The sequence below is a fragment of the Amblyomma maculatum genome, chromosome 5, assembly GCF_055883805.1.
Source record: "Amblyomma maculatum isolate TAMU_Amacu chromosome 5, ASM5588380v1, whole genome shotgun sequence".
In the NCBI taxonomy this organism is placed as follows: Eukaryota; Metazoa; Arthropoda; class Arachnida; order Ixodida; family Ixodidae; genus Amblyomma; species Amblyomma maculatum.
This window is the reverse complement of record NC_139348.1, coordinates 101,532,915-101,667,984: the sequence shown is the minus strand read 5'-3', so window position 1 is coordinate 101,667,984 and position 135,070 is coordinate 101,532,915. Positions and strand designations below refer to the sequence as shown.

At 43.6% G+C, this 135,070-nt stretch overlaps 2 protein-coding genes and 1 long non-coding RNA gene across 10 annotated transcripts in view; 1 reads left to right on the top strand and 2 right to left on the bottom strand.

The window, feature by feature from the left end:
• Positions 1 to 13,950: 13,950 nt before the first annotated feature.
• Positions 13,951 to 92,683, bottom strand: LOC146189041 (sodium-coupled monocarboxylate transporter 2-like). 8 transcript variants are annotated; one of them, XM_084603966.1, is made up of 19 exons: positions 92,422 to 92,683; positions 69,887 to 69,935; positions 56,851 to 56,926; positions 53,797 to 53,937; positions 45,627 to 45,890; positions 41,123 to 41,188; positions 39,939 to 39,990; positions 38,700 to 38,767; positions 37,801 to 37,958; positions 35,836 to 35,976; positions 35,627 to 35,756; positions 33,868 to 33,956; positions 31,921 to 32,030; positions 31,497 to 31,564; positions 27,905 to 27,991; positions 25,976 to 26,151; positions 22,224 to 22,324; positions 18,485 to 18,579; positions 13,951 to 16,774 (listed from the first exon to the last, which is right to left on the bottom strand). In XM_084603966.1, exons 4-19 carry the CDS (start codon positions 53,905 to 53,907, stop codon positions 16,619 to 16,621), a joined length of 1,872 nt encoding a protein of 623 aa, XP_084460092.1. In that variant the 5' UTR covers positions 53,908 to 53,937; positions 56,851 to 56,926; positions 69,887 to 69,935; positions 92,422 to 92,683; the 3' UTR covers positions 13,951 to 16,618. The 8 variants fall into 8 exon arrangements, with proteins under 8 accessions (XP_084460092.1, XP_084460100.1, XP_084460094.1 ...); XM_084603974.1 differs by having other exon boundaries at positions 45,627 to 45,887; XM_084603968.1 differs by lacking the exon at positions 92,422 to 92,683 and adding an exon at positions 83,847 to 84,008.
• Positions 92,684 to 113,312: 20,629 nt separating this feature from the next.
• On the top strand, positions 113,313 to 116,146 carry LOC146189040 (uncharacterized). The gene is made up of 2 exons (XM_084603965.1): positions 113,313 to 113,957; positions 115,714 to 116,146. The coding sequence occupies exons 1-2, from the start codon at positions 113,481 to 113,483 to the stop codon at positions 116,038 to 116,040; spliced, it is 804 nt and encodes a 267-aa protein (XP_084460091.1). The 5' UTR covers positions 113,313 to 113,480; the 3' UTR covers positions 116,041 to 116,146.
• Positions 116,147 to 132,322: 16,176 nt separating this feature from the next.
• The window catches only part of LOC146189039 (uncharacterized), a 6,699-nt gene continuing 3,951 nt past the window's right edge, over positions 132,323 to 135,070 (bottom strand). Inside the window, exon 3 of the long non-coding RNA XR_014707267.1 lies at positions 132,323 to 132,560. This is a non-coding gene — a long non-coding RNA (uncharacterized LOC146189039). The remainder of the gene's footprint in view (positions 132,561 to 135,070) is intronic.

The following is a 135,070-nucleotide window of genomic DNA, read 5'->3' as shown; positions in this document are numbered from 1 at the left end:
CAAATCTAGTTACCTGATCCTCTCTAGCTGCTTTCTCCCTTTTCATAGTTTCTAGTGCTTTCTTACCCTCGTCATTTGTCAATGGCGGTATGTCTGACTGCTCTTCCCTACCGCCAATCTCATTGCTGTGCTGAATACTTTGGCTACTGTGGAGATCAGTATAGAACTCCTCGGCTACTTTGACGCCTTGTCCCTTTGCGCATACATCTGATTTTTGCCTATTCCCAAATTCTTCATCGTTTTAGGGCTTCCACCGTTCTTTATAGCATGCTCAATTTCCTCCATGTTATACTTGCTTATATCGACCACATTGCGCTCATTGATTAACTTTGATATCTCTGTCAATTTTTTCTGATCTGTTAGATTAGAGGCTTTCAAACGGTGGCGTTTTTCAAACGTTGGTGTGATTTTCTAGTGTCAAGAGAACTGCTTGCTCTTCAGCAATGCCATTTTTTTCTTCTCCAGTTTCGGCAGCCAGACGGGTGCTTGATTAGATTTATGACATACAACGCTCCCAAAGCGGCTCAAGCTTTGAGATATGCCGTAGTGAGATCGGAAATTCTCATCACCTGTGGTTCTTAACATGCCATGCAATTGCAGAGAACACAGGCACCTTGCGTTTCAGGCCATGTTTGAACGAATCATTCTCGATGTCAAATAAAACAATGCTCTGGAAACACACACACATAAAAAGAAATTTAGAAACTTTCCAAATGACATTTGGCACGAAAACCACGACGTAAGCACTCGTTCTGCCTTTTTCGTTAACGCAGAACCATTGCATTTACATCCACAGAGGAAGTGCTGCTGCTGAACACAGTTCTGATAGTATTTAAGTAGAAATGTCGAAAGCAAGCAAAGCGGGCTCGAAACTAGAGTGCACCTGCTTGCTTTCAATGGCATTAGAAACTACTGCGAGTAACCATATAAATCCGAGCGCCTTATCTCGGCACGCAGCATGGTCGTCTCCATTTTACTCAACACAAACCGCGATATTAACTGTACCTTATATTTTCCCGAAATTTGTCCAAACAAAGCTTTTCCGCTTTTAGAATTGCTTTCTCCAAGAGACCGCCTCAATCCTTCAATATGGTATTGACTGAATCATTGCAATTCACTCATGTAAATTCATTCTATTCGTGAGGAGGTAGGTCGATCTAATGTAATTCACATAATATAACGCATTTGTGAATAGCAGTTTCGAAATACATTGTGCTCTTATAAGGCCTACCGAAGAAGTGCACACATAATACCAAAAATAACGGAGGCTCATACGACGCTCCAAATATTAGTGGTGGCATGACACGGACAAGTGGGCGGAGAGCGTCATTCATGGGACACACATGAAAATATGGCCGAATGTTGACCGACACATATTCGAGGTTTAAGAGGGTTTATGTTACGTTTACAAGGCAGTAATGGAGAATAGATACTGAATGGTTGGTTGGGGCTCTCAGACATTGCTAGCTACAATGTAGGTTTGGATATTCCAGAACACCATCCGATTTTCTCTACCCTGGTAAGCACAAACAAACATGTCTGAAAAGGCCAAGCGCTGTGGAGCAGCGGTCGCTGAGTGTCCTTGCACATAAAGCTATAGTTGGCGGGTACCGGAAAACAAATAACGACATCCTTTCCATCCGGTCTCGCGTAAACGCGTTCCGTTAGGCACGAGTGCACAATGGTTTAAGTGCAGACGTGTTCCTTCTACCCTAATAAATTACCCTCCTCCATGATAAATGAGCTTAAATGGGCACTTATCTTTGTTTTGGGATTTTAGGACATCAGTGCTTTTCGTGGCGTTCTTGCTGTGACAGTGGCCACAGGAATTACTGAACTCGAGGGAAGTAGCGGAGCTGATAATTGATTGCAAGACGTTGTTATCATCACCGTAACTCCGATGACGTTTGGTCAAACACTTACTGGCCAATGTGTGGTCAGTGTAATTCCCCCTGTGTATACATGTCCCGAAAGAGATTTAGCGTATCGACAACATTACGTACAACCAACTAAGGGCAGGTCTCGGTCTCCTTAGTAGTTTCGCCAAGTAACCAAATCTAAATGTCCTGGCCATTTTACCAGCCCTTGTTAACTGACGAAGTCGTCTTTTATTTGTTGCCCGCCCTGCATGACCTGTGCAGGCACATTTGTTATTTTCAACAAACAGCAGGGGTGTCTGTCATTGCTATTTCAATGCTCTCCTGTATACTGTGCTCTCTTTCTGCCGTTGTTTTGCAAAGCTATCTGCGCTGTTCTCGATATAATTTCAAGCTTTTTTAAAAAGTTTCAAACATTCATCATATACGCAACTGTGCAAGGGTTTCCTCTCGGCAAATAATCAAAAGCTTACATTCATTATTTCACATCACGAGCAAAGTTTAATCTAGTTAATTCTTCATTCATTATTGCGTTTCGGCATAGAGCTGATTCCACAAACAAAACGCATACTCGAAGCCAGGCCGCACTACAGCCTTATATGGTGCCAACTTCACCTTCAACGAAGCTTTGGCCAGTTCCCGCCGCAAACACCAGAGGGAATTAAGGGCATTCGCGCATTCAGGGCATATTAATAATCATCATTATCATTAGTCTGGTATGCCTACTGCAGGTCGAAAGTCTCTCCCATTTTCCTCCAATTAACCCGGTCTTGTACCATCTGCATCCACTTCACCCCAGCGAACATCTTAACCTGATTCACCCATTTATTTTCTGCCGCCCCTGCTACATTTTGATTACTTTGGAATCCAATCGGTTACTCTAAGAGACAACCGGTTATCCTCTCTTCACACTATATGTCCTGCCCACACCCATTCCTTTATCTTCATTTCGGCTAGAACGTCAGTAACTCGAGTAATTTCTGTGACCCACTCAACACGCTTACTGTTTCTTAACGTTACACCTACCATTTTCCTCTCAATAGTTCTCCGCGTTGTCCTCAACGTAAGCAGAAGCATTTCGTTAACCTTCATCTTTCAGCCTCACAGGTGAGTACCGGTTGGATGCAGCTTTTGTATACTTTCCTGTTGAGTGATACCGATAAAGTGCTGGTAATAATGTGCGAGCACCTTCCAAATGCGCTCCGCTACAATTTTAGTTTCGTAGTAATTTCCTTTTCGTGGCCCGGATCTGCGGTTACCACCTGTCCTAAGTAGACATATTCGCCTACCACATCTCAGTGCTTCGATGCCTATTGTAAACTCCTGTTCCTGTTGAAGATTACCTTGTTGAACATTACCTTAGTCTTCGGCATATTAATCTTTAGGCCTACCTTTCTGCTTCTACAGTTTACATCAATAATCATTCGTTGCAGTTGGTCCTCTGAGTTGCATTACAGGAGAATGTCATCAGCGAATAGAAGATTACTCAGGTATTCTCGACCGACCCTGACGACTAACTGCTCCCTTTGCACGCTTTTGAGTACGCCTTCTAACCAAGCTGGCAATGGCACTGCGGATATCGTGTCTCCTTGCCTAACACCTTCCTTAACTGGAATTTTATCACTTTTTAAGCAGCAGTATGGTTGCAGTGCAGCCACTGTAAATATCGTCCAGTACTTTCATATGTGGCTAACCTACACCCTGATCTCGCAACGCCTGCATGACTGCTGACGCCTCGACCGAGTCAAATGCTTTGTCGTAGTCAATAAATGATATGTAGGTATAGGGGCTGGGTGTCTTCCAAGCAAGTTTCTTTCACCTGGTTGATAGAATGAATATGACCGTTGGTAGAGCACCTTTTCCGAAAGCCTGCTTGATTGTTTGGTTGAATGAAGTCTAAGACTGTCCCGATCCTAGTAACGATTGCCTTAGGAAATACTGTTATGTAACAGATAGTACGCTGGTTAGTCTGTAATTTTTCAAGTTCTTAATGTCCTCTTTCATATGAATTACGATATTTTTTAGCATTCTTCCATGACTCCTGTACCTTCGATGCATTCGGACATTGCGTCTACGGGGTATAATAATAGGCGCTCACTTTCTGACAGTAAAGCTGCCAAATGTAGAGAGTAATATATAGCTAGAGGGTACAGAGTCGGTGATGTTTGTCGGGATATTCTCGGCAAATGATGCGTTGTGAATTGTTAACTACGCAGACATTCCATCCGGTCTAAAACACTTTAGGCAGAGGGAAAAAGAGCCTTGTGTTAAATGTTGCTTTTATTTTCTTCCTCTTGTACTGCTTCATAATTTTAGTTTTTTAATCGCAGTGATTGTGGTACACGAACTATCATGTGTTATTTGTTGATCATCAGTGTCGTGAGACATGATGCCATCATTTTCTTTGTCACGAGAAGACGCTTCGAGATCCATCTCCAATGATTACGATCACTCGCTAATGCTTCCGCATTGTCCCGGCTGTTCTAGTCACCTTTGGCGGTAATATCTAGATGTTTATTCAGCGGCTTTACATTGACCGTTGGCGAGGTACGGCATTCATATTTCGACAAACAGCGCGCACTTGGGCTGCTACCCCTACCGGCAGGTTGCCAAGTTATTTCAGGCTACTAGTCAGTTCGATAAAGAGTTCTTTACATTACCATGTCAGCCTCCTTGTCTGGCGACACGTTTACAACTACAGTGTAATTCTAGCAAAGTGTGGACTGAAAGATTCTCATTCGTCTTGACGCATTGACCGGCACTCTTCGTGAATAGTCGTACTACGCCATAACCGTACCTTTGTTATCGGAATTGTGCGTGGTGTCCAGCCTCGTTCATTTCTAGCTCTAACACGGTCACTGATTTCAATGCGCCGCTGCATACGACCTGGCCGCGTAATAAAACTAACTGTCAGGCCATACAAAGCACCAGGTCTGGGTCCTACTGTACTGCATCGCTATGCTTCCAATGCGCCTGCCTAGGACGCAGTTTTGCTCTGAAAGTAATGCCAGTGTTGTAGCTAGAAGTCGACGAGGCGGTACATCGCCGTCGGTACAGAGATAACACAGGAATCACTCGATTTCGTAAACGCTCCGCTCATGCATCAGGTACTTCGCCTGCTCTGCTCATTGCATCGCAAAGACTGAGAGAAACGTATCCTACCGTTCATCAGGACATCCCCCCCATCGATGTTTTGATTTCGCTCTAGTAGTTCTCGCAAATGGCATCGACGCTGGCGTTATTAGGCTCAAGCAGCCCAGCTTTAACTTCCAATTGTGGGTTCTCCTTTCCAACCCCACAAGCACGCTGCGCAGTTAGGGAAAAAAAAGAACATAGCGGTCATCTTTCTTGGCATTGTCACGAAACTGGTGCATTCATATGATTACAGCAGCTAGTGAATTTTTTAGCGCTTTCATCAATATGGGCCTATTTTTCTGATAGCGAAGGTGCCAATTTGGAGAGTAATATACTTCAGCTATGCAGAGTCATTAAGGGTTGCGGGCATATAGTGAACAAAGTTTACATATAACACCTGTAATTGAAAAAAAAGAAAAATTATAGCGGCCCTCAAAGTCCCTTAGGAGCGTCAAGACGAATTACTTTGTGGCTGATTCTACTGTAGTGCTTATTTTCCAGAAACCCTCCGATCACACGGTGCTTCTTCGTGTAGTCGAGTTGAGCTGCTCCACTCGGCTACAATAGCGCGTACTCGTTGCGGCGCTAGTAAGTAGGTAAGTAAGTAAGTAAGTAAGTAAGTAAGTAAGTAAGTAAGTAAGTAAGTAAGTAAGTAAGTAAGTAAGTAAGTAAGTAAGTAAGTAAGTAAGTAAGTAAGTAAGTAAGTAAGTAAGTAAGTAAGTAAGTAAGTAAGTAAGTAAGTAAGTAAGTAAGTAAGTAAGTAAGTAAGTAAGTAAGTAAGTAAGTAAGTAAGTAAGTAAGTAAGTAAGTAAGTAAGTAAGTAAGTAAGTAAGTAAGTAAGTAAGTAAGTAAGTAAGTAAGTAAGTAAGTAAGTAAGTAAGTAAGTAAGTAAGTAAGTAAGTAAGTAAGTAAGTAAGTAAGTAAGTAAGTAAGTAAGTAAGTAAGTAAGTAAGTAAGTAAGTAAGTAAGTAAGTAAGTAAGTAAGTAAGTAAGTAAGTAAGTAAGTAAGTAAGTAAGTAAGTAAGTAAGTAAGTAAGTAAGTAAGTAAGTAAGTAAGTAAGTAAGTAAGTAAGTAAGTAAGTAAGTAAGTAAGTAAGTAAGTAAGTAAGTAAGTAAGTAAGTAAGTAAGTAAGTAAGTAAGTAAGTAAGTAAGTAAGTAAGTAAGTAAGTAAGTAAGTAAGTAAGTAAGTAAGTAAGTAAGTAAGTAAGTAAGTAAGTAAGTAAGTAAGTAAGTAAGTAAGTAAGTAAGTAAGTAAGTAAGTAAGTAAGTAAGTAAGTAAGTAAGTAAGTAAGTAAGTAAGTAAGTAAGTAAGTAAGTAAGTAAGTAAGTAAGTAAGTAAGTAAGTAAGTAAGTAAGTAAGTAAGTAAGTAAGTAAGTAAGTAAGTAAGTAAGTAAGTAAGTAAGTAAGTAAGTAAGTAAGTAAGTAAGTAAGTAAGTAAGTAAGTAAGTAAGTAAGTAAGTAAGTAAGTAAGTAAGTAAGTAAGTAAGTAAGTAAGTAAGTAAGTAAGTAAGTAAGTAAGTAAGTAAGTAAGTAAGTAAGTAAGTAAGTAAGTAAGTAAGTAAGTAAGTAAGTAAGTAAGTAAGTAAGTAAGTAAGTAAGTAAGTAAGTAAGTAAGTAAGTAAGTAAGTAAGTAAGTAAGTAAGTAAGTAAGTAAGTAAGTAAGTAAGTAAGTAAGTAAGTAAGTAAGTAAGTAAGTAAGTAAGTAAGTAAGTAAGTAAGTAAGTAAGTAAGTAAGTAAGTAAGTAAGTAAGTAAGTAAGTAAGTAAGTAAGTAAGTAAGTAAGTAAGTAAGTAAGTAAGTAAGTAAGTAAGTAAGTAAGTAAGTAAGTAAGTAAGTAAGTAAGTAAGTAAGTAAGTAAGTAAGTAAGTAAGTAAGTAAGTAAGTAAGTAAGTAAGTAAGTAAGTAAGTAAGTAAGTAAGTAAGTAAGTAAGTAAGTAAGTAAGTAAGTAAGTAAGTAAGTAAGTAAGTAAGTAAGTAAGTAAGTAAGTAAGTAAGTAAGTAAGTAAGTAAGTAAGTAAGTAAGTAAGTAAGTAAGTAAGTAAGTAAGTAAGTAAGTAAGCAAGCAAGTAAGTAAGTAAGTAAGTAAGTAAGTAAGTAAGTAAGTAAGTAAGTAAGTAAGTAAGTAAGTAAGTAAGTAAGTAAGTAAGTAAGTGAGTGAGTAAGTAAGTAAGTAAGTAAGTAAGTAAGTAAGTAAGTAAGTAAGTAAGTAAGAGGCCTAGTGGTTAGAGCGTGGCCTAGTGGTTAGAGCGCCCGTCTCGGCTGCGGGAGGTGGTCAGTTCGAAACCCACCGCCGGACACCCACCGGTAAAAATGGGTACAAGCGTCCCCCGGCCTGGTGCTCGGCTTTTACAGGGGTGTGCGTTTGGGAGAAGCTCCGTAAACCCCGCTGCGCGCACCTCCTCCGCAGTGGGCCCAAACCCAGTTTCGAACCTCGCAGTAAGTAAGTAAGTAAGTAAGTAAGTAAGTAAGTAAGTATGTGAGAGGCCCTGATCCCTTTTGACTCAGGGCAGCTGTTTGTCAACGCCACAGGGGAAATGGATTGTTAAAGGAAAAAATAGATATATCACAACACTGCTTCACGGTGCACTGCATTGTGAGCTGCGTGGCACCGTCGGTCGAGCACTAGTTTTCAGAGCCGGCGGCAGATGGCGGAAGCCACGCGCCTTCCTGGAGACAGGGTTGCAGACGGCGCCGTTGCGACCCTGTGTTGCCGTAGGGGTGGCAGGAACGCTAGACAAAACCTTAGGTACTACATTTCTCATGTCCCTGACTTAGCGTAGTTTGTCAATGCGTTATTCTGATGAATAGAGGGATATGTGTTCGATATCCAATGGAAGATTATTTTTGCTTGAAGGGTAAACAAGACTCCGCAGATTTTGGTTAGGTGATGACGTCATTTGATTGACACTTTAAGTGACGCTTTCTGCTCAAGAAAGGACGCTCACTCATGACCCTATAAAGGCTTTTCCCTTAATACATAATCAGTTCAAATTGCGCTCCCAATGCAGACATAATAGTCTCATTAACATAGCATTACGCTACCATATCATCTATAATAAATATTACCATGTATAGCTAGAGCTAATTCCTGTCGATGAGATTTCAGATATCCAGGGGCCAGTTTCATGTTTGGGTCCCGTTTAAAGAGCTTCATTTTACAGGGCTGTGAAAGCCTCTCACCTCTCAGTTCTTGAAATGATGCAATCACTTCAGTTTTTTATTTGGCTCTGTTGAAATCATAGAACATGCGTATTTCATCCAGAGTGGCTGCATGCTTACCTAAAAAGGCTTAGACTACGGAAAGAAAAACAGCATAATGCACAGAAGAAAGCATTTCGTGAAAAATAAATTTGGAGCTTTTTGCTTCCTTACGAGTTCACTAGCATTGCTTGGATGAGAGCTGAAATCACATGTGTATTCATAAAGCGCATTTTGAGGGAATTTCTAATAGCTTCGACGATGCTACATGTTTGAAGTTTGACTAAGTAGAGCTGAATCAGTATAATGAGTAAGATTGCACCCTAATGCTTTCGATTGCTGGACTGCGCTGTGGAGCAACCACATAGATGTGAGCAATGCAAGGCCTACTGTGGATTCCTGGCACCCTATAAACAGGTTAAAATAACGGAGAAAATTTTTACATGCACACTTAGACATACATTCGGAAAATAAGTTGTGGATTTCGCATTTACTCGCATCTTCAACGCTTCCTTTTTAACAGAGTTTCTCGCTCTCGCATAGATGCCAACATATCCGACCTTCCCCAACTCAAATGGAACACTCAACAACGTGTTATTGCTTTTAGATTTTCAGCCTTGCTTCGCCCCCTCCCCTCCTTACTTCCTAACTATGCAGAATACTGACCACATCATTTACGCCGGCATCGTTTTCTGGTCGAGACCTCCTCAACCCCTTTAATTGACTACTGACCTCATTCCTGTTCCAGACATATTCATGCTCCTCCTTCTTTACCACTCATTATACCAATGCACTCTCAATCTCCCCTTATCCTTCCATTTTTTGCCAATACTATTCTCGTTTTGAACAAAAGAAGTGTTGCCTTCCTTTTATCTGCATCCAAGAATGTGCAAGCCGCGCTATCGCCAACTACAATATGTGAACCCGCACAAGAGACCTGGTAGAACTGGGCCTTCGAAATTTATTTTCTGAATTTCATAATAGCTGCTTACACATGCGCTCACTTTAACAAGTTGACTCTTTTTTTACCACAATTATGTCCCCTTTGCAACACTCAGCTATACAACCCCAGGACCTCCGTTGCACGAGTACCTATGTATGACAGCTCACAGTTTATTTGCTTCCAAGCTACCTGTTCTATCCGATTCGCCCTTTTCACTTGCCACCGTGGCTGACATCATGCCTCGGATTTCCTTTATTTCGACGCTCAGCCATCAGTGGTTCATGTTTTTACCTCTCTCATTCGCATTTGTACCCTATTATTCCTAACAACGTTCTGGCTTTCTGGACTCTGTACTGGTTCTGGCTTTCATATCTTTCATTTTCGCCTGCCCCACTATCTATACCAAGGACGTCCTGGATTTCAGCATTCGCATCATATTCGCTATAAGCACCCATCCTGAAAGTCAGTCGTCGGTGAGCGGCCAGACTACCATCTCCCACCATCTGTTACCAAACGGTTGTATCCATTCATGCTGCTCAGTGCCCGCGCAGATATAAGACCGACAATTGCCATCTCGCAGCGACTTACCCACACCAGCTGCAAGTATCTGCACACTATGATTGCTGACGTGTTACAGTTTCACCCCTTTGTACATTAAGTTATTTCCCCTCATTTTATTCCTCTTTCTGTACAGTCTACTCTACTCTCCAATTTCCTCCCGCTATATACACAAGCGTAGGCTACCGCCTTTAATGTCACCTAGTGGCCTCACGAGCGGTCTAAGCAATACAGCCTTCACTGTTTTGCGTTGGGTTGCTGGGCGTTCGGGGATGGGCGACAGGGTTTTGCCCACCTCTGACACTGTTCAACTTACATTGCTCATATCCAATCCTACGACCTCGGAATAAAGCATATAACGAGAGAAGCCTGCTTACGCCTACCTCTAGACAAGTGCTCTCACCCGCTTCATCGTTCATCAGTCACCGTTCAGAAAGCACGCCTGTGTTACATCAAGATGAATGCATTCATTACTCCAGAATCCCTATTCTTTGGATGCTGTCGATTCGACCTATTCTGTTCAAATTTACTCCTACTTATATTTAACGATCCACTGCCAGTTACACTGCCCGGCTGCTAAGCAGTCTAGTTCTTGTTGTTGTTATGGTTGTACGAAGGAAAAGAAAATGCACGGGCCAACTACTGGCTCTTTAGCTGAATAACTGATTTATTTTTATAGGAAGGGAAAGGCGCGGTAACTGTCTTACTTTGTTTTCTGTGGACACCGCAACCGCGCCGTAAGGGAAAGGAGGAAGGTGGAGTGAAAGTGGAAAGAGAGAAATAGGAGCTGTAGTGGAGGGCTGCGGAGTAATTTCGACCACCTGGGGATCTTTAACGTGCGCTGACATCGCACAGCACACGGACGCCTCTTCGTCCGTGTGCTGTGCGATGTCAGCGCACGTTAAAGCTGAGCCACCTCCGTTGCCCTGTGCGAACAGAAGAGGGAATGTACAGAAGAAAGAAAAAGAAAAGGGAGAGAAAGACGCGCGCCGCAACAGCCGTCTTACATCACCTCAGCGGTGGCGGGTGCAATGACGGCCTACAACAGATAAAAATTCGGTGGCAGGCTAGCCGCAGCCGGAAGCGGCGTTGACAGTCCCAGCCCTGTAGGGCCGGAAACCCTCTATTTGGAACCTTTATTTCACCTCACCTACGTGGACTAGCTCAGTGGTGAAGGTTAACGAGAACTATTTTTACTGATTGCCCAGACTATCGAGATGTTTAGCCTGTAAGGTTTGGCTGAATATATGTAGCATATATACTATTAGTGCCAATGTAAATATAATGTTTAAAACTGTTCAATATCTAGTATAGATTATGGTGTTAAAGTGTTGAAAAGGCTATTGGATGGGAGGGCTCGGGAATAATTCGACTACCTCGTACTTTTTAAATGCATTCAATTTGCATAGTATGGGAGTGGCACGGCTTGGCTTGAAGTGAAATTCAAAGAGAAGAAATAAGTTTGTGATGGCTCGGTAGTCGAATGCTCCCTGAACCACTGCAGAAGACAATTTGCTCAGCTTTACGTTGTGCTTGCAAAAGTACATTTTCATTACTTTAAAACGATAATTCAGTCGGCATTTAAGGAACTAGACAAAAGTTTTGAACTAATCAAAAGGGCGAATTACCGAATGGGCCTGCACAAATTGAAGAAAACCGTTTGCATCTGTGTTACTTCTTTTGATCATCACCTACATGCTGATGTTCTGCATTCGAGAGGGAACGAATGCGATAACAATGATTTTAGTGCGAATGCACTTATTCACGAGGTCTAATCGTGCTTTCAGGGTCTGTGCCACAAGTAACGCGCCTTCCTTTTCCTGTAAACCAATTGTTATTAATATATTAATCAGGTGTTCACAGAGAGTGGGACAGATACTGCGCCTTTTCTTTCCTGTAAACCAATTACTAATGAAAGCATAAGTAGAGCATGTAAGCATGATAAAAAATTTGTATGGTAATTATTATTCAATAATAATAGAACGGCCATCAGTAATAGTGGGATAAAAAGATAAAATAAAAACTAAAAGTAACAAGAAAAATAAAATAACTTCTTGCTGCGCCATGATTGCGTGAATACGCAGACCGCGCAATTGTAACGGCACGTCAGACCACGCCAGGATGGCGAGTGAGCCGAGTCCTTCTACTGTCTGGGCCGAAGAAGCGCACCATGTCCAGCGGGCCGAGTTGGAAAGAGAGAGCAGACACCATAAACATGAACACGTCGGATGGAAAAAGAGCGCAACAGACGAACACGACAGCAAAGGAACACAAGACGAGCGCTGACTCACAACTGAAAGTTTATTAAAGAGGCAACACAATATATGGAAAAAAGAATAAACACGTGATGCTACGTGGGATGCAGGCACCCAATCTCACTTTCATGTAGATAAATTGATGGCTTACTAACACACAACCTAAGCTTTTTCCTCATGTGGTAGGCCTCTATTATCTCGCGTATTACGCGGGCCGGGTGTTTATAAAGGATATCAGAATAGTGCAGTGAAGGATAACAAGATTCGCAGTCACGGACGTGGTCAACGAGATTGGTGATTTGTTAGCGTCTTACTTATTTGCATGCTCTTTCAAACGTGTATTAATGCACCGCCCCGTCTGCCTAATGTACACGTGTAGTGAGAGTTTATAGACCACACCTTCAGCACACGGCACATACTTAGTTTCATGCTTAACCCCACATGCTTAACCCTCATGTGGACAAGTGTACATTGGGCAGACGGGGCGGTGCATTAATACACGTTTGAAAGAGCATGCAAAAAACTAAGAGAGGTGCCCAGAGTCACCTGTTGTAGACAACCCTCCATTCACCGTTTTCTCTCCAACATAGTATGTTGACGGCTAATTTCTGGTTGACCAATCCAGGTTCACCGTCTGATAGTGTCCGCAAAGATACTCGTGCACGCACCTACAGAGGTACGGCACTGAGGGGTCGCCACTCCCCTTTTTGGCCCTGAGTCAGCGAGCCGCGGTTCCCTTAGTACTTCGCGAGCAGCGCCACCGGGCCCTTGGCAGCGGGCTGGGCTTTCCCTCGGCCAGCACTACCGCCCAGGACCAGGGGTCTCGAACCCCCCGCTTCTTCCGCGGTTAGCAAGCCGCGGTTCCTTGCGTACTACGCGGGCAAAGCCACCTTTAGGTGGCCGGCTGGGCTTACCCATGGCCCGCCTACTAACCTCGGTTCTGCGGGACGTTGCCCCCTGGAGGAGGTCCAACTCAGCGAGCCGCGGTTCCTCTCGTACTACGCGAGCAGCGCCATTGTTCCCTTGATGGCCGGCTGAGCTTTCCCTCGGTCAGTCGTACCGACTCGGTTCCTGGCAAGGGGTCTTTACTTCCCCTTGAATGCAAGCATATGAGCCAGCCAGCCGCGGTTCCTCTCGTACTACGCGGCTGAGCCATTGTTCCCTTAACAGCCGGCTGGGCTTTCCCTCGGCCAGCCAACTGTCTCATATCATTGCGGGGTCTGACTCCCCTGAGTAGTTCTGCGTGTTCGTTGAAGATACTGACAGTAGGGACACATGTGCTTTAGCACAATGTGCGACCACCCTCTTTTCCCGAGTTTCTGGCTTACTCGAAACCATGTAGGCTACTTTGACATCGTCTTTTTCGCCTTTTCGAGCCTAAAGGCAAGTTCCCCAGAACCTGGACTTGGTTCGCCCCAGCCGCGGCCCCGCGAGGCCCCGCTCCCCCTGGCAGCGGAAACCAACGTGTCTGCGGCTGGAAGATGCGCTCTCTCGCACCGAGGGGTAAATTTGATCCAACGTATGGAGTCAGCTAACTGCATTTCCTTTAGTACTCTGCAGCTACGCCGCCGTTCCCTAGGCGGCGGGCAGGGCTTTCCCTCGGCCTACCGACCGCCCCGTACATTGAGAATTTTGTTCTGCTTTTAACCGGATTCCACATGCCCAGTCCGAACCCCTTCAGACTTGCCCCCGTGATAGGCGTCGGGCTACGTGGGCGCGGCACGCTCACAATGCCGCAGGGAGTAAGCTGACAACCTCCCCGGGGATTCGCAACCCCTCAGTATGGGTTCCGGCTGCACCCATACTGACCGCTGGCCGTTGCAGCTGGACAAAGCCTAGCAGCCTTAACCGCTCTGGCCCATCCAGCTGGCGGGGGGGGACCGCGTGCAGGTCGCCAGATCGAATTAGCAGCCTTAACCGCTCTGGCCCATCCAGCTGGCGGGGGGGACCGCGTGCAGGTCGCCAGATCGGATTTGCCCCCCGTGTAAATTTTCTTAATGGTCTAAAGAACTTCTTTATATTCTGTGTATTCACGCACTTACTGGTAAACCCTGTGTGGCACAAGCAGCCGTATATTTCTGTCACACTTTTGCCGCAATTCTGCGACCCACGTATGCTCCATGGTACAATCTGCATATCCTCAATAGTGTCAAGACCTGTCTGTGAACTCTATGCACACAATTTTAAAAACACATCTGTACAAATAGATTTCAATAAGGTAGCCCCTAATTAGTAATAGTTGTTGTGGTATTTAAAGATTTATCAAACTTATCCCCTATCTCATTTGTTTAGTTTTTATGTATACCAACTCTACAGCCATCTTTACATCCGGTCGCGACTTAATGAGACGCATAGTACTGAATATGCAATGTCCACAAAGCATATGAAGATTGTAGAACAGAGTAAAATGCCCATACATATTTATTTTCTCAGTTTACACATCAATGATATTCCAAACAAATATCAATGTACTTGTGAACCCTATATGCATCTCTGGAATTCAGCTTCTCTTTACAGCTAAAACCTTTTCACGATGATGGCCAAGCCTGTTCCCAGGGCAGAAATCGGATAAAGCACTGTACATACTGCATATCTATATTGCTACAATACTCTCACACCCATTTCCACTTCCCTTTGCCATGTTGATTTGGTTTGTGGGGTTTAACGTCCCAAAGCGACTCAGGCTATCAGAGACGCCGTAGTGGAGGACTCCAGTAATTTCGACCACCTGGGGTTCTTTAACGTGCACTGACATCGCACAGCACACGGGCGCCTTGCTTTTCGCCTCCATCGAAAAGCTGCCGCCGAGGCCGGGATTCGATCCCACGTCCTCGGGAACAGTAGTCGAGCGCCATAACCACTGCGCCATCCCGGCGGGGCCCCTTTGCCATGTGCTGCTCTGATTGAGGGACTAATAAAGGCTCTGTCAAGGAACTGCTTTGTACCTACCTAATCACGATTGTTCACTGCTCTCAACTCCTGCCCCTACGAAGGGTCATGCCACCATGTTCAGTTGGTTTAGCTATGAAGAAAAGCTGAGGTAACGAGTTTGCAAAAGGTCTGTAGAGTAGAGCTTTTGCACACTGAGAAACCATTTGAAGCAAGAAATATTGAATGCATTACTGAATCGAGACTAAGACATTGAACAAAAAATTGGCAAAGAAAAGGCACAAAGAGAAATTAAATAATATAGCACAGCATACTCAGTACAAAGCCAAAGCATCAAGACATACATGAAGATGACAAACAACAGCTGTTCGTAGAATGGCATAAAAAAAGCACCGTAGTGCTAGTTTTTCACACATTCAACAATATTTGGAGAGCAGAAGAAATTTGCAGTGATTGTGAAATGGGCATGCTAGCAAGAAAAAAAAATAGTTTTAGCATAGCCACAGAGCCATGTGGTTCCTGTGGTAATGTATTTCTGCTGTTGGTCCTAGTTACCTCAGTAGACCTGTTTATTGAAGGGGGAATGGAAACTCTCATGAGAGAAAAAAAACGTTTAGAAAAAATATTTCAAGAAATCCTTTGCCCGCTGTTGACCCAAAACTCAAAACAAACTCTCAGTTTGCAAGTTGTGGCTCTCCAGTTGACTTGAAGCTAGATGGCTCTTTAAGCTACATTGCAAAACATTGGACTTAAGGATCAAAAGTCTAAAATTCAATCTTTTGCGACTCTTATAACAATGCAGCAAGGCAGAAAAAACTAGAAGTTGGTCAAGAAATAACATATAGAGATAATCTCTATTCACACACTAGATGAAATCAAAGATGTCTTTGAAGAGAAGAGATGGCTTTCTACAATGACATGGCCTATTCCGAAAATGTGAAAAAAGTGTTTAGCCACTGAAAAAATCCAATAAATGATCACTACTTATTTACACAAACTTGGACTTACCACATTGATCACACAGTTGAATAGACTGGCAACAGAATGTGTATTGATTCCCACAAGTAAAGACAAAGTAACAAAAGCTCGAGAGCAAACGATATGGTGAGCACAAAGATGCTACAATACTAGAAAACTAGGTGACATTATTTTCATAGAATAAATTACTACGTGCATCAGAAACTTCAATCAACAGTGAGATCAAAGGAAAATGTGGCACAAGGTAAAGTACAGCCTTCATTGTTGGTAAACAGGAGTTAAAGGTGGATCAGCAAGAGATAACTAAATAGTTACAATGTTTCAGCATGCAATAAAACTGCGCTCCAGATCAAAACTTGACACCATTTGAGTGTTGAACAGCACAGGAGAAATCAGTGTGATGCACCTCATCTGTACATACGTCATATGTTAGTGTCGTGCTTCGTGTACATTCGATATACACCCCTTTGTTCAGTTCGACACAGTTCTCGGCCACCTCATATGAAATAAGAAAGCACATGCAATCCAAAAGAGACCCACAAGTGAACGTTGGCAAAGGTTGCCTCACTGCAGCTGCTGCTTATTGCTTTAGAATTGCAAGGACAGCTGTCTGAAAGAATTAATGGTGCCCCTCTGCCACCAACCTCCAGCAACCAGAAAGTGTGTTTTATATACACATTTTAGTTGTGTTCTTCCAGCTTAATTTAAGAATAATGATAACAGCAAAGAAGTGACTGCAAAGGTCAGGACAGGAAAGGACATCTAGAAGCATGGCTGCTCAAATTACGTCACGCATTCCGCTTTTTCTTCAGCAGACGTATCGCTACTCCTTCGTGGCCTATATTTCGCTGTCAATTCCATTTCCTGATTAGTATGTTCATTATTTTTGTGATGAGTCGAAGAAAGTTTCGCGCTGTTCAATGCTCTTTCATCTTCCAGCTGTGGGCAAGAAGGAGAAAAGAAGTTTTAAAGTCGCCACAAATGATTGAAATGTAAAAGCTAATAAAACAAGTTTGATTCCTTGAGTTAGAAGATGTACTGAGCGTCTCCGGTCCAGTATCTAAGCTCTACATGGCAATAATTTAGATGTAAGGTGAATTGTAAAGGCAAAATAATTCAATTTTGAATAGCGCAGTATACTTGTTTCTGCACAATTTTATAAATTGCACGTTATTCCTACTCACCATGCAGAGCGCACCAGAGCGCACATTCACCAATTTCTACTCGAATTTTCTTTAATACATCTGACCTTGTGTTTAGTTTAATGATTCCAATAATCAGCAATTTGGCATTAGTGACAATATTTTTAGTGGCATGCATACTTTTTCTTCAATGTTATAAAATATTGTACATAAATATGAGCGCAAATAAAGGATTCGTTATTTAGACACTAGCGACCCAAATACATTAAATAAGGCTGCAAATAATAATGTTTGCAGTGAAAGCTATTCTGCTGAAGTTGAGGACAAGGAAGACAGCTGTAGAAAGAAAATGGCAGGTGTAACATTAGGAGATAGGTAGCATGCAGAGTGAATCAAAGAAATGACTTGAGATCATGACATTCTAGTGGAAGTCAGGAAGTAGAAATTGGCGTGGCCCCTGAGAGAGGATTGCCGATGGTCGCTAAAGGTAACAAATTGAATCCTAAGGAAGGAAAGTGTAGCAGCGGGTGCTAGCAAGGCAGGTGGGCAGATGTTAAGAAATTTTTAGCGGTGATGTGGATGCAGCTAGCACAGGACCAGGTAAAATGAGGGAGTATGGGAGAGATCGTTACTCTGAAGTGGGTATAGGACAGCTGATAATAATGAATGTTCGGAGGGGGTGGAGAGTGCTGTTATGCCAGTATGTTGTAACCGTAGAAGAAAAAATTAAGGAACGTTGAAAAGCAATAATGAGAATGGGAACGTCAGAAGTCATGCGATATGGATATTCAATTTAGTCACAAGCATCTTTCATAATATTAAGCAACAATCGACTACAAAATTTGCACTATAAGTAGTTCCAGCATAACAGCTTTACCCATTGGTTATATGAATATAACTTTAATGAAGAAAAGTGCCCTCATTTTCACCCAATGTTTTTTCCTGGTAAGTCCAAAATAGACCATAGACCACCACGAGCTCAAAAAGGAAAGGATCATTGTTAGAAAGTTGGAGGAGATCATTACCATCCAGGAGCCTAAAGAAGGATGCCTTCAGTGATAACAGTTTCTATAGTTTGTCAGCAACCTTTTCGCAATTCCCATGGTATTTACTCAAAGATCTAAACTTCGGTACCACGTCTGCGTAGAAGTGTTTCCGGCGAGCTATAAAAACAATATAATTTCGCATGCTTGTTTTTTCCTTTGATATGTTTTGCGTTTTTTTTTCCAGATGTATACATTAATGCTGCTTTTAGAGATCCTGTCTAATTGTTTAATACACATTTGTAAGTATCAACCAAGTAGCTTTAACAAATCTTAAATGTTTCTTGGAGTTTATCAGCTGGTGACAGGCATATTATACACTTAGATTTCCCCATGTTTCCTTGACTTTAACAGCTAAGAACAGTATGAAAGCATTTATATCCTCGAATAGTTTGGACGTTGTTTCCAGCTTCCATTGTGCTGGCTGGAAAATCAGGAATCTCATTTCGGACTAGGAAACATACCTCACATTCCTCGGAGATAAAGGCAAAACGTTTCCAGAAGTTCAAAAACACAGGACTTGTGAAACGTGCATTCTTCGTTGAGTTTCTCGCACCCCCTTGAGGTATGAAAAATATAACACAAGACGTTTGCATACACCACTTTTGTGTGCAAAATACTGAAACTTTGAGATACAAAAAAAGATGCCCATCACAAATTTGCTTGTATCATATTTTAAGTGCAACACACGGATAAAAAAAAGAAACAATATTTCTGTTAAAGTAGAGCCTCGCTTCATTCATGCCCAACCCCTTATTTAATACTTAACTAATGCCACAGCTTGCGACGAGTCTTTACTAAGCTAGACAGTCATCGTTCCGCGCCTCAAATTACGTTCGTCACACTTCCAAAAAAGAAAGATTGTTTAAATCATTCAGATAAAAGGCAAAATATAGCAAGCAGCTAAAACAGGCCGCTGCATTGGTTTTACATTGCCAAAGGGCACCTCTTGTGCAGATTCATAATTACACAACATTAGCAATCTAGAATGTCATGGATGTACTGTACAAAGTCAGCTAATATTAAAACACCCCAGGTGGCCTAAACCATTTAGAGTACATAGCAAAACGTATCCCACATAAACAATGGGTCTCATGAGATAGATGAAACTGCCCAATTTTCAAATTGCACACACATTGCTATAATATGAAAACATGCTGTAGGGGCATCCTAACAGCCATCAAAGCCCACAAATGGGGGTATGGCTAAAGAGGTTCGCCTTTTTATTGCTAAGAGGCCAGTGCATCATTGTGGCTAAAGTAGATACACTTATTTGTATGTTAGAGATGCCTCCTTATACTCTAGATAATAACAGATTATATTTCACATAGTGAAGACTTACTTCCCCACTAAGTATATTGCATTGAACTGGCAGATCACCCAAAGGCTTTGGTGTCTAGTTACTCGTTAGCACTAATCTCTCTTTTTATGCACATAAAGATTTAATTCATGGTCATCAATTATTGTTCAGTAAGAGTAGCCCACTCCTTAAGAGCATGTTAATGTTGTACAAATTTATCAGCACTTCCTCTTGTATGTTTATTGTAAACTGTACGACAGTCATTGACATGGCTGCATGTTTCGACTTATTTATAGCAAAAGAATTCAATTGCAGACTTCTTTATGGCACTGCTGTAAGTACTTGGGCATACTATTCATGCAATTAACATAATTTTAGAAAACGTTTTGATCCCAATTCAAACACTGAGGACGCCAAAACGTACAACACGTTTATCCTAACAATGGCTTATTTACGGGATAACATTGAAGGCTAACTTCTCCAAAAATCTTAGGCAGCTGAACTTACAGTATTGGCATTGTGAGCAAAAACTCATGCTTGTTGCTCTGGTACTTGGAAAGCAACACGGCCATGCACTGACTAGTCATGGGTGTGCATACTGTCACGCAACCATTTTACATATCAGCGTTGGCATGTACAGGTGCTATCAATTTGGGCTTCGCCTTCGATCTGGGAGGGTGGCAATGAAATACAGTATACCCTTTCAATACCCTTAGCTCCACGTGTAGACAAGCTATCCTAGGCCACATAGGCACATTCACATGGCTTGGTTTATAAAGCAGAAATTATATGTGTATCTAGGGTGGCCTTTGGTCTATATAGTATTTTACAACTGTATTGTAATTAGTATCTGGGCATAATAGAACAGTAATAATGTACTGGAGCAATTAGGACATCTTATATGCTCTGCATGTGAACAATTAGGTGTTCCTCTTTCACTTCTGTAGCATGTTCAACCTCGTTAGATGAAGCTTACCACAGTTAATGCCTAATTTGACATGGCTTTCATGTGTTATGGCTTTTGATGTTTGACACTATTAATCCAGGCCATTTCAACATTTTATGACAATGCTCTAGCTTAAAGTTATATCATTAAACTCAATCAACTAATAATTTTTGATAAGTAAGGCTTGCAATTATTTTAAGGTAATTTTACTCGACGTAAGCCATCAACGATATATTACCTTGGTGTTTTAGCATAAAAGTTGTTTTAATCACAAATGAGCGACTACTGGTGAATAATTATGGCCCACAATTACCCAAATACCATTATACTTGACTAATGCTATCAAACAATACGTGACGATGATGTAAAGTCAATTTATTCACAAATAAAAAAAATGCTTCAGAACTACTATTAGTCCAGTAGAGTTATACACAATATAAAATAGCTATTGATATTACACGTACTTGTAACTATTATACCTTATATAAGCTACACAACTGCTGTTTGCACATTCTGTACACATGTTCTATACCCTACACACATGAGGCAAATGATCTACGATTACCAATATTAGTGATTAAGTGAGTAGCAAACTGAATAGTGGGCACGCAGAAGGGTCGACAGGAAAAGCTACAAACCGAAGCCTTATTGTCGCTTTGCAACCTTAAATGCGGCACCTAAATATCTATTAAGTTTACACAAATACCGCAGCATATATACAGCGAAAGCTTGTGTACATGGACTTAAATAAGCTGCTTTGAAAAAACGTGAAATGAGGGCTACTTCAGTACACCTCAGTTTTTCCACATAGCTACCGATTTTGCACAACACCAAAACAAAATGTATTAGAGCGCAGCTCTTTGACGTCCGTTCCTGGGTTTCGCGTCGGCGTCGGCGTCTTCGTCGGCCTCGTAACCAGCTCCGCACCCCTTTCATCCCCCCAGCGCTAGCAGCGACCGACTGATACCGCTGGATGCCGCTGACGCCGCTAGAGAGTCAAGATAACGTGACTGCATAGAACACCGTCACCGCCATGCAGAAAGAAGAGGGGGGGGTCCCCCCCCCCCCCTGTTCCTGTGTGGCGGATAGGGTGCTCTTCAGTTGCCGACGCGCCGGTTATTTCACGTAGGCCCCGGCACGTCGACGAATACGTGACCATCTTTCCACGGCTAGACCTGGTTCTTGGCGCTGCAGAAGCGAGGGTATCATATTGTTTGCGTCGGCACCGGCGGCGTTGTCCCTGAAACCAACTCCTCCGCAGCTGGGGTTGACTCACTATCGGCGTCAGCAGCATCAGTCAGTCGCTGCTATCTCTTCCCTTCTACCTTTATCGCGTTGTCCGCTTGCTGCGCGCGCTTCTGCCCCCATCGTTTGCCGCTGGGTGTACACGCCGCCCCCCTCCCCCCTCTTCCTGCGAGTCTCCGGTTGCAAAGCGCCGGCTCGAACTTAATTCCTTTCTTCGCTCCTCCTCCAATGCAACCCTTGTGCGGTGGCAATCAGAGAGCCAGATCGGTGGCGGCGGATCTGTATATGTGTGCCGCCCGAGCCGAAATTGCCGCTGCCGTTCTTGGTTAAAGGAATACGTATGAAAAATAAAAAAAAATTCTGTGATAGCGCATACATGTGTTGCTCGATTTCTTTGCCCCAATCTATCAAAAAGGTGAAACAGCTTATTTGCTGCGCTCAAATTTTGCATTAGGAAGTAACGTAATCGTCGGTAATTTTTTTAGCAGGATACACATTTATAGCTGCAGCAGTAGGTAACAGATCTTTCCGCTAGTATGCTTACCGATTAAAGGTGATGCTCTACAACTTATCATATACTCATATATACTATGAATAAACGAAACCATGCATGTGCCTGAATTTTGGACTCGTGACTCAAGGCTGTCATGAATGGTAACTTTTGGATTATCATACTCAAAATATTCACGCCAAAAATGCTTTATGGGCTCACCAGTAGCAAAGCTGAATGCAGTAGCAAAAATCATCGTCAACAGGCAACCCAGGAATGAACTCCAAAAGAAGGAAAGCTGATAAAGAGGAAACACGTAGGATCTGTGAAGAGAAATTGTGAGAGCATATAACATAACTGCAGCAGTTTATTCGTGCAACACACATGACTTCACATACAAAAACCAAGTCTGACCTATAAGTTTTATTTTCAGTATGAAACAAAAAGCTATGAGAAATGCAGTTGCAAAATATTTTGTTTAGCAGGTGCCAAGCCAAATATCAAATATGCTAGCTCAATGATAATACGTGGATTTGTACTTAGAAGGAGGAAACTTGTAAATCATTTTTGAAATTTATATAAACCATTTAGCTCCATCTCCACGAGCAGACATAATAAATTTTGTATTACGCATGTCATGTGCTTAAGTGTCATTAAAAACAATGTTCAACACATTCTATCATCACAGATTTATGAGTCACTGTGTGGTCAATGATTGCACTTTTGTGCAATGTAGTTCTGCTGCACATTCTTTTGAAACAATTGAGAGGATCTAAAGAGATAGATATGTTCCCCTGACATCTTGAATGGGGTAGTTTATGAATAACTTTCCCTTTAAAACCATGGCGCAAAGCTGGTAACGTGGAAAGCCACAAAATGCACCTTACCGCAAAGTAGCTTAAACCTTGGTTGAGACAAAAACTAATAAGCTAGTATAATAGGGTTAAAAAGATCAATTAGGGCAAAGGAATCGTACTTTGTCCCCCAGTGATAACCAAATACAAGCTTCAGTAGCGTAATCTGCAATGAACTAATTAAGACTGCTTCATTCCGGTTCTTGAAAACACAGCTAGAACAGATCTGCATGTACAGTCGTCCTGATATTTATCAATATAGCGCGCGCGTCGACCAAACTGCTGGTCAGTGCCTTTTAACAGCGAAATACTTTTAACACAGAGAGAGTTCGCGCCCGAGCACGAAAGTACACCGTCGTATGCTAGGCTGTTCCGATCGCGAGAAGACACGCTCTGCCACGATATCTGTTCGCAAAATAATCGAACATAAAATAAAAGAAATGTCGACATGTAGAGCACACGTGTTGTTCGTTGCCTCTTTTATCATGTTCCTACCTAACAGAGGGCTGCTGAAACCAGAAGGTTTGCATTCGAGGCAAAGCTTTTCGTTTGCTGGTGTATTTGCTTTCTTTATTTTTTCTTATCTGAACTCCGTTTTGCCAGCATGACCTGCCATAATAGGAAAACGAAAGAGGAAAGTCAAATCTGTCACATCTTATTCTTAAACATGCGCTCTGTTGTCTGCCGGGTTTTTGCGAATATATATTGTGGCAGGGTGTGTGGCCTCGTGATAGGAAGAGCTTAGCAGAAAATGCTATCTCTAGCCGTTTTGTGCGATTATCGCCGTTATGAGGCGCTTACAGCAGTTTGTGAACGCTCGTGCTATATTATTAAAAATCATGATGGTTTTTACCTTTAAAGGAACCAATATGTATGGCCTCTGCCAAACGTAGACAAGCTGTCTGATTTTATCCTCATGTGTATAATCGATATTGCGGGGGTTTACTTTATGATTAAATACCGAAAGATAAAGAGAAAGATTATCCTCCCTTTGCATATATTCAGAACAAGAGTATTGTAATAGGTTCAGCATATGCAGCTCAGAATCTGAATAAGCTCCTTGGTTACTTTCAGCAGTGAAGGTGCGCCAATTTTCATCTCTATTAGGAGCAACCTTTGCGTCAATCCAGCATTTTCAAGGTGACACTTGCTGTGCAGGTCGCCGAAAGGCGAGGAAGGAAAAAGTTTTATCATCCACACACCGCCAGATTACTGTACACTTCAAAAATTATTCCAGTACGAACTCCTATTAAAACTGGTACTGCATGGCCGCTTCATCTACATCAGCTCTTTCAAGCCGACATACGGTGGTGTAAAAATGCACAACGCAGTGAAACACAGAAATGCAGTGGGAGCGCGCAACTTTTATATGGCGCTTAAATTAGAGAACTAGACGAGTTCCAATCAATGCATTTCGTATGAAATGCAAGCGCGTCGAAAAATTCTCATGAAACACAGGAGCTTGCGGGGCACCGAATGCCGGCACGTAGCCGCAGCGGCCGCGCGACGTGAACAGCGACGCCGGAAGACATGTTTTGCTTTCTTTGAGGTAGAGAATGCACGTGAACCAGCATCTATGGAGCCCGTAAATGCTGGACTACACGATATAATGGCGTCATTTAGGAAAGACAGGAAAACAAGCAGTACCATTTTCACAGGAACAGCAGTGGTAAAAAGGACCCCCTTTCAAAGAGTACACGGTGGTCTTAGGCTGCTGACCTTGCCCAACTTGCTACTTCATGGTGACCATGGCCGACTACCGGTTACATCTAGGACATTTTAACACGACATTAATAAACGAAAGTTTATGCAGAAATTCTGGCGTCGTCAAAGGTGAGGCCGACAGTCTTGTGAGCAAAAAGCACGGGCGTGGGGCTAGAAGGTTGTAGGTGGCAGATGACGTGCTGAGTAGGGATCCTTCGCAAATTTGTACAACTTAACAGGACCGCATGATATCAAAAAGTTGGGAACCACTGCCAATTGGGGTTGATCGTTTGAAGTGGGAAGGTGGAATAAGAATCAACCTCACGTGCAGTTGGATGTCTAGTCGGGGGCGCTAATCATATATCAAACACGCTCATATGAATGTGGGGTTTTATATGCCGGACGGTATACTATGCTATTGCTTTATACATTTAAAAGCGGAGCTTAACGGTCTTCCATGTTTTATCTGCTACTGAATCCTCATCACTACCGGGCAACTATAAACTCTCCACTGCTGTATTCATAGCAGACCATAGCTAGCTAAAGAGCTATGAGAAATTCCGTGCAAATATTCCTAATGCGGGCCGCTTCTAGATTGATCCCCGGCATCGGGCTTCTGGACTTCACGTAATGAGCCAATTTATCTCCGTTAGGAAACTGGGTACGCGTGACCCTTGTTTAACCCGCGAGCTGAAAATGTGCTTGCTCCTGTAAACTGCCGCATACTTGCCTTCTCCTACCTGCATATCCTTGAAACCTGTAAACAATCTTCCTTAATGTTCTTCGGCCTCACAATACCTAGCATCATCACGCTGCAGTTGAAGTCGTCCATGCCTAGACCCAGAAAACTCGAACAGCCTGAGTCGCCCTAGTCGCGCCAAGGACTCCCCTCTAAGCCAGGGCGGGTATATCCAGTCCGAATAATCATTTGAGTATAAAAAAAAAATTATATAAACATTGATTTCAGTTTGGCATTTGTTCATTGTAAAATAGTAGTGTTCTATGTACCATCACGTTTTTCTTTCGCAGAAACTGTGTTGTATTCATCACGTTTGACTTATTTCTTTCTGCAAAATTGGGGAACTATAATTGCAATTTTCTCTTACCTGTGAGAAATGAATGTAATATCTTTTCCTTTGGATTTGTGGCGCTATGTTAAAGCATAAATCTAACGCCTGCTACTGCCATGTTAAGGTGCCTTACGTCTTTGCCAAACTGCGTGAACAACTTTTAGCCCAGATGGCCATCCAGATTTTTAAGGTAAACGAATTTTCATAGCCAATTCATTGATTAATTTGACAATTATTTGTAGTTCTCCCGTTGACATCTCAATTAACACTCAAATTCCTCTACATAATCTCCGACATAAACTCTGTGTATGCTTCATAATTATTTTTCTCTTGCACATACACGCACCCTTCTTGGAGCAGACCTTGCATCATGCTCGAAACATCGGTAGTGCTGTTTCCTGATACTGGACAACGGTCTAGCGTTCCAGGAAAAACAGGCGGCTTTGCCACACTAGACAGGCTCCTTCCCACGGCATGCCATAGCTGAAGCCCACAAATCAGCAAGCTTCCCCATGCCGCACCCTGTAATCAAAGAGAGGCAAGAGAGGTAATCTTGCTACAGAATATTTCGCACTATGGTACGCCAAACAAAAATGAGTTTGCGCCACAATAACAAAGGCGCTTAGCTACACTAAGGCCAGCACAGATTCACCAGCCCACTACGTGCAACCTTAGTTCTCTTGCAAACATTGAAGTTTTGCAATGTCCACAAATATATTGTCTTGAATAAACAGTTTACCATCACAAACTGGTATTGCCTATGACGGAAGGCGCGGCGGAGGGCTCAACACTGATTTCTTTTAAGCGAGGACAATAAAATCTAACCTTATGCAATAGCAAGATTAACCTTATTTTCAATTAAAAAAGCAGATGATGAATCGCTAGGGTACATTTTTTTTATTTCTTATTATGAGTGTTCTAATATATATTCTAAGCGGCAGCAATATCTATTACAATGATATAAGTCGTGTCGGCGCCTCTGTGCCGGAATAAAGTCTTTCTAAATGTATTGCCAGTGAAACAATACCAAAAACATATGAAATTAAGAATTGTGGTGTCCCTGTGTACGCTAATAACGCATACGCCATGGAAAAACTGTTAGGCCATGCAACCACACGTAAAGCGTCTTGTAAGCATTCTTCGACGTGATAACTACACGCAACATTTATTTGCTACCCTGACCAAAACGCGTTAGAGGAAGCTAAACATATGTGGTTTGTGTTTACTACATATATGCTTACATGCTTACAGAATATTTACACATTTGAGACAAATCAGTGTATGCACTCTTATTCAATGTTTCGGTATCGCAATGCTGGTAAATTGACACCCCCTGAACTAAATAAAACACTTTAATAAAACTTTTAATCATTTTATAACCAGTCACATTTTGCTGGAATATTGTAGCTTTTTCTATAAATTATGGTAAGTAAAATATGTCAAAATATTTTAAATAAAAAACGGCGCTCGTAATCCTTGCAAATTTTGTAAGCTGCCCTTACGAATATAAAATAAAGTACTTAGGCACTGTTGGGTAAAAGGCCAACATGTTAAGTACAGGCTCTAATAAATCTACCTTAACGGCCTTTTTGTATATTCGTTATATTTATATGAAAAGAAATGCTGTTCGCCGCGCTCAGTTGTAATCAAAATAACTCGCAGATATCTAACAGAAAAATGAAGTGAAATCAGCGCAATACTTACAAGTATGAATCCGAAAATAGCATCTGATTTATTACCAGGGGCGAAGCATTTGCCAGACTCCAGAATATTCTGTGTTCCATCGGTATAAAGGGTATGGTAGCGAGGTTTTGGCCGAGCTTATCTTCAATTTATTTCGATCTTTAAAGATCACGGATCACCGACGTCCCTAAAAATTGACTGGAGTTTTATTTACTGGCTTCGGTGCCATTTAATTTTATGAAACCGTTCCGGCTCGCTTGCCACCTCTACCCTTGATGGCAAGAAGCTCAGTTCCACCTGAAACCCGAATCAAGAGTTCTCGACAGTGTTCTTTCCGTTCCGCGCCGCTTGCCCCATTAAACACCACGAGGTCCACACCGTTCTAGTATCGAAGCCGTCCATAGCCTGGATGTATTCTCGAGGGTTGCCTAGGCGCCAACTGTGCGCATAAAAGGCAAGTTTTACTTCTATGGTGCGCCTAGAATGCCAAAATTCTCCTGTCTGAAAAGAAGACCGCGAAACGGCGCCTAACATATTTTTTAAGAAATTTGTACACATTCACTGATGCATATCACACTGATGCACCACTTACCCTTGCATTGACCCACGGACACGAGACGGCGAGGATGATCAATGCGGCAAATGGACCAGAGGCAGAGGAGTAGAAGTTCAAAAAGAGCTACATGAAACAAAAAAAAACACGTCAGACCTTTAAGCTCACCATTCATCACGCGACAGCATTAATGGATGACTTGCAAATTCGCGCTCGCATACACGCATTTTCATACTGACCTAAGCACTAAACCTTTAATTCATGCTTCAGTTATCTGATATATTTTTCAGCACACGATAGTTAGCTAGCACATTAGCTAAAGGACTAATATCGGACGTGTGTGTACAGCTCCGCTTGTAGTAAAGCAATATAAAATGGGGGTGTTGTGGAGAAGCTGTAGGTTGTCTGACTCGACCTCGATTGTATTCGGGATCCAAGCGTGTCGTGTTCAATTCCCACCTCAGCATTCAATCTCAAACCGGCATCCGCAGTCGGCAGTTTCTGCCAACTCGTCCGTATCATGTGGTCTCTTGGCATGCGACACACGTCAACATGGTCAGTGCACAAACATGTCACCTTCCAACTATGGCCTTCCCTAAGTATGTTCGTGATTTTGTTGCAAAAGCAACACTACGCTAGTCGTCAAGCCATTTCGCGTGGCACAACGTAAGTCAAGCTGCGCATGCGCGAGGAGCCGCGTGACGTCAGAGGCAGCAGCTGGAGTGTTGAAGCTGCATCGCGGCCATGCTCGGCCGCCATAGAGTTGATACACAAACTCTAGAGGGAAAGCTGCCCGTTCAGCCAATGCATTCGGGCGGCGACCGCATGATTGCCGTTATCATGAAACTGTTTGATGGTTGCCTTTTGCTTGCTAAACCTGGCCGATGAACAAGTTTGAACCTGGCAAAATAGATCATTGGAAGATGGCGGCGCACTGCTAACTGACGGCTGCAGTAGAGTAGCTGCTGTAAACAACGACAAAATCATTCCATCCTGAGCTTTTGTGATGGTATGTTGCGTCGCTTATCTATTGTAACCTCTTATAGGAGTCAAGAGTGTTCTGTGTTGTTGTCTTAAGGCCAGCTAGCCTTGTGATAGTTACGCGCTTCGCGTACAGTCGAGCGCGATTTGAAGGTTATCGCGCGAGCGTCGACCGGGAACATGAACAGCGCCATGGCCCAGAATTCTCTGCCGAGGCGAGGGAGGTAGTAGGCCAGCTTCCCTCACTCTTTTTGCTGTTCCTTCAGCAGCCGTCACCCCCTGCAGGGACGTCGCTTTCTTTTTTTTTTTTTTCGTTATTTGGTTCTGCGAACAGGCAGTGACCGTTGTGCGCACGACGTATTCTTCGGTATTATTTGAAATTGGACCCTTTATCGCAACAAATAGAAAGCTTAGAATAGAGAGAAAGGGCGGTGAGTTTATCGCGGGGGTGATGGTTGTTGTATAGAACAGCGAACGAGGGAGAGAAGAGTGCGAAATGATAATTTTTCTTGTTCCAAACCCGGCCGCCAGGTGCCTGGAGTGTTAGGCTGGTCGACGCTCGCGCGATAACGTTCAAATCGCGCTCGACTGTACATTGCACCCGTCGAGCACACAAGCAACCCATCGTCTGCCTGGCTTATTCTGAATGGCCAGCGCTCCGTACAGCAAACGCCAAAGGGTGATCGCGTGTGTGTTTACTGTTCACTTTACCTGCCCTGTGTTCTTTCATAAATGACGGTTGAGAATGCTGTTTGTTAGCTGAACAGCGTGTTCTGGTCTAACTGAGACGGTGGTAAATCTGGGGCGCTCAACTAGTGTATCGGTTCTCGCAAGAAAATCGACAAATAAAAATTAAATGTTCAGTTCGCTTGGTGTCATTTCTCTCGTGATGTTTTGTTCGCACGCCTTCCTGTCCATAGTTCTGGTATAGTTTTCATTGTGGCAAAAAAAAAACCTGCATGAAATTTCCAAATGTAAGTTCAATGCGGCGCGTTCGCTCACACGTGCATGAGGTGACATGCCGAATCTTTTTGGAGCTTTGGCCTTCCATAGAACGCATGAAAGTTCCATCGAGATGCATGACCGTGCAAGCGACTCTGTTGCGAACAGCATCTTATTTTGGATGCTTTGATTTTACAACTTGATGATGAAGAGAGACTCCAAAACAGAACTTTCAAACCGAAACTCAGAGCGTCTCCTCGGGAACATGGCTCACAATTATTCATTGTCCTACATCAACTCCTTAAGCCCCAATGCCTGAAAAGTGTTTCAAAACTTGTAAAAACGCGTAAAACATTCGCTAAGCTGCGTTATCTACTGCAGTTTTTAAAACTCCAGTCCACCCTTTGCTCATTTTTGGCGTCGCGAGAAAAAACTATGCTGGCCACAATGAGCAGTTTGATAATGGCTGCACTACATGTGGGAACTTTTTGATCTCAGCTGTACCCCCTTGTCGGGCGCACGCTCCGCCGGTGCAGGAGAACTGACGTCGTAACCACAGCCGGCGCCAGACGTGCATCACTCTCCGTTGGTTGTGCAGAGAAGAGGTGTGTGTGGTGTTTATAAAGCTAGGAGCGCATGCCCAGAATCGAAAAACTATGAAGGCGGAGAGCCCGGCTGCTTCTTATTGCGTAGTCTAAGCTATCCTAAGCGTAGCCATGCAGCTGTTGCTTTCGCAACTCAACTTGGTTTAACCGGAGCTGAACCACTGCCAATTTTTTAGTTCACACCTCGAGCACCAAAAACGCCGTAGTCAGATTTTCTATTGACAGGGCTTCTAACACTTCCGCTTAAAAAGGTGCTATTTCCAATACATCTTGTAGAAGAAAAATTGGGTGGACACTCAAGCTTCGCCGTAAAGGGTATGGTGCGATAGCGTTTCACATGCACGGGCTACTTTTTCCATTATTGCAATTTTTACAATTTATTTATTTTAATTTTTTTTATAGTTTACAAGGCAATGATGTGATTATTAAGCTCGCACGCCTGTTGAAACTTGATGCGTCCATATGCACGCTGTGCGAAACGCGCTGAGTTCGATGCAACGCCGGGAGACACAGGCTCCTTCGTTCAGATTATGGCGCGATAGTGTTTCGCACAGGCATGGACGTTTTTTTCGCTTAGTCAACTTTTATTTGTTATTTTCTCTGAACTTATCTTGAATTCGTATACCCCGATTTTTAGCACCAGCAAACAATGCATTTCGGTTCTCAGTAGTTTGGCACAGTTGAACGCATTTTTCATTTTTTTGCAATTATTTTAATTTCTTAACTGATCGAATAAACATTCTAAACTTTAATTAGCATAATGGAGCATTTACTTTTCACTCTTAGAGTATTTATATTTTTGCACCTCCTTTCCCATTTGTTTTCATAATTTTCATATTTTTTATTTCTTCATTTATACAATGCATAAAATAATTATAATGGTTTCATCATTCCGTCTTCGGCACTTTCACACCAATCAATCTTTAATTGCTAGAACCACAATCTACCATATAATATTCTTTACGTAGCCCCCGATTATTTCCGACATGCTATACTGACAAGTATACTACTACTACTATTACTGCTAATACACCGACGACTTTTCGACCACATCAGCTGTACGAGCTATCGCTTAAAGCAAGCACGAAAGATAGGGCACTTACCCGAGTAGCGGTTCCTAGATATGGAACTCCTATTGCAAACATGGTCATAATTGCCCCGCTCCCGAATGCTGAAATTGCAATCATATACACATAAAAGGCTCAGTCACCTTCATTAATTGCAGTTATACAGAAATGTATCACTGACAAACTTTTAGGAACATATAAAGACACAACCTGCAGATCTGCATCAGACTGAAATACTCGATTGTGATTCACTCGAACTCACACGCTTTTTTTCATGAGCTGTGTTCATAATTCAGGTGAGGCCGAGTCCAAGTAAAATCTATACTATCCTGCAAAAGTAGCCCAGTTGTTCTAGTAGGCTTCATTGGCGAGTTATTTTTTTTTTCGATCAGAGTTTGCCGAATACGAAGATTGAAGGCGATAAAGTTTACAAATATAAGGTTTCTGATATGTATCTTACCTAGGAGGCGCATTATAAGCAGTGCCTTCTTCTCAGACACTTCGAAGTGCGGTGCTACAATGTCGATGTAGAATGTTGCAGCATGAGAGTTCACCACAGATGAAACAGTACTGTGAACCCAGGAACAATAATACAGCAGTTAGTTGAAGCGAGACTTGGCATTTTTATCAATTTAAATAAATGACAAACTTTGGACCTACGCAATGAAGGTCATACATAATTATCTTTCTCTCAAATGGGAGACGAGTTTGTAGCCTACAGGAAAATGTTTAGTTGATGCAGTTCGGTCAGAGGGAAAATACCCCGCAAATATTAAACATGGCCGATTCAAGTTATTATAGATTAGGTAAATCTTTAAGGAAATGAAAATCTGGTGGGTGAAATAAAGAGCTGTTGAAATGTTTTTTTTTTTCAAAATCATTGCCAAAATAACTGATTCCTTTTTGCAATCTTCACGTGAAATCAGAGAAACAATGGGTCAGAAAGCGTAATGTAAGTAATTCCTCATTTGAATGACAGCGAGAAGGAGCACCAGGGCATTACTTAAAAAAAAAGTCGAAAAAGAAATAAATGCACTGTAGATATTCCTTGTCTCTACAATTGTTTTCCCGCTACTACCGTTTCCAAGAGATCGTCTATGCTATATTTAGATTTCGGAATAGTTGGCGATGAATCACTGTCACGCTTGCACAGCGTGGGAAGAAATGCTCACTCCCTAAATATCTCGCGGTTGTAGATGCTAAGTTTTTATATGATATATGTTTAGCAGTACAAATATCGTATATTACAATGTGATTTTGATTCCCACATTCCATCTTCTGTCCTTGAGCACCTCCATAAGCTTCTTACGGCGGCAGCGATGCGGTTTCGAAACACTGCTGGTTTACATGCTGGATAATTGCATCTTACTGTCACCTGCACGCAAGTTTAGTTACATAATTTTTGCAAAACTGCTGTTGCCAGCTCTTATTTCCGCACATAAGCGCATAAACATGACGTCAAATTACGATAAGCTGGTCAATAGTAACTGATGCGTCAAGAAAAAAACTGAAGTGTCGTCTTAATTTGTGTTTATGCCTCGTTAGAACAGATTGCGCAACAGTTTCACGATCCAGTTTGTGGAAGGGTATTGGAGCGCTGTCACCACACTGCATCCAAATCAATCATAGTTAATAATGTGATTGAATTAAACGATATGAGTGATGTCGTTTACAAGACAAAAAGGCCATTGGTTGAAAACATCACAAAACATGAACCAGGCATCCTATCATGATGGTTGAAATATTGTATTCTTCACAGTTTGCCTCAAAGTTCATCAGCGTTATAATTTTCAGAATTTCCAAATCACAATAGTATCTGGCGCGATGCGACAATTGTTTCAGCCTCAGGCGGATACCACATGGCTGCAAACCCAAGACACGCGCAGTCACAAACTCCCGTCATTAACTCATAGCTAACAAGTTGCGCTCTGCTCACCACTGCTCCCTGCAGCAGCCGCCTAGCTTGGCTGATAAAGATAAGGTCACATGACATCTACGACACTGATCTGCGTGTATCAGCGAATGTGGGAGCATACTACCCTCAGCTCCGCTTCTCTACTTTTCGTTAAAATTCAGAGCGGCCTAAACAAAAGCACAACCAATCACTAGAATTTCGAAAAGTTTCAATCCCATATTATTGAAGCTAAGGTTGAAATCGACCCTAAAACAGCTGTTGGAATGAAACTACTCTACCGTTAATATCCACGCTTTAATTGAGTGTTTAACATGATATCGCGATTACCACGATCTCAGGCATTCGTCTCCATTGCCACATCTACTTCGAAATACCTACAGTTCTTCTGAAAAGCGTAAATTTGTCTATTTACCGGTAGTTGTGTTTAAACCGTTTTCCTTCCTTTAAGCAGCAAACTTTACCCAATAAAACAACACTGCTTTATCAACTCACCTTGTAGTAGCGCCTAAGAGCCCGGCAAGAAAAAGGCCTCGGAGCGTCGTCACATCCGAAAGGCTTTCTTTTAAGTAGTATGGCACAACCTGGAACATAGATGACAGCACCAAGAAGGAGGAGGAGACAGATGAGGAGGAAAGGCAGGGAGGTTTACCAGTAAAAACAACAGGTTTGCTACCCTGCACTGGGGGAAGGGGATGAGTGGATACAAAAGTTGTGGATATGAGTGCATATAGCAACAAATGTGCTATGTAGGCATGCGCCAGGCAGATACACAGGAAGAAAAGATTAGGATCGCTCGTTCATATACCTAGCAGCGAGACGTTTAAGTGTTCAATCGCGTCCTAAGAAGTTATCGCAGTACAAGTGCTTTCGTGTGGATGAATGAGCTATTCGGGGGCACCTATGGAACCCGGGAAAGATTTATAATGCATTGAAGTGCATCGCTCCCGTGGGGAGCGCCGGGAATAATGTAAATCCTAATTTTCCAGTTACTGTATTGCTCTGTAAACATTTAGCGCTTCAAAATTGGCAATATTGAGCAGTATAGAAATGCATGAGTTGAAATGCAGTTTATTATTATTTATTGCATAAATAAACACATTGCTGCGCAACCATACGCGTTCTACGCGATTAGAAACTTCCGGTGATGCATCTACGTTTCTTAGGGAGAGCGCACGAGAACGCATAACAATATTAACAAGATTTCACGGGGAAAAAAATAGAATCGTTGCAAATCGAGGTTTTATATATTAAATGAAATTCGCGTAAAAACGCGGGTAAACAGATAGTTACGAAAGAACGATTGAATTTTCACGGCGGGAGTGTTATGGCTTGTCCCATGACAATAGAAATGCGTTTATTTCTGACCTTAGAATTCCTTTCCTGCAACATTAATGGGACTCGTTTACCCGCTATGCTTCAACAACAGAATATCCTGTTCTCGCTGTCGGCAATTCTACAATTTTTTGAAGCGTGAATAAGTGAATCAGCACTTGGCAAAAAGGAAGGTGCCATAAACAGGGTTTAGAGGAGCTTCTATGAAAAAACGAATACCTTCACACGAAATCATCGTAATTAAGAATGCCACATCCAAATGTGCGAAATAATCGCTGTCATTTTGCGATTGCAAATTCAGGATTTATAAAATGCGCGTATCATGAACGAGAGTTTATCATATAAATTTAGCGGGACCTGCATTGTGAACAAATAATTTTGACAAAGGGATAGCTCACATTCAAGTGAGCTCCTTTAGCTTATTAAAAGGAAAGTCATTCGAAATACACGAAGGTACAACACAGTCGTACAACGGCCTGACAAAACAATTGGTAAGGCAAATTAGTTTGCCAACACTCGTATGTGAACTTGCCCCTGTCAATGCACTATTTGCTCCCTTGGCTGATTGCCGAATCAAATCCTTACTCTGTGCAATTCCTTCAGTCTGCCCTACTAAAAAAATTGTATAAGGCAATAACCTCACATTTTCACACACAATCTCACTCAATTCCCATACGAAATCACATACAAGTCGCATATAATTGCATAAGCACTCATAGCTTCTTGTACATTATCATAAATTATGTACAATTATTTATAACAATGATGTGAACCGTATGAGGGTCTATGCAATCAGATGAGATTTTATGAGGTAATTGCTATGTAGAGCTTTTGGTTTTTCAGTAGGGTCAGTCGTAATCCTTGTGAGAAGGGTATCTATACTTATGCAAAAATGCGCAAAGAACTTTGTTACTGTCACCTGATCGTAGCTCTTGATTGCACCTGACAGAAGTGGGTCACAGTCTCTGTACCAATATATGATAGTTCCACCAGCAACTCCAACCAAGAAGAAGAAGAAGACGACGAAGACCGAACTCACGATAGATATCCTGAAATAAGAACCCACGTACCTATAACATTTTGCTAATTATCTGAGCAAACAAAGGAAAGAAAAATCGTGACGTGCACCTTTTCGCATCTCGTACACTCCTGGCTGCCATGAATCGCTGGACAACCATCTGGTCAAATCCGACACGTACAAATATGTACGGAAGACCTCCAATAAGGCAACTCCAGATGTTCTCATCAAGCGTGACATCCAGGTTTGCTCTGTGTTCGAAAAAGATTGTTGACAGCATGTATTTTTCAGCTTGCTTTTGCGAAAAGGAACACAAATGGGAACGGGCTCGCAGAAACCAGCGAGAATTGAAAAAAACAAACCAATAGTAATATAAGAAATGCCTAACACTAGTTAGTTCATATGGTAAACATATGAGAAGGTCTCATTAAAGCTACATGCAAGAAAATACTTTAAAAAACTATAAACAAAGCATTATCTTGTAAGCAGCTGTGACACAAAAATGTTAGATTAGTGAGATAAAAGCAAGTCACTGAATATTGCTGTCACAACTTTATAATATAGCATTGATAGACAAAGAACGATTCCCAACTTCATTACATACAACTCCAGAAAAGCGGCGACATGTACGCGGTGAAATCACCTGATTAAGTACTAGAGACAGGAAATGTCTGTGAAAAAGAAACACGGAGGTTTTTTAAATGAAGGCGGGAGCATGAACTTCTATTTGGTAGCGTTATATTACAATGCAATTAAAAATTTTAACCGATGAGACATTGTCGTATTTTTGTTTTCATTCAAAGTTTCGGAGACTACGTAGAAAAGCTATTACAGTCTCAATGGATGTTTTCTGCACATTTAAGAAGCGATATATCATGAGTTTTGGTTACGAAGCGTTATCTACTTTAATCTTCGAGCTTGTTCCGTACCCGTTAAAGAAACCCCAGGGGGTCGAACTTGCCGGAGTCTTCCACTACGGCGTCTAGCTTTCATAACCTGAGTCGCTTTGGGACGTTAAATGCCATAAATATTATTAGATGTGACATGAAAGTGCGACAGTTTTGGTCAAGAGTGCACAAAAAGGCAATATTGTTCTCACGCGGGGTTGAAGGCACGTGTGGATATTAACTAGAGAAACTGATGTGTTCAACGCATCACTGAAGTAGCGATGGCATAGCGCGCGGCGGCACGGAAAGACGGACACAGCGTGGTAGACGTATTTCCTCCTCACACACATATTCCCGTAGAAGAAGCTTGTTGAGAACCAGATGCACTTTGGAACCTTTCATTTTTATCATTTTAGCGAAGTGCAATTGGTAGCCTAATTTGGAATGCAGGAAGCACTGATTCGCATTGCCGAAAATAGCCATTTCTCTTCGTTGACGCCTACGCTTTGGAAAGTATAATCTGTTTCAGTATATCATGCGATAATAATCCAGCTCACAAAACACAGAGCTCGTGAAGCCTGTAGAAATAAGATTGAAAAAGTGGATTGGTGTAGCAAGTGCTGCATTGGCCCAATCTTGAAGGCTGTGCGGGCATGAAAGCAATCCCTTTCTCATTTATATCTCCAAATAAATTATACCACACCAAATTAGCAACAATTAAAGTGCCTGTATTACTCGGACCACATAGTATTCACTCCCAGAAATGGTGCAGTCATTTTTCTCCTACAATACAGGCTAGAAATAACAAGCTCATATATTTTGCAATTGCTTGAGAGCCACCAATATGCAAGAAAATAACTGCAGCGTAATTTGTTCCAAATTAACGTTAAATGTTTCTTTCAGCGCAGCATGACTGCTTTTTTTACATTGACTAAAATGAATTCAATCTAGCAGTCACCAACCCAAGAAGTACGTAATAATGTTTTCAAGCGTTTGAACACTGCGCATCATATATATTGCTGCATACTAGTAAAGGGCAGAGATTGCAACAGTGCACAATATCTGCCACGGGAAAAATCGTGCAAGAAAAACTTATAATATGGAAGCAATCACCAATATCCTAACCCCGATCGTGAGTGTTGCTAGTAGTAGTATAGCATTCATGCACCTGGTAGGTATATCACTGACCTGAACATGTACTCAGTAACATTCAAATCAGTCATGGGTCGAAGCGGCGGTGCTACACGACTGGAATCATAGACAACCTTTGCTATGATTGTCACCGGTGCCACGAACATAACCAGCGCTTGAACGCAGTCAGCCCATACGACTCCACGAAGTCCCCCCTGAAAGGAAACAGAAATACATCCGAAAGAGGGAAATCACTTTTGATTAAATGTCGTGCAACTTATCGCAGTGCCACTTCTATATGCCGCTGTGAAATGCCCAGCCGAGAGACAATGTGCACACTATGCTCTTAGACTTGGCTTGCTGCTTTTACGAATAATCCAGGCTGTTTTTCTAAGCAGCAGCACATCTGACTTAAGTAGCCGAAGATACATGATGATCCAGAAAATAGCGCCGCCATGCAGCAGCCCGCCCAAAACTCGAAGTGTTGCATCATTTCTCTTCCCGGCAGTCTAGCTCATATTTGTACCGTCACAAGCAAATATCAATGCAATAAATGCAGTAAAACAGGCTTGCGCATGTGAGTCCTGTAGTACATTAAATTTGATTTTTAGTTGACGAACGTGGAAGGTGGTAAAACTACACGCACCTATACTTTGACATTCTTGCGCTCAACAACAAAGGCAGCGACATCAACAGTTCTTTCAAGCATTTCCCCTTCCAACGTATTTGTGACACGGCCTATAGGGCCTGTGAGTACTTGTCGTTAGCCCATACTCTGCAGCGTCAGTTACTGCTGTCGAATAGGAATGTTTTCCGTTAAAGTTGAAGGCTACTGGTGATGCGGTGGAAGAAATAATAGAATCAACAGCATGTTGTACCACATCGCGTACGCAAAACGTGCTGCAAGTATGTTCGTTGCCTGTAAATATATAAATATAAATGAGGTAATGATTTACCAGAGCTGTGTATATTGTGCCAGCAAGGCCGATGGCGATGTTTGAGTACAGAAGCGGCACCGAAAGCACTGAAAAAAAGTAAACATTGTTATATTCAAGGAAATATAAAAGCCGTATAAAGTGTTAAACTCCTTCCGCCCGCTAGGACAACACAAAGATTCTACTAATACCCTAATATAACTGAAATTGGTATAGCCAACGTTTTTTCCAGCAGATATTTTCTTGAAAGAAGCCTGCCGAATGTATTTCATTGCTCGTTTACGAATATAATAGGTTAAGATGGGACACAATTCTTTCGCGGTGAGGAACTATCAGGTTCTGTGCTAGCGCTCTTGTACATGTTCAAGCAGGTAAACATGCTTATACCCCAGATGCATGTATTCCGGCGCTAAAGTTGAATGCTAAGAGGCCGATGTTCGTTAACCAATTGTTTACTAGATTTAGCGCAGTGTTTGAGAAGGATTTGGTTGCAGCCCTTTTTGGGCTCAAAGGCTGTCAACATGCAAGCACACATATAAAAGGCTTGTGTCAATTGCAGCGAGGTTTCTTGTTTGGAGAGCTTATATTACACTAAAATAATTTGTCGAAATGTCGGTACAATTCTCATTTGCAGGAAAGGAATATGGAAGAATAGAACCATTTGAACACTTATCAACAATATAACTCTAAAACAAGTAAAGGATAAGAGTAAATATGTTGCAGGTTTACGACATTTGGTGTACATTCATTTCCAGTCTCGTAATGCTGTCAAGCCGAAGCGCTGCAGGTCCCATTTTTCTCCTTCACTGTCCAAATTGCAATGCTTAAACAAGTGTAATTACAAAGTGTATTGCTACACGCGAATACAATTTAAAATCCACACCATCTGACAAAGAGTTGCAGCGATAATAACAGGAGGCGACACATTAGAAAGTGTTCCCTAAAGCAGCAGTGATTGATAGCTAATATAATTATAGCCAGTCTTCAAGTAGCTGCTGTGTAGTCTGTAACACTCAGTCACATCGTGAGAGTAGAATACTGTAAATGGGTCATATAAATTTATGAAAAGTGTTCCTGCTTTTATTTGAGGCTTGCGCTTCTGTATTCCATATTTATTTCCTCAATACAGCAACTGTGCAGCAGCGATTCCGCATCGTATATTGGGCTTGAGGCTCCCAACTCCTCTCAGCAGGCTTCGTCGGTGCCTGCAGAGAACTTTACCCGAACGAGAGGAGTGTGTAAGAAATGATGAATACCTACTTGTAGAAAGCCCAATTGCAGCGCTGTAAATTCCCACGGCGCCCAGTGTTTGCTGAAAATATGAGCCTTAATATAAATGTAATGACTTTGGCGCAGTGAGTGATTAGCGACATGCTGAAAGAAATAACTGAAATATATTATCCATGTGCAAAATACTTGCACGTGTCCAATTTCTTGAGTATTGTATCGATTTCTAGGGTGTAGGTAAAAACGCCCACGGAAAAAATATCAGCTGAGAAATTTTCTTCAGCGGACGCATTTTTCCGGTGCCATTTTTTCCGGGGACCTTCATTCCGCGGTCGTTTTTTCCTTGGGTCGTTTTTACCAGAACCCTACTTTCTAAGCCGACAGAGATTACAATAGCATATTGTCATGCGGGATGCCCTTTTGGTAATTATTACATGATAGAAATTTTAAGTTTTAGAAAATTATTATGAACAAAATGTATCATCGCCACTCGTCTGCGACACTGGAAATACCCTTGTGAATTACAGTTGCCACGATAACAAACAATAGGAGCCAGTTGCAACGTATGAACATGAAAACTTATTCTTTATAGAAGCTCATGTTAACTTTGATGAAATGAAGACCTTGCAGACTAATTATTACACTTCTAGAAAGAAGACGGAAAACGCAGGTTGTTTCGGCTGGTTTTCCGATGCCCAGATAACGCAAGTAGATTTCCAACTGCTCCTTTAAAACATACGTTGAACGGTCACTACATTTTACCAAAATGTATGGAGTCGACAAATCTCTTGCCATGGATGCCTTTAATTTGATAAACCTATACAAATAATTACTTGTAGACTGATCGATGGCTTGAGAGCTGTCAGCTCTCGATGATTTTGCAAGAAAATGAGACCAAAACACCAACATAACCAGTGCAGCATATTGAGAGAGAACTGGAGCGCAAGAGGCACGTTGTGTAAGAGTCTCGAGTTTAAAATTTGTGTATTGACAACGATGTTGTGTCCTTTTTGTTTGTTCAATGCTGACAGTGCAGCTCGGAAAAGACGAAGGTTGGATGCAAGAAGGAAGGATGAAAGGAAGGACGCACGTGGTCTTCTTTCTTTCTTCCTTCCCCTGTTTGCGTGATGCCCTATTGACACCGTTCGCTAACCAACTTGCCCAGCTACTAATCCTTCTGCGTTTTATGTTCACTAATATCATAGACACATACTTACGCTTAGGACGAAGTAGACAATGCTGGCTGTGATTCCCACTTTGCTATCAAAGCGCATGCGCAGGTACTGCATGAAGCACAAAAACAAGAGGATATTCTTCAGCACAAGCTTAAAAAACTCCTTATCACGTCATCATTTTAAGCACAAAAACAAGGGGATATTCTTCAGCACAAGCTTAAAAAACTCCTTATCATGTCACCATTCTTGCCTAACTACACGACGAGTCCTCGCTCAGCACATTCTTTATGCTCCTATAGATTGAAACGTGCTGCACATGTAAGCAGCAAGCTGTGAAATGCAGACAACTACTAGCCGAGAAGGTTACAAAACCATATCATTAATAGGACAAACTATTTTGTTCTTTTGTAGCATTAGACTTTTCTGCAGAACTGTAATTTTTCTGTACTGCATTTTTTTTAGCTATATACTATACTATAATACTATACTATACTAAACTAAAATACTATACTACTATACTATACTACACTACAATACTATACTATATTATACTAAAATAACATATTTCTGTTGTAGCTGCACCAAATGTAGACTTTATTAAAGGAACATGGCTGTCACAAAAGCTACACTGTTATTGTCGCATTTGATTATGGCAAAGGTAAATTTTGGTAGTTGTTTTTTGAGCATGCAATGTACAAACAGCATCATCATTTGAGTGAACTATACGAATAATCATGTAATAACTTACCCGAGACCATGTCCGCGAGGCTACATGCTTAGCCGCAGTTATCAGCAATCTGCTAGCCCAAAACAGAACACACGTTCGTGTTTCTGAGCAACTGTAAATCGCGATTATGGGCGCATAACTGCTCGCCAAATCTCCTTCGAACAAATATTTTGAAGTCCCTTTTCGGTTAAGCTTCAGCATAAACGAGTGCGCACACCGCCAAGTTTTAACTAAATTTTTAAGCAAAAATTTGACACGGAGTTTTTGTTTTAAAGCCCGGACCAATATTACATAAATCAGTTGGAGGCCTTGAACAATACAGGCGGACACAAAGCTTAGAATTTCCACATTTATATTTGAGATGGAGAAATCAAGTGCATAACTAAACTGATACAAAGTGAAGCTATCAAAGAAATTAACAGCACGCACCGGAAATGGCATAGTATATAAACCCATTAAAAGCTGAGGCAATCTCAGTCAACAAGTCAACAGAGAATTCAAGCTGACGTTTTCTGAGTGTGGGACACACGGAGTGTGTTTTCGAAGATCATAGTGATGGAAATATGCTGAATAGGTAAGTCGAGTGCGTTCCTAGTGATGCACAATATAGGGGAATGCAGTAAAAGATGTCATATTTGCATGTAGCTTCAATTAGACTGCCTTGCCAAAGCATTGAGCACTACTGCGCTGTCACGTCGAGGCCAACGGCGACATCGTAATTTGTAGCTGAAACACAGTGCAGTTTCACATGAGTCGCTGCTACGCGCCTGTAATGTCCTCTCCCTTCTTATGATGAGCATTTATTACCGGCGGCAAATAAAAGAAAGCGCCAATGCCCAACGAATGCGGCTTGATTTTCTGGTCTTTAAATGTGCCGCAATACCATCACGTGCCGCGGATATCGAGTTTTGTTCGCGAAATCGGGGTAGGTTTCATGGATAATTTCATGTTAGCGATTCGTAACCGCGCTGCAGAACACAAATATGGACAAAAACTGCCTGCGCATGCTTAGTTAAAGGTCTGCAATTTCGCCCTTCCTTGCACCAGTGCTTTAAAAGCGAAAAACCATAAAAGGGTTTGGGAAAACTATATTATCCGTGAAGGATTTAACCACCTATTGATACCACTACACACACGATGACCGCAACGCTAAACACGTTATAGTTTGCATACGAGCACAATGACAAGGAATTTATCGCGGAACCTGAGTATCCGGCAATAGTGGGCATGCTTGCCTTTTAGTAGTAGCGCAAAAGACATGTCCTTTTTGTTTTATTTTATAACAACAAAACAACATAATTGAGAAAGTTCTTTCTTCCAAAAATAACTCCTTGAGGACAACACCCAAAAGTAAAGGCCAGAAATCGATCTGAAAAAAATTCATTCTTAAGAAGTGCGGTAAACTGAAAGCCTTCCTTGCGGCTCTTTCTCCTAATTTGCCGCTTGTTTCTCTCATTTGCTTTTTCTCTTTTTTTCTTTTTTTCCTTCAGCCCCCTTTTCTTTTTTTTTTCGCGTTTTTGCGAAATTTGGACATAATTGACTGTTTTCACGTCGAATTTCCTTTTTTTTTTGCTCTGATTGATTAAGACTCTACATCAACGAAATTTTGCGCCCACATTTGTTCACCCTCTACCTCATACAACCATTTTTAACTCATTCAGCAATTAATATCTAGACAATAACGGTCTGACACCCTCCCCGCACGTGCAAATCCTGTCTACACTTATGCGCCTATAAAGGCTTTCGCCTTAGTATTCCGTGAATATTTATCGCGCCTTCCTGATACCGAAAAGACATATTTTACCTCAGATCAGGCAGACGGTTCTTCTTCTGGGTGCTCAGTGTTTTTACAATAAAAATTTGAGAAAAATGGCAACCATTACTTAGTATTAAAAAAAATGCATATAAATTTGGCTAAAATCCAAAGGCCGAGCGAGGGCAGTGTTCCACAGGTTTTGTTGTGCTAATGCTATAGCTTTGTAGTTGGCTGAAATAAGCCACACTTTTTTCACAAAATAAATATCTTCTATTATTGATTGGCTGCACAACTGTATTGCCATGCTAAGAAAACTCTCGCTGCCGCGGCAATGCGATTCAATGCAACTCTTTTCACAGCTCTTGTTAACCAGCACTGTTATACAACTGTTGAACAATCACGGATTCTTCGCAAACAAGGCAAGATATTGCAGTGGGTATGTAGCGTGCGAATTTGTGATTCGGCATAAAAAAGTAGCTTCACAGCCTATTTTCTTTTAATTTCGCCGGACATGCCCAAAATAACCGGCAAGTTTATAACACAAGTAAAATTTCTCTAGGTTGCCTGCACTACACTGGCTTTCTTGAAAACATAGGCAAAACAAGTTAATAAATGCGAAATTACATTTTATACTGATCATCAGATAGAAGCATAGTGGTTTTAATATCTAGGCAGATTGCTGCCCTTGAGACCGAAACATAAGGACTAAATCTTAGGGGCGCTTAAGATAAGCTTTAAGAGTGTGGCAGGATAGCTAACCGCGGACATCGCGAAATACACATAGTCATTAGCATGCTGTAGTATGATACGAATTAACATAAAATACAACACGATATACCAACGCCATGACAATATTAAGCTAAATATTGTCTTGTTCGCAAGCCGCAGAAGCATGCCTTGCGCAGCTCATTCAGGTGTGTGTGTGGCTGAGAAATGAATGCTCGAAGGTTTGACTCCCTCCTGTTACCTGAAATTCTTTAAGTGAAACCTCTTACTTTATAGTGTCAGGTATTTCACATAGGCAAGGACTATTATTTCCCATTTTGTGATTTCTTTCAACCAGTCTCATTCCACAATTAACGTCATGCCTTAAATGAGGGTTGTGGGCCGACTATCACCCCCTAGCGAGGCGACGTGGCTGTGACTTTACGACCTTGTCAACGAATCAGTATTTATCGCTCATAGAGTATTACTATGATTCCAGTGGCGACAACGCTGTCTATTCTATGGCACGCACGGTAGGTTTGTGCTAACGCGTGATACAAATATACTAAAAATATTAAACTAAAAAAAATTTGCTGTACAACGCATACACATAACCCATTAAACCGTAACAGCTCAAAAGGGAAATAACTTGTGATGAAACCTTTCATCACAGATATGCCTTTAGTTTTGTCTGAAAAGTTGTGCGAGTGTTGACACATGAGTTCAGCATTGTTTCGCTGGCGAGGTTAATAAATCGCATGTGACGCAGGGCACAAAGACACATATATAATATGCAGGAACTTTCGGTGAGTCGAGAGCAAACTTTTACCCATTTAGAAAATAATGATCAGACATAAAGAAACTTTATAAGATAATATTATTACTTCCCACATTTGACACAGTTTGAGGGCTGTCCCTTCGACTGCTCTTAATCCAGAAGAAGACAGCCGGTGTTTTTCTGTTCAAATAGAGTACTCAGAAAAGAAAACAACGTTATAAATAATTTGAGAAATTTTTACAGTAAACAGAAAGTTAAAATAGCTATGAGAATATTGAAACGGTTTTGCAGCTGCCTCCACAATGCTAACGAAACGCTCTCAGAACAGTCTCGCGTGTTATGTAGCAATTCCATACGGCCCTAACTTGAAATAACGTCATTAGTTAATGGACCACCTTTATATTCTGTTCCCTAACACCGCCGCTCATTGGACGGATCTCTAGATGAATACTGTATTTGACTTTGTGATGGAACTATGTGACGTTTGTCATTTCTCTCTTGCATATTATCCCGGGATTTTCAAGCATACGCTGTTCTACTTAAACAGCTACTGGAGGAAATTGCTTATTTCGATTCTTACCTGAAAAACAGATGCCACCCCTAGGCCATAGAGGAGTGGTATCATTACGGTCACTGCGAACGCCGTCGCCAGCGGTGTCCCCACCAAGATCCAGAGCGCATGGAATCCATGAGCGTAGTAGTGGCCCACGAAGCCCACGACATTCATACCGTTCGCCACTGAGGCCAAAACGGAGACAGCCAAGGCAGCTGCCGGAAGGCTCTGGCCGCCCAGGAACGCCTCAAGCTCTGCACTCGCAGCATTGCTGACTCCAGACACTGTCTGCTGCGGAAAATAGCGTGCACACAAGACAATAATTAAAACGTGCCGCAATGACCGCTTTTTTTTTCGCGAACGTTCCTCACATCGCCGAAGAGAGGTTCTGCTCAGCGCTCAGATGTGTAAAGCAAACTACTTTCAGAGCACAAGCAGGTCATTGTAGATTCGGGCTAGTGTCTGTCACCGTTAAATGAATGAGCTTGTATCCCTTCTCATTAAACGCGTCACACCGAAGCACACAAACACTCATCAGCTACAACGACTTCGCCGCACACTATACACACACACACACACACACACACACACACACACACACACACACACACACACACACACACACACACACACACACACACACACACACACACACACACACACACACACACACACACACACACACACACACACACACACACACACACACACACACACACACACACACACACACACACACACACACACACACACACACACACACACACACACACACACACACACACACACACACACACACACACACACACATATGTGTGTGTATGTGTGTGTACGCGCGCGTGTGTGTGTGTCTGCGTGTGCATATGTGCATGCGTGCGTGCATTTATGTGCATGTGTTTATGCGCGCGTGCGTGTGCGTGCGTATCTGTGTATGTGTGCGTGTTTGTGCGTATCTATGTGAGCGCGCGCGCGTGTGTGTGTGTGTGTGTGTGTGTGTGTGTGTGTGTGTGTGTGCGTGCGTGTGTGCGTGCTTGTGTGTGTGTATCAGCTACGACTTCACCGCGCACTACACACCCACACACAAACACACACACACACACACATATATATGTGTGTGTGTCGGTGTGTCACATTTAACGCGAAGTGATACAAACTCATTCCTTTAATGGTGGCAGACACCCCGAGTCTATATATTAACCTGTGTGTGTGTGTGTGTGTGTGTGTGTGTGTGTGTGTGTGTGTGTGTGTGTGTGTGTGTGTGTGTGTGTGTGTGTGTGTGTGTGTGTGTGTGTGTGTGTGTGTGTGTGTGTGTGTGTGTGTGTGTGTGTGTGTGTGTGTGTGTGTGTGTGTGTGTGTGTGTGTGTGTGCGTATGCATATGTGCATGCGTGCGTGCGTGTGTGCGTGCGTATGTGTGTTTGTATGTGTGTGTACGCGCACGTGTGTGCGTATGCATGTGTGCGTGCGTGCGTGTGTGCGTGTGTGCGTGCGTATGTGTGTATGTGTGCGTGCGTGCGTGTGTGCGTGTTTGCGTGTGTGCGTGCGTGCGTGTGTGCGTGTGTGTGTGTGTGTGCGTGTGTGCGTGCGTGCGTGCGTGCGCGCGGGTTCGCCGCACATAAACTAAGGTCCGCCTGCTCGCTGTCATGTTTATAAGTTTTAAATAAGCAAACTAAGAGAGATGACACCAGCATGTGCTGTTAAACCGTACTGCATCCGCGTTGACCCTTCAAAAGGCGTCTCATTGAAAACCCGGCAGAATCTGTGCAGCTTAGCGAATTGAGTTTTAAAGATCCCACGTTTCCACGCATGCCAATCCATGCATTACCATTGTAACTTCTACCTCCAGCATTTAAGCTTCAAGCTTTCATGGAAAACCCACAACTACCACTTCAAGTACAAACCAAATCTAATCCTTCAAGAGCATAGGTATTTCGATTTTATTAGCGGCGCCAAACAGACACCCGGCCTATATTCGACGTGTCCCACGTGGCGGATGCAGGTTGAAATGTGCACAAGAACTGTACATTCACTTGTCTGTACTTCGCGCAAGTGGTTTTCTTTGTATCGTTCCCTGGACTTTCTTCTACATAACCTTTCTCTTTGCTCCGATAAAATTAGCTTTGAGGATGCGTATCACATCCCATTTCTTACTTGGTTGCCGCAATCTCCGATGTATAATACGAAGCTGGTTTTTTTTTTTATTACAATTTTGCAATTGAGACTTATAGAAAAGTGCGTATTATATGCGTTTGTTCTGCGCAATGTTAATATGTGATGTATATAGCTAACGTGGGTGGTAACGATATCTGTGAGTGCCAAATCTGTTGCCATGTTAACGGTCCCAAACATTACTAATGCAAACACCAAAAATCACGACATGTGCTCTATATCCGACAAACACTCAAGGACTAGCCAACCCATTTTTGGTTTTCCAACAGGGGTAAATATGTAACCGTTTTCCTTGTTGCCATTTGAAAATATCTGCGGTGCATGTCTGTTTTTCCCTTCTAACGGGTACTGCGCCGACGCCCGAGCACTGCGACCATAAAAACAGTGATTCTCAGTCAGAAGAGGATGGCTCAAGAGCGCTGATGACAGAAATTGCAAACTTTATGATAGCGCTTTTGAACATAAAGCGTTTGGGTTCCTTGAGTAAAAAGGAAGTATTTCACGCCTGTCCGCTGGAGTCATTTTTTTCGCGGGCATGTTGTTTGCCTCCTAATTTTATAATTCTGTAATTTCGCAGAAGGCACGGTGAATTTCCCGCTGGTCGCGCAACACACACACACACACACACACACACACACACATATATATATATATATATATATATTTATATATATATATATAGGCAGACCAATTAAGGGGAAATGAGGGTTTAACTATCTTTCCCCTAAACACATTACTAATTTCTGTGATTATCCAAGTAAACATTAAAAAAAATACATGAAGTACCATCCCCAACGCTTTCCTTGGCCTCGCCGACTGTTGGCTTCTTTCCTTCATATATATATATATATATATATATATATATATATATATATATATTACAATGTAGTTTCCGTTGGCTTCCGTAATTAAAAGCTGAAGAGAGCAGGCACTTCTGACAAACACTGCGGGCTTAGATTGACCAGTATATACATCTGCCAATATATTTTTTAGAATAGTTGATTGATTGGAAGATAGATATATTGTTTTATGAGTCAATGAGGGATTTATTGTATTGATTGAGGTATTGCTTATTGCTTGATTGACTGACTGATTTATTGAGTTATTTTTCATTTATTTATTTATTTATAGTCCCTAGTATTTGTCATAGTCGACTGCAATATATTTATTTATCGAGCGACCCATCTTCGCACGCTTCACGATGGGAACGATTTCAGAAATTTAGTTGAGCTACTTGATGTTGCATGACGATACACAGGTGGCGCGGCTAGGATGCATCGCTGGTATTTCACCCCTCCTCGGAGCACCCTAGGTGCGGCCTGAATTACTCATCTCTGAGTCTGGTCGCAGTCAAGCTTTAGTCTGGAGGCTGCGGTTTAAGTTGGATTAGATTCTTCATTAACTCATTCGGTACGGAAAGAGGAGGATTGCAGAGAGACCAGCAAAATATATTGTGAATCATCCTGCAATGCATTTAAATGGCAACAATAAAGAAAATAACACTATTAGAGAAATACCTAGGCCGCAAAATATAAACTAAAGATAGAAAAAGTGGCTAACATACCGCCTTGCAAGGTGTGTACTGAAATAAAAAGGCAAAAAGAAAAGAGCATATTCCACAAAGAAAGTTATTATTAAAGAATATAACATCATCATTACAACCGCAGAGACAGTTGTAGAATTAACACAATAAAATCGCTTACAGGCTTACAGATTCCATGCCTCAATATTTGCTGAACTCAACAAAAGGTACCCGACGATTGTACCAACTTTTACTGTGTGGCATCTCTATAATATTTTAAAGTTGGAAGCCTATAACGTGAACAAAAATTTGTGAGACTCAGGCAACTGTTTTCTCTTGGACTATACGATGTCCTATAAGCTCTTTTGTTTGCACATATATCACTTAAAATCAGTTTTAAATAAAAAGACGTTTTCATAGTGCAGGCTGCTTGTCTAGTGCAACCTAATCCCCCAGTATTCTTGAGTGTCTCCTCTAAAGAAGTACACCATAGAAAACTGGAAAGAATTTAAAAAGGTATGCTTCAAGGTGCCGTTTTTGGAGCGCTGGTGTTGACTTCAGTGCCGGAAAGAAGGGGAGGGCGCGACTCGCAACCAGGGATAAAACACGGAATCGAGCGTAACGGAAAGTGGGCGAAATTTTCTGTCTCCCATCTGGTGCATATACATGCTGCGCCACAGCTTCAGAGGCGTCTTTGAGCGGTGACAAAAGACTGCGCGTTGCGCAAATGGCGCCTTATCTCTACCCTGAAGCTAGCGTGTTGCATTATTGTTTGGTTTTGTTTGGTCGATGGGGTGTGTAGTTCCAAAGCGACTCTAGGTATGAGAGACGCCGTAGTAGAGGGTTCCAGAAATTTCGAAAACCTTCAGTTTTTTAACGTACACTAACATCGAACACCACACGGGTTCTTTGATTTTCGCCTTAAACGAAAAGCGGCCGCCGCAGCATCCTTGGGCACAGCGTTCTAATACCCTAACCACTGCGCCACCACGGCGGGAGAGCGTTGAAATTGCCTACTGGCAGGGAAAACCCTAGTGCGCAACCATTGAGCCATTGTTCGGCTCAGTATGACACGAAACCCGTTGTAAAGAGCGTTAGCGCTGCGGGATGTAGTGATCGCGACGTTGCATTCTCGCAACCAAGCGACGCTGCGGACGGATGAGTGTGCTTACACCTGGTCTCGATCGCTAGATAGAAAAAAAGGTCTTTTTCAGAGCTTGTTATTCCGTCACTTTCTATCAACAGAGCCATCAATAGAAACTTCGTTTTGGGCTCATCGCCGGCATAAAGTCCTACGCAGTACAGCGCATATTCGTCACCATAAAATGCTTGCAATTTCTAAGGTAACGTATAAGCAGCCTCGCTCTAAAGTGACTACTAAAGCAGCTGTTCGGTCTAACTGTGACCAAGATTTTCAAACGGAACTTCAATCATAGCCCGTTTAAACAGCCTCTACGCTTTTTTGTGCAGAGCCCACCCTAGCCTGCGCTATTTTATAGCTTTCCAAAATATTTTATAAATATAATTGACTGAGGCATAATTATTCGCTTTATTTAAAACTTGTACATCTTAAAAACAGCTGACCGGAATGTTCGCGCTAAGTTACATAAATAATGCTTCATTTGCTCACCCAAAAAACAAAACCTATCGTAACGACATTAGCGTTATGCTTTTTCCACAATTTGGAAAGACACTGGGAAGTTACCAATCACCAAAAAGGTGTCACAACAACAGCCACAGCATCTAACGACGTAAAGAAAGAGAAGCACAGCCATAACACAGTCAGAACCACCCCCTTATAAATGCCTGCTATGAAATGTATATAGAATTTTGTATACCGCTTTATTGTACAGCTAGAGGGCCGGACCTACCGCACCACACGATATAAGTGGTCAGGCCTTGTTTGTGCTCAAAACAGAGTACGTGGGCTCGGCAAAAGTTCTCATCTACGGTTAAAAATAAAATAGCACGCTAACCTCTACACTACACCGGCCACTGGATAGCAAGGCAATGTTGTTTCTCTGTTTCGCAACTGCGGTTTTCGCACTTGGTTTTTCTCAAGTCCTCAGAAATGCAGTTGACTGTTCTCTGGCAGTGCTTAATTCTTCTCCAGGCTATCAGCTGGTGTGAGCAATGTCGAGCCTCGATATAGTTAGTGGCTTTTTGGACGCACATTTAAAATATCCTAATTTACTAGTGCCGGATGTTTTGTCATCTTTTCAGAACGAACGTAATACGAATATATGTGGTGCAATAGTGTGTGTCACATTTAATTATTTAGTTTCGACTGCTGCCAGCGGAGCAGAAAAGCGAATAATTCTCTTCCGACTATGTAATTCGCAAGTGCTAAGAATATTGGAAGCGTTGAACGAACTACAACCCATTTGCGTTATACCAAGAACTGCAAACGTAAAGGAAAAGGAAACCATTGTTCGATGCAGGACGCTTCGACTATGTTTGCAGTGTTCTTTCAGTTGGCTTTTATAAGGATAGTGTATTGGTCATAGCTACGTTTTGCACCAAGTCGCCAGATATGCAGCTATCATTTCGTGGTCATCGATGTATTTCAGTAGTACTCAAACATATGTTTCATGTTGCTGGTGAAACACAGTGTTGTTCTTTTCAACTTCGTGTTGAGAGTAGAGTATTTTCCATTCGAAGATATGAAGTTGTACAACAAGGTCGGACGAGTAGCTGCAATGGCGTCCAGTAATTAACTCAAATGATCGCGATGAAGAACGCGCAGCAGGGAATGCGACGAGATTACGCGGGAACTAGGGTACCCTGTCACGAGCTAAAAACGTCCAGGTATATTTGCAGAGAAACACGCGTATTCTCCTGGGGTTGTAATATATATAGGGCATATGTGGAAGAAACTTCAAGAAGAACCAAATGAAATATCAAATTATTTAGCCGTGATGTGAATTTCGCAACGCGATTCGTGTAGGCAATTCTCTTGCACACTATTCAAAAAGCACGTATGCGTTATTGGTGTCTATGCTCTTTTAAGCTTGCTCACAAGTGAAAGGTAGCTCCTATCAATAATTTTTGCAAGCTTTTCATTCAGCACTATTAATCGTGAACTTTAGAATTCCAGCGACATAGAAATGTGGAAAATTATAAAGCCTTAAACTACTGCGCAGGTTTCCTTGCAAACAGGGTCTATTTTCTGTGCTTTCTCAATGTTTGGTGCGGTATGTAAGACAGCAGAAAAGGCGAAGCTGCTTTCTACTTATTTGAGTGTCACTTAATACGGATATGCCATTCACTCTCCTTCCTAATAAGCAAACCTGTCCCCCTGTTCATTAAAAAGAAGTTTGGTGCAAATTACAGAGTAAAACCGGACAACTTAGCCATAGTTGACGCTGATAATGAAAGTAACGTAATGCGGACGAAACAATTTCTTTTTAATTTTCAGCAAATCTACCGTATGTTAAAAATAGACCTCTCGTGCCAACGGCCACCCGAACTCAAAACTACAATACTTGCTGTATATATAATACAAACGCGCCATTGGAAAGAACATTTTGAGCACTTATGAAAGCGTCAAGGAAAAGTATAAAAATATATGCCGTCTACGATTTCCGATGAGCGTTGGTGTAGAAGGAAACCGATAATGAGAGCGACTCGAAATTTGTACCAGTAATGCGATGCGCTTACGTATGATCTAGGGTAACATTCATGGCCTGAAACCTTCAAGGTATTTCTAGAAAAACGAACGTACCCCTCCCCCCCCCCCCCCCGCCCCCCCAACACCCGCTTCCCTAGAAGTAATATATGGAGCACCAGTGGGAAAAAACCGCAAAAGAAAAACAATAAAAAAACGCTTATGAGGATTTGAATATGAGTATATTTGATCATCAATCCACTCTTTGACCAAGTATTTATCTAATTGAGAGTTGACAGTTGACAGTAGCTCAAGACCATAATTGACGTGTTTTATTTTTTTTTTTTTTTGTCCAAAGCACAACAGTTCAAAATGTAAGGAAACGCGAATGCATAAAGTGAAAGAAATTTATATTACGGTCATCTTAAATATAAAAAAGCCACCGCTTATTTATAAAAAAAAAAATGAACGTTGGCCTCCTATATCCCGTTAAAAACAGCACGCGGCTGTTGGCAAGAAGCAAAGCGATCAACATCATTTCTTCTGCAATCAGGAAGGAGTATAGACATTTTCTCATTTTTAACCAGTTGCTTTTATATACAACCATGAGGATGAGGTAAATTTCTTGCTCGGAAAAATAATATTAGCGATGTTCCTTGAGTTTGAGGCATTTGGTTCTTCCTGGAGGTATGTCTCCTCGGATCCTACCAGAGATAAAAAGCTCAACTGCGATTGCAATCCTGCAGGCTATCCACATTGCATAAATCCTTTCCCTGTTTGTTCCCTGGACAAATTCTCCCCTAAATGTCCATCATTCTAGTTAATTCACTTGAAGCTGTTATTTTTGGGGAAATACCAGGAATAATGTTCCGAACTCGCGCAGTGAGGCCAGCGAACTTACTTTTTTCCGGCGTTTGGTGACGGAGAAATATATGCCGACGAGGTAACCCACAGCAGTGAGCACGCCGAAGACGACACAGTCCGCGGTGTCCAGGTTCGTTGATGTAGTCATGCTCGATTTCTTGCCTCGCTCAAGTCTTCTCTGGTAAAAGAAAAAAAAAAAACAAGGCTGTGCTGTGACGTTTATTTTAATGAATGTAATAATGCATCACATGTTTAACATTCTGGAGTTACACGTGACATATGAGAGACACCCTGGTGAAGTCTGAATGGAATTCCTACCGTGCGGATTTCTTTGAAGCTTTTCCTGGCGTCCGAGAGAACACAAGGTGTAATTCCAATACGTTCCTAGCAAACTCTGGCCGCTGCTGCCGGAGATCGTGCCCGGCTGCATTGTGCACGGCACCAGAATCGCTTAATCGTTGGTCCTCAGCTCAATATTTATATGCTGTGAATGGCACGTTTATCCTACACAATCACATATAAATTTATATTTCGATGTTTGCATGAAGATATCCCGCAGCTGAGAAAATAAACCCCTATTAAGTGAGGAGGAACAAGGAAAAGGTATTTGTCTAGAAAACAGAATATATCACGGCTTACGGCTTAGGGCACAGTAGCAGAGCAGCGCGCTTATGTCCACCAGAGTGACGACGCTGTTCAGGCTGTCGCTGCTGTATTCATAGTGGATTATTATAGCTGCCGCTTGCATCACATGAACGTTGATGTACACTCAGCGGCAAGCTGTTCACGACAGATAGACCTCGTGGCACTTATTAGCAAGGACAAAAGCATTGTTCTTCAACAATTTATACTTACAATTTGCTCAAATGTGCAGGATTTTTTTTTTATCCTGTGCGATTCAATACGCACCTGAAATCCTCGCGGCCGGAAGTTGGCCACGAACGACGACTCCACTCACTCCTCTCTGTAGAGGTTTTCAAACAGATAACAAAAATCAAAGCGCGAATAAAAAAAAAATCCGGTAGACTACACATGCAATGGAAACGAAAGTCCACTACATGCTCTTATGCACTATATGCTTCCCCGAATGAACTATACCGATACACACCGACTCCACTTTCCTCAATGTTCACTGGACAGTGCTGTCACGAATGTAAGGCTTACATCTCTAAGCTCTGCCGTCTATAAAATTACAAAGTTGAATTAAAGAACTGACAGTATTTAAATAGAGGACTACCTATAGAGACTGTTGTGTGCTGAAAGCTGATTTCTTGCAAGCTTCAACCCTCAGGTGAACTAAATTTTCCCTAATGTTCATGAAGGTAAAAAGTTGGGTAATAGCGTGTGTGTCAAAAACATCAATATAGCGTCGGAAAAAAAAAAAAAAAAGCTGTATATATTCACAGGGTGGAATTTCTTCTTCTAGCTTTGTGTTGATTTTTTATCTCACTTTCGCAAGTGCTTCTTCAGCTATGCAAACCCAGTTTGTAGCATCCTTGGTTTTTGAAGAAACTAATAATTAAGACAGTTCTCAATTCTCACTGTACGATATCCTGCTGTAATGTAAGAAGTTATTTGCCGCCCACAGCAGCGGCATCAGCGCGATGGTTGGTCAAAGGAGCAAGTGAAGCGGTTCTTTTATCACAACAGAAAGAGCTGCGTTCTGCGTTCTATGCTATAAAGTGCAAACGGCCCTACTTTCCGCATATCGCAACAAAAAAAGTTACACCTGACAGTGTGTGATCAGCTCAGGGTGCATTGTCGTTCAGTTATTCGCAACAACGGCTCTCAATAAGTAAGAAATATTGTCCGACATAACAGCTTTTTGTTTTGCTCATTAATAGATTTAAATACACATTTAACATTTTATAGTATAAAATCTGAGAAATAAAAAGAACATTTTTGAGAAAAAAGCTAGCGTCCATTGGTGGTAGAAGATAAGGTGTCAGAACGTTGTGCTAGACAGCTACTTAAGAATTACATTTGCGTAATTCGTTTATATCCTACAACATTGAGGTGAAAAGCAATGGCAAGCTAGTAGCACAGACACAAGTGACGCACGAAAATTATGATTTCTCTAAATATATCACTGTCTAAAGTCCTGCGCCGGCAAATAATTTGCTGCTTTCTTTCACACGAAATTTGAAATACGCGCATAGCTAACGAGAAATATTTCGTGATACAGGACCGCCGCTCTAGCCAAGTATGTGAACCAAGCCATCAGCTTCGCTTTTATGAACTACAAATTTACACTCACCGAAAACCTCCGCCACGCTCAACAAAGTGCATGGAGGTGTACAATAGTGGAGATCGCTGAAACGGTACACCGTCAGTACTTCAACACGTTCCAGCAGCCGTTCGTTATAAAAAAAAAAAAACATCCTGCGCACCTCGCGATTTCTACTTCGAGCTTCTGTAGAAAATAAGCCATCAGGAGGAGCCGTGCTGCACAGTCAAACAACGCCTTAACATCCCATCTGCCTCTATGACGATGTCTTATCTGTACTACTATCGTTCTGAAGATGAGACAATGCTTTACACCTTAATTTTAACAGATGAATGAGCTAAATAATTATACCATGCAACTACCAACGTGAATGACGTCCTATACGAATGAAAATTTGTTCAAGCTAATGCCTTCCTCTCACTTCCGTTACAAATTTCTAGACGCACTTCATAAGGTTTGCTGAAACGTCCCAATACTGAAGAAACTAAAAAAACGGTTTTAACTAAGGCGTCTGCAGATTCCTCACCATAGAGCCAAGATTGCGTTTTATCGAAACAAAGCCGCTCAGACGCCTATTTTAGCCCAGTTCAATGCTAAGAATAACTGGCAAATGTCATCTGTCTAATTCGTGCAGTTCCTCAGACAGTCCTAAGTTCCATAAGAGTGTGCGTGTGCGCGTGCGTGCGTGCGTGCGTGTTCCAAGTTGCGCGACTGAGACAAGCAACTTGATGCAAGCGAGGAATAACTTTATGATAAGAATAAAGCATGTTAGCCAGCGTCAGCTCGAATTAAACAGTAACATTGAAGCACACACATAATGAAGCATCAATGCCAATGAACGTAGAATATTTCCAGTCGGCTTACTTCAAAAAGCAGTTACAGTCGAGAAGCACTGGTTCCTTGGTGAGAGTCGGTGACCAGATCGGATGTTCTCTACAATCTGCGGATGTTCGAAAAAATGTCTATGTAAATTACCAGTGCATCCGAATGACGGCGCTGCAACAGATGTCAGTTCTTTCACGTTGACATCAATATCGTTTAGTGACAGTTACAGTGTTTTGTTTTTGTATTGATTTGCTTATCCGTAGTGAAAACAACCCATTTTTGTATCATGCATGGACAGCTTTTGCGTAACGGGGCCATAGAGAATGCACCTGCAGTCTACAAAATATGGTCAGTTGGATAGTTCCACCAGCTGTAATGCGCGCATCGGATGTTGTCCGACAATTCTGGCAAATTGTGTTCAAAGTTCACTCTGCCGCGACCACGACAAAGTTCAACACTTGATATTTTTTCCAATCCTTTTTCTCTCGGTCGACTGCATACATTCCGTTATAGGCTAAGAAGAAACGTATCAGAGAATACAGTTCCATGATGTTCTGTGCCTTCAGTCAATGCCTAATTTTTGTGTTAAGCATCATTTAATGAACCACAGCTACTGGGCGAAGAGACACAAGGCCTTCGCTTTTAATGAAAAGCAGAGGACAAATTGCAATCCGCTTGCGCCTATAGGTTCCCAAATTTTGTCCACGCACTGATTAAGTTCAATGAAAACAGGACTTGGATAAGCCAGAAAAGGTAACGAGCACAAGAACAAGAATAGCGAAGGAAATACCGGCCGATTTGTCAAGCAAACAGCGAGGTAATGCTCAAGAAACAGCGCTAAGAAAACAAAGGCTAGAGCAAGAAGGAACATGCGACGTTGGTAAACTTACAACTGTCCTGGTCGTGTGTTCCTCCTTGCTCTAGTATTTCTCCTCTAGAGCTGCTGCTTGAGCATCATTGATCACCAACTAGCCCAACCCTCCGTTCTTTTTAAATAGCGAGGTACAGTTATTTGGATGCGTGCTCCCAAGGATAGGATACACGGCCACTCACTTCAAAACGGTGATCACAAAGCGCAAATTTGATGTAGCCTCAAGAAGTTTATTACGTTAGAGATAAATTACATCAATAAAATTCCATCCTCATTATATGTCTAATTTGATACCGGCGACAGAAAGGAAGACAATTTAACTGCTTATTATAATCAATCTGCATGGACGTGTTCTGCACGGAATTCATGTTAAAATATCACACAAGACGAGAAAAGTTGAGAAACAAAATTTCTGTTTCCTTCGAAATTTTCTGCACGTAAATTGTGCTGCATGCTTTAACGAATATTTAACGAATTACAGGATGATGCACTTTCTTTGACTACGCGCGAAAAATTGCTAGTTGCTGTTTAAGCGTTAGAGAACTTATAATATGCATCGAAATCTTATCAGTGCACAGTCATAGTGTGTTGTGCCAAAATATTTCTTCGTTCTTTTTAATTTCTTCTTTTTTGCCTCTAATGGAGCTCTGGTGCGGCGCTACGATTTGCCCGGCTGCCCGTTGTCGCAGCTCAAGCTCACTTAAGGCTTCAGAACTTCTGTTTCTGTATGCTGTTATGAATATATTAAACAAAGGTTATTATCATTATGTAACTTACATTCTGAACAACGTTTTTTTGTTTAGGGACGGGGCACCAATGCACGTCCCTGGAAATATCTCTTAAATCCTTGTGATTTATGCGTTTCTTTACCATTCTACAGTTTCGACAATTTCAGTACCCGCTTCAGCCATATTTCGATACGGCTCTGCGCAATGCGGCCCGAATCACGGATTTCACAGCTAACAGTACGCGTCTAGCAAAACATATCGTCTACACACTTAGTGAAGTGTAAACAATAATAAGGTAAGTAATGTTTTCAGAAATGTGACTGCAATGATGATTGTAATTTTGTTTTTGTTTTTTAATGAAATTATTATACATAGTTAGAAGATGTCTCAACAGAAACGAATGAGCCTTTGTATCGCAAGATAGGCTGTAGATTTCTCGAAAAAAAATCGTATATAACTAGAGATAAAAAACGTCAATATTTGCTGTTTCAAAGCGTTGCAAATTTAGGCCCATAATGCTGACACACAAAAAGTTTGTCGCACATTATTATTTATGCTCTCCGGGGTGGTGCAGTGATAAGACGCCCGACTACTGTGCAGGAGTACCCGGGTTTGAACCCGACCGCGGTGGCTGCGTTTCGATGGAGGCGAAACGAAGAGGCGTCCATGTGCTGTGCGATGTCAGTGCACGTTAAAGGTCCCCAGGTGGTCGAAATTACTCCATAGTCCTCCACTACGGCTCCTCACTCCCTCTTTCCGCTTTAACTCCTACCTTCATCGATTCTCCTACAGCGCGGTCAGGTGTTCACAGAAACAAATGTGACAGATACTGCACCTTTCCTTTCCTGTGAACCAGTTATTATTATTATCATTATTATTATTTCTCACTAAATTTATCCAACTTGTATTTTAAGGGGATATAATTAAAACATTTTTTTTCCACAACTGCTATAGTAGGTAATCACAAACCTTGATCCAGAAGCAACGCGCTGTAAAACATCTAATTACAGATATACATTCTAGCGTGAAGAATTAGGATGTTCTCACAAAACATCTTCACCTTGATTGTGAAAGCTAAGTTCTTCATTTGAGGTAACATTTTAGGCTCTATACCATTAGGTGGTTTCTCCAAAACGCATCAGATTTGACCAAATTTCGAACAGATAGCATCGACCTATGCTAGTATGTTTGAATATAGCGGCCTTCAAAACGCAATTCCAGACTCAGTGTCCTAAACTCCTTCTCTACAAACGTTTTCTTAACGATATCTTCCTCATTCGGCCCCACGGCAGAAGCCAGCCTGTTAATGTTCATACAAAATTATGATTCATTTCGTCCACCCTCAATATATCATCCACCCCACAGCACTTCAAAATTTTTATTTAACTTCTTGGATGCTACAAAAATTACGAGGATCTTTAGCGGCTCGAGTAGTGAAAGGCGAAAGCCCGAGTGCCGCATTCTGCTAAGCAACTGGCACAAATTAGTAAATAATTATGTAATCAAATGTTAGTCATTACGTATTCAATAATTACTCATCATAAGCAATTAATTACCTAATTATGTGGCATTCATCATATTACAAATAATGAAGTACTTAATCAATCATAAATTAGTGATAACTATTTCATTATTCATTCATTAATTAGTAATTGATCATTGATTGAAATATGGCCATATAAGGCACGCATTCGCGCATATTGTGGTGGTGCTCTGTGATTGGTCGATAACTCTATGACGTCATCCCGCCTCGACCAATCAGTACCGGCGCAAAAGCGGGACGCATTTTGTCCACGACCGCTTGAGAAGGGATTTCGCCTTAATACAGAGAAAAGGCAACGTGCTTAAGACGACCCTGTACCGGAAATCTATCAACCGCCAGCAATATCTACATTTCAAAAGCAGCCGCCCACATAATTGTAGATTTAGCATACCCTATTCACAGGCCCATGGATTCCGGCGGATCTGCTCTGAGCTCGAGGACTCTGACCGCTATGCGGAGCAACTAAAGACAAATCTTCTACAAAAGGAATACCCCCACCAATTGTTGATGATGCTATTGCGAAAGTTCGTCTTAAACAAAAATAAAATAATTGGCTTCCAAAAACACTGCAGAGGGACAGGCCAATAAACCTTGTTCTTTCTGTCCTCAAGCAAGCCACGGGTTAATAATATCCTATCGAGATATTTCAATATATTCCAGCAAAGCAATCACTTCTATTCCATTTTCAATCAGCAATCAAGAGCAGTACATCGGAGCTCTAGAAACTTAAAGAACATTTTAGTTAAATCTAAAACGACCGCCAATACTAACCCTAACCCCGGATGTAAACCGTGCGGAAAACCACGATGTAAAGTTTACAGCCATATGCTGCCGACAAATATTGGAAAAGGTAAATTCCCCCATTTCACCTTTCAGATTAAAGAAACCTTGAACTGCGACAGTGTCACTGTGGTATACATGCTAAGCTGCGGTGTGTGCGGTATACATGAAATACATCGGCTAGGCCTACACCATTCAGGCTTCGTCTCAATAATCACAAGACCCACGTCCACACACTGCCCAATCTCCCTTGTTATAAGCACCCGTGCCTTCGACACCACACTTTCGAAAACATTCCGGTAATCCTCCTTCAGTCAGGCTTCCAAACAAGTTGACAAAGAGGACAAAGGTAATCGTACTTCATACACAAATTTCAGACGCTACCCCATGGAATTAATGAAACCTTTGGCAATTTTCATTACTGTAAAGCCCATCTAACTAAAAGACGAGATAGAATATCGCTATCTGCCCACTCCTAAGAATATTCCACTTTTCACGCAAACTCCGTGCTGTTCATTTTTTAGTTTCTTTACCTGCTCCTCCCTCAGGCAGGATTCATTTCCCACGGTTAACGCCTTCACTTGGAGAAGCGCGGGAACGACTTGCTGCGAGGACGCCCGGCGGTATTATCGGGTTTCGGATGAGTGTCTGGCTGACCGCTCTCTCATTGCTGCGTCGGCACGCTGCCATTGCACCGATCCCTCGCGCATCGTGGGGTGGAACGACAAGGTCTAAAACACATAATGCTTATCCCAAAGGATTTCAACACCCGCCCTGCTTGGGAGTGGGCCGTCCTGGTATGCCTGCTCGCCTTACCTCTTCTTGGGTACGTTCTTGCTTTTTTTTTATGTTATCTCTTTCTCAATATCTGGCTTCCTCCGAAAGAAACTTGCCTTGCTCTCTGTGTCATCTTCGTGGAAGCACATCGCGTATGTAATCCGGCTCTCCACTTCCCCCCTTTCCTTTTTCCTTTTGTTGCATTTCTAGCCCTTAATAAAAGGCAGCTGACCTGGCTTTTCGCCCTTTCTATCCATTCAGTAACGTTTCGTCAAAGATAAAGAGCGAGAATCTCTTCTCTCCATCTCTTAGCAGTGGCCCATATCTGCCACCTCATTCTCAATTTTAGCCGGAAATACCGACCACAGTCCGAAACTCTCGATAGAATAAAATATTGGCGACATTCTTTATATATATGTGTGTGTGGTGCGTGTGAATGAGAGCGTGGCGTGCTTTGTGTGTAGTGCGTGTGTGTGTGTGCGTGCGTGCGTGCGTGCGTGCGCGCGCGCACGTGTGTGTGTGTGTGTGTGTGTGTGTGTGTGTGTGTGTGTGTGTGTGTGTGTGTGTGTGCGTGCGTGCGTGCGTGCGTGCGTGTGTGTGTGTGTGTGTGTGTGTGTGTGTGTGTTCATTCGTTCGCTTTAGGCAGCATTCGATTGCAATAGCTACCGTGCCTCTGCGTTAATTCCTGAGCTAATGCGACGGAGCAAAAGCATCATAAGCTCGAACCAAGCCAGTCTCGCTGATTTTCAAAGGTGTTTGTTTTTCAAGTTGCACTGAGACCCGTCGCATGGCTCCATGCTCGTAGGGTTTCGCCACATATCACAACTCCGCGGATACCAGCCGACACAGTTCAGCTGCACATATTCACGGTTTCGAAATTAAATGATGGCAGTGTAAAGTTAAATCAACCGGGTAGTCAATAGCGACTTGAGCACACTATTACAATGCCCCTCGTTGCCAAATACGTTTCCTTTCAAAGCAAGTATAATTTCTGTTTTCGCGCTTATTTGCGTTGTAACAGACGTTCAGCGTAGCGAGTGCGCGTCTATGCCGGACTGCCGAGAACCGGCTTCGGACACGTACTCGCCTCACCTGGCCCTACTCCTGCCAATGAGCATGCGTAAAAAACATACCGTTACGTATGTTGCCATTCTCCTCCCTAATTATTTTATTTTTGAACTGGATAAATATTTCTAACAACCGTAATCCGCGCGCTAAACACAAACGGTAGATCCCGTACTAGCATCGTTTGGCCAAGTGCCAGCCAACGACATCATGAATATTTAGAAGCTTCATCACTTCTTCAGACGTCCGCCGGAACTACGCTTTTTTTCAGCCTCCAGGTCGGTGACGGAACACGGAAAACGATGCGCGGCCTGTATGAGCTGTACAAACAAAGTTTCATATGCCAGACTTTCCGTGGGAAGTATGGGTGTGGCGCAAGCCGGACGCGCCGAGGGCTTATGTTCCGTCTGTCGCGTCCGTAACGTGAGCCGCTTAGACGGCCGCTCATCGCTGTGAGCTGTGGCGCTCCTAGCCCCAGCGCGTGCACTCTCTCGCCACCTATATCATACTCTTGGCGAGCCTTTCCGAGTGCCGGAACTGCGAGGAGCAACGCGAGGTGCGGGGTGCAAAGGAGCCGCCATTTTCCGCTCTAGGCACGCAGACATAGAGAAGTAGATTCTCCCGATTTTGCTTCTGTGTAGCCGCGCTTTGAGGCAATCCGCACGAGCATACTGCCACGAGTGAACACGTTTTTAGCACAGCCACTCTCCCCAGCTACGCGATAGGCTGGTTATAAACGATGACAACTGCCCCAAGGTTCAAACAAAGAAGGTCCTGGAACTGTACTATGGCGTACTGTATGAAATCGTGCAAGATCTGCGAAAGTGGGAATCTGAACATTTTAATTTTTTCATTGAGCGTTGTTGAGATATAGATGTCATTTTTATATGTCGTACTTTTTTCTTCTCTCAAGCATCTTTCAAGCTAATGAAAAGAGGACCTTTGTGGCACATCTCTGCAGGATAGGTGCAGCCTAGATACGAGCTGTCTGTTGTTCGTTTAAGCACAGGTGACGTTAGGCATAGGAACAAAAATTTTATTGTCGGTATTAACAAAAAAACAATACTGCCTCCTGGCCGCCACATCAATTGGAATTGTAGTCTCGTTTTGAAATTCAATAATGCGTGATATTTGCGTGAAACTGAGCTGTCGTGATTGTTTTCTGCTAGCAATTATTTTTGGTTAGCTGACTAATGAAGTTTTCCTGCTTATTTTTTTTTTCGGTGTCATGAGTAAAAGTATCATCGATGAATCTTCAAATGGAATTCGCGGCCTCTTTCCGAGAGCCACACATGCGGACAAAATTCCTGAATGCCGTCTCTTAAAGATTTTTCAAAATGAGCGTGCTAGATAATATGATAAAGTTTAAGAACAACCATTCGCCAGGCACGTTACTGTTCCTGATTTAATTAAGTATATAATCTGGCGTTTTTAAGTCAGTATACTTCGACAAACTTTAAGACAAAATAAACGAGCGGATTGAGGCGCCAAGGCACCTTCTTTTGATGCTACTGTTTTTCTATAACATCTCGGACCTAAAGCCTCGATTGAGGTCGGTTTCCAAGGCGGGCCCCACATCTGCCACGAAAGCAGCATCTTTCATTGACCGAGAAGCGCGGCGTTAGGCAACTTCGGCAGTCGGCTGAGATTTTCTAGTGACGTAATCCGCCACCAGGAAAAAGAAGAGACAGTTGTAAGGCGAGCATCCGCGATCTGTCGTAGTTGTAATGCTTGGAAAAAACCCCGCCTTCGTAATTCCTCATAGCGTAGAAGCATTAAGTCGCGTTTGTCTTCGGACGGCCAAAGACGTCTCACAGCCGTCACTCCATTGCGCATCAATATCATAACGAAGCGATTCAAAATATTTGCAGCTCGGGAAAAAAAAAAAGCAAAATGGTATAGGAATGCAGATATTCAGTCGGAAATTAAATTTTCTGCAGTCGGAAAACAGTTTGTGTGGTTTTAAACCGGGAGCCTCAAATTACAACAAAAATTTCTATAGTAATATCGTAATCTTATGTGGTTACAACATAAATGTACTAGAGACAACGGAAAGGTTCGGTGTATGGGGTTTAACTTTATAAAGCGACTCGGGCTATGAGAAACGCCGTAGTTTAGGACTCCGAAAATTTCGACCACCTGGGTTATTTTAACGTCCATTGATATCGTCCACCACACGGGCGCCTTGCTTCTCGCCTCCATCGATATCCTGCGGCCGCGATCAGGATTCGATCCCGCATCCTTGGGCACAGTAGTCGAGCGCCGCGACCATTGCACCACCATGGCGAGTAGAGACTACAGAAACATACTACAAAAACTGCTACGAAAAACGATAGAACTAACTAATATTTTGTCACAGTTTTGACACGGTTCTATACTTTCATCGACCTGGTATTTCGTGACGTATTTACAAATACTATATATCGAGGACCAAGCGGGGAGGGCAAGTTAAGAAGTGCAGGCAAAGAAAAACAAAGCCCTATTGTCATTACAACAAAACATCGGACATGTTTACAAAGACAATGGGCGAAGTCGGGAGCAGAAAGTGTCGCTGAGAACCGAATGTTCGGTGAAAAAGACAAAAGCAAGGGGACCGTGAAGCTTCAAGGGTTAGCTTCACGGTCCTCGTTATTATGCGATTTTTTTTTCAGTTCATTTTTCTTTTCGGGGAAAAGATGGTGCAATATTCGTTTAACTTCTCGGTAGACACACACGCTATCTCTATAGTAAACTACATTCGAACTTGACTAGCACATGATACTAATTAGCAAGCGAACACAGAACTCTTTACACTGCATAAACAACATTGCGCCATACGTATGCTAGAAAATAAAGCACGTATTCTCTCGACACCGTTTTCCTAAATTTCTGTTACGGTTAGAGTTGAGGCTTTTTGATAGAACGGCTCAAAAACTTCACGTAAATATGATACAGGCACTGAAATGGAATAATAAGCACTCTTGTAAAGCAGTCCCGGTTGAGAATAGGCAAGGCATGAAAAAAAAAAAAAAAAAAGAAAATTGTCAAAACATTCGACGCGCTGGCAAAGAAGAGGGAATCCAGGAAATTTGGTTTGGTTTGGTTTGGTTTGGTTTGGTTTGCGGGGTTTAACGTCCCAAAGCGACTCAGGCTGTGAGAGACACCGTAGTGGGGGACTCCGGAAATTTCGATCATCTGGGGTTCTTTAACGTGCACTGACATCGCACAGCACACGGACACCTTGCTTTTCGCCTCCAGAATCCAAGTCACATTCTCAGAAATTAGCAACATCATCCGCGCAAAGGTTTAGGCAGATAAACAGTAGCACGAAGCAATAGTGGGAACAAAGAAGAAACTTTTAAAAATATTCATACGGGTGATGCATGGCATTAGGCTGCGGTTAAATGTGCCTAATATGTCGAGTTATGATTTCGCGCAGATTGTAAATACGCCTGACATTAAACTGTTGGTGTTAAGGTAGGAAAGTACATTTTAGCAACGCAGCTGCTGTTATTGCGTGCAAGGTTAGAATTTGGTTCGCGCCCATCAGATCGCACGGCGGAATGTGGTTCTTCTAACTGTTGAAAGTCCAAAGTATGTCAGTTCTTTCTATTTTTCAAACTCGATCCCATCATACAATGCTACATTCAAGCTTACACCATATGCTAGTATTGTAAGGTAATAACTATACTATTGCGGAAAGAGCTTTTATGGCGTTGAAGGGCGTTTCCAAATTGTGTGTACATGCATGGTTAAAGTTTAAATCCCTATATAATTTTTGCGCCCAGATAATTATAAATGTTCTTCCGCATTAAGCTATCTTATTCCAGGGTATAGGTAAACAGCAACGGCATTTTCTTGTTCGTGACACAACGACAGTTTTATAATTGCTGCATAGTTTTGATCATGGTGACTACTGATAGATTTCAAAAGAACGGAGTTTCCTGCGAATAACATAATGGTTATCGCTGTATATCCAACGGCAGTGACAATATCATTAAAAAAATCGAGGAAGACGACAGCCGAGGGCGCCACACTATGAAACCTCTGATGACAGCAGCAAAATGCCAGAGGAGCAATCCTTTGTAAGGAGAAAATTCGATGAATTTGAAAGAGATAAATGTACCCACTTTAGCTAGTAAATTGAACAAAGCCGATGTTCGTTATTACAGACGCGAGGTAAAGCTTGAGAAAGCCGTTGACGTCACCATTATTGCAATTTAGAAAAAAATGCGCCTGCTTGCCGTTGCCTACAGACTAAACAAATTTCATAAATATTATTCCCCGATATCGGATGGTTCATAAAACTCTTCTGAGCTCGTGCTAGAGATATGAAGTCTTTTGTTCAAAGTGCGAAGGCATAAAGTGATAATAGACGGGTCAGGTGCGTGCACATATTGATATAAACAGAATACATTTGATAAACATTTTCGTTTAGGTGAGCTGGAGCACAGTGAGAGTTTACGATAAAACATTAGCACAATAAAAGCGTAAACCTCTGCGCCACACTAGGTGGAAGCCGCTAGTGGGGTCTAATAGAACAAAAAAAAAACCATTACAAGGGTTTTCCCACTGCGCACGTGCACAGCGAGAGATGAGGCTAAGACCCTGATAATTTTTAGATACCAAGACATAATGGTAACAAAGTATCAAACGAACAAAATTAATAAAAAGGCTTCGCGGCAGAACAGAGGAAAAATTTGGTAACAATAGCAACGCGAAAGGGCAGTGTCGATAAACTTCGAAAGCCAGAATATGTGACTTCTAAAATAATGTAAAAACAGCAAATGTAGAGTAAATATCTAAAAACAGGTAAACAATAAAACACTGATTAAAAGTTAATATAAATAGCAGCAAAATACAAAAGACGGGACGAATAGTTGCCAAAAAATAACAATTCATTTCAGTGAAAACAGCGAGGCAAAAAGGGAGCAAAATTCAAACTAGAGGTATCAGCAGTTGCGTGGTTGTCTCCTTATATGTTTTACCTGTTTTTATAGACGGTGGTGCGTTTGAAGAATTTAAGGCATTTATTTGTAACTCGCGCAATCCGATTTGCCTTTTCTAAAGTTTCACTGTGGCCGCCTTTTTCTCACGTGATTGTTAACCATGCAGGCTGGAACGTACCTGTTACTATTTTACCCTTCCCTTGTTATAATGCTTTATTAAATTCCTTTTCTTCGTTTTATATTTTGCTACCCATATGTCTTGGTTCCCCTATATTTACACAACTTTAGAATGATTTTGCTTACTGCTGTGTGATGCTTACAGTGAACATCAACTTTAGGGTGTTTTCGCTTCAGCCTAATTGGTTCTCTCAATGCCACGAAGGCGTGTTTTAGACTTTTATTGAATTTGGATCTCTTACAATAAATAGTTCATAGTTGGCGCTTTTCTTGACTGAAATGTTTTGTGCGCCGCTGAGCTTTTTGACGCGTCTTGTTTTGCGCCGCAGTCTAAAGTCGAACAAGTCGAGTTTTGGGACAGTACTTTGAAACTATCATTTTGTGAGTATGAGGCAGAAAAAAAAAATGTCTTCAAAATAGAACACTGACACAGCTCAGTTAGGCCAGTATATATGCGTAGCGAAAGCACGGCTCGCCGTCTTGTCTCCCTTTGTCTTGAGATTGCCGCTTGGCAAGACGTTCTTACCGCTCTTCGGCGTCTCGGACGCACATTTGGCCTTCCATGCTTCATGTGTACGCTGTCGGATGTCTCCACGCTAAGCAATGATTTCCGGAGCGTCCGATGCAGTTTCTCGCCATATTCAAAGGTGCTGAGGTCTGTACGCGCGTTCGCCGTCCCCTCCTTCATCCATGCCGCATCTGACTAGCAAGCGCGCAGGCTCAGGCTTATATGATTAGCTGAGCTGTTGGTTAGGTGATCATATGGAGTAAAACGCGACAGAGAGTCGTCGCAGCGGAGGGGACAGGTGAACTCTTTTTGCATGCGCTTTGAGACTTCATAACGCGGATCGTGACGTCACGAATCGGCGCAAAGGTAGAGACCGGTCAGTGCCTCCTTTAGACAGTGCCTGCAGCGTGCGTGATTTGCGTGGTGACCCTGTTTTGTTACCACTTCCAAATATGTTAAAGGATAGGGCGTTAACGTGGCGCCCCTAGAACCACGACGCCAAAACACTCTTGAACAGACACATTTGTAGACATGTGCGCACTTCCCAAAAACGGCCCTACATAACATCCATGGAGTCGACGTTATCACCACTCACAAATAGCAATGATAAAAAAAAATAAACCTTACCAGGGTTGACATTAGACTAGAGCAATCATGCAGTTCCTCAGTGAAATAGACAGACAATCTCAATGCATGTGCGACGTTTAAGGCACTCTACTACAGGAGGCACTGGACCGACTCGGTGTTGCGGCGGAATACATGTGGAATGGCGCAGCTAGTTGCCATGGTTACAGTGCATGCGCAGTCGTGGCCTGTGATAGGCAGAGCAAAACTGGCTTCTACTAACCTAGCGTAGCTTTCGCTACAAAAAACTTCAGCTTAAGATGTGGTTGCACCTTCTACACTACCTTTTCCTGCCGCCAATTCTCGTCATTGAGAGACTGGCACAGAGTTTGGCAAATGGTTAAACATCCTTAGTTGGCCTGGTCTGAAAGAAGGCACAGTATCCCACTCGCTTCTCGCTGAACACTTACACTTATGGTGAACGGCGGAGCTAGAGCTACAGTCATGAGCAATATGAGCTACTACAAAGGGTTTGCACAAAATTGTGAATATTCTCTGTATTTCTCTGTTCAATATGACGGAGACTTACGGATGTTATGCATCCAAAGGAAACCTTTTTGAAAAATAAATTATCGCTTCTTGCCAAGACAATTATACAGTAATCAATAAATGAATGCTCAAACTTTGTTATAGCACATATTGCTCCTGACTGTACAATTGCACCTCTCAAAAGCATTGTGGCTTCCCGTCCAGCATTGTTCATATTCTTCCGTGTTCTGTTTCCCTCTTCGGGGCTTCCCCCCTCCCTCGCCCTAGGTGTTATTAGCATCATGGTTGTAATTTCTAGATCACAAGTTATTGAAAACAAAATGGACACTCGGGTGAACACGAAAGGACATATCTAGAATTTTAGACACCTATGTACAGAGCTGAAAGGTGCGGCTACGTCAGTCGGTAGCGCCTTCGGACACTCAATAACTGCGCATACTTCTCGTGCTTGGTCGTTCTTGTACACACTCCGCTGCGTGCTTTTTCTCTCAGAACCGCTGACAGCCACGAACATATCATGGAAAACACAAAAACGCAAAGGGCAAAAACAGAGGGAGAGGTGCATGCGCCCAGAGGCTTACTTACAAGAAATCTCGAGATATCCTCGAGTGCACTCGTTGAGATCGGCACCAAGCTGAGGAGAGGAAGCGGCAACGTAAAGAAAAGGGGGTGGCCGTTAGTAAGGTCATAACATGAAAGGAGAGGGCCTCAATGAAATAAACATAAAGACAAGAAAAGGAGACGTGGTAGCAACACGCGCTACAAACGACATTAACGTTAACGAACGCACATATAAAGAATCATTACAACTTGGCTAACTGTTTAGCGCATGAATAGACGAAAAGGGCTATAGCTTTGAAGTAAGACACTCTCTTGGGCTAGTGGTTGTAAGGCGAAATTAGTTACCTGTAACTTTCTGCTATGAATTCTTTCGCGTGTACACGTTCCATTGTAATAGTGATGTTTTCACTTTTCGCATAAACGTCGACCTCGTTGTCACAAATAAATCAGTTGCAATTAGTACCCCGTATTGCTTTTATTGTCTGGTCTGTCGCCTTTGTTGCGCCTATATAAGTTTACAGTCGTAGATTCAACTGCAGAATGCTGACTTGAGTGGATAAACCAATCCTACAAGAATCAGCCTCTAAAAGGCTTTCTCTTGAATGCTAAGAAAGTGAACGACACAAACGTCAGGCTGAAGGGTACACCCAGTTACTGGTACAAGTTACGCTGGAGCACACTGCTATTTGATGATAATTTGTAACCACAGTAGCGGCTGACTAGCTAAACCCAAAACCATGCGTAAATAGAGGTCCGTCGTGCCGAAATAAGCGCTGAAGGTACTACACAGTGATTGCTGCAAGCGGATTAGTAAAAGGTTGCGCTGCTAAGATTGCTTCAACTAAAGAATTGCAACCCTTCGCGGACCTATGCAGATCGCGATAGGGTGAAAAGACTGCTGCTGTAGACCAAGCCACTCACTCAGTGTAACGCTACCAGCATACTTCACAAGAACACTCGAATGCCTGGCCTCGATGAATTTCGGAGCCAATAAGCGCTAGATGATTCAGACCTCACGGAACCTACCCAAGATTTCTGCCCAGGCGCTATTTTCGAATGCTATTGAGTGAATGTAGCTTCACAATTCAGAGATAAGAAAAGAAACATAACTGCGAACTTGTACGTCGCTTTAGGCTACCGTCTCTTCCTTTGTTTTTGTTTGTTTTTTTTTTCGCTCTGAGAACAACGACAACTCTGTTACATTTTCTTCTTGTATTCCGAGAGGATGCGATGCGGGCATTCGTTAACTAAAACTTTTTAGGGATTCAGTACGTTTTAAAACCCAGAAAAATAAGAAACACGCAAGAAGAGCTTATTTATTGTTCTCTTTTAGCTGCGGACTAAAGAATGCCCTTGAGCACAGTATGCGGTGCGTCATATTCACGAAAATTACACTTAGAGGAGACTTGCGTGAGTTCCTCTATAGAGTTTATACATTTGGCAGCTGTCCAAAGCAATGATGACGCCTATACATAACCCACAGGTCTCCTTTCTGATTGCTCGCATTCTGAGAGCATATCGGCGCCCTTTTCAATGGAGAATGATGACGCTGCTTGGGGCGCTCGGTTCGCGAGGCTGATTTACTGTCACTCTTATTGAGATTTACTGTCTCTCGCGAGGTCTCTCTTCACCAATGCGTTTCTGGGTGCTGAAACTTAATAAAACAACAACAACAACAAAAAAAAAAACAACTTGCGTGCCTACAAACATACCACTCCTTAAAAGAGTAGCGTTATATTTTAGCATCGCCCTTAAGGTATTTAATGTTCAAAGGGCCTATTGTAGGATGTCGTTTCAATAACGAAAGGTCTGCCGGTATTGTACAGGGGGGGTCAAAAGTTTCCAGGACACAGGGTCTGCTTTTGCGCAGTATAGTCATGCAGCTACGACGGCCCCAAATCTCAAAATGCATGTGGAAGGTAGAAGAAGCATTATTCCAAGCTCTGAAATCATTTATAGCTTTAATGGGATCTCACGTGTCAGAATAAGCTGACCAGAAGCAAAACCTGCGGTCTGGGAACTTTTGACCCCCCTGTACCTCACAGCACGCTATAGAAACCAATTTAAGCGAGATTGAGAAACTTACAGCACGACGGTAAACAAAACAGCGGAACGCTTTATTTATGCAGTCCAAGGAACTCTTGAGAGTTCCTTGGACTGCCAGAAGATCAAGTCAGTCGATATTGTCGACCATAAACCCTGACTGCTGATTGGAGGGTTAAATTCTAAAGTTAAAGCTCAGCTACTTTGGTCATCTGATGAGAAGAGAGGAGTCGCTGGAGAAAGATTTGATGTTGGGAAAGGTTGAGGGTCGCCGGAGAAGGGGTAGGCAGCGAACGCTATGGTTACATGGCATCCTCGAGGCACTGCCGGTGAAGTTATGTGATGTTAGGAAGATAGTGAGAGACCGGAAAGCGTGGCGTGACATGGTCCATAGGGTCACGAAGAGTCGGACACGACATAACGACTGAACTGACTGAATGACTTTTCCTCTAACGCAACACTGTGTGGCTAGTGCGATTTCATAAAATGAGCTTCCGCGCTAGTTCTCTTATTACAACCCAGGCTGAAACTGCACAAACAGAAAAGGCCAACAGGCAAAGAACCAAACGTGACACCACGGGTGGTGCTGCACGCTCCTCCTTTCCTCTGGTCGTTGACCTTTTCATGCTGTCGTAACCTTCGTTCAGTATGAACGATTCAATTAGCAGAATACCGGCATTGTTTTATAAGAGCCCCTAATTTAAACCCTTACTCACTGGGAGGGTCTTAGCAACTTGTGCGACTACAACCATACCACTCCGTAAAAAAGTGGAGATAAACTTCAGCCTCGCCCTTAAGGTGTTTAAGGTATAAATGGTCCATTTAAGGATGTCTTTTCAATAAAGAATTTCAATGCTATACATTTATCTATATGCGCGCATAGTAACAGCCTTAGAATAACGTCATAAAACTCGAATTCTTATGTCACTGGTGGAAGTAAAATTGCACTACCTCGCATTGATCGAGTTTAAATTATTTGGTTCTTTTATAGTGCCCATCTCATACTGCAATAATTCATCAAAAACAATATATCAGCGCCCCTCGCACAAGTGGTTGCTTCTTTCTTTATATTCATGCAATAGATGGTTATCAGTCAACGTTCATGAATAGCAATTGCCAGAACTTCGCCCGCATGACACATGCCGCTGTAACATTTTTATGCGATGTAACATTTTTATCACGAAGATCAACGAAGACGAATGACCACCTCGCTAACACCGAACAAAATGGTACTTCATGTCAGAAATACAGAATGTAACGCTTAACGTCTTGGAGTTCCACGTGACTTCTGAAGGAAGGCATAATAGGCGGCTAGAATACTTTTCATCGCTTAGTGGCCTTAGCGTACATTGACGCCGAGGGTAAAACTAAAGTCTCTTGCAATTTGATTCCACCAGCAAACAGAGGCGCGACTGGGATCCGCTGTTCCGAACCTAAAGTAGCCAGCTGAAAAACTCACTAAATGTACGTATTACATAAATATAAAAGACAATATTTTTCACTTCAGTTTATGCGCTGATGCATTTTTACGGGTACAAAGAGTATTTTGCATCGTCCATTATGAAGAGTGGGCTTAGAAGGTGCTTGGCACAGGTGTCCAAACCATGTCAGTGATTATGCTGTATATAGCAGCCTCTATATTGCCGTCAAAGGGATGATTCTAGTCCGGCTGACGGAAAAGAAATATAGGTTTGAAGAAAATTTTTTATGCAAATAAAAATTCGCGGGGAGGTGACGAAAAAAAATTTGCTTCAAATGGCTAAAATCGTCACTTCAGCTAAGGCAATCGTAGTGGTCATGATGATAATAATCATTACGATATAATGCGCAAGCCGTATTATCAGGGGTGCAGTTCGGCAGTAAATAACAAAACTAATTTTCCTACCGCTGCTTTTTTCGAAGTAAACGTATTTGAAGCTTTATCACAAGCAACAGTTTTAGTCACAATGCGGCACAGCATCACGAGAATCCACACTGAGCGAAACGTTTGCAGCAAATATTGCGACCTCTATTTTCCCTGGCTATGTACACAGAGAACCGGGATTCCCGAAGAAAAAGTATATAGCAGCCGTGCACAACCGATAATAGCGACCACGAGATCTTAAAAAAATCTTGTTAAAAGCCATAATAGCAGTTGCATTATGGAAGGTATATTTTGAAACATTTGGTGTCCCAGTAATTAAGATATGATATTCATTCCGAAATACTTGGCAAAATTGCAATGACTTTCTAGATTTTCTGCTTTGTTCGCTTCAAATGGACCACGTATGGAACATTCCAATATCAGGAATGAGTAAACATCGTGACTTATGAGCATGCTTTGGAACATCCGCGGGAGCGCGTGAATGCGTAAACATCCCGGTTCACAAAAAAAAAAAAAAAGCGTCCAGGAAACCATTCCTACTACTTGCCGTGAGCGCTCGCTACAGCTGCAGGCGATGCAGCGCATGTCATGGCAGCAAACAAAGGAAACAAAAACTCTCCGGAAGTGAGTGTGGTCGAAGGCAGTGATGCGAGAACGCTGCGCATCTAGCGATAAGCAAAGAAGGTTGACACTCAATGATGACGGTGGGAGATTATTTGGACACGATACACCGGAGATCATCAAGTTTCCCCTAAGAAACACGAGGCGAAATGGTCGCTTTAAAAGCTGAGCCATCTCGCTCGATATTCAAAATTCTTTCATAAACACTCTCGTGCGTACCTCGTCGTTGATATTACTGTCAATTGCTTTACAGCAAGAAATGATCATAGGCAAAGTAAATGATCGATGGTTTCTACCTGACTGAGAACTTTACACCGTGTTATATTAATTTCGGTGCTGAAATTACAACAATTCCTTACGGAATTAAAACAATTCGTTAATCTCCTCCTTGGCATGCTGCGCGTCAGCCCTCCCATCGTCTATAAGTAAACTGCAAAATGAAGGTCACGTGTTCAGACCTGCATATGCTGTCTGCGGCAAAATGCGAAAGCGATAGTTACCGAATAAGTATTGACACACCAGGCGGTAGTAAAACTGAATACAACTTACAAAGAACGTTTCTACGGGACTGCCACCAATCCGTTTTATGCAACACCGTGAAGAGGTCTCATCTATACTTCTTGCCAACCAATCCGCGGTGCCTATCACAAGCGCTCTGCGCCACAGATTAATTTTCTTTGTCGTCTTGGTCTGTTCAGGCAGCCGTACTGAAGACTGCAATCCCGTCGTGACGCGTCAGCCCTGTTGTTTTGAAAGCCTTCGGATAAAGTCGCATTCACCACCCTCTCCTTCCCAGTTAACGAATTGTTTCTTGTGCACAGAATTGCAAAGAAACTTCGAACAGTACGAGGTTGACCTGGTGGCACTGGTTTGTATGTAAAAGTCACAGGAAGTATTTACGTCAATGCGCCAGATGGAAGTACCATAAAATCACGAGTATGTCACTGCATTTTCTCGGCAACACAAAGCGACAGTTGCGGACAGATGGCGCGGTATCTGTAAGTTATTGTCCAAAGGCGGCTCTCGCTGTGATAGAGGACGTTGTACAGCGCTCTAAATAATTTAAACTTCACGGAAGTCTTCCCTATGAAGAGAGATTGCACAGCATACGGCTACCTAATGCATTTTGGCTCCACTAACAGGCTCCCGCGCGGTCGGGATGGATATCAGGGTGATGCGTCTCAGGTACAAGCTGAGCTCGTAACCACTGAGGCATTTCTGAGCTTCGTTATCATAGAAACATTCTAGATTCATCACGAGCATTTACTGGACATGACACGACTAACATAGGTGCATTATTCGGACTTGTTAGATATTTAATTGGAATGACATGACCCAGTCAGTGGAATGACCCAGTGCGTAGCTGGCCGTGTCACGAATACGTGTCCTGGGGCGACGTCTTCTCTTACAGAAAAAAATAGCGCGATGATAAAATGTGGTTATCATCATCATCAGCCTGACTATACCCACTGCAGGGCAAAGGCCTCTCCCATATTTCTCCAATTAACCCGGTTCTGTGCTAGCTGCATCCACTTGACCCCTGCGAACTTCTTAACCTCATCCGTCCACCTTTCTGCCGTCCCCTGCTACGCTTTCCTTCCCTTGTAATCCAGTCTGTTACCCTAAGCGACCATCGGTTATCCTCTCTTCGCCCTACATGTCCTGCCCATGCCCATTTCTTCTTCCTGATTTCCACTAGAATGTCAGTAAATTGAGTTATTTCGCTGACCCACTGTGCACGCTTCCTGTCTCCTAATGTTATCCCTACTATTTTTCGTTCCATAGCCCTCTGCGTTGTCGTCAACTTAAGTAGAACCCTCTTGGTTAGCCTCCACGTTTCAGTCCCATAGGACAGGTAAGATGCAATTGTTGAATACTTTCCTCTTCAGCGATACCGGTCAGCTGCTTCGAGTGCTTACCAAATGGGCTCCAACCCAATCTTATTCTTCTTGTCATTTCCTTTTTATGGTCCGGATCTGCGGTTACTACCTGCCCTAAGTAGACATATTCGCCTACTACTTGCAGTGCTTCGCTACCTAACGTTAACTGCTGTTCCTTTCCGAGGCTGTTGAACGTTACCTTAGTCTTCTGCATATTGAGTTTTAAGCCTATCTTTCTACTTTTCCGGTCTAGGCCATCAATCATTATTTGCAGTTCATCCCCCGAGTTACTTAGCAAGGCAATGTCATCAGCAAATCGCAGATTACTGAGGTATTCTCCATCTACCCTTATCCCTAACTGCTCCCATTCCAAGTCTCTGAATACTTCCTCTAAGCAAGCTGTGAATAGTACTGGCGAGATCCTGTCTACTTGCCTAACACCTTTCTTTATGGGAATTTTCTTACTTTCTTTATGCAGAATTATGGTTTCTGTGCAGCCACTATATATATATATATATATATTGTAGTAGGGCGTTTATTGACGCTCAGATGGAGAGCTGTGAGAGCAGGACCTTGCAACGGCGAGCCCAGCGTACTTCTTCTTTGTCTTCGTCGCACAACGCACAGGTTCATGTCGATGGCTGAAGTGCTGACTATCACAGTACATTTTCCCCCCGGGTAAAAAAAAGGAGCCATCCTGGCGACTTATGGCGCGGAAAGCACAGCGGGGTCATAGAATGGCTTCAATCGGTTCACGTGAACTGTTTCACGACCACGGCGACGCAAGTCCGCAGAGGGCGTGACGGGCTCAACCACGTAGTTGACTGCAGATGTTTGCTGGAGGACCCTATATGGCCCGTGGTAGCGAGCAAGAAACTTCTTTGAAAGGCCAGGTGTTGTGGAGGGCACCCAGAGCCACACCAGTGTGTTCGGGAGATATGACGAAGCTTCGCCGGTATCACGGAGGTATTTTTGTTGCCACTGATTTTCTGTTGTGAGAGAGCGGGCGAGCTGACGGCATTCTTCTGCGTACGTGACGGCATCGGATAGCGGGGAAGATTCGGAAACGTCAGGGCGGTAGGGAAAAAGTGTGTCCATAGTACAGGGCGGCTCGCGCCCGTAAAGGAGAAAGAAAGGAGAGAATCCAGCAGTGGCCTGTGTCGCGGTGTTATATGCGTAAGTAACAAACGGTAGAACTTGGTCCCAATTGGAATGGTCGGTGTTCACGTACATAGCCAGCATGTCACCGAGAGTGCGGTTAAAACGTTCTGTCAGTCCATTCGTCTGAGGGTGGTACGAGGTAGCGGTGCGGTGTATGATGCGGCATTCTTTCAGGAGAGCCTCAAGAGCGTCTGATAAGAAAACGCGTCCGCGGTCGCTGAGCAGTTCGCGAGGGGCACCATGGCGAAGAACCAGGTTTTTCAGAATAAAGGCAGCCACGTCGCGTGCGGAAGCAGAGGGCAATGATGATGTCTCAGTGTAGCGGGTTAGATGATCCACTGCCACGATAATCCAGCGGTTGCCAGCTGAAGTTGTAGGAAGGGGACAGTATAGATCTATGCCGACACGATCAAACGGACGGGCAGGACATGGCAACGGCTGCAACGAAGCACGGGACTTGAGAGGAGTTTTTCGGCGTTGGCAAGACTGGCAAGAGCGGACAAAATGGCGGACAAAGCGGTACATTCCACGCCAGAAGAAGCGTAGACGCAAGCGCGTGTAGGTTTTCAACACTCCGCCGTGGGCGCACTGGGGATCAGTATGGAAAGCAGCACAAATTTCGGCGCGGAGATGACGGGGGATGACTAAAAGCCACTTCCTTCCGTCGTGAAGATAATTGCGGCGATAGAGCAGCCCGTCACGAATTGAAAAATGGTGAGCTTGGCGAGCAAGTGCCCGAGACAAACGACCTGGAGAGTGACTTGAAAGAAAGTCCAGAAGTGTAGATATCCACGGGTCGCGCCGCTGTTCCGTGGCCATGTCGATAGTGGCAAGCGAAGACAAATCGTAGGCGCAAATCTCATCAGACAACGAAGAGGGAGGCAGCGGTGTGCGCGAAAGAGCGTCTGCGTCAGTATGCTTGAGGCCTGAGCGATATATGACACGAATGTCATACTCTTGGAGGCGAAGAGCCCAGCGAGCAAGGCGGCCGGACGGGTCCTTGAGGGACGCCAGCCAGCACAGAGCGTGATGATCAGTGACCACATAAAATGGTCGGCCATAGACATACGGACGGAATTTTCCGATGGCCCAAATAATGGCCAAGCATTCTCTTTCCGTAACAGAATAATTGGACTCTGCCTTGGTCAAGGTGCGGCTTGCGTACGCCACCACATAGTCTCGGATACCAGGTTTGCGTTGGGTGAGAACGGCGCCTATCCCAATACCGCTAGCGTCAGTGTGAATCTCAGTTGGCGCATTCGGGTCGAAGTGGCGGAGGATGGGAGGCGAAACTAAAAGACGGCGTAAAGTGTTGAAGGCGTCATCACAAGCAGGTGTCCATGCGCAGAGGTCGGAGCTGCCGGAGAGGAGCTGGATGAGAGGAGCAATAATAGAGGCGAAATTTAAGATGAAGCGGCGAAAGTAGGAGCACAGGCCGATGAAACTTCGTAGCTGCTTCAGTGATTTTGGGCGTGGGAATTCGGCAACTGCACGAAGTTTGGTGGGATCGGGAAGAATGCCATCCTTAGAAACGACATGACCTAGAATTGTTAGTCGGCGAGCAGCAAAGCGGCACTTCTTCAGATTCAGTTGGAGGCCGGCGGTAGCGAGACAAGTGAGAACGTCCTTCAGTCGGAGCAGGTGGGATTGAAAATCGGTAGAAAAGACTACGATATCATCGAGATAGCAAAGACAGGTTCGCCACTTGAATCCACGAAGCACAGTGTCCATGAGGCGTTCAAATGTGGCCGGGGCGTTGCAAAGCCCAAAGGGCATGACGTTGAATTCATATAATCCATCTGGTGTGATGAAGGCAGTTTTAGAGCGGTCAGCGTCAGCCATTGGCACCTGCCAGTAGCCAGATCGTAAATCCAACGAGGAGAAGAACTCGGCGCCCTGCAAGCAGTCTAGTGCGTCATCGATACGTGGCAGAGGATAGACGTCCTTGCGCGTGATCTTGTTGAGCCGGCGGTAGTCGACACAAAACCGGAAGGAGCCATCTTTCTTAGGTACCAACACAACTGGAGACGCCCAGGGACTGTGGGATGGCCGAATGACACCACGACGGAGCATGTCGTCCACATGATCAGCAATTACTTGGCGCTCCGAAGCCGACACGCGATAGGGGCGCTGGCGCAAAGGTGCAGTTTTACCGGTGTCGATGGTGTGCTCTACGACAGACGTGCGGCCCAAGTCAGTTTGAGGAAAGTCGAATGAAGAAGCGAAGTTCTGCAAGAGGGCGACAAGTTGATTACGTTGCGCAAGTGGAAGATCAGCATCAATAGCATGTTGGAAAACGTCGGAGGGCGTCGAAGCGGTCGCAACATCGCAAGAGCACAGACTAACGTCGACGGAGGGGGTTGAGTCAGCAAGAGTGGTGATATGACTGGGATCAAGCTCTTCAAGACGTCCAATGCATTCGCCACGGAGCAGGACTGCTGGGCAAGAAAATGGGTTCGAGGCGTAAAGTGCACTCTTGCCGTTTTGAATTTCGAGAACTGCGAACGGAAAAAGGAGGCAGGGATGACGGGAGGTGGCTTCGGAAGGTGTAAACATCGCAGTCAAAGGAGTTACCCACTCACAAGACAGTGGTACGATGGCAGCAGAGAACGGAGGAATGTCGGTGTCATGGGCGACGAGAAGTTTTGCAGTGCGGGGAGGGGTATCACAGAAGGGGGCATCACAGAGGGGGGCGAAGGCAATTTGCGCACGAGCACAGTCAATAACGGCTTGATGAGTCGATAGAAAATCGTATCCGAGGATGATTTCATGCGAGCAGTTCGGCAGAACAATAAACTCGATGGGGTACAAGACGTCTTGAATGAGCACACGGGCTGTGCAAGATGCGGAGGGGTGAATGTGCTGTGATGAGGCGGTGCGGAGCGAAAAGTCGGAAATCGGAGTGGTCACTTTGCGAATTCGACGGCAGAGCGCTTCACTGATGACGGAGACGGCTGCACCGGTATCGACGAGAGCGAGAACTGTGGCGCCTTCTACAGAAACTTTGATAACATTAGCGGGACGACATGGAGGACTTGAGGAATTCGAAACAAGTGCAGTTCTTGCCCCCGGAACTGCGACTGTTAGTTTCCCTCAATGGTGCTGGTAGAACGTCGCAGCATTGGAGAAAGCGATCGGCGCCGAGAAGAATGTGATCGACGAGCGGTATAGGTTTGGCGATCTTGTGGGACAAATTGAGAACCGGGCGGAATCATTTGCGAGCGTGAGTCGGTATCGTACGGGTAAAGTCGAATGTCAGGCTGTGAAGGTTGGAGGCGCTGGCGACAAAGGCGCGCAACATGGCCCGGCCGACCGCAGGCATAGCAAATCGGAAGGTTGTCCGTAGTACGCCAAGGTTTCATAGGATGTGGGCGGAACCTTGAGGGTGGGGCTTGAAACGAAGGCTCAGCATGACGCGGTGAACGGTAGGCAGGGACCTGCACATAGGAGCCAGACGTGGGCGAAGGTGGTGGCCTAGCCGTTACTTGGGCATACGTGAGAGGTGCCGTCACAGGCGGCACCACGGGGTTGGACGGCAAGACATCAGCGACGTGTTCTTGTACGGCACGGCGTATAGCAGGGGCCAAAGATGGAGCCAGTTCAGGAACGAGGCGGCCCGAGTCTTGAAAATGGGGAAGGAGTGAGATCTGACGTGCGACCTCTTCACGAATAAAATCTTTGATCTTTTGATTCAGCTGGCTCCCTTCAGAAGTTGGCGAACCACCCAGGGCTAATGCGGATACGCCTTCGTCGCACACACTGGAGCGGCGCCTAGAAGCGCGCCGCTTGCGGAGCTCGTCGTAGCTCTGGCAAAGCTTCACGAGTTCAGTAACGCTGGTGGGATCTTTCGCTACCAGCATCTGGAAGGCGTCCTCAGAAATGCCCTCGAGGATATAGCGGATTTTGTTTGCTTCCGGCATGGCCGGGTCGACTCGTTTGCAGAGATCAACGACGTCTTCTATGTAGCTTGTAAAGGTCTCATCAGCGCGCTGAACACGATCGTGTAAACGTTGTTCGGCACGAAGCTTACGCACTGCCGGGCGGCCGAACACTTCCGCGAAATTCTTTTTAAATGTCGACCAAGATGACAGGTCAGCCTCATGGTTGCGAAACCAGAGGTTCGCCACGTCCGTCAGATAGAATATGACGTTACTGAGCTTGTATGAGTCATCCCATTTGTTGTAGCTGCTTACTCTTTCGTACGATGACAGCCAGTCGTCGACATCTTGATCGGCCGTGCCGCTGAACAAGCAAGGGTCACGCTGGCGCACGACGCCAGCACACATGATCGTGGGTGGAACGGCCGGCAGCGTCGAAGTGGACTCGTCTTGCATGGTGGTCGTAGATGGTAGTGTACGGCTTCGCAGTTCCAGTTTGGGTGGGATCGTTTCCGGCACCTCCGCCAATTGTAGTAGGGCGTTTATTGACGCTCAGATGGAGAGCTGTGAGAGCAGGACCTTGCAACGGCGAGCCCAGCGTACTTCTTCTTTGTCTTCGTCGCACAACGCACAGGTTCATGTCGATGGCTGAAGTGCTGACTATCACAGTACAATATATATATATATATATATATATATATATATATATATATATATATATATATTAGCACTTTCACGTACGGCTCGTCTATCCGCTGATTTCGCAATGCCTGCATCAGTGCCGAGGTTTATACTGAGTCAAATGCTTTTCGTAATCAATGAATGCTATGTATAAGGGCTGGTTATATTCCGAACATTTTTTTATCACCTGGTTGATGGTATGGAGATGATCGATTGTAAAGTACCGTTTCCGAAAACCTGCTTGATCCTTTGCTTGATTGCAGCCTAAGATTGTCCTGATTCTATTAGCGATTACCTTAGTAAATACCTTATACGTAACAGACAGTAAGCTGATTAGTCTGTAACTTTTAAGGTCCCTAGCGTCCCCTTTCTTATGAATGAGAATAATGTTTGCATTCTCATTCCGGTTCCGTCGATGACACCAGGCATTGCGTATAAAGGGTGGCCAGTGTTTCTAGCACGATATCCCCCCCCCCCCCCCGTCCATCAACAAATCTGTAGTTACCTGATCCTCTTCAGCTGATTTCCCCCTTTTCATAGTTTCTAATGCTTTCTTGACCTCGTCCTTCGTCACTGGTGAAACGTCTGACTGTTTTTCCTTACCGCCAATCTCATTACGGTCCTGACTACTTTGTCTACTGTAAAGATCTGTTTAGAACTCCTCGGCTACTTTGACTATCTTGTCCACATTCGTGATGACGTTGCCCGCCTTATCCCTTATCGCATACATGTGGTTTTCGCCTAAGCCAAATTTCTTCTTTACCGCTTTAAGGCTTCTCCCGTTCCTTACAGCATCCTCAATTTTCTCCATGTTATACTTCCTTATATCGGCCACCTTGCGCTTATTGATTAGCTTTGATATCTCAACCAATTCTATCTGGTCTGCTGGATTGGAAGCTTTCATGTGATCATACCTTGATGGAAAGAAAAGAAAATAGCACTCAAACCTGTTCCTAAAGGGGAGCAAGAATTGTGCTACAGATATTTACTAAGACGAGCACCTGCAATTACAATATTTTCTATTTATATCGCTTACGCCAGTAAGTTTGAATTAAGCGCCGATCGGACGAATATCGAAGTATACCTCATGCGAAAGCGTACATCGTGCAGTATATAAAAATAATGACACAACTATTACACCGCTGCGCCCCAGCTGCTAAACAATCCAGCAGGCTGCTGCAATAAGAAAAAATGACCCGATGAAACGTTCGATCACTCGCCGTTTTATCGCTGCAGCTTCGTCTGCTAGGTTCCTTCCGGCATGCTTGGAAGGAACCTGTCACGACGTGTACGGAAAGCGCTGAAACCAATTACACTTACAAAGTTAGAGGAGCTTAAGTCTTGAACTTTCTCAATATATCAAAAGTTATTTATCTGAATTCGCGAAATAAATTGTCAACACAATCTTCTTGGCGGCGTGTAGGTAAAGTTAGATTGCTCATCTATCAGCAGTCACTTGGAGTCAATAGACTTATCCTGCAGTTTATGCACCAGCGCTTAAAGCACGCCGTAGGAAGCCGACTTCGATGTCTACGGGGAAGAGCGGATTGATAGAAAGACGCCGGGGGTGATCCTAGTTCCGAGAACAGCCTAGCAGACGACGCTGGTAAAACACAAGTCTCAGTGCGCACGCGCGTACTTGCTGGTTTTGCCGCTTTTATGCGAGCGTAAACGGCAGCGGCTATGAAACGAACGAGGCCCGCAGTTCACAGACATCATTTACTCCCCGAAAATAGTGAATGGTGTAGTGTATCTGCAGGCGTAGAGAGAAATATATGAAGCGGCAGATCAAAAGAGCAGAGGCGTTCGCTGCGGCAGGAGATCGAGAGGAATGACAACGTGAAGAGCGTTCTCACCTCTGAGAAATATTCGTCTGGATCGCCGTTTTTGGTGGCTTTCACCTGAATCCGAATTAAAGGCAGCGCACGAAGACAGGTCTAGCCGGGTCTACGAGTCACGATTGAATGAATCTTTCGGCGGGAGAGCGCAACGGCCGCAATTATTTACGGACCGGCTTCGCCGGCTGGATGGCACATAGCCAAACACGACACGTACTTCCATCGACTTGCACAAGATGACGCTAGGGTCGCAGTGGGTGGCGCTCTCGTGCGACGTATCCTGTCACTACAGCATAGCAGCGGGGTTTTTGAATGTTCGAGTGTGGGGGTAGAAAATTGGTTCACAGGAAAGGAAAGGCGCAGTAACTGTCACACTTGCTCTGTGGACACCCGAACCGCGCCGTAAGGGAAGGGAGGAAGGTGGGAATGAAAGTGGAAAGAGAGAAAGAGGAGCCGTAGTGGAGGGCTACGGAGTAATTTCGACCACCTGGGGATCTTTAACGTGCGCTGACATCGCACAGCACACGGACGCCACTTCGTTTCACCGCGTTTTATAGCTGACAGCACCTAAGAATGGTTAGATTTGCTTTTGCATTTTGGAATCAAAACGTAACAAATAAAAACGGTGAGATGGCGTGAATGCATTTCCCATTATAAAGTGGCAAGGCAAACAATTGATGTGACAGATTTGCGCGAGCACCCTTTCGCTTATTGCCCTCGCAAACAAGAAATAAATGGTTTATTTTTCCTCGCGGCATGGAGTCCGCGATAAGAGAAGGAAGTTCTTAGTTAACAGTTACCTGGAAAGAGACGGTAAGAATGCAAACTACAATGCCTTTGGCCTTTATACTGCTCCCTCGGATTAAAAAAAAAAGACATTTGCAGGTAGAGGCGCTCTGTGTACGTCTGGTTTGAATTTTATTCATTTCTTTAGCGCTCTTACGTTCCCACATGAGCAGACTTGTGCAGCTTCGTATCAGCTACTTCTGCAATTTATTTCAATCATGCACTGTCTTGAAAAAAAAAAAATGAGTTTTTGAAAACATTTGTACGGCACTGGTATTCTTGAACATTTCAAGAATAATTTAAACGGGAGGATATATGACTGGGAGCTTTCATGCATGTATCTTTAAAACAAACCTGCTGTGCCTATAACGATATTGTAAAATAGTCTAAGGTATTTGCGTCTGTCTTGCAATAGAGGCAACTCCAAATGTTTGCTCATCTGACGGGAGATTTCAGGGAAATTACAGTTTGTGGACACAAACCTTGCTGCTCGTTTTTGAATTCGTTCAAGTTCGCTACTTAGTGTTTTTGTTTCCGGATCCCAAGTCGCACAACCATATTCTTTGATGCGACGCCCGTTTGTCAAGTAGAATGTCCCCTTCAAATCAGCAGGTGCCTGCTTGAAATTGCGCTTTAAAAATTTCAACACACGGCTAGCTTTGGCAGCGATATGGTTTACGTGGTCTTTCCAAGAAAGGTTATTTGCGAAGATAAGACTTAAGTACTTGTGATTCTCAACAAATTATAAGTTTCTGTCACCTAGATGGTATTGGGTAGGTAAAGGTTACATTTTATTTGTAAATTGCGGAAGTTTACATTTTGAAAAATTTATAGTCGTATTTCATACTTTGTAGCATGCTAAGACAGAGTCGAGGTCACTTTTCAATTGATAGGAGTCGCTTACACAAGTGACTGCCAACAATGTCAGCATACAGTCTGACCCGGCTGGAAACCCGACCAACTATATCATTGATAAATATTAAGAAAGGAAGAGGGTCCAAAATTGATCCCTGAGGAACAGTTGATAAAACCGCAATTTGGGATGAACTTGAGTCTTCAAGAATAATGCGTTGGTTTCTACCGACGAGATACGCTCCGAGCCATTTCAGCAGGGTAGGAGTAACTGTGAGGCTAGAGAATTTCACTTGTAATACATTATGTGCGAAAGATTCCAAAGCTTTTTGAAAATCCAAATACATGTAGTCAATAGCGCTTGCGAGCGCGGGCTAGTTGGCTATACGACTGATTTTTGTATAACCATGCAGCGCCAGAGGTCGTCGGAGGGATATGTAGTCAACTTGTTTACCATGCATGGTAAATGTGAAAGCTAACATCGTGAGCAAACTGTATCAGTTGCATATCGCAAGAAAATCTCTTTCTGAAGTCATGTGGCATTGGACAAAGAAGGTATCGTGGAAGTGCTTAAATAAGTTAGTGGGAGGGTCCCAGTGCAGTCTTCTGACTATGGGACCCTCGTCTGTATTTTTATGCACTTTGTAAACATGTTCAGGCTAATAAACTTTCACTTTCAATTTCAAAATGATGTTCTCTAGTGATTTGCATATGGCACTTGCAAGGAAAATAGGCCTATAGTTACCAGTTTTTGTTTTGTCGCCACTTTTATATGAAGGAACTATGTTGGCGCTTTTGTAGTCAATTTTCAAGGCGCCGACATCATTGATTTTTGAAAGAGTGTTGCTTAAAAGGGACAGACAGAAACTGCACAGTTCTTCAAGGTGAGTTCGAATTACGGTCAAAACCGGGGGCCGTGTTTACCCTGCAGTTGTGCAAAATTAAAACTATTCCTTCTACTAGGAAATCTATACCATCCATTTCCGTAAACTTATTCACAATGTGTAAGCAGTTGGTAGGGCATCACGATAGCGAAAACACTGACTGAAAATGAAGTATAAACTGCTCAGTCTTGTCTTCCAGATTCGAGCTATAGTTGACGTCATCTATAATACTCCACTTACTTTTTAGATACTTCCATAAATACTTCCATATGTTTACAAATGGGCATACATGCTTTTGCAACGGAGCCGAGCACTCCGTCAACTACAAGAACGAGCAAGTGACAGTGTACCTGCTGTCAATGGTCAAAGCTCAAATCTCCACTCGCACATCTGGCTAGTTGTAGGTCAAGGTGCTTTCCATCTTCAGCTGAGCTTACACAAGACATAGTGGAGCTTTGCGCTTTATAGGGGCCGTGTGTATTTCTGAAATTTTGGCATAGTTGTTTTGCGCTTGACCAAGGCACGACAAGAGTAAATTTATGACGGGCTGATGATGGCAATCTAACAGACAATCCCAAATCCGTTAATCAGACGTAACTATCTTTGGTGACGGTGGTGCACTGAATCTGTATTCTTTCTGCCGAACCTGCGCGATTGTGGTGCTTCGCCCTGCGTCTTCTTTAGAGAGCGGAATGACCACTCACGTACTAACTGGGTTGGCAGATTTGATACACAAATATAGGCTAGTATTTCCAAAAATGAGGAGCAGACTTAAGCTGCACCTTAACAATAGACGCAATAAAGCTTTTAACTCCTGCTTTCTACTGCGCATATGTTTAGGCGTTTGTTTTAAATATCTTAATTTTAAAATTATTATTGCTCATACACCAGTACACTTTCGAAACACACGTTACTAACTAGTTCTGACCCAGGCGTATGTACTAGGTGTCCTCTGATAAGTTTGGCACTTATTATTAGCAAAGGTTGCGAACCTAGAACAATGCAATGGCACTGTTAATCAGCTTTTTTTTTTCTCGCCGAAATCTTATTTCGGCAAATTTAGGAAAGTATATGAAGGAACCTACTTTAAACCGTAATGACTCCCTTCCGCGTAGCTCTGTTTCTCCGTATCTATCAGGTTATTCTCGCGGCATTTCTTCAAAAACAAAATGCTATAAACAGTTCATGTAAATATAGCATGTATTCAGGCCATTAGGCACCATGTTTAGAAATACGAGAGCCTTCGTGATCGACGAGTTTCGCATTCGCCTGGCATGCAAAAGATCTCGGCTCAAACACCAACGGCGGGATGTTAATTCGTTCCATAAATGCCCCCTTTTGAGCATTCCCATCTCTATTTTTGGGTTCATTTATATATTTCATCATTTTATTTGTTTTAGTTGAATATCGGGGTGACTGAAATTTTCGCGCGATATGCGCCTGTGAAATTATGACCCTGTCGACTAATGAGCATGTTTGGTATCGCTTCCGTAGTCCGTTGCTGAGGAGGTGGGCTTTCATTTAAAAATGAGAATGAAGCTGATGAAAACATCAATAATAGCCCCGGTACCTATCTCTATATTTAGATGTGCCAGCCCGCAACGGTGCTCAGGGGTAAACACTCTAACGCTGAAATAATCAAAATTACATGAAATTATACAATATATTGGAAAATCTATCATTGCAGTCGATTAGGCGTTCTAAAAAAAAAAAAGAAAAAAAAAGGCGCTACCTTATGTTTCATCCTATACCACAAAATCATCCCTCACGTGGAACTGTTGTTTCTGCGAAATTATCAAACAGCTTCATGCCTACGTAAAATATTTTAGGGTAATGGCAGAAAGTGAAGTGGGACTCAAGAGACTTCTGATGCGCGTACAAGAAGAGAGTGAGAAGTTTGGGCTTAAACTGAACATTAAAAAGACAAAGATCATGGCGTCTTGCCCTATCAAGTCCTGGAGCATCAATGGACAACAAGTGGAAGCTGTGACAGATTTTCTGTTCTTAGGCTCCAAGATTACCTCGGAAGGAGACTGCAGCCATGAAATTAGGAGACGCCTGCTTCTGGGAAAGAGAGCAATGGTTAGTCTTGACCGCCTAGTAAAGAGCAGAGACATTAGTCTGCCAACCAAGATCCGTATAACTCGTGCTATGGTCTTTCCAGTTGTGATGTATGGATGCGAGAGTTGGACTGTGAAAAAGGCTGACCGCCGAAGAATTGACGCGTTTGAATTGGGGTGCTGGCGAAGACTCTTGAGAGTTCCTTGGACTGCCAGAAGATCAAATCAGTCGATATTGTCGACCATAAACCCCTACTCCTCATTGGAGGGTCAAATTTTAAAGTTAAAGCTCAGCTACTTTGGTCATCTGATGAGAAGAGAGGAGTCGCTGGAGAAAGATTTGATGTTGGGAAAGGTGGAGGGTCGCCGGAGAAGGGGTAGGCAGCGAACGCGATGGTTAGATGGCATCCTCGAGGCACTGCAGATGAAGTTATGTGATGTTAGGAAGATAGTGAGAGACCGGAAAGCGTGGCGTGACATGGTCCATAGGGTCACGAAGAGTCGGACACGGCTGAACGACTAAACTGAAACTGAAACTGAATTATTTTGAAATTCGAAGATAGAGTAACTGTGCGGAAGACATTAGCTGCCACTAAGTAGAATCGTGGGAATACTAAATTGAAACCGTCACGACGTAGCAACGAAAGCTATACTTCTATATTTTCCTATTGTTTTCCCGTGCTTGTATTGTTTTTCTTGTACTTATTTGCTTTGTATTTTGCTTTATCTTTTTGTTATAAGGTTCATAAAACGTTAAATCTCTAACCACCCCCCCCCCCCTTATGTAATGCCTCCGGTCCCTTAAGGTGAAATAAATGAAATGAAATGGTTTTCAGTGCCTTATGACTATACGTTTGCATAGGCAAAATCTCACGAAAACCCGAATATGCCAACAGTACGTCACAAACACGCATTTAGAACCAGGTCGAATATTTTGTAGAGGGATAATACTTCCGACTTCTCATCTGATTGCATGGTTCTTACAGTATTAATGCGCTCATTTCGTCTTATTTACGAATACAATTAAGGCTGCTCTCTTCACGTGATGTCCCTGATAGTTTGCCACTCCACGTCATATTCATAACAAGGGGCAAAAAGTTCAGGAATCGAGAATTTTCGCCCTAATTTTTCACATGCGGGAAACAGTCTTTATCCTTCAGCATTGCCGCCTACTAGGGCGCTCTTCTTTTTGTGATTTCCATACAATATCTTCCCGGCGAATTTAAACAAACCTATAGCGCTGTACGCCTGTTTTGTGATAGTTTCCGAACAAATGTCTCTATTTTCGTTCTCACACATTTTGCTTTATTAAAAGCAACCCATTGACCCATATAACGTTCCGTTTTTATTATTATAGGTATTTTACATTTCCTATATATGCTGTCATTTCTTTCTTCTTCGTGTACACTCCATGTTTTTAACCACCATTTGCGCCCCCGCTGTCATTTTTCATATTGCAGTTCTATGCACTAACCGGACTGCAATGTGAATGCTCTTATAGCTTCTATTTATATAGCTCCTGAAAATGTTTCCGAAGGGGTCAGGATGTGTAAAGTTGTTTCCCTATATATTCATTTTGCAGAAATAAAATATCCTGAAGAATTACCGCTGACAGACGACTGCAACGAGGTTTCAGCTCAACAGAGTGCCCTCATTATTTTGCATTTATTGCCTTGGAACAGTTTGTGCAAGAGATATCTATGAGGCCCTGAAGCACCCGGATCTGTCGTGCTCCTTTCTATACTCGTTTCCAGGAGACATATTACTCCTCACCACAGACTACATCATCTTGCAAAAAAACTTTGGAGAACAATATGGAAGCGTTATAAGCGACCTAGACATAAAAACTAACTGTACAGAAAACTCGTATTAGTTTTAACATTCTCGGAATGGAACGCAGTTTACGCTAAGTAGTGACGCGCTGGAGGCGGCGGGAGTAGAAATCAGAAATTTAAATTTAAATAACCAGAGGAGCAAGTTCGGGACGGTTCTCATTCATCAGCGCTCTCAAAAATTAATGGAAGATTATCTGTATTCCCCAAGCGGCAAGAGTACAACAGTTGTACGTTACCGCTACTGACCTACGGGGCATGAACTGGAGGCTGACGAAAAGGTGTGAAATGAAACTGAGGACGAAGTGGAGAGCTATTGAAAGTAAAAAGTTGGCGCAACCTTTACATAGGTGAAGAGAGCGAAGCAGATAGTGCATGAACTCTGGGAACAAAGGCGAGTCATTGACATGGCATTCGAAATTGAAAATGAGTAATGTGCACTGGCAGGCCACGCATTGTATTAGGAAAAAAAAGGTAAACGTTGATTATTAAATGTAACGAGCTGTATACCACGAGAAAACACAAGCCTGTCTGGGACATGAGGGGAACGGGGAGGGAGGGGGGGGGGGCGAGAGTAATGAAGCAACTTATGATGATGTCTAGATGCCAATATTCTTTACGAAGATATCTTTTGCTGCCCCTTTGTGGAATGCAGTACAGAGCTTGGTTATTAACGCTTAGTGATTTGACTCTCGCCCCGTGCATGCGTGTGGCAGGCCTTCACGGAGCTTTCACATATTAATCATGACGAGGTCAAGCGGTTAGGAGTTGCAGCTATTGATAAGATGTGTCAGCTGGCCGCGGTCATTACCTCGGTTTGCGTTAATGCAGCTCTACGCTGGTTCTCATGCATGCATGTAGTTCATGTATTTTTCCTTGTTAACGACGTAGGAAAAGGAAAAAGCGTGTCATGACTGCATTTTTGGCTAAGAAGCCTTTACGCAGAGCTTTAGTATTCAGACTTCGGCACATAATTCATCTCTTTGCATGACGTACCGGTTAAACGTGGTTTAGTGTGAAGTCCTCTCTGGAGCCTGCATGGTGCTTATTTCATTGCTTCGGTGTGTACATGCGTCATTAGGTTAACTTAACAGCTCGCATTAGCGCATCATACCTCGCTGTATATCAGAAACAAATATTTAACATCTTGTGTGTTATTTAACATGTTGCGAGTTAAATGGATTTCAGACTGGTGAATACGGCGCCGATAAGGCGCTTAGGCTCTGAACAAAAAAATATTCGATTCATGTGAAGGGAAACATCACCCACTGACACCAAGACAAGCGCGAGCGAGTCTTTCCTTAGCGTTAAACAATATGATACGAGCATGTAAAAATAAATATAAATGATTAGAAAGCAGAACAAGCATCCGGAAGGCTCCTGTGTTATCCGAAATAACTGCTTTCAAATCTATCTCCCGGGGGTGTGAAAAATGCAGCTACGACTATGGATGTTCGATGGATGTTAGTTGATGTTGCGTTTAAAGTATACCCTTGAAAGTTCAGCGGCGCCGCATTTGTCCATAACGTACGGCCGAGTATCTTCTGACCGTCAGTGAAACGTGGAATGTGATCTAACGGGAGAGATGGGGCTTGAGGTATTCCTCTTACAATGCTTATGGTATCAAGGCTGGCACAATCCAGGCGCTCGTCACGGTAACCACGTGTACTGACTGATTTTGGAGCCGTGTTATGAGATATATATGAAAGGAGCGAGAAGCGAGATGAAGGAAACTATAAAGGATATTTTTTGTTCTCGTCAATGAGCGGTTTTCAGAAGCGCTCTGGACAATTGTTTAGAGGGAAAAGTTAACGTGTTTGAATGCTGCGGTAAACACAGGAAAACGAGCAGCTCCTAACACAAATGCTAGTAAACGGAAATTAAACCTGAACTTGACCGTTTGCTTCTCAGAACGACGGCCTTGAACACAACGTTTAATTATTAACGCCATATCTTCCACTTAAACGGCATTTTTGTTTTGTAGGCGATTAGTTTAACCACATGGAGTGCAAACAATAACGAATGAGAAGAGATGCGCATTTTAGAGCTCTGTTTAAGAAACAGGTGGCCAAGAAATAAAGCAGGCTCCAAGGAGAAAAAAAAAAGAAACTGCTAGAAGTGTAGCTACAATAATATTTCGTATAGATAAAAGTAGCGTTATAGATTGAAGCGAACTCACCTTTTCGTCTCAGCGCAGTCACGTCTTTTGCTGTAACTTAAGGTGCGAATGATGATTTCTTTGCACCAAATATTAACCGCAGTCGAACAAAACGCTCACTATGCTAGCCACAGATGGGAGAGGCAATAAAAACGACGCGTGTCATCTAGATTGAGCATGGATTCTTAACACATGCGTCGACCCCGTCCTGAAAGAGGTGATCTGTCTGGTTGGGCTCCAACGACGGTTGCGGTTCCTGCGCCGTCGCCCGTGTGCGAGGGATTCCTTTTCCGCATTTCTTTTGTTTGCATCGCGGGATGCGTAACGTGAACTCGTCCGTGTCGACATGAGCCGGCAGCTGTCGTCTCGCGTCCGGCGCTAGCGGGGAACTCGGTGAGCTAGTATACGAAAGTTTTGCATGGTCTGAGGTGGCGAGACATCCTTTAGAAGGCACTTACCATCCAAACACAACGAGTTAAAAACCAGCTTGGGATGGCTGCCAGTGTGTGCGCGTGCGTTCCTGCGTGCACTGAGACGTAACGTCGGGACAAGTGTCAGCGAGTACATGTCTACTCTTATTTAGTTCTTTAAAGAGCTACATATGTCGAACTACAATGAGAAACAATGTAAACTAGTTCGAAGAAGATTGCTAACGATAATTTTCGTTGCGTAACTACAGTAATTTCTTCCCCTGAAAGGTGCCCATAAATGTCTAAACGGTGCATGTCATTTATTTCGAATAAGTAAACAATATCTGTTGCGAAACAGCGTAAAAAAATTCTTTTACGTTTGCTTCACACTTTTCATAATCAGGAGAACACGAATTTTCTACAGAGCAGAATAAGCATGTTATTTAGTGGTCGACTTGACAGACCATAAGAAGACTGCGAAACTTGGCGGTATTGATAGGTGTCCTTATTTCCTGCTCAATTTTGACTGCCTGACTGTCTGCCGTTTATAACAAAGCTTCTCGCTTTTGCATTAGGTTTTTTCTTTCTTGATATAAATAGACCCCTATCCATCTAACTCTGTCTTAAAAGAAATTCTGCGAATTGCACAGAGTGCATTTGGGAAATGTGAAATCCAGAGCGCTGCCGCTGTACACGGTGCGTCGTGCTGCTCTTTTGCTAGTAAAGGTGCTCGTACCGACTAGCAGAAAGTTCCTTTCCTTGGCGCACGCTAGTTGCAGTGCACTTGCAACCGTGAGATTGATTGTAGGCGTCGCTGCTGTCGCGTGGTGTTCTACGTGACATTTTCATGCAACCTGACTGTCACCTGACCTTTTCACGTGATACTCCTATAGCAACTTGCAATCTGGGACCCATGCCTCGGCACTTTTTGTGACCCGAGATTGAGCTTTTTGGTAAGCCACAAGTCATGACTATGGCTCATAACTTTTATATTACTCAACAGAACCCATTAACCATGCCTTTAGTCATGACTGCTAGATAATTACTCATGACTATAACAACAATGACTCAGACGACTATGTTAATGACATATGACACACCGTTTATGTACTACGTGTAATACATATTCAGACATGAGTGCTAATTCCACTATCTAATGACTTCCTGTCACACGTTATATTTTGCTTGCACCTTTGCGGACACAGTTCGTGAAAACATAGCCTAGTACAACCCTTTCGCCTCAATAAAGGCACGAACATCTTTTACACAAGATTGTACCTCAATTTGGGGAATATTCTTAAACCTATTTCTTGAAATCCCCTGTGGATGCAGTCCCAATATATTCGCCCTAAAAAGAATACCAAGTTCGTCGTTCACCATAAATTCCTCCAGGAGAAGTCTTTCGCTAACAAGCGACAAATGTCCAGCATCTTGACTTTGTGCTTACGTCGTGAAGTCAGCAATATATTGTCACGTTTTGGTGACCTGGGTCGATGACACAATTGAAGACACAGGCTTGATGGTACTGAAATTAACTCTTTATTGGGCTTACTTGCGCCCTCAAAAGAACTAAGCAACTCGGCGGCGGCGATAGCAACAAACGTGCTGGTCGATCGTCGAACAAAGAATGCCCGTCACACTCGTCAACGCTCAATTAAGAGGCTTCACAGAACAATTTAGATAACTTCTCAAACAGCTACCAGCACGGGCTGGAACATTGTGGAAAGACACCCGAGTGGCCGGAACCTTCGAGACAGATCTCGGTGCATCTTGCGCTACAACAATACTGATAAAGGTGTGACTCGCAACATCGAGCATTAACAAACAAAGGTTACGGAACTGATACGCGGTCCAGAATCAGAGTGATAAGCCTGTATGCCAGCGGCTGTTAAAAAACAACAAATACAGTTTTGATGGTTTCGCGGCAATATAGTAAATACCATGGACCGCCTGTGAAAGAATACAGATATGGCTGAGTGTCGCCGTTGGCTTTTCTGCGATCTCCGAGAAGTAGTAGACTCGTTATTTAGGCCTTAACTTACATTTTATGAGTCCCAACGTTCCATGAAAGTAATTTCATATTTTTCGCCTACCTAACTGAGGCTCACACGCTGGCGCACGAAGCGACGGCTAAAATAGTTAAAACTCAGCAATCAGCAGTTTAACTTGCCGCACAATTGCAACAGTCAGGTAATCTAATGGTGCACGAAGCACTTGATGAGAAATGTGCGTCAATCTCAAACGAAACCTGTAACCATATATCGGTAACTATAATTCGCTTTCACATTTTCCATTCACATTTTCCATTCACACGCTAGATGGAAATCTTATTGGAACGGTAGGCGCATAATTTACACATAACGATGCCTTTGTTCAACTAGCCGGTTTGCATTAGAGGGTAGGGCGTCTTATGGATAGGGCCGCCGAGGAGGTCTGCCACTTCTGGTGGGCCCCGAAGGCTTTATCCTGTGTACGTTGGCCTCTTCGATTCTCTCACACATTGTAAGCGGGCAGTTTTTCTTTGTTCAGGGAGCTCTCACTAGACTTCAAGAAGCGGCCACCTCCACGTTGATCCTTATTCCACCTTCCCGCCTTAAATAAGTAGTTTTAGTAGTTGGCAGCGTCTCGCAACTTTTTAATACAAAATGTTAAAAGTCCCAAAGTCGCAGAAGCTACAAATAAATCAGTGTGTGGCCAAGTATTCTAGCAAAAAGTAAAAAAAAAAGCAATAAAAGAACAGTATGCGACAGTGTCCGGCACCTAGAAATAATCTCCATATGGACCCCATATGATCATAGCGATGTATAGGAAACTCAGAAGCGTTTCTAAGTAGCCGAAATTAGTGGCAGAAACACATACAAACAGATTCAAATATATACAAATATACAAAAAAAGTATGTATTCGTCGTCCCAAAGAAATCTCTGACGGGGCAACTCTGGTGCGGAAGCATTATGAAGTTTTCGAAAACAACAGAACGAACCACCTATTCAGAAACTTTACTTCCAGAAACGCCCTCAGCGTGCTGAATGTTTATTGAAATACCTTGATCATTGCACAGGCAGAAAGGTAACAGAATAAAATGAGACGAGACGTGGTACAATATTGAGACGTTTTATGCATTGTAATGTGCTGAATGCATTCCTTTTTTTGTTGCAAGCTCAGGGACGCCTTTTAGAAAAATGTTAGAGAAAACTTCAACTTTACCTGTGCATTTTCATAAATGCATGATTTTCAATGGCAAAACACAAAATACAGGTGATTGCGGCTGGCTTTTAAAAAGCTTTTAATGAAATATTCAGTATTTGAGGTTTTACTAAACTGCGCCTAGCGTCACAACACAGGCTCTTTTCTCCCGCGCATTGAGGCGGCCACAGCTACCATCATATCTGCAAATTTGTCCTTGCCATTAATTTGCCGGAACGTTTATCTAATATTTATCACATTACGTTCCCTTCACATACACTTAACTTAACATACACTTAAAAGCTCTTGCAGTGGTACTTGAGACCGTACAGTTCTTCGACGATACGGAAAGCTTGACTACGAGGTCATTTCCGACGGCACGACCCACATCCCATTGGCGCCGGGCGAGCCCAGAAGTCATTCATGTCGCTTGAAATCATTTTATGCGTGCTGAAGGCCCGATCTATTTTAATTCCTAGTATTTTGCTTGCCTTTCCGTGTTTAGTTTGTAAACATCGAGGCGATGCCTTTTTTGAGGGGGAAGTAAGGCTGCAAACCATTCTGATCTTTATTTGTTCTTTTTCGACGGCCTCCGGCGTGCGGTATTACTACTGATTCTAGCGCGCTGATCAAATCTGTATTACTTATTTGTACATGCTAGTTGACGCGAGACGACACCTTATCAGTTTCATTGTCGCACAAGATGCATCTAGATGTATCTTGAGGACTCCAACCACTCGCCTGTGTTTCAACAATGTTCCAGGGTATCTGCGGCTTTAGATGTTTCTTCGGCGCCTTTAAATTAAGCGTTGACGGGTGCGGCTGGCATTGCAAGTTCGACGAGCAGAGAGAACGTTTATTTTTGTTCTTTTGCGGGCGCAAGTCAGCTCAGCAACGAGTTAATTTCAGTGCGATTACGCCTTTCTTCTCTTTTAGGGCTTACGGCTTTGTCGCCACCGCGTGACTGTATAAATCCCCTTCCTTGAGAAGCCCTACAATAGTGCCTGTACATATATTATGGTGAGGCTACCAAAAAAAAAAACATAAAATAATGTGGTTCTAGCCATGCCACTAGGTATAACGGAGACAGCGGTACTCGCTCACAATATATCCCGACTAAGTTCGCTAATTTTTCGTTAAGCTGAAAACATGTATTAATCACCATCATCATCATCAGCCGGACAATACACAACACCAGGGCGAAGGTCTCTCCCATATTTCTCCAATTAGCCCTGTCCTGGGTTAGTTGCACCACTTTATTAGTGCTGTTGCAGCAATGGAGAGGCAAGCGGACGCTTAATTCAAATCACAAGCCATATTTCATTCATATTCCTCGGAACGTAATGAACTTCCCGGAAGCGCGATGGGGAGCGTGCCTTGTCTGCACTGCATGGGCCACATGAGTTTTGCAACACGTTGAGGCCACCGGCGGCAGGACTCTCCATTTACAGCTGTACATGTACGTCATTCCGAAGCTCTTGGAAGCAGAAAAAAGAACTAACCCAGGTGTCCTCAGCCACTTGTTTTGGTTATGGAATACAGCATGGATATAGGGAACATAGAGTTTCTTACCTTACCTAGAGGGAAAGCTGTGCTGCCGTCTATGGGAGTTTACATGGAGTTTCCAGACGGCCAGTTCAGCCACCATGGGCGCTCAAAGCATCATGGGCCGGAGAGCTACCGAGTGCAGAACTACAACTTTTGGCCAAAATTAATGCAAAGATAAACGTTGTTCTACCATAAATAATGTCCTAAGATTGAATATTGTGACTGTAAATTGCAAAAAGAGAGAGAAACAGAATGCCAGTGTGAGATTTATCCAATATAAGCGATGGCCCTTTCTCCTATTGGCTTAGTTTTGAGCAGCACAAATACCAATATTTCGCAGTTAATAGGCACACTTTGAAACAAAAAAAATGTTATGAAAATATTTATCGTTGTGCAATCACTTAAGGAAGTTTTTAGTGGCATTTCGGGAAACAGAAACCATTTATTGGCGACGTCTGCTTTTGCGCCTTCGCTACTATGGCTTTCGCGGTCTATGTACGCACCTTCAGATGATGATGATAAGAAAAAAGAAACATTGCAGTAACGCCACTCCACGTACCCGAGAAAAACCGAGAGTCCCGCAACAAGTAGCACACCGGCCCATGATTCTTAGCGCGCCCATGGTGGCTGAAGTGCAGCGCCCTCAGCTTTCCCTCTAGTTAGTGTAAGGAACTCTATGATAGGGAATGACCGCGTACCTCATTCTACGGCCGATTGTTTGACGTTCCGATACAAGTTTCGATTGTTTAGACGATTTAAACATCTTTTAAATGGCAAATGGCATGGCTGTGTTTACGCGACATATGTTTGTATGCCTAATTAAATGCATGGACTAGGCAGTATTGAAAGAGAGATCTTTGTTCAATTTGGCTAGCGACAAATCTTGCTGTAAAATAGGATGTACACTGGAAAAACAAGGAGGACAAGTGCATTTAAAAATCTTAAAATATTAAAATGTTTTCGAACAAACTTTCTGGTGCAAGAGAGTGGACGAAAGGACTTAATAAACATCAACAGCACTTATAAAATCGCGCCCGAAATTTCCGGTTTGCAAAAATCTAAAACAAAAAAAGATATCAAGTATTACTACTGGGATGATATTAATCAATCAATCCAATCGATCAATCAATCCATCAATCAGCCTTTTACTTTCTATAAATTGGAAAAGGAGGCAGGACTAAAAGCTCACAAGCCTGACAACGGTCCTGCCCCCTTTTTTCACATTTGCATTGCATCAGACAAGCGGAATCTTTGATCACAAACATTTGAGACAATAAATACTGCGCTATACATTATAACACGAAAAAATATAATACCACACCATGAAAAAAAAGAAACAAAAAGTACCAATACAAAATAAATGCAGTGTAATCAGAAAAATGTGTTCAGAAAAAATACTTAATAACATTATCTGATGCATTAAAGGGCCAAACAGTTTTTTGTTGAACTTATTTATTAGCACTGACAGGGAATAAGAGAGATTATTCTGGGTAATATGCCTCAGGTGGCGGAATTAACCACGTTTCTTTATTTCTGGTTTGTGGAATATGGGTGTTCGCTTATGTGCCTCGTCCCTCGGCTTCATTTTAACAGGATGCTTGAGGATGAGGACGATGGCGCTTCGGACGCAGGCACTTGTGGTGCATAACGAATGGAATGTATATGTATCATCGGCGAGAGCATGAATTGATTATTGCTTTAAACTTTTTATATCGAGTTATAGGTGAGCACGAATTTTTCGTCCGCGAATCTAAAGACTTGATAATAACAAAAACGGTAATGTACTTTTTTTTTTTCAAGTCCTTTCGGACATCGTTTAGGAAGCGCCAATGCGTAATGTGTACTCGTGCTTTATCTCACGTGTTCGCATCATCCGAGAAAGAATCGCCGGCGCAAAACATCAGCAAAGCAGCTTGGCACATGCAGTTCGGCAGTGCAGGTTATCACCGATATCTTCATCTAAACGCAAGAACCGCGCACAGGAGCACGCGAGCGGCTACGCTAGAGACGCAGCAAAATGGCCGATTCCAAAACGCCGTTTGCCTTGGCTTCGATGCCAAACAACCAAGGCTTAGCGACGACCAGGGAGCAGCGGACGAGCGGAGTGCTGTCGGCCGCAGCGCTCGCGGACGGCATCTCTGCGGTAACCTGGCGGCATCCGGTGCTGTACCTAACCGGTGCGAATTTGCGTGCTTTTGCGATGCAGCTGAGGGCAGACATTTTTTGACGCACGTTCCATTTATTTATCAACACGCCGCACAAATGGTCGATACTGCAAAGACGAGACGTGACTACAGTACGCGTTTGCTGCGCCAGCTGTGGGTACGCGAAGGTTGACGCTGCCTATTTTATGCGCTGATCCTGAAATATCGTTACAAGCAGACGTGTACAATCGGTACGGTGTTGAATCAGACCAGCTCATGCTCTTTTCGCACTCCGGCGTCGACGCGCACTTTCAGTCAGACGCCATCACCTTCTCGGTTAACTTTGCGAACCGAAGCGCCAAGCTTAGGGGTTCATGCATGCAATGCATGCAGCACTCCAGCTGATGACTTAGTGGCCATCGCTGCTGCAGTCAATGGCAGCCTGTCGTGGCTTGTGCCTCTCAGTAGTTTTGAATTATAGGTACTCACATCAGAATAGAATCTCATCAGAATCTCACCGCCACACGAGAACCGAGCAGCCCGCGTATTTCAAAAAACCCAGTTTTTTTTTTAATTAATAGTAAATCGCTGCCTTTGTTCCAAGCAGTTGTACTTTGAGGGAACGCTCGAAAGCATTCATTCTACACATCCAAAACGTTTATCAGGGACCTTTCTAGCAATTTCATAGCCCCTTTAAACCATCTTCAGCTAATTGGCCCAAAACGACTTACTCTAATACTATCGGCAAATTTGCAGGCTTGCTTTCTCTTGGAACCCAATTTATAGAATGTAGCGACCACTGGTCATCTTGCTTTCTTGTTACGTGTCCCTTCCTTGTCATTTCTTCTTTTTGATTTCGACTGGATTTATTAACTCGCGTCTGTTCTCCGATCGAGTTTGTTCGATATCCACAACTTAAGGTGTAGATAGTTGTGGCTGAACTTAAAAAAAAAAAAAAACACTGTATTTGAGTGCGCTGAAAACCTCTCCATGTGGGACTTTTCGTCCCTCTAATGGAGGGCCGTTCATTTTCGAACTACAGGTTCTCGTGTGCGTCTCCAAATTTTGCCATTTCGAAGAGACAAAATAAGGCGAAACGGCCATGCATTTTTTTCTCGGTAATTTCGTTAAAATAGGAAAAAGAAGGCTATTATTCCTATCCATTCAATATGGAAAAATAACATGCATTAATTTGGCAAGTGTCTTTGTTACAGCAGAAATAATGTTTTCAAGGATGGCACGGTTTTCTGCCATCTGGTTACAACACCTTTCCGTGCTTGATGCGGTAATATTGAAGGGAAGAAAGCCTATATGGATTCCTCAATTAACTAGGCAGCACGCCACCCTGGAAGATTTCGAATATTTCGGTGTGTATTGCAATGAAAAACACAAATCTCTCATTTCGAATAATTGTTCTTAGATTTCCCCTGGAAGAATGATATGAGTGGTATCGATGCCGGACTAAACAACCTATCGAACAGACATGTAAAAGGACTAATCCGCTGTTGGTGTCAAGCGTGGTGAAATACTTCGCTTCTGCTCATTTCTTTTATTGTCTTGGGAGTTGAAAGTGTTTCCTCTACAAAGCATCATTATTGTTTCTGCTACCCATGCTTAAACGGAGTCGACCGTTCTTTCGAGCAATAACAAGCAGGCTTACTCAGTCAGATGATCTGCGCAGCACAGCCTATCGTAGTCGTTCTTTTCTTCTACGGTAACGGTGAATTTGTCGTAAACATTGGTGGCCTCTTCACCGGCTACTTGAAGCACTTTTACGGCTGTCTGGAAGTCGCTTTGCTGCTTTCAAAGTTCCGTAGCGTCCATGGCGACGATATAACGCTCTATCCGTCGCTTAAATTGAATCCGATTGCCCAGCACAATATCCTATCTGAGAAATGTCTCTGGAGGTGAAAGCTCCGTCATTTTGCGGCGCGTGAACTTGCCACTGCAGGTACCATGCATTGAAAGAGACCGATGCGTTCGGTGACTGAGGAGCGACTGATGTTCATTGTATGCGTGCCCGAATTGCCCATACTTCTAAGTTCCAGCGATGTAGGTCGGAGCCTCCTGCAACAATTAGCTGATGCATTCTTGTTTTACCTTTCCCTTTGATAGTTTTGTATATCCACTAAGTGTTCAACGGGCGTATTTCATGTCGTTAATATGGCGCCATGAAGAAATAATGCTTTTCTACCTCTAAACTGACACCAGGCACATTCATACCTCTAAACTGGCACAAGGCACATTCATGGAATGTCGGGCTTACGGATAAAATAGATTGCTTCTTTTATTATTATTCCAAAATCTCCCCATAGGGGCATTCAATCGTTACTTATTATGCTGAATTCAGGAGATAAAATCATAATCTTTGAATATAAAGATCCCGTGACCGGTTTTAAAATCATTTTCCAAAGAGCATTCACACGAATTTCTCTATTCGCATACGGCTCCAATGCTGGTTAATTTCCGTCTTGGCTAAGGATTACGAATTTTGTTATATCCGTGAAGGCATACACTCCCCTACACACAGGCCATCTCATTCCAAACCCTTTCCTACATAACTACTCTGACGTCATTTCCTGCTGGTTTAACGGCATTTGTAACGCCACTTTGGATAAAATGTGGCCTCACTAATGACAGCCTATCGCCTATGATACATCAGTATTTACGTTTGGTTAAAAATTTAATGCTGGAAACTACACACCTATCCCATTTCTCTGCATGTGCTGTAAGTGTTCGAGCACAAAATACGACATCATATATCCAATCATCTCGAATGAGTAATTTTTTCGCTAACAATCAGCGCAGTTTCAGATCAACGTATCCACAATGTAGCTATTATTCGTTATTCATGAATTTACTCTAGAAACTTATCAATGCGAAGCGATAGATGCAACCATAGTGAGCTTATCTAAGGCATTCGATTGTGTGCCTAAAACCTTGTTTTGGTGCAATGTTGAAATATGTTTACACGAGACGAACTTGTTAGCTGGTTGCAAGTCTACTTAGATAATGGGAGATAGTTCGTGGCATTTGTGCAGCTTCTCCCTGCCGTGTCGGGAGGATCAGCGTTAGTACCGTTTTTTCGAAATACATCGATTATAATGCTTAGTATGTTGATAGAAGAGTGACTGTGAAATGTCTTATGATTGCAGAGCCATAAGGAAGTGTACAAGGCGCAGAAAAGAACACTGCGCCTTCCTTTCTTTAAAGGCCAATCTAAAAAAAAGGTTAGAAATATTAAAGAAATGATTCGCGGTGTTAATCGCGCTTTGCATCTAATGGCGAATTCCAATCGCAGAACTGGAGCAGCGCGCACGATCCATCACAGAACGCCTCAATCCGGCGGAGAGCACGCTCCCAGACTCTGCGTTTCGAATACTCTTGCTCTGGCCGGAGCAAGTAGGTGGCGCTCGCGAGCAAACGGAGACGGAGAAAGTACCCATCATTCCTTGCACTTGCCCGCGCTTTTCGTGCGCTCGCGTCGTCTGCTTTGCAAGCCTGCAGCCTTTCTTCCCTTTGATATGGAGGTTACACCAGCCGTTTACGCAATTATATCCTCCTTGCTCGAAGAGCCGAGCGCGGATACACACGATAAGACTCCTTCAGCATTTTCTTTAATATGGAAGAAAACTTCGGTTCACGTACCGAATGTTTGCAGTCTTCCAGAGCCGAGCTGTAACGTGCGCGGCTTTGAGTTTACACGGACGATGGACATATAAATAGTTGATTCTTGATTCTTCGACAGATGAGTCGGAACTGCTGCTCTCCGACTCGCTGTCCTCAAGCAAAGCGAGCGCAAGAGCGCCACGCGAATCACCATCCATGGCGGCGGCAAATACTGATCGTCTGCTATGGAGCGGCGCGTTGTCTCTGAAGCTACTGAAGCCAACGCGGCGAGCCACCGGAAATGGATGCGCTAGCTAGCGCATGCGCAAGCGTCGCTCGGAAAGTCACGTCACGCAAACTTCCGGTCGGTTCCCCCGATTTCGGCGGAGCAGTTTTGACTGCTCCGCGGAGCGACCCTTGCTCGGCAATTGCTCCCGTTCTGCGTTTGGAAGACGCGATCCGTGATCCGGATCTGCGTTTGGAAGACAATTGCTCCGAAAGGAGCAGAAAACGTTGCTCTGGAAGTGCTCCTGCTCTGCGATTGGAATTCACCATAAGCTTAAAGGGGTCATGACAGGCATTATTTGCGCTTAACCTGATTATCGCATTTCACTCCCCACACGTAAAAGTATAATGCTTCGAAGCTGCAGCCCATTGAATAGAGTAGATATATTTAAATCAATTTTTTTATTATTATTTCGACAGCAGTTTTCTATTCTGGCAACAATTTGCCGCTGACGTCACAACAGCGTATCATCCCCATGTCGTCTACTATCCACGGTGTCTGCGGTGCTCTTGCATGCACGCCGTGGACGGTGCACACTGAGACTTTTTTTTTCTTCCGCACAAATAGAATACTTGCATATTCTATTTTGTCATTGAGAAGCTTTAACTACATATGCGACCTTAGTGAACCTTGGAGACCTGCACTTGTTTTGGGCTCCCATCTAGAGATTTCCAATGAGGCCGAAATCGATTGCTTCCTGTGTATTATTTAAACATCAAACCAGAAGTCTATTATGCGTATGTTATGAGAGTTGACTTGCTTCAGCAACAAGCGCTCCCGAATATAAAAAGCGACTTGTCCAATGTTTCCTTGCGGCGTGTACGCCGCGGAATGGGGAAATGATTGGCGCTGTGTTGCTGTTTGCTGAGGTATTGCCCGTCGCTCTTTCGGCCCAGAAACTAAGAGGAACATACTCAAACAAGTATACGTGGATGCGAGGGCACACCTTGCAAGGTTACAGGAGCGGACAAAGCTTTTTAACGGAGAGAGGCTTCTTTTGATGCTGTTACGTGCTCGTGGTGGTCAAACTTATTGATTTTTGTCTGATAAAGCCTTTCTGCAAAACTATATGTTCAGTCTGATCACAGCCAGCGCACAAACTGATGCGCCACCCTCATCGCAAAATGCAATGCGATTCGAATGCGCTTTACTGCCTGCACCGAACAAGAGCTTGGCAGCCGCCGCCGCCTCCATCTCGCCTCACCCGTAGTTACGCGCGTGCGTATTACTGGGACCGACTCCCTATTGAGCCTAACCTTGCGTTTTTCTGATGCGTGTTAGTAAATCATTCCTGAGTGCTTCAAAGTAGATATGCACCATTTAGTATTGGTGTGTGAGCCCTAAACTGCCGCAGGTATGCGCCGATTCGCGGATTACTACCGCAACCCATGTGTGTTTGTTTATAAATTGCTTTTGTATATAACTGGATGCATGCTGCTTGTTCGCACGACATAAAATGCAAGCTGAGTTAGCAATACCAAAAATGTTCTCTTCATTTCACACTAGTTGCACCTTTATATATTTACAAACTACAATAGCGCTGCAAGAAGTGCAGATGATGTCACGTACCCTGCCTGCGCCGAGTACCAAGAGACGCAGACAGCTGCCGGCCGCCCTCAGCATTGCTCGCCAGATGGGATCACATCGACGCTGCCTGCTAGATGTGTACGCGCTTTGCGATGTAAGCAGCCGTCGATTTCGGGTCAGTATTGCCAGAACAACACTCGATTGCCAAATGCCACCGCTAAAACTTCTGAATGAGTGCTCTGTAATCGCCGAAAGGGCCGACCCGAAGACCTCGTACTGGCACTAGGCCTACTCGTCGTGGAACGAGCCGGCAGTTCTACGCCGACTCGCATTTCTGGCCAAAGTCATTGCTGAATTAGTGGGAGCATATAAATTATAGCAACTTATTTTTCTCTTTCTAACGCGGTAAAGCTACAGACAAGCGCTGCTGGAAGGCTGTTAAAACATCGGGTGTCAAGTTCTCGCTCGGCCTGCGATCTGGCCAAAACAGATCGGGCGACCGTCCGCTGATCAGCCCCATCGGCATCGCGAAGCCGAAAAACTCACTACGAAGATACCGCTGGTCTTACTGGAGTTATCGCCTGTGTAATGCGACAGGTTATTGTGTCGATATGCTAAAGAATATAACCCACAGCCCACTGACCTTGACTGTGCCTATAACTGTGCCGAATGAAAAATACCTTGCTCTATATCGTTTTTGTGTAATACGATGTTCATCAACCGTTTCTACGTGACCGAACAATGCTGTGTCAATAGTTCACAAAAGTAGAAATGACGTGCCCTTTGATATTGCAGCCGGCATTGCAGACGACACTCTGCTGTCTATGTTCTTGTGATGCCAGACGAGAATTTAAAAATGGCGGTTGCTCTCGGTTGGAGTAGTTTTCAGATAACGATTTCTATCGCATTTTTGTAATATGCACCATGCGTTAGGCACCAAAACTTCGCGAGTAGAATCACAGACTTGTATATTATTCACAGACGTATAAAACGACAATACATCGAAGGGCCCTGTCATCGCGCCATTAAATAATGCATACCATCAGCGTTCATCTAGTTTATTCCTTTTATCACCAATAGATGGGCAATCAAGTTCAGTGCAAACCGATTCGCGCTTAGACACATTTAAATACAAATCAAGGCGTCTTTCGTTCGGTATGGGCTTTGAAATGTACAGTCATAAAATTTATGAGCGTGAACACGGGAAAGCGTGCCGAACTGTACAATCAGCGCAGTCTAGCGCACGCTGCCAGTAACTTCGCGAACGAGATATTCGCGGCTAAGGCTGTTAGATTAGCGGATGCACTCCCTGCCATCAATGCGGTCTGTTATCCCTTCTAGACCCGCAATATGCTGCGTTAGCTATCTGCAATACGTGGTGATGACAGCTCAAGAAAGGCGCACTCATATGAATCCTACATGCCGAGCGTGTAACGATAAGAATGCTGACGTGCTGTCCAATTATGGAGCTTTCGTGCTTTTGTTTAGAGCGCAGCTCTTATGCGCCCGTTGATTAGTTTAACCGCGCCGCCTTCGGCGTTCCCGGTGTAACCGAGCGAAAAGGCTCGTGCAGCTAAAAACAGGCGAAAGAAGAGCCAAGAGCTCTGCGTCGCTCGCTGGTTGAAACGTTTGTGATTGGTTGAATTTCTTGATCATAAAATAAACCACATATGCTTTGATAACGCTGATACAGTTTTGCGTATAAAAAATTCATTGAGCGGTTTTCTTTCACTTTTTCGGGAGCCACACCATGGCGCGTGTACCCGACGAAGAGCGACGGCACATCATTGACCTAGCGTTGAAAGAATACAGCCAACGGTTTACTGCGGCCATGACCGGCCGACCGCTCAAGACTGTCCACAGAATATGTCAAGCCTATGAGACAGAAGGAAAAATCGGCGGTGCTCCACACCGGCGCCGACCAAGAGCGACGACGGAAGAGGAGGATCAATTGATCATTGCGGCAGACGATCCTTTTCAGACAGCGAATGAAATCATGGAAAATACCGAAGTCAATGCCCACCCAGCCACTGTGCGGAACCGGCTGAAAGAAGCGGGCTTGCACAGTCGCGTCGCCGCACAGAAGCCCTTCCTCAACAGTACGCACAAGACCAAGCGGCTCCAGTTTGCAGAACAACACGCGTCCTGGACGTCTGAGGAGTGAAAAAGAGTAATCTTTACAGATGAATCCACCTTTTGCACCAAACAGGCCCACAGGAAGAGAGTCTGGCGGCTAGAAAATGAGAGGTGATGCTTGCATTTGTATCTTATTTCCCGTTGAGTCGTCTCAATAGAATTATCCTAAATGTAGGAGGAGGATGAGGATAAAAGCTTCACGCAATCAATGGCTCCTTAATTAACGATGTCGACTGCAGCTCGAAATTGAAATCTTCGGCTGCAAATGCTAGAATGAGTTTAGTCGCCAGTCTCATTCAAGAAGCTTGATATCCTCTTTGCACATTTGTGCTTATTGTTCGTGCGCGCACTCTTTATTTGTAGGCACCATGTCCGACCAATATTCAAAGCGTAGCCGCAAGCGGCCGCACAACAGTAAATACCTGGGGAGCCATCTCGCATCTCGGACTGGGACCGCTGGTCCGTATCGAGGGCCACTTGACATCCGCCCGTTACAGCGAACTTCTAAAGGACGTTATGCTGCCTTACGCTCGCCACGGACCTTTTCCCAACGGCAGTTTCATTTTTCAACAGGACCTTTCCCCTATACACACGTCTCGCCTTGTGAAGGAGCTGCTGGAAGACGAAAGTGTAGAGGTCCTGCAGTGGGCTCCAAAAAGTCCTGACCAGAATATTATAGAAAATGTTTGGGGGCGGATGAAGCAACGCTTGGTGCGGCGTCCACTTCAAAGTACGAATGCTGACGACCTTTGGCAGGCGGTGCAAGAAGAACGGGAGTGGCTCCTTCAAGATGGCGCATTTGTTGCCTCCCTCTACTCTTCTCGACCGAAGAGGATGCCTGATGTCATTCGCCTAAACGGCTGTGCTACTCGCTACTAGAAGCAGGCGAAAATGTTCAAAGTTACCTTAAGTGCAGGATGCTTTCCACAGTTCTCACTGTAATGCGAGTAGCAGTTGATTTTTGCTAAATTCTTCTTTCTGCTCCACTCTCAATTAAGTGATTCTCCAAACCCAAACTGTGCAGTACTTTGTTTTGTCGTTTTCATATATGCACGCAAAATACAGTCAGTAGTGTTTTACTTGAAAACACACACACACACACACACACACATATATATATATATGTATGTGTGTGTGTGTGTGTGTGTTTTCAAGTAAAACACACACACACACACACACACATATATATATATATATATATATATATATATATATATATATATATATATATATATATATATATATATATATATATATATATATATATATATATATATATATATATATATATATATATATATATATATATATATTTAATATATTCACACATAATAGAACGAAAAACGTGAGCGTCTTGCAGACTTGGCTTATGGTCAATTTTTATAACTAAGGCCACTACAACGCAAAATATTGAGAGCAGCAGCAATGGCATTCCTCGAGATGTCAAAACGTATCTTTAGTTGTAGTAGTGCATGACAGTTGAAGGCGCCACCTCGATGAAACCACTGGTAGAGGTTATTTTAAAACGTAATTTTATTATTTTCTTTTAGCACCCGGAATGTCGATCTGCAATTATACGGTACCGTACTCCACTGTTGAGAATATCTGAGCGGCGATGAAATGGTAATAGCATCAAAATGACCATATGCATAGGTTTCCTCGGCATTGGTTACAAATTCGCACGCCCAATATCCAGGCCCTCCTTTTGTAAAGGAACGCATGTTGTTTTAGCGGCTGGGAACCCGCATCAGATTATCGCTTTGCGCATGCGTGGGAAAGTGGCAGCCGCTTAGTGCCCGCGCCTTTGTTATCAGTTATCCCTTATCGCTGCGCGAAGTAGACAGTGAGCGGGAGCTGGCTGGGAGTGCGTCCACTGATCTAACAGCCTTAGGCGCGAATATCTCGTTCGCGCAGTTACTGCCAGCGTGCGCTAGACTGCGCTGGTTGTACAGTTCGGCATGCTTTCCCGCGTTCACGCTCATAAATTTTATGACTGTATATAGCGAAGCTGCCATACGAAATAATTGTCAACATGGCGCGCATATTTGCAGGCATAGTAAGGAAAAGTAATCAAGTCTTTATCCATATTAGACAACCATGTTTCGGAAAATGAGAATATGGAAACTGAGGCTAGATAGGTTATGCCCACAGAACGTTTTTCATTAGGCTAAGGGTGTTTATGTGCATGGTGCACAGACGGAGCATCTTTAGGTGATAAGACGCTGTGATGATGGTTGGAAAAAATGAAAATATCAGCTGCGGTAAGTACGCTTTCCAGAAAATGTGCCTAGGTTCACAATATTATTTGTCTAATAGACCGTTATGTTCTGCTTATTCTAAGCCATAAAAGCATAGTTTGACGTCCGCAAGAAAGGCTACTTTTTTTCTTTAGCCTATGTGTCTTCGAAAAGAGGCCTTTAATATGTAGAATGAATGGTTAATGATATAGAAGGACTCTCCCTGTGTTTCAGAGAAACTGAGGTACGTGGTTACACAATTACATTTCGGGGTTTGTAGGATATTTCGATTCTTGGTAAAAAATGCGAACCGAAGTGTTATATATATATATATTTTTTTCATTTTTGTTGTGCGTTCCTGTGCACGGTATCTAGATCCTTGGAGTTCTCGGGGCAGTCATTAGCACTGGCGAGAGCACCAACAACCATGGTGCAATCTACAACCTTTGTCAACGCGACAGCTTTGGTTTCAAGGTTGTTCAGGCGTCAATATTGCTTCAGGTGATGGGCGAAGCTGCGAGCGAGGACCACTTTACTCTCGAGAATTTTATATTGGCAGTAAGGCTGGTGTTTCGATAGCTTATGTGTTCGAACTTGTAGTTCATGAACTAAAGAAACTAGTTCAGCTCATGAGCCTCACGTTGACGTTCCTTGATGCTATCAGCAGAGTTTAAGGCTACTGAAGCTTTCACAGGGTCCAGTGCTTGAGTGAGATTTTTTAACAAGCGTTGAGGTGCCGGCTAGTTGGTAATACATTTTGGAGTAACAGCGCGAAGGACGAGGACGAAGATAGAAGGACACAAACACAAACACAGCGAGATTTTTTAGTTAAAGCGGCTATATTGGCAGCCAAAAAGCCAGGCGTGATCAGAGGCTAAAAGATGAAAACCAGTACATGCTGACAAGTGGGTAAATATGAATGTAGGCTTGCTTGGCAAGCTAGCCGGCCAGCAGCCACTCCACCCAGATAATTGTTGATAGTCAGCGTATATAGCATCCAGGCATTGGTGCTATATAGCCTATATAGCATTCAGGCTTTGATGCTACATAGCTTAAATAGCACTCGGGCATTGGCGCTGTATAGCCTATAGAGTATCAATGCCCTGGCGCTTCGTGAATGCGGTGGAACTTGGCATGCTGACCTTGGCAGTCTAAATGCACTTACCTCTGCACTGTTCATTTCAGGGACAATCAAATTAAATGGCAATTCCCAAGATGCTTAGCGCGCACAGCAGAATAATCTGGGCTAAATATGAGTTGATGGTTAGCTTGGGATGCTAGTCGAAACGCTGTCAGAGATCACTCCTCAGAGAATCTACGAAGGGGACGCCTTGCGTGTCATGCTGTAAATAATAAAAAAAATTTGTTGACAGCGGAGTGCCTACGATTCGCCTCCAAAAAAAAAAAATCCGAATCGTTAGTGGCCCTCATGTAGTTTTTCTATTGAGGGTCCTGGTTCTTATGCATGGAATCGGTTTGGTTTGGTTTAAACGGTTTAAACAGACTAGGAATCAAGAAGAAACGGGCATTTGCAGGGCATGTAGATGGAAGAGAGGACTGCCAATGGTTAAAAGGGGTAACTCATTCAATACGGAGGGAGAGAAAGCGCAAAAGAAGGCGGCACAAAGTCTGGTTGGTGGATGACGTTAAGAAGTTTGCAGGGGTGCAGTGTATGCAGATAGCACATCACTGGTTTTCTTGGAGGAGTATGGGAGAGGCCTTCCTAAAGTGAGTATATTCGGCTGATAATGAGGATGATAAGCGGTTTATCATAGGAAAGCGCTCAGGATTTGAGAGGCGCCGTAGTGGAGAGCTCCAGAAATTTCGACCGCCTGGTGTTCGTTAACGTGCACTGTCATCGCACAGCTCATGGGCGCCATGCTTTTGCAATAAAAAAAGTGGCTACCGTGGATGGGATTCCATCTCCTATCCTTGGCCATAGCAGTCCAGCGTCGTACCCACTGCTCCGTCACTGCGGCGTTTATACGTGGAATCTACAACAAAACATATCCAATCTCCTAATTGTTGCCTCTGTTACCTCACACATGCTACAGTCGTATGATGTACAGCCCTCCTGATTTTAAACAATATAGAGTGAGCGTCGACTGATCTTTTGGTCAGCGGTATATAACGGCGTAAGCATGCAACACGGCGAGAGTTCGCGCAAGCGCATGAAGGTAGCGTCGTCTGCTACGCTGTTTCGGTCACGAGGACGCACACCCTGCAATAAAATCTGTTCGTGAAAACCCGACTGGCATGCCGCGCTGATGCACATGAATAAGGTGTTAAAGACGCGGTTTTAGTTTTTTTTTTCTATTACGGGAGGCCACGGTGGCGAGAGTTAAAATAACTAAAATTAGAATACAGGAAAAAACGCCAGCACATGGAAAGCATCGCTTGCCATGAAAACTCTTTGTTTTGTGCCTCCTTTACTGAGGTGGGAACTTGACAAAAGGGCAACATGTAAATGCACGTGTGCATTGCTGGCCTACATTTTTCTCTCTTTTGCGAACATATATTGGAGCATGGAGTGTGTCCCGTGATTGGACAGCTTAGCAGACGACGCTGTTCCTACGACGCTCTACCTTTGCGCATGTGCGCGAACTCATGCCGTGTTCCGCGCTTATCACCGTTATAAAGTACTGGCCAGCAATTTGATCGATGCTCGCGCTATATTATTAAAACTCATGATGGCTGTAACCACATACAGCCGTGCGCTACGATATTTTGTGAAAGAATATTTACATGGTAAAGCCCCGCTTATTGAAGCCGAACGAATATGTGTTTGAGTATCTAGGCATACATGCTTCTGGCATGCATGACTCGGAATATCAACCAACTGGAGGGTTTGCTTCCACTTTCCGTTACATCTTAAATTACTAGCTCGAATTGGTAGCTTCTACCACATCGCCTAACACACCCCGAATGAATAGCTACCAGCTGCCTCCTGCCATAGAATTGTCCGCGATTCTTTTGCGCTCAACGCCGGCAAAAGCGACCAACAATTTACTTGAGAATGAATATTTTAACGCTGTCGATTAGAATATCGAATTCCTGTCTGGAAAGCGACATGCAGACAGAGCGCAGATCTATGAACGCCCAAACTACGCTATCTAGTCATATCCTTAAAGTGAAAGAAAGTTAAATGCGTTTGTCTCCTAACTTCTTTCCAACAAATTGATGTCGCCGGAGCAAATAGCAGCGCACATGCTCCTGTCATGACTTGTACGCTATCGCTGCTATCGCTGCTATCAATGCGAACTTCTTGTGCGGCACACACCACTCCAGATAAGCCCCTGTACGTACGCTGTCGTTCTGCATTGCCATACATTTCGTGTCGTCTTTCCTTGTGCCGCCGTGAAGCTAGCTGTCTCCAGCGGTGTGTGCCAAGTGTGTCACCCACAGCGGCAAACGAACGGATATACTGTACAGTCGAGCGCGATTTGAAGGTTATCACGCGAGCGTCGACCGGGAACATGAACAGCGCCATGGTCCAGAATTCTCTGCCGAGGCGAGGGAGGTATCAAGCCAGCTTCCCTCACTCTTTTTGCGGTTCCTTCAGCAGCCATCACTCCCTGCTGGGACATCACTTCCTTTTTCTTTCTTTTGGTTCTGCAAACAGGCAGTGATCGTTGGGCGCATGACGTATTCTGCGGTATTATCTGAAACTGGACACTTTATCGCAACTAAATGGAAAGCTTAGAATAGAGAGAAAGGGTGGTGAGTTTGTCGCGGGGGTGATGGCTGTTGTATGGAACAGCGAACGAGGGAGAGAAGATTGCGAAATCATGTTTTTTCCTGTTTCAAACCCGGCCGCCAGGTGTCTGGAGTGCTAGGCTGGTCGACGCTCGCGCGATAACGTTCAAATCGCGCTCGACTGTACATAAGTGGAAGTAGACCTTGAATTCCAGCAGCCAACCAGATTCACCCAGTTTAAAGCGTAGAGAAAAACGGCATTACAAGGGAAAGACAACGACGGCAGCATATTTACAGTTCGACATGCTTCCTGAACAGCCGTTCTATATCAGTGTCAGACAGATAATACTCGAGGCAGAGCCCTCTCTTGTAAATCCAGGTGTCGTCGTATTCTGCGGAGATTACATCGCGGACCAAAGCGATCAAGCTCCTGCTACCCTTGTGCTCGTCTACTTCAAACCAAATCCGCAAATACCTGTCACTGATATCCGCATTGCCAATGCCAACATCAACGCCAAGGACTACGAAAAACTTCCGTTAGGCATAGTTGATATCACGTCATTGCTTTTTCGGCCTATCGTTAACCGCTTACGGTTCTGGGATGACAAGTCTCCAGCTCAGTTCACTGTCCACGTTCATGAAGTGTTGAAGGTCTCGGAAGACGAGTTGCGACACAGCACAACCGAAAGTTCCGGTTACGTGCACAAGCAGGAAGACGTGGTTGCCCTTCTTAGATCCCACTGCGCAGAAGAAGAAGACATCATCTTGACGAACTTAATGGTACGTCAATTTTCTTAATTTCATGAATTTGGGCGTTTTTTTCCACCAGTGAAAGAAGTGCAAAATGTAAAAAGATAAGGTGTCCGTTCTTGCGAGCATGGTCACCGATCTGACGATTAATTTTTTTGTTCAGCGAATGCTGAATTTTTGTACCTTTTGATTGGAATCTTGGGTGAAATGTCACTCAAAACTGTGTATATTGTGCCCTCGTCTTAAGCATTAGGCACCAGCGTGGGCGGATTGGGTGACTGCACTGTCCAGCTACGACTTCGCAATACACAGGTCTCTGTTTGAAAGATGTTGGGCAGTGGCTTTAGTTAGAAGTCCCGGATTAATGTCCCTACTAGCCATCTAACACCTTAACCCGTTTGACTAAAAGAATTGTTTGGCTTTGCCACTGTAAAAGCTCATGACTGTTATGAGGGTGGGGAAACCTCCTCTAATTAAGGTGAGCTGCGCATATTGAGACAAGGACCGCGGTCGTCTATTTGGTCACTCTTTCACATAGTGTCTCTAGAAAAGCATAATGAACAAGCCGCATGGCGACGAAGATGCGAGGTTAAAAAAAAGATCACTTGTCCTACCATAATGCCGACAAAAACGGCACAGCGACAGCAGACACAAAATATAGCAAGATAAGAGCGGATCGCCGTATGGCGAAGCGCTATAGGGGCGCCATATTTTAGCCTTCATGGCAGTGAAATATTAAATACCTACGGCCGCGATGCTTTGAGTTACAGATGGCTTTCGTTTTTGTTTAAAGAAAGGTTGTTATGGTTTAATGTCTCAACGGAATTAAACGTTGGGCGAGTTGAACACAGTTTAGTCAGTTTTGCTCTTTTCTGGTGGGTGATGAAAGGAAGAGCACGATTATTTAATATCCGAATGGAATAGAAGACCTCCGAGTTACATGTCTTTCGTGGCGCAAAGATAGCGCTGAGATGTAAAGCAATTGACGGCCAAGCTTATGTCTTAGCGTCAGCTTGAGTTCGAAAATCACGCGTTCTCGTGATGTTTTATGCTGTTTACAGCACAGACTTAGTGAAAGAACGCTTTTCTGCGGTGTGGAAGCCTTAATGGTAGCGCATCAAAAATAACCGTCTCAACCATTCGCAAATTCGACAAGCCAAGAAACGAAAATTTTTCTATTTTGTTCGTGAATGTGCAGTCCTGAGTGTTATGTTTGCTTTTTCATAACTTGAGATTTTGAGGGGTAATTTCCATGCCTGATGTTTACACGTTTTGCTTGCGATTAATTTTATGCACGTCCCGTGGGATTGTGCACCCGAGGTTTAAACCTGGCCTGAGCTGATGCTTCCAAAATATGTTACCTAGCAGTTGTTTGTGGTAGGTTAGTTTTAAGTAGCATGCCGTTGCCAATTACGCTTGCATAGTACAGATAAAACTGCACCACTAAGCGCTGCTGGCAAGTACTGGACAGCCACTACTTTTGCCATGCGGACATTTTGAGCAGTACAGCAGCGTACTGCGCTGCGCCGTTCTATTTGCATGCTATTTTCCCTCTGCTATTCTGTCCTCTTGTTCTGTTTTCCCTGTGCTGTGTTTTACTACAATGTTACAGCTTTCACGCGTGCTTTTTTTATCGTCATCCTACATTTCCCCTGTTCTATTTTGTCGCTCCGCTGTGTATATTTGTGTGCTGTTTTGACATGCTGCTTTTTCGGATGTTTGATGGAGCCATGTTTGCGGACTGTACATTCAAGCGGCAAAGTTGTCTACCGCTTTCCGCATGCAGGTGTCCTTGTTGTGTCCATTAACAACAAAGAAGATGCGAGTGCCAGTCCGAGGGATGCACTGCCGTCACGTACAGTGCTTCGACGTCTACTCCTACCTGGAGGTCAACGAGAGCAAGTTAAATCCTTCCTGGCGCTGTCCCGTGTGCAAAGAGCCAGCCGTCATCGAAGACATTCGCGTAGATATGTTTACATGGAATATCTTGCGCAACGTGGACTACCCCTGTGACGCCGTGGTAATTAAAGACGATGGAAGCTGGCAAGCTGTGACGACAGAGCAGCGTCTTGTGACAGGACGAAATAATGATGATGTAAATGTTATTGATTAAAGTTTTGACAATGCTGAAGCGGCCCCGCGAAATCAGAGTGAAGTTTTCGTTATAGCCTGCAGTGCCGATTGGATGGGAACTAGCAATATAACGGTCGGAATATTCGGCTTTTTGGTTCATTCTTCCAAGCTGTAGCGCACACAAGACGAGGGACTGAGAACGAGAGGACACACACTGCGCTAACATTTAGCGCTGTGTGTGTCCTCTCGTTCTCAGTCCCTCGTCTTGTGCGCGCTACAGCTTGGAAATATAGCTGTCCCTAACGCCGGGCTTTATGCTGCCCCCTTCTTTATTTTCACATTTACGCTCTCCCATTGACGATACGAGCTGTGTCTGGTTAAGCCAGGGGTGACGAGTCACCAGTATGCGATAGCGGGACATTTTGATTGCTTTAACTGTCTAATTGAGTTCTACAGTTATATGGAACGCAACATGGGAGTACAACAAAACATGCCGGAGTGAATTTGTTGGGGCTAAAAACAGCTAGACCAGAACAAAATTTCTGCTTTTCTCGTTAGCTCATATAGCTGGGGTTTCATTTCTCAAATTTTTCGCATCTATTTAAGATATGCAGAAATAATTCTCCTTTACATTCTTTTAACTTTACAGATTTCGTTACATTTATATTTTCATGCATACTTCATGACTTTGGCTCAGTTTTAGCCACATTAATTTCCCGAGGACGAGCTGGGCGTTCAGAGCACACGTCCGCATTTGGCGTCCATAGATAACAGGCCGGCGTTGGCAATGAGATAACAGGTGTCTACCACGGGCCTCGACTGAAGCTTAACGCTGATGCGCTTATTTAACTGCGCCTCCTTTTTATCAATTATCCTGTGCGCCCACTCGTTTGTCATCATCCTTCTGTTCACACATGCACCCACCATTCGGTTTGTTAAGGCCCAACATACCCAGCTTCTTGCTCTTTAACCCACCCGTTCTTTCATTCATTCATGCATGCGGCCGTGTTTTCGTCCATCATCCATATGTCCACCCATAAGTAAGAATGTATGTATGTATGGATATATGTATATACTTAAGTATGTCCTCATCTACGTACACAGATCACAGCCAGATTACATGCACTGTAGGGCAAAGGAATCTCCTATAATTTTGGAAAGACCGATTCTAGTGCCAGCTATACCGACCTGATGCCCGCAAAATTCCTAATCTCGCCATTTTGGAGTCAGCTGCTACTCTCTTCTTCCTCCAGAATCCAATCTCTTGCCATCAGTGGCCCCTGGTAATCTTGCCGTCGCACTATATGCCCCTTTTCTTGACTTTGACTAAGAACGTCCTCTGGAACGTCGCGTGCAAAAAAAAATCACAGCGAAGTATTAGAAATTATAATCGCAAGTACTGACGTGTATCACCACTGCGTTTTTTTCCGCTGCGGTAGAAATCTGGAATCTTTTGATAATCGATGTTCCTCATTGAGGCCTCACAGTGTGCATAAATAAATGAATTATCGATAACACGCGTTTTTTTTCCTGATCACATCTGTACCTTCCAATGTAGGCTTTAAATATTTGGTACATGATATAACGAACACAGCTTTCGAAAGCTGCTAAAAGCCCTCCACTTGGGTGCGGCCGATCGCTACGCTTGACTACAGATATTTTATTTATTAATTTATTTATACATACTGCAGCCCCGACTAGGGCTATTGCAGGAGTGGGGTAAAGAAGAATGCATATACTTAAATGGCAAGGTACAAAACAAACTTGACATGGGAACACACGCAGTGGATAAAATATGGTACAGACGCAGTGAAATGAAAAGGAAAATAAAGCAACACAGAATAAACAAAGAAACTATAAAAAAAAAGTTGTGGCATCAATGGCTGTTAAAATGTGCACAATGAAAGAGATCGCGTTGTGGCAGGAATTGAGTTCTAGTGTTCAATTGGCCGAAGGAAAAAGCAGTTTGAAATTATCACTACGGGCGAAGTATGGCTTTAGATTTAGGCTAAGATGACTGCTGGTTGGTCGGGGAATATCTTACGTGACGTACACATTTCGTGGTACTTGATAAACTGAATTTACGATGAAGTGCAATAACATCAATAAATTTATGTGACGGTGCTCGGACAAGTGGCTGAGTTTCAAAGTGGACGCGGCACAAGTAGGTGGGAAATGACGATCGTATCGACGATATATAAATCTGATAGCTTTTTTTTATGGCACAAACGCCATACAGGAGGCGAGATGCCTCGTACAATGACCTTAAAAAGAATATGGTGAACAGATTTTTTTTATCGGAACAAGTTTGACAAGGAGCCAAATTTTCTCTATTCAGTAAATAATAAAAAATGACGTACACCAATTTTGGCCCGTATTAGTGTGTACATTGGAAGTGAAGTTTTCGCCTTACTGGCTTGGCTTTAATCTTTGTATATAAATCCTCTTCTGGCTTGACGCGGTAACTAAGAATTTAGGATAGTTCCTGTTGGTAATATGAAGAATACCAGGCTGCGCGTCGTAGTGGCTCTTACGGATTATTTGCTGCGTATTGCTATGGATAGAATATAAAAGTTATCAGCTTGAGCATACTTGTGGTCGCTTTCCACAGCTAGCAGCAAGTTATGATGTATGTCGATAGGGTAAGAAGCGAGCAGAATGCAAGTTGCGAAGCCGTAAACCCGTCATCATATTTTATCAACTGTAGAGGCTGATCAATTTCATGGGCGTTGCCCTTTAGCGAGCGCACATTTCATACATAGACAAACTGATTGCAGTGCATCTTATTTAGCAATTTAAGAACACACGTTTTTACGAAACCTGCGCTTCGAATTGGCAGGCCAGAAGAGGTAAAACAAATATCCAACTAAGAATACCCTCAAGCTATCACTCTCACTATACAGCTGATAGAGCAGTAAAGCCCTCCCTCTTTGTAGTTGGCGTTAAGAATAACTTTCTCCGCCGAGCCTGCTAAATGGCGTTACAGGGTACACACGACTGAAGTCAGTGGATGCATCCGAGTTTCCAGTCTCGGACGTTTTGCGACAGGTCTCGTCTTCCACTCTGTCAGGAAGTAGCGTACGGTAACACGACCTTGCAAGCAGATGATGGCGAAGCCTTGTTTTACCAGGCGTTGCCGACGACCCGATTCGACAGGCGAAGCAGAAGCCTGCTTTAGCAGGCGATGCAAGCGATCAGTGACTACGACGTTGTTCTTTCACAGTGAATCTACGCATGCGTTATTTTCTGCCTTGCACGTAATACTGACGATATATAACAGATGCAAATGAATCCCTGCTTTTCGTGTGTGGAGCGCGACGGCCATGAATGCGATGCGTTTCACGCAGCTCAGTTAAGGTTAGGTATGGTTTACTTGCTATTGCCGTTCGCGAAGTTAATGATCTCAGTTAAGGTTAGGTATGGTTTGCTTGCTATTGCCGTTCGCGAAGTTAATGCAAGCGCCCAACTCGGGGTGCTCGAAAGCAAATTAAAGCCTTTGCAATTGCATTTACAGCAAGCGTTAACTGCTCGAGCACACAGCGGTTTAATTGGGACGCATTCAAGCCTGCACGCTGAAAAGATCGCAAAGCAGACGAAGAACGTTGAAGAGCAAACGTAGGGTCGTTTGCTCTTCAATGTTCTTCACTCTAGATGTGTCCATATGTAGCAAAATTTAAGGCGCGATGCAAGATTAAAACATCTTGCAGCTGCTTATAGGGCAGATATGAAGCTCGTGCAACAGTTTACCGCTTTGCACAGTCTGCAGGAATAAAGTACTCAAAATGTGCACGGAGGCCTAACTAAATGTGGCCACCGGCACGGGTCTGCTTTCCTGGTAACGGTATATACTGGTGAGCGGAGTTCCTAGACTGCCCGAGAAAAGTGGAACGTCGGACTCGTGTCAACACATATACTATAGGACTGTCTGGGACTGAAACCCCAACGTGCCTAGAGGACTCTGAAGCTACCGCATGTTTTTTGCGCTTTACCAGCGCACCGTAAATTGGCCAATTACGATGTCGTGACCTGGCGGTGGCATGGACTGTCCACTCGTCTGAGTAGCTAATCCGCAGGGCATCCGGTCCGCTTGACCAAGGAACTATAGTTTGAAGCGTCACTCAATATGCTTAAATACGCATAAAGTGGCATATTTTGGTGCAAATGATACAAAGGCTTTTTCAAAAGGAGGAACTGAAAAGAATTCGCCAAAGCGTTGATTTCGTTCGAGCGCATGTATGTGTTAGTGTGTTGCATTCCGCAAAATAAGTATTCCATTGAAGGGAAGCCGTCAGTATTAGATAAGAACCCTGCGAGCTTATGGATCGTGACGTAAGCCAGTATCTGGCTTAGTGTTTAACAGGAATTCTTGGAATTGTGTGTCACAAATGTTTTTGCATAAAGATCACCCTTCCATGAAGATCGCCCTGCTCTCTCGGCGATTTTGTTAACCTTTCTAGGCTGTGTCGGCGGGGCCCTGTGTACAGTAATGCGTCCACAGCCCGTTGTGCTGTTTTCAAAAGAGTGCCGATCGAGCGTATGGTTGTGATTTATAGAGAATGAAGTGAAAATGCCGCAGAGATAGAGAAATAGTAGGATAGAAAAGCAGGCAGGTTAACTGGGTGGTGCTTGGTAGGCTACCCTACAAATGGGGAGTGGGCCAAAGGTAGAAAAAGTAAATAAATAGCACTAGGGAAGGGAGTCTATAGATGTTTAGTAGTCTCAGATTTGTCTAGAGATGTTAAGTAAAATAATGTAGAGAACATACACCTAAGGTTTTGAACTCAACACCGGGTTGTTTAAGGAGCACCTTCACTGCTTTCCTATCTGATGAAGATGTCGTCTAAGGGCCCAGGATCATAGCTTCTGTAAGAGGGAGCGAGTCCAAGCGGCGCAGTATAGCAGCAAGGAAGGCATGCTCACGGCCAAACATAGGATAGTCACAAAACATGTCGCGTCATCACACCTGCACTGCTAACAAGCTGGAGAGTCTGCTATTCCGGTGGAATGGAAATAGACGTTTGTATACGCTACTACTAGTCACATTGTAGCATCACAGCGGGGGAGGCAGAATGGTATCTGCAGTTTAAGTAATTGGTCAAAGTGTTACGAGCGTGATCCCTCCAGCCTCCAGTTGTAGACCATAGTTGTCTACTCATATTTTGGGCTAGCAGTCGAAGGCGCCCGCCGTCACTTGTCAGGAGTATCTGGACAATGTTGGTTGTTAGTGAGCCATTTAAGCAGCATCGCCAGCTAAGCCGTTGCAGTTTCACTATGGCCTGCTAGCCGCTGGTAGATGATTTTGTGGCAATCTTGTAATGCCTGTTGGTGCAGATGTAGTACCTCCGCTACAAGCTCCCCATGTTTGCCATGGCTGAAGACCGACTCAAGACATTTAGGGTAGGTTGGACAGAACACAGTCCATATTTGAGGGGTCTGTTCAGAGATATACTTTACAGCAGCACGAAGTGCGGCAAATTCTTTTGTAGTTGAGATAGTTTTATTCAAAATTAGTAGATGTTTGCTTGGCTCGCAGGAACGACGACTGCGCCGGCAGAACTAGTAGTGGTTATCGAGTCATCCTTATAGACGTGAGTAAGCTCCCTATAGTCTTTGTGTAGCATGAAAAGTGTCAGTTTTTGAAGGGCTGGCGTTGATAAATTCGGTATCTCCCGAATAGAAAGGCGCTCACATGGAAGCCACAGACACCACAGTTGCTTCCGGAGTGAACCGTTCTGGGATTGATGACTAGTGCATCCTATGATCTTTGCAAATGCGGAATATGGTCTCTGCAGTGAGAACTGCGTGATGTGATGCTATGAAACCTTTGAAATATGTCGTATGTGCATTCGCATGGAGTCTAGAGAAATACACGTCGAAAGGTGGTTCTCTTTGGCGACTGCAACACTTCCCAATGTTGATTCTCTCCGAGGGATTCCCAGGCATGTGCGAAGGGCCTTACCTTGGACTGCCTAGAGAGCACGCAAATTAGTCTTCCAAGTGTTTGAAAGTACGAGCATACTGTACCGCAGGAATCCTAAAAAATATTGCTCTGTACAACTTCATCATTGACAAAAACGATGAGCCCCATAATTTTCTGCCAAGAAAGCGAAGTGAGTGATGGATTTTATCTTTTTTCAACAGGGTGCAATGCGGGCGCCATGATAGCAGTCTATCAGAATCCATAACAAACCATGTGTTTTGTAGTAAGAAATATTATGACCGTCTATGCATACCGGATATGGATTCATAGATTCGCGTGTAAGTGCCATTAGCGCTCACTTTTCCAATGCAACGCCCAGGCCTTGCTTTTGAAGATAAGGCGAAGGTATTGTTGAGGCTTGTTGAAATCTTGCACGCACCTGGAAACGCCCAAATGCAGATGTCATCTGTCTATATTGATATTTTGACTGTGGAAAGGAGGTTCTCTGGGAGGACAATAAGTGTTAGAATAAGCAAAATAGGGCTGCTTATACCACCCTGGGGCATGCCATGGTGGGCATAATACGCTGGAGTCGAGCCACCTTCACACTAAATAAAAATGATCTAGTCAGATATCTCTCTATATACGGAACCATCCCACAACAGATGAGCACAGTTTCCAGCGCATCAAGGATGGCTTCATGGGCCGAATTGTCATAGGCACCATTGACATCAAGAAAGAGCGCTATGGACAGACGTTGCCTTCTTTTCTGTTATTGAACCATTGACACGAGGCCAACGACATTATCAATACAGAAGCAACCCACCGAAAGCCGTCCATTGCTTTGGGTATTTTTTGTAATGCTTGAGGTACCGCTAAATGCGCGTCAAAATCATTCTTTCCATCAACTTTTCGATGCAACTGGCCAATTTTCATTCCTTAAGAACAACATCGTTGAGCTAAAAGGGGTTATAATGTTTGAGGAGCTCTTCTCTTGCGTCGTTGCAAAGATGGGACCGCGCAGCGTGTGAGATTCCATCTGGCCCTGGAGAAAGCAAATTTCCACATCTTGCAAGAGCAGAGTCGAGTTTCTCACGAGAAAAAAATGACATTCATCGCTAATTCCCGAGAAACAGCAGGAGCACGCTGGGAACTAGAGGTAGTCGTTACACCCGCTATTTTCTTACATAAGTCAGCTGCTACCTCAATCTGTTTACGATATCGATATACAGTCGAGCCCGGTTATATCGAACTCGAGGGAGAACGCGACATAGTTCGATATATCGATAATTTGATATGGAGAAATCGGCTTGAGACGCTGCTTGCAATCACAAAAAATGACGCCGTATTTATTGCGCAATCAACCCACTCGCATAATGAACCTAGCCTCCATTTTTGCTGTCGAGAATGAAAAAAAAAAGCGTTAGTTGGTGGCGCGTCCCTCTGTTTAGGCTTTGCATCCGCAGCTCATTTAATGGCAGCACGCCAAAAGCCGATGTCATAATAGCAGATGACGGCTTGCTTTCGTAAATTTGTAGATGTAAGGATGGACGACTGCCGAAAAAAAAAAAGAAAAACGCTGCTTCTTATCGCAGCCGCCATAGCTTATGCCACGCCACACGTTCATCACGGCGACACAAGACGCGCATAGCACGTCACCCGCAGCGCAGAGAGGGTTAAGAACACACACTGGAGAAACCGCGAGACGTTCTGAAGCCTCGGGCTGAGCTGGCTTGTCGGCGCATGCGTAGTGCGTACTGCTGCTTGTTTCGAGGGTTTTTAAACATCTTAAAGTCAGTGTCATAATTAGTATCAATGAACGTTCTAAACAGCTTGCTTTTTTGTTTAGTTTTTATATGCAGCTCACGATTGATCCAAGGCTTCCTTATCTTTTTCGGCTTTATCCACCGCTTAGTTGGAAAACACTTTGCGTACGCGGACATAAAGCAAGACAGAAAAGCCTCGTAAGCTTTATTAGCATCTGTTCCCGTTAAGAACATTTGAGAAAATATCTTTAAATAGCCTAATAGTTTTTTCAGAATAGTGGTGGATAAAATTTTATCCTTATTTGAACAGGCCATTTCGTAAAGCAGAATGACGTAGATTGGCAAACGGTCACTTAGATCGCACATCAATTTACCCGCTCTGACTTCTGCAGGAGAGAAATTTGTGAAACAAAGGTCTGATGTATTTTGAGAGGTAGGAGGCATTGTGGTCGGAGTTTCTATTAAGTTGCAGCACGCGTATGACGTGAACAACTCTTGTCGGCGCAAATAGCCTGAGCAATTTGATGAAGCATTCAGCTTGAAATCGGCAATAAATAAATAAATAAATAAATAAATAAATAAATAAATAAATAAATAAATAAATAAATAAATACACATTGTAGCTTTACCTCGAGGCTCAGTTCAAACAGTTTTTTCATACAGTGCGAAAAATCATTCAAGGATCCAGATGGTGGGTGAAAAAATGCCTTGCCAGAAATTCATAAAATAGCACAATGACACATTCAATGTTGTCATTGATAATTTTTTGCTCTGGTGGCGCATTATAGTTATGATCTGAACAAATATACGTTGCACTACAACCAACAGGCTTGGCTGAGCGACATATGTGAATATACAATCATAACCATCAAGAAAAGAACACTCATTATCAGATGAAAACCATGTTTCAGTAAAGCAAATAATATCAAATGAGTGAATAAGGTCATTTAGGAATAAACCTTCTTGTTCAAGTTTGTTGTTTAATCTCCTAGCATTCAGATGAAAAAAAAAAGCGTGTCTTTAATTTAGAAAATATGCTCACAACGGAAATCGAAACTTGAATGCGTCATCTTGCGCAAAGAGGATAAGAAGGAGCATTTCGCAGCTTGCTAACAGGACAGAGTACATGAAATGAATACGATCTAGCTCACTGCGAATAACAATGTGAATGACTGCTTTCCATTACAGCATGTTTTAAGGCGAATGAATGAGACCCAGAATTGCAGAATAGCGGAGTCAAAATAAAGATCTGGCATGATGGGCCAACACGCCTATAATAATGGACCTCCTCAGACGGTTAGCAGATAAGTCCAATAATGAAAGACTGCACCTTCTCAAAAAATTATATAGCACGCGTGGAGGTTGACGTGTGAATATATGTTAATAGCGTCGCCCATCTTTTCTTCAGCTTCTCAGTGATCTTTGCCTATAGGACTTAGAGAAGTAATTAAATAATAATAGAAATATATTTTGGTCGACAGGCAGCTAATGCAAGTCTGTTTAAGCGTCGAGGAACGCGCACTGCCTTGAAATAGCCATTGGGTCATTTCAAGAGCTCCCTGCTAGCGCCAGATATCTGTTATGGCGCCGCTCAACGATATTTCGCTTTGAAAAAGAATGGCAGTGGCTTAGCTCTGCTTAAGCCTGTTAAACTGTGTTAGCAATGGCCGCATTGCTACACTTGTGTGTGGCTTGTGGCGTAGCTTGTGTGGTTCGATAGTTTGGCTATAGAGTAACACAGTCATTATTAATTTAAACAGCACGAACACGAAGACAAAAGACAACATAAAAGGAAGCCACAGTACAAGCGCTGACTCACAACTATGCCTAAGCCTTTACTCCAAGGCCCAGATAAAAAAAAAACATGATGAAAGCGAAACAATCACGTGAAACAACCCCTGGGTTCACCTGCTGCACAAAAAGTCACTCAAAAAAGACACCTCTTTGCTTGAAAGAGCAAGAGAAGTCTTGCTGACACGCTTAATGTCAGTTGAAATAAAATATGATTCAACTATCTCTCTCGTCATCTTTCCTTTGTGGCTATACAAAATCGTAACCTGGTCAAACATAGGAGTACACTTCTTCTTCTCCTTCTTCACTGTTTCACATGAATGGCAATGTGAGCCCAGAAGTGTTGGTCCTTGCCACTTTCCAAGTTGTTCCGGTGTTTTACTAGTCTCTTGTTATTACATCGTGCGATACATCGTCCTGTTTGTCCTATATAACAGGCTCCACAAGAGAGTGGAAGCCTGTACACAATACCAGCCTTGAATCCAACAATTGGGTCTCTATGTTTCACCCCACATTCTTGCTTCTTCGATTCTCTTTCCCTTTGAATAGCCTGGCAAATCCTCTTCATCCTGAGCGAGACGGTCAATGCCACGTCAACATCATACCTTTTGCCTGCATTTTTGAGGCCGTATGAAATTCTGTGCACATACGGTACCACCGCAACCTTCCACTTCTCACCCATGCTGGGCAGGGATTCCCTTTACTCCACCTCACTTGGTTCTTTTTTGAATCATTAAAGTTGCTACCTACCTACCTGGGCAGGGATTTCACTCTGTGCGTTCTTTTAAGGCGATTCAGTACCCGGCAACAAGCTTCATTATTAACCGACTCCCGATAACCGGCCTTTGCAATTCTTGTCAATTGTCTTTCAAAACTATTGCCCATGCTGTGGTAGCAAGATTTATTCAACGCATTTAACAAGCATGTGTTGATCGTCCCATTCTTCACTAATTTGGAATGCCCAGAATTGAAGCTTAGCAAAGGCTTCACCAATCTCGGGTTGTATTCCTAACAAATATGATCCTCACCGAATTGAATCAATAAATATAAATACTGTAACCGATCGTCAACTGATTCTTCAACAGTAAATTCCAGCCCGGATCCACACTCAGTAAAAACATCCATAATGTCCCTCATTCGTTGATTGAATCTTTTACGGTCTGTAAATAGTAAAACGTCGTCCACATACCTGAAGGTGGAATGATTAGGCCCTCCAAGTTATCCTTCAGGTGTCTCTCCACGTACATTAAGAGGATGTCACTCAAGACCGGTGCAACACTCGACCCAATGCATACTCCAGCCTTCGGCGTATACAGCTTGTCCTTCTAGCCTATGAAGGCGAACTCCAGGTAGAACCTCAAAAGTTCAAAGAAACTTCCAACACTTACACCTGAGGCGTCAATGAAGTCACATACATTATTGTCTTCAATAATGCACATTTGAACATGCTTAAGGAGGCAGCCATGGGGGAGGCTATAATACAAATCCTCGACATCCATGGTGAAGCAAACACATTTTCTTGAGTTGTGTTCTTTGAGGAATTCAACAAGGACTTCAGAGTTGGGTAGCCTTAGGGGGTCTGATAAAGTCAAAGAGGAAAGGTGTTTCTGCAAATATTTGGAGACTAGGTGCTGCCACGTGCTCTTATCAGATAAGATGGCTATGAACGGAGCATCTCGTTTATGGGTTTCTGCCGAGAGGAATACATCCAAATGTAATTGCTTGCATTGTTTCACCTGTTCACGTATCCGTTCAAGCCCAAAATCACCTAGTAGAGCCATAGCCTTCTCTTTTAACATGGTCGCTTTCATAGGAAATCTTTTGAAATTCTTCTCAACAGCAGCCTCCGCTTTTTCTTAAAACTGATTCTCAGAAAAAAAATCGTAAAATACCCTTCTTTACCTGATAGTAAAACTCTGAGGTCACTCGAGGGCATCCATTTGGCAATATAGTTAAAAGGCACTGTTTCCCCTTTAATCATTCGTTTGTGTGCTCTAACACTTCCAAGCACTCATGGATGCACCGCGACCTATTAGAATCTTGAACTCTATTTGCAATACAGCGTGACATGGTCACCTGTTCAGCCTCATCAACTCTAGGCTCAAAAGCATGCTTAGGACACAGCTTCAGCATCTTATCAATATCTAGAGGTATCTCTTCATCTACGAAATTCAATATCTTGCCTTGCTGATCTTCGTTCATCTTTTTTAGTGGAAGCCGAGGTAGAACCACCTTCCAAAGAAATTCCGCCAGTCATTCACTTAGGGCACTCCACTCTGTGTACTTGCGACACGCACGCTGCTTGCTATAAGTGCACTCACACACGAGTCGTAGACAATAGAGAGTTTTAGAATAGGGGGCCCCAAGCTTTGGGGCCCCCAAGGAGCTTGGGGCGTCGAAGTGCGCATGCGCAGAACGTAAGGCGTGCTTGGGGTCTTGGGTTAACGCTAGGGGCTGCCCCTATTTTTCGGAAATAGAGTTCGCCCTAAGCCCATGGTGTCACGCGTTCATGGAAAATGAAAGGCCAACGAAGCTTATGTTATGTCTCATTATGCCCGCACTACAAAATTTTAGCGATAAAATGCGCTATATTTTGTGATTGCTTCCGGATTTACCGAGCTGCTAGGTTTAGTGAGTTCGCCTCCTTTGGTTGCCATGGGGAAAAGACGGCGGAAAGCGCGGAAGGTTCAAATGAGGTTTCCCGGTCTCGGCCTGGATTGACAATTGGCCGATTTCGTCTTGTCTGACTGAAACGGTTTATTTAACCGGTAGTCATAAAATAGTTTTTGCACAATAATAGTACTTTTTGATGAATAAAATAACGTTGTTGGCTTTTATATATTTAAATGCTTGTAATTAGTTTATCGTCGTGGCGCTGCAATCGACGAACGCAAGCCCGGCTCCGCTGCGTCGGGATGAATGGATGGAAACAACTTTATTTAATAAAAAAAAAGTATTCCAGAGTGGTCCCCTACAAGTCCAGGAGTCCACGGGCTTTTGCTTCGCATAGAGCCCGATCTACCAGCCATTTCTGACCGGCGGGTTGAGCTGTCCGCAAAGCAGCCTCCCAGGAAGAAAAGGTGGGATGGGGGATGGGGGGCACTGCCTGGGGGGAAGGACATTCCCACAGGTAGTGGAAAAGTGGGGATTTTGGCTCGCCACAGGTGTCGCAGTGAGGGGGCAAGCCAGGGTGAAGGCATGAGAGACGGTAGGGGGAAATGAAACAATCCGTCTGCAATTGTCGCCATGTAGCACTGGATAAGGGTGACAAGGTGCTGTGGGGTGGTGGCAGTGTCATGCGCTTGTGTTTGTAGAATGTGGGGATTTGGTGGTATGTAGAAAGGACCGATGCGGCCTCCTGCGCGGAGTTGGATGCCTGATCATCCTGGGCTCGGGTAGAGAGTTCTCGGGCCAGCGCATCAACGCGCTCATTACCGGGGATCGAGGCATGCCCTGCGATCCACGTTAGATTAACCGTTCGGTCGAGAGAGGTGGCGGTGGTAAGAATAGGATGTGCGTCGGGAAAACCCCTATTTAAAACTCGCCGCACGCTATTTCCTTGGAGGCCCCAAGCCTTGGGTTCCCCAATTCTAAAACTTCCTATTCTTTGAAGTGGCGGGCTACAAGAGACTACTGGAACATCGGAACAACTTGGGAAGTAGCAAGGACAAAACATTTGCAGTCTCTCATTGCCATTCATGTCAAACAATTAGGAAGGAGAAGTGCTTTCCTATGTTTGACCACGTTAGGACTTTGTATCGCCACAAAGAAGAGATAACGAGAGAGATAGTTGAATCATATTTTATTTCAACGAACAATAAGTGTGTCCGCAAGACTTCTTTTGCTCTTTCAAGCAAACATGTTTTTATGCGAAGCATATTGCTAGAGGTAAACCACAGCCCTTCATGATGGTTACACGCTGTGCAAAGAATGTGGAATGCTACGTTTCACCACGTGATATGCTGACGTCACGACAGAGGAGAGACGGGGGTCCAGCTCGCGCCGTCGGCTGCGGTTGCACGCCGTGCGGACCACGTGGTATGGTGACGTCACACCACGTGATACGCTGACGTCATGACAGAGGAGAGACGGGGGACCGGCTCGCGCTGTCGGCTGCGGTTACACGCTGTGCGGACCACGTGGTATGGTGACGTCACACCACGTGATACGCTGACGTCATGACAGAGGAGAGACGGGGGACCGGCTCGCGCTGTCGGCTGCGGTTACACGCTGTGCGGACCACGTGGTATGGTGACGTCACACCACGTGATACGCTGACGTCATGACAGAGGAGAGACGGGGGACCGGCTCGCGCTGTCGGCTGCGGTTACACGCCGTGCGACCACGTGGTATGGTGATGTCACACCACGTGATACGCTGACGTCACGACAGAGGAGAGACGGGGGTCCAGCTCGCGCCGTCGGCTGCGGTTGCACGCCGTGCGGACCACGTGGTATGGTGACGTCACACCACGTGATACGCTTACGTCACGACAGAGGAAAGACGGGGACCGGCTCGCGCCGTCGGCTGCGGTTGCGCGCTGTGCGGACCACGGGGTATAGCGTAGGCTTATATATAAAGGGGAGACGATTGCGCTCGCCTCCAGTAGACCCTCACAAAAGGTGGCGATGCCTCCAGGGAGTGCAGCCGAGCGGTGGAATGAAAAGCGAAGGCTGCGGCGTGCTGCAGAGAGCCCAGAAGAGCCGAGTTTAGCAATCAATATGCTTCGCATCTGACCAGGCTTAACCAAGCTAAGCCTCAGCCATTTTTTTTTCAGCGACTTTTTGTCAGCAGGTGAACCCAGGGATTGGTTCACACGATTGTTTCGCTTTCGTCATGTTTGTTTTTATGTGGGCCTTGGAGTAAAGGCTTAGGCATAGTTGTGAGTCAGCGCTTGTACTGTGGCTTCCTTTTATCTTGTCCGTTGTCTTCGTGTTAGTGCTGTTTAAATTATTAATGAATATGTACCAACTCGCCCAACAAAGTATCTTGGTAAGAGTAACACAGGACAGGCAATGGTTAAGACTGTTCTTCCGGCGATTTACCAGCGCTCTCTTCGCTTGGTGGCATTGCAACGTTCCTGCGCAGTCATGTGTTCATCAGTAGCCGATGAGGTGGAAGCACTCGGAGAGCTAGAACGTAGTCGCCGAGCTTCATCTTGTGCACGACGCTTAGCACGATGTTCTTCACTTGCTTCCACTGTCTCTTGTGCATATTGTCGCTTCCTTGCCGCAGCTTGTTGTCGACCCCTGTTTTTAGCAGCCTGCATAGCAAAGCATTCACAGCGAGGCCGAAGCAACGTTGAACCATCTGATCGGCGCGGCAGCGGCGCCGCTGCAGCGCGAGGGGTTCTAGCGCGACGCGCTGACGGTGCCGCCATCTGGCGGGGCTCAGCTGTAGCGCTTGCTCGGCTCGGCTGTTTAAGGTTAAGCGTGCCGTCCACCGGGGATACGTAACTGCTCGAAACCTGGCACAGTATTGCTATCGCAATAAAAGTCTGAACAGTTACCAAATTTACCCTGGCCCTTGACACAGAGGCCAGCTTTTAAGTAGCTAAATGTACTGATGCCTCCGTTTCCCGATGTTACGTTTGTGTTTTGCGCTTTTTGTTATTGCACATATAAATGACCACAGTTTATGTAGTTTATATAGTTCTTGAGTGACGAATGCCATTGCAGGAGTGTTAGACGTACGCCACAATCGAATTCCGTCATTCAGTCTCATCTATATTCTCGCGTCGTTCTACACATTCTCTGCACTCACTTATTTTAGCCAGGCATGCTGCCTCTACAGGCAAATTATTTCAGCTTGAACTCTATTCCTACGTGTAATCCTAAACCTGAGTAAAATAATGAATGGAACGCGTACAGTCTTTAGAGGCCGAATGATCACAGTACGAAAGCTGATTGTGTGCAAAGTAAAAACTATTCGGTTGTGTAAACTCATCGAACAGTGCTATAACATATGCAAAATAGAAGTCTAAAATTTTGGCACAAATTTAAATTTTTGTATCAAGTTTGGGATTATATCGGGTAGAGTTTGGGTAATAAAAATGTGCTTTTAAGCATCGCAAGGTCTTGTTTATATGTGTCATATAGCATAAATTGGCTTCGTTTTTGAAAACAATTTTAAGGCGGCTGTCATATAGAATGCTACGTTCTATGAATATGGAACACAAATAGTGTAAGCTTCCTACAGATATGCAGACTATGCCTTTGAAATGTGTCTTGTGTTCACAGCGAGAAAATAGGGCTTTTCTGAATGAATAACTCTGGGACAATTGTGGAAAATGTAAGGCACTTGTAAGAACATATTGTAGAAATGGTTCAACCTTCCGACGCGTGCGGGAGTTTTTCTTCTGAAGTTTGTCTTGCGCCAGCAAAAATTGCTAACACTAAATTAAAAACTGAAGGGGTAGTTTCAGAAAATTTTAGAGCAAAATTAGAAGGCACCAGAGTGATGGTCTGCGAGTATAATTATCGATAAGTGTCTGGTAAACAATATATCAAATATCAAACGTTCGCTGAAAATGTCCAAACCTTCTCATTATTGAAAGTTTTAGTGAATATGGAAATGAAAAGATGCAAATGAATCGTTTATATTCAAGTTGAAAGGATGTATAATAAGCCACTTTTTACGACTCATGCTGGAGCCTCGAGGTAGGAGGTCCTGCCCAGCGTGCAGATTAGGAAGTGATGAGTACAGGCCGGCACGTGCTGAAGCATAACATGTATTGTACTTGCCATTAAATGAAATTCAGGTTAGAGATATGAGGCTTCTGCATTCTTGTCTCCGGTATTTTTCGTCCCTTCGTGCGTAAACAAGAATAACAAGTGACGCTGAGCTTATGTACAGGAATGTTTATTTTCAGAGCTCTGACTCTGTTCCCCTTCATGCCGGAAAGACCAGCAGCATAGTTGACACGTCGTTGCACGTGATCTTTTTCTTAGACGTAATGCACCAACGTTATCTGTGCTAGTCTAGTCAGAGCAGTATATCAAAGGGATCGGACAGCAGCCTAGATTTGTAGCCTCGGCCTTTTTAATATATTCACAGATATCCTCATCACCACGCTCTGGGCACCTGGAAAAAAGACAGATTATTGTGTTTTCACCGATGCAGGTCTCCTTACCATCGGTTCATTTTAGGTTCACGGCACACTTAAACAACTGAGCTAGCACAACATAGTTGAATAAATTGCACGGCATAGTGCAATGTTATATAAAGACGTCAAATCTAAATCTAATAAATGAACTACCATACTATTTATTGTTTTTACAGACTCTGCTGGTTGAAAGGGGCAGGACAACATAATAATGGTGCATCGGCCTTCATTGTGGAGTGCCTCTAAGCGCGTTCTTCGTTGATAAACGAGCCCTCATTTCGAGCTCATCATGCGTACATGGCCCCCATTGAAACAAGTATCGTCGCAATATTTTAAAGTACGAGTACGCCACGACGATTGCGAGGCTTAGGTCAATTAGCATTTGAGATGATGATTTTAGATTAATTTGATGAGCCTTTCAAAAAGGAAGCCTTCTATATTCCTTATTAGCGAAGGAACTATGACCGCGGCAGTGTCCCGAAAGTCTTCCTTTGCCACCTTGACGTCACAGGAAAAAGTAGTTGCAGTGATCGCAACTATAGCAATAGTATCATGCACCTTTACACCCTTGGCTACTAATATAGTCCATTCAGGTGCTAGTATACTCAGTAAATACTAAACTCCTTGCTGTACGTTCTTTTCCACATCCACTGACAAATCTAGCTCATGCTTTAGCGTTTACGACATGTGAGCACTCTTAAGTCCCCGTAACTTCAATAAAATGCTTTGCAGCCGCAAGATCACGCTCGCTGTTTAGCTGCTGCCGGGTACGAGTTTTTCTATTACATGTTTATCGCTAAGCAATTAGGATTTGTTTACAATATATCAATATTAGCTAAGCTAATTTCTTTAGCCATACTTCCCACGGGGCCGCTGACAGGCCACCCATTTCGGGGAAGCAGCCGCCAAGTTTTCAATGTTTATTTTGAAATGAACGCTACTGCGATTTTTAACCACCTTGGTGGCACATATTCATTTTCTTCAATTTATCACCGGAGTATTAATAAAACCATTTCCACTTGGTAATCTGGCATTGACTTCGTCGTCGCGAGTGATGTGAGCGAGAAATCACGGGCCTGGTTCTAACAGCTACGAGCTGTCATGGCTGGTATATAATGGCTTGCAGGGTTATGCAACGTCAGGCGACAATCTGACACGACCTATTTAGAAGATACTCCCAACTCGAACTTCTCATTTGATGTCAGGGAGTAAGATTGAACTTTCCAAGAGCCTTGTATTCAGGGGGGTCAGACAGTCTACCCGATTTCTTGCCTATGCTCGGGTTAAGCGGCACTTAACGTCTATGTCGGGATGCCGTTCACATAATGCTGCAGCTTGTGTGTGTGCTAAAATATGTACGAGATAACAGAGGTACCACTTAAAAGATTAGTGACTCTAACGAGGATCCGCAAGGAGAGTAGAGGACAGGAGCTTATCAAAAGCTGTAGCTTCATACTGTTTAAGGTGCAATTTGTCTCGCTTCCCCAGTTTGTCCATTATGTCTTTTAACTCGTTGTTCTAGTCGCCAGAACCGTTTCTTTGCATTTCAATGAGTGTGGCGCCCTAGAAAAATCTCTTGGCGTTAGATACCGCAGAGATATACCCATTGTAATCATTCACTTGTGTAAAGCGACGCTTTGGTGACCCAGTGGTTAAGGCACTCAAACGCTGTACCAAAGAACGCGGGATTGAATTCCGGCCCCAGCAGCCGCTTTTCGATAGGCGCGAAAAGGAAGGTGCTCATATGCTGTGCGGTATTACTGCACATTGAATAACCCTATAGTATCAAAATTTCCGGAGTCCTCCACTACGGCGTGTCTCATAGCCTCAGTCGATTTGGGACGTTGAATAATGTCAACCAAACTATTTATGTAAGGGGCCAGCTAGTCATGAAGCCGGTTTACAAAAGTGCCAGAAGAACGTTCAGGTGGCAGGCACCCTAGAAAGCTGCCAGCTACGCGAGAAATGAATATTAACAATGAAACGGGTCCAGTGCACGGTAATGAACACCAGGCGGTTGAAATTTCTGGAGCCCTTCGTTACGGCGTCTCTTATAGCCACAGTCGCTCTCGAAAGTTAAACCCTGCCAACGAAATATCTAACTAAAACAAACACAAATGAGGCCACAAATGAATTACATAAGGCTTTAAACGCACACAACGACGAAAAAGCACGCGTACCGACCGCTCGAACTGACAAACAAGTGTTTCGTATGCGAAGCGCTTTTTCGAATCGCAATTGGAGGAAACCGAAGAGGAAACGACATCGCTGCGCAAGTGTTTCATTTCTTTCCTTTATTCCCCTGAAGCGGCTAGGAAACAATACTAGCCAATTGTATATACGATTGTTGGGATGGGTTGTCGATCATCCCGATATTCAGTGTGAGATGGTTATATACCCAAGGTTTTCAGCCACAAGACAAAGGCCTTAGCATGAACGGGAAAAGAATGCTTTCGTGTACAGTGCGCATTGTGCCTAAGTATGCCAA

What these genes read in the sequence shown, in the direction of transcription:
- LOC146189041 (XM_084603966.1), bottom strand. Translation starts at nt 53,907, where the DNA reads ATGACTACATCAACGAACCTGGACACCGCGGACTGTGTCGTCTTCGGC. An exon ending in CAATCAAGAGCTACGATCAG is followed by an intron (nt 33,957 to 35,626) that starts GTGACAGTAACA and finishes TCTATGTTCCAG; the next exon opens with GTTGTGCCATACTACTTAAA. An exon ending in TTATCTCCGAGGAATGTGAG is followed by an intron (nt 16,775 to 18,484) that starts GTATGTTTCCTA and finishes TCTTGCCCACAG; the next exon opens with CTGGAAGATGAAAGAGCATT.
- LOC146189040 (XM_084603965.1), top strand. Translation starts at nt 113,481, where the DNA reads ATGCTTCCTGAACAGCCGTTCTATATCAGTGTCAGACAGATAATACTC. An exon ending in TCATCTTGACGAACTTAATG is followed by an intron (nt 113,958 to 115,713) that starts GTACGTCAATTT and finishes TTCCGCATGCAG; the next exon opens with GTGTCCTTGTTGTGTCCATT.